Source organism: Juglans microcarpa x Juglans regia, chromosome 4D (genome assembly GCF_004785595.1).
Source record: "Juglans microcarpa x Juglans regia isolate MS1-56 chromosome 4D, Jm3101_v1.0, whole genome shotgun sequence".
Taxonomy (NCBI): Eukaryota; Viridiplantae; Streptophyta; class Magnoliopsida; order Fagales; family Juglandaceae; genus Juglans; species Juglans microcarpa x Juglans regia.
In genome coordinates, this window is record NC_054600.1 from 13,639,964 (window position 1) to 13,784,142 (window position 144,179).

The window sequence follows — 144,179 nt, forward strand, 5'->3', positions numbered from 1 at the left end:
CGTGAAACAAATCATAAATGATCAATAGATATGGTTAGTAATCAAGTCCTATAATATATATAAGCATCAAACCTAAAATCACATGAAAACATTTGCATCAAAACATAGATATACTCAAAAACCTTAAATACAAGACCTATCAAGACCTTTACATGCATAAAAAATTATATATTTAAAAACAAACACCATAAATACTAAAACTAACATCCTAACATGTAAATAAAAGTCCTATGAACATCATATGTGAATATTAAATCCATTGGAGCATGCTTTCTCAACAAAAGATTCAAACTTATTCAAAATATAATCTATTTTCATACTCCCTAGTTTTCAACTTTTTAGATCTTTGAAAATATCTCATAAAAAACTTATAACATGCAATGAATTTTCATCAAAATTGTATATTAGCATTTTAAATATAAACCATAAAAAAATAATACCAATATCTTACCAAAAACGCCATTAAAAAAAAAAAAAATCAAAAAATCACACATTGTCCAGTTTATCGCCCAGAATGACCTCTTCATGCTTAAAAAAATTTTAACCCATAAAATTTCCATGAAAAATTTACACAAAGCATACCAAAATAAACTAGACTCGAAGTGGAACAACTTATGTGAATGGTACCTTTTGAGAAAACACTTTCAACATCATCAAACAAGTCGAGCAATGTAAGCCAGAAAAACTGTCTAAGAATCTCTCTGGTTTCCTCTCCAAGATAAAGATTCAAAAGTGATCAAATGCAAGGAGAATGGACAATGATGACACTTAAGAATTTGGAGGGGTGATATCCGACGTGTGAAAGACACTTCGGGTGATTGGGTGCTACTTCCAAAGGTTTTCTACCTGCTGCTGCCGTGTGAGAGGAAGGGGTGAGGTGGCTTTTGGCCTTCCAATCAACCACTATTTGGGGTTGACTTGGTCAGTGAAAGGACTGGTCATGGTAGGGGGAAACGTCTTCCACATGCCTAGCCTTGGTGGTGCAATGTCGTGGGCCTTAATGGGCCTTAACCGAATGGGCTTCCATTTGGGGTTTTAATGGGGTTTGGTTGGAGTTTGGATTCCTATCAAGCCCAAATCTAATTTTTCTTGGCCCAATAAAATTATCAAGGTATAAAAGAATAAATAAGGATGTAATAAGATGAATTTGAGTTGTTAATAGCATGTGGAAGTGATTTAATCATGTGATTAAACACTAAGCTAAAACTAGGTTCGATTAGGGTTTGGGGAAACCATTTGAGATTTCAATTGGATTCCAAGTATTTGGGATTTCACTATGGTTGAAACCCTTTTTGATTCGACACAAATTGGATGGTTGGATAGAAAAGTGTTTGGCTTAGGTGGCATGATCACAAAGCTTGATTTCCTTCACATTTTCATCTTATGGTTCCTCTTGCTGCCAAGTGTCCAATACTATTCATCAAGTGTGGCTAAGATCTTACCAAGTGTTCATATAAAACTCCTCTAACCTAATTTGGACATTCCACATTATGATCTTGAAAACACTGAACTAAGTGCCACATGGCGCTTACACTAGTCACTATCCACTCCAAGAAATGGTGAAAATAACTTTGCACCATAAAATCCTAAATAATCATATGAAACTAGCTGTACTTTGTTTTTTAAAATTCAACTTCTAAGTGCCCCGAACAATTCAAAATGCATTTTCGAACCATTGTTGTCCAGAAAATGAAAATTGTTTTATTACGCCATAAAATTCTAAGTATTCATCTGAGACTAATGGCGCAAACTATTTTTCATTCTCACACTCCTAAATATCTCAAATAAATAAAATCACATTTCTGGTATCATAATGAGTAGTAAGACTAACTTTGCCAGCAGACTAAAACCGCGATTGATCAATTCGTGAAAACTTCTTAGAGTTCCCACGAGGTTCCTAAAGCCTAAATAAATTTATCCGTTGAATTTTTGGTGGTCTGTTACATTTTGCCCATACCATAAATAATACACATTTAAACTTAACATACATCAAGCTAACAAAATTACAATGCTTTACAAGCTTTACTTACAACTTTATAACAATCCCAACTAAAATATCACTTCATCATACTTTATCATAATCAACATATTCAATACAAACAATCTGTCCATGCCATTTATACACCAACACAAACAAAACCATAAGGCTTTGTAAGCTTTATTCTTGGCTCCATACAATGAAAATCAAGTACATCATAACTTTCCTCCGCCCAAGTATTTAAAATACAACACCATTTTAGCTAAATAAACATAATAACCCTTGTTATATGGGTATAAAGATTATACCAAAATTAATAGGTCGAATTGGTAGTTCATATGGCTAAGAAATGTAGTCTTTTGAACCAACCAAAGAGAAACTCAAGAGGATAATGGAAGTAGTGCTCCATAATGGTTTCATGCGATTAAATGGAAGTCAGAGGCTGAGCATGGAGGCTTATTGGTGGTGTTATGTCTTTCTTTGTAAGGGCAGCAATGGTGGTATGACTAGAGGAAAAGAGAGAGGAAGCGGGTAAACACCAGAAAGAAAAGGTATGTATAGCACAACTAGTTGTTGTTGTGCTCGAGCTAGACTATTGTTGTCACCGGTTGCTTATGCTATGCTGGTGCTTATGGCTACTCATGGATGGTGACCAAAATCATTGACTATATCTTTAGGGACCTTAAAAAAGCTCTTGGGCCTATGGACCCAATAAAAATTTCTAGTCAATCTTGATGAATTTAAGGCTCGTGGGCTTATCCAATATAGCCCATTAAACCTAATTTCAACCCAATAACATTATCCTTATTCAATCCCTAACATGTGAAAGGTTTAGACAGGAGTTTGATAACTAGTTTTTTCCCAAACCGGTTAAGTGGCTGAAGGCAAGAGAATCTTCATTATTAGTACATGGGAATCTGATAGTGGAGTAGCACACTGCTAAGTTTATGGCGCTTAGAACATTTGATTTGCACTCAATTTTGACTAAGAGGATGCATGCCTCCAAATTCCAAGATGGTTTGCAACCTAAAATCTGCACTTAAATGACTTGTCTATGGATCTTAAATTTTCAAGAATTGGTAGATGTTGCCTTAATTGCAAAGGCATAGTATAAGAGTTTGGTTACACGGGCCATTAATAAGAGGAAGCGAGCATTCCTTTCAGTTCAACTAAAGTAAGTTATGCAAGAAGATTTGCAATAAGTTATGGTGGCAAAGGGAAGGGCATAGCCACCAGCAAAATGACAACTATTTCAGTCCTAGTCTCAGACAATGTGGAGAGAATCACTTTGGAGAATAGAGAATGTGCACCTCAGATTGTTTGAAATGTGGCCAACAAAGCCACATGGCTAAGAATTACCTAAAGCTTGGGCAAAGAAATGGAGCGGTTGATAGTACAATAAGATCGTGCCAATGCAAAAGGGCATACCACCTTTCGAGGACAAAGGGAAGGCAAATAAGAAAGCCTTACCTTGGCAAGTGGAGGGCAAATGATTTCCCTCATTGTTTGATGAAAAATAAGGAGAAATGGTCTACAAAGTGCAACTAGTCACCCAAAAAAGAGAGCGACACCACATAGAAAGCCTGGAAAACCTCAACACAGGGGGTAATAAAGGAATTTTCATCCTATGTCAGGTGAGCAAACATGGAGGTGAGAAAGATGAGCTGAAGAGGCTGGTAGCTCGGACGGAGGGTGAGGTACGAGCCTAAGGTGCACAACGGTCAAGGACAAGACCCATGTGGAAGTACAAGCTTTCTAGGACAGCACAAAAACACTCAGAGGGTAGCATAGCCACACGCATAAGCCCACACTCCATTTGAAAGGTCACATCTGAAGTGGGTCTATAGGGAAAAGGCTACAGCTCTGTAGGCCATATCTTCAGAACCCAGAGATATGGTCTTACTCCACATGGAAGGTTCGTACTTGGGAAAGGACTACGAATTGGGTGTAAGGCAAGCCTAAAAACTGTGCTTGCCTTGTCCAATAGTTTGTTCCTATAATCATGTAAAGGGATGACTAAGGCTAAAAAGCTCCTATTCGGGCTCATCAGAAATCATAATGGCATCAGAAGGACACCTGAAAATACCAACATATAAATGACTTAATGTAAAAGCCAAGATCTCACTTTTGAGATACTAAGACTGCGTTTGGATGTTCAGTTGAGCTGAGTTCAGCTAAGTTCCTTATGAATAGTAGTGAGTTGAGATGGTTGAGTGAGTTTTGTGGGACCCACTTAAAATGAGTTTAAAGTGTGTTTGGATGTTAATGAGTTTAGACATATTTATGGGAAGTTGTAAAATAATTGGGTCCCACCATTAAGCAGTATTGTTCATCTGACACCTTTGTCTCACTTCCGGTGCCAAACCTGCAAGCGAATGAAAAAAAAAAGTCAAAGGTAAACAATGGAAGCTGCACTTCCATCCAAAGTAGGTTCACGTGGGTTTGTCAGGTGGGGTCCAACAATAATATGAAATCTGAACTTTTTCATGTGTGGGGCCCAGCCAATAATCTCACCTTTAAACTGCACTCAGAAAAGGATGAAATATGCGTTTGGATGTTCAAAGAAGTTTAAAAATGAAGTGTACTCAGCTGAGTTGTACATCCAAACAAGGCTTAAGTGTTCGAGTCTCTTTGGAGTCAGAGTCTTCAAAGGAAATAAGTAGGTTCAGAGAGAGCAGCGAAAGGAGCGACTCTAGTACCAGCATAGTGTTTCTATTACTATGGGGTAGTTTAACTTCTAAGAGAGTGTTGAGAAATGTTGGGTAAATGTTATGGGTATGTCATGGGATTTGCATTGCATATTTTGGAACCTTTGCCCTTTCTAATCATGAATGAATAAATATTTTCCTTCATTATGTTTACGAATGTTTTTACATTGCCTTTGAATGTCTTTACTTCGTGATTTTAAGATCTTGACGCTTGAATGACTCAAATTTGTGATGTGGTGATTTTGTGTGTGTGTGTGTGTGTGTGTGTCTTACCGTGTGTGAATCATCATGGATGGGTAGACGTTCCTCGGGCCATTCCTACTTCAGGTTGCCACTAATGTCATACGGGAAGAAGAATGTCTCATGATGATTGGCTGGAACGTTTTCGTTTGGCCTTACTTGATAGACGGGAAGGAGAATACCCTAAGCGTATCATGTGTGGTGTCTTTGAGTTGGTTGGCTAGGCTGATGTGTTTCTTGGTGCAACATGTATATCCTTTGGTGTGTGAATGAATGATTTGAAACAGACGAATCAACTTACACATTGGTCGGGTGGGAGTGATTCCCTGAGTCGAATGGTGAAGTGATTTCCTCAGATTGTCCTTTTAAGTGATAAGATTCTATATGATACAATATGATGAGTTTTATAGACTTGAGAAGAGGGTGATTCCTCACGACGACGATTTATATGTGTGTGTACCCTGAAGTTTTGCACAGAGAGTAATTCCTCAAAAGGTGATTCCTTGCCAAGTTTATATACCTGTGTTTGCTCAGAGGGTGATTCCGCGTCAGCATAGAGGGTGATTCTTTGCCATACACAATACACGTGTTCACTGTTCTTTTTACATGAAACTGTGCATTACATCATCATGTACATTGTCTCTCATTAGTAGTTTTGTCATAGTTGTTTAACCTACCCATGGTTTCATTTATCGGAACCGTAGGCTTTGATGTAGAACTAGACCTAAGGCAAGTACTCGAGGAAGAAGGACCAACCCCGCCCGAGCAAAAGATATGGAGCCATGTCTCCATTATTAGTAATTGTACTGTTTCTTTGGAGTTGTAATACTTAGCCCAGCAACCAATCATGTTTGATTCACCTTATTTGGATGTAGGGAATAAGTGGTTTTGTATATTATTTTGGGAAATGAAGTGACATATGGGTACTTGGGGGTTTATTGAATGAACCTATTTACATTTTAAACTCTATTATAATTAGCACTTAACCTTTACTTATTATGTTGCGGTTTAAGGGACCATTCACTTACACGTGCACTTCCTTGAGAATATTGCACGCCTAATCTCGATCTAAATCTTGGGTATTGCCAGCTAGCTGGCACCAACAGGATGCCATACCTTGGTATTGGAATTCGTGTTTATACAACTCTAGGTAAATCCATATTGTCACATAGGAACACTACCAAAGGTATAATACTTGATCTTTAGTATCACAAGCTTGAATCTCGAAGTGTTGTAGGCTTGATTTCCATATATTATGCAAGGGTTAAGATAGAAGTGATAGGTTGGGTTGTGTGGCAGGGTCTAAGCATGGTGTGACTGAAAGTTCCACGAGGCGAGCAACCATTAGGTATTCATGAAGGGAAGGCATCGGGTGAAGGGAGAGATATCAAAGTTAGCGAGGGTGCTTAATCACATTTCAGACGTGCTGCAGCAGCAACACAAGCTCTATTCACGTCACATGGAAATACAACAAGTTAATTCCCCCAGGGATAAGCAGCATGGGTGCATGTATGAATGATATATGGCCTACCGCTACCCAGGATTCTTTGGTAGTGGAGAGGTGGATTATGGATATTAAGAGGCCTTTAGAGGTGTGTGGCTGCACCGAAATTTTGTTAGTGTTATACAAGAGCTCCTTACTCCAAGGAGAGTTGACACTATGGTAGGGTGCTAAGAGACAACTTCTTACCATGAAGATGGGAGCCATCGTAAGAAGCTCGTGGGAAAGATTCAATAAGGAATTCAACAATCGATACTTCCCCGCCATCATAAGACAGCAAAAGTCGAAGACTTGGTCCTGGGCAACATGACAGTCAAGTAGTATGCTACTAAGTTCATGGAGTTAGGAAGGTTCGCTCCTCATCTCATCTCTACAAAGAGCATAAGAACAGAGTGGTTCCAGGAAGGACTACAAACACATATCTGTGTACAAGTAGCTTGTTTGGAGATTAAGGGTTTCCAGAAGTTGGTCCATGTGGCCTCTATTGCCAAACGTGAGAAGTGTAATTCGATAGTTGTTTCAATTGACCTTAAGAGGAGAATGTTCATGAGCGAGGGAAGTAGTTTGGGGTCCCCTCAGAAGTTTGCATTGAGGATGGGAGTACTCCCGCCAACTATTCTTGGAGTACGTATAGGAGGAAGGACACCAGTGTGTGGTCTTTGTCATAAGGCTCATAAGGGAGAGTGTCGCCAAACCTTAGTCTTATGCTATAGGTGTGGACATTTAGGAAATTATGCCAAGGATTGCGCCTAGGGAATGCTAATGCAATGAACCAGCCTTGGTATAGGACGAGGAGGCCAAAGGCAGGTAGTACAAGCGAGGGTGTACGCTCTTACTCCAAGAGAAGTCAACGAGGAAGCTCCAGAAACCCAAGAAGCAAGTGTCGTCACAAATATGAAACCCCCCACTTTTGTTAGTTAGTTAAGGATTTTAGGAGCATAGTGTAAGCCACGAGTTGTTTGGTCATTCCTGGACGAGTTAGAGTATTCCTAGACGAGTTAGAATAATTACCTCACACCAAGCCAAGAAGGAGTTGGCAAGCAGGGTTGTAACACCGGACTTGAAAAGCCCATTCAGACTTGACCTTAGCTCCCATAATCCTAGTTAGTGTAAGATGATGATTATTTTTAGGGAAAATTTTAGAGGCTAATTTTTTTTTCATGAGAATCACACTTTGGGTTTAGTTAGAATTAGTGGGAGAGTTGTAGTATTTTTTTTTTTTTAGAATAACTACTAAGAGGCCAATAGTGGTTTGACACTTGACATTATTAATGGGCCAAGCAAAAAGGGCTAAGTTTGGATGGATTTAAGGGTAAGCCCAAGAGTGTTTAACTAAGGGCCCTCAATCACTAAGATTGTGATGGGCTAGGAATATGTGCCATAAGCCTAGACTCAATTGGAATTTACAAGGTTTTAGGCCCTTCTTGAAGAACCTTAGAAATTAAGCTCAATATGTATTTGGCATGAAGCCTTTGGGCCTAACTTGGTGAGAGTGAAGACCTTCGGCCTAACCTAAGAAAGGCTTGATATTTGGACACGAAATTAGTAGGCCTTTGAGGCCATAGATGAGCCCCTCAAATCTGGACATAATGTCTACATAAATAACCCACTCCAAAGCCAACACCCAAGGCTTACACAAATGGCCCAACAAGCCCAACCTATAAGGCCCAAAAAGCCTTGTCTTTTCTTTTATCATTCTAATTGAAACCCACATACACCATACTGTTGGTTTCCCTCAAGCCCAAAATGTGCCACAAGCCCCTAGGGTTCCCACCTAATCATGGTTAATTTTCTAACTTGAGTTAAGAAGTATTAATCAACTCACAAATGATTAGTAACCTCTAAACTATGTTGTTAGCTTAATTTTTCTTTAATTTATTTTCCACATTAATAATCTGGATTTTTTGGCTTTTATTGTCAATTATTATTGTTCTTAGACTAACTTAGAAGTTTAGGCTTGACCCAATACATGTCATTAAGAGTCAAGCCATGTCAATGACCAAATCACCACCAATCGGCTCCTAGGTGCACCTTCATGTGTATTGCACCAAATCAGCCCCTAGCCCAGCCATTTCCACCATTTTCTCAAGGAAAAGTTCACTATTCAAGCATCACCTCATCCCTTAAGGTTCAATTTTAGAAATGGACGAAATGGCATCAAGAAACAAAGCTTAAAACACAACCATATCCTTAGGGAATTTAGTTGGAACCAAACCAAGACCTTCAACCACTCAAAGAATTTCTGCTCCTTGTTGAGCAACCTCCACACACCACTACCCCTTCCTTACAATCCCTAAGAGGTCCCTTAAGTACTCATGATATTTTTGACCAAGTGTTCCTCCAAACAAATTCCAAAAACCAATGGGCATCAACACTAGAGGTCACTCGGCAACCACTCCATTTCATCCCCTTCCATGAGCTGCACACACATCATCACTTGGTAGCCAATCCCACCACCTTTCACCACCTTCAAAGGCCATCAACAAATGTCATCATACCTGCACAACATAGCCATGGAGATAGGACAAGAAGATGATGAAAGCTAGATAGTTTTGAAGACCCCTACCCGACGACAATGTAGCATGACCTCACTTGCATACTTTGCATTTTTGTTTTTATTTACTAAACCTTGGTAGCACCTGCTCCCACATAACATAAGGCAGCACCTGAAATGTATAAATGATGAAGATTTTGAACATTATTCACATGCACAAGTGATGACACAAGCAGAAGCTTGCAACACCACACTCACCACCCACTTTAACCAATCCCAAGCTCCTTCTTCATCCAAGCCAACGTCCCCCACCCTCCATGAAGCCCTATAAATACCTACTTAACCCCCTCACTTCCTTACACCACTCCTCAAAGTCTTCTCTTGAGTTTTTGAAGAGCTTTTCTCCTCTTAGTATGCAAAAGAGTGAAACTGGGTGAGTTTTTTAGAAGTTCTTGAAGAGAGGTTGTGTTGGGAGCTCAAAAGGCCATGATTTTGTAAGTAACCTTGCCCTAAACTGTTTATCATGCTTAGTACAAACCGGGTTAATTGGGAAGTGTTGAATGCATGAATTGCTTTGGGTTAAATTTTTAGTCATGGCATGTCTTGATATAATTTTATATGATTCGCTAATGTCTTGTAATAATATTTTAAGGTTTAAATTTGAGGTTGAAAGCATGTCGTGATAGGTTATAAATTCATATCTTTTGTTGATCATCAAGCATGTTTTGGTTTTTGCTTGATTTAAGTTTAATTCATGAAGTTTTGATTAATTTGCTTAGGCTTGAATAATGAACATTTAGAAAAGCCTTGTGATTGGGATAATAATGAAAATGAATGATTTAATTAGGATCTAAATATTTCTTTGGTAAAGAAAAGCTAGAAACATCATGCATATGCTTAATGGATGCTTTAATGATAATTTGGCCTTAATCCATGCTTAAGTGTTGGAATGAACTTGTAGGACTTAAAAATAAGATTTTAAAGTTTTCCTAAGGTTGCATTTCAAGAAATTTGAAGCATACATACATCCATAGAGGTTTTTAACTTGAAACCACATTTAGGCCTTAAGAGATGCATTCCACGGGTTGGGTGTAATTGACATAGTTGTGATTTGAATCTTGCAATTCTAAGGGCATATATGATTTTAGAATATAGATAATATGGGTTTTGTGAAGTTTGGTGATTTTGGGTCCACATGTAAATAGTGAAAATTTCGGGCCGTAGTGGCAATTTTGCCTAGTATAAGGGCAGTTTTGTAAATACTGAATTTTTAAACCCTTTGATTATCAACATCTTCCTTAATAATTCAAAATCATAACTTAGAATAACTTTGATTACAGCTGCATCGATTCTCTAACTTCGGATAGTTTGTAAGTTACACTTTGATAACTTATTTATAATTTATTGATAAATGTCATATTCATGATATAAATGTCATTTGAACATGAAACATCATGTTATATGATACATTGAGTACATGACTACTTGCTTACATGACATGTGCAATTTTCATCATTTGAGCATGTTGTACAAAATTTTCATTTTCACATAAAACATACCTACAAATGCATGTCATGAAAAATATTTTTTTACATTGCATGAAAAAAAAATTATCACAACTCCAAAGGCTAAGATGGGAAGTATCCTAGTAAAACTCATTTTTCCACTTTGGAGTGAGTAAAAATGGAGTGGTAACCCCTGGGTTAATGAAGAACAGTCAACGGGTTTCGAATGGATTCTTTTTAAAAAATACTGAAGTGAAGTCAATTTTTATGGCACTTAACGCTAGTGGGTGCATAGATTATGATGGATGTTATGATGAAATATTATATTACCACTGCATTGAGAACAGTCTGCAGACAACGTTGAAACATGAGTTGTACTACAGTCACCAATAGGTACTCACAGTGCATATGGAGAACTATAATGATACCATACGTGATGTTAATGTTAATGATGCCTTAAGGATGATGAGATGTTATGTTTTTGAAAGTTGAATTGAAAAATGTTCTCTGTAAGAAAATGTGCATCAAAATTTTTCTAAAAATGTTGAGGAATTTGGATGGGAGACAACTACTGATTGTTTGCATAGCATGCATTTCACATTTATCATTTATCATGCATAATTTATTTTTGTGCCCATTTGTTGTTAATTTACTGAGATTTCAAGGAATGTCACATTTCTCCAAAAATGGTGGAAGTTGTATTAGAACCGGAGGAGACTGAACAGGATGGACCAATGGATACAATTGGTTGAGGACAAATCGGACCTGGAAAAGAGATTAGATCTAATTCTGATGTTCATAGCACTAACTCTACATACGATAGAGCGTATGAGGGATTTTATTTAATTGTTGAGACTTGGATTTAAGAATTCTATATTGAGGATATGCTACATTTAAGTTTGAACTTATAATGATTATTAATGTTATTGGGATGTTTTAGTTCATTCTGGCATGAGTTATGTTTAGTCACCCTTATTCCACTACGATTATTGCATACAGCTAATTGCATTCTATGATGCAGTGTATATTAACTGTCATGAACGGGGGGTATATAATATCATGTTGCATGTGCCGACGTTCAGAGTCTTCATTACATCCCAAGTGGCGATTTGGGGGCGTCACAGGGGTGAAGTCTATTTAATACATTTAGTACTAAAGGAGAGAGAGCCTAAAGAGGTACAAAGTATACCAGTAGTAAAGGAGTTCCCAGAAGTGTTTGGGGAATTGCCAGGACTACCACCTCCTAGGGAAATCGAGGTTTCAATTGAATTGGAACTTGAGACAGTTTTAGTGCATAAGGCACCCTATAGGATGGCTACAGTTGAGTTAAAAGAGTTAAAGAATCAACTGCATGAATTGTTGATAAAGGGATTTATTACACCATGTATATCACCTTGGGGAGCGCCAGTGCTATTTGTTGTGAAGAGGATGGGACCCTAAGGAGGTGTATCAATTCTCGAGAACTGAATAAGGTGACCATAAAGAATAGATACCCTCTACCAAGAATAGATGACTTGTTTGACCAGTTGCAAGGAGCTGCTATATTTTCTAAGATTGATCTTAGTTATGGCTATCACCAATTGAAGATTAGGGAAGGCGATGTACCAAACACGATATGGTCATTTTGAGATTACGGTGTTGCTATTGGGTTAACTAACGCCCCCAACAACATTCATGGATATTATGAACAATGTGTTCAGACAATTCTTAGATTTGTTTGTGGTGGTATTGATAGACGATATTCTAGTATATTCTAATAATGCCAAGGATCATAAGAATCACTTGAGATTAGTGTTAGGAAAGCTCAAGAAACATTAGTTATTCGCCAAACTCGATAAGTATGAGTCACGGTGGACACAAGCAAGGTCGAAGCAGTGGTGGATTGGTAGCGTCCTACCACAGTGCACAAAGTTAGAGTCTCTTGGGACTAGCTGGTCACTATAGGAGATTTGTGGAAGGATTATCCAAGTTATTAAGTTCTCTCACAGCGTTAACTAGGAAGGGAGTTTTAAAGCAAGAATACAACCAAGTTGATGGTTGTATAAGTTAGTGTAGAAATGTTCTGCTATGCACATCATGTTTTAGTTCAAATTAGTACAGCTTTATCTCTATCTACCATTTCATCTTTCACTCAAATAAATTTACAAAACCAGCCATGAAGTAAGTCTTAGTTCTTCACACTTCTTGGTTCCAACAAGTTTACCAAAAGCTGTCAACTATCCATTATGGTGAAATTTCCAGATTTTGATACTTTCTTGTTTCCTTCAATTCCTAGCAAATTCCTATCATCTATATAGTCTTAATCCATGGTTTTCACCTATCTTTCATGTAGAAAACGCAATAGCTCTTATTGGACAGCAAGCATGTTATTAAACATGTCTATGAATTTCTTTCTAATGCTTGTCATGAGGAGTTTGAAATGGCTTGTCTTGGTGCTAAGTTTGAAAGTATAACATGAAATTGTTATACCTTAAAGAAATGGATGGTGAGAAGGAGAGAATAAAGTTGGATTGACTTGATTTCTTATTGAGCTTGTTTGATATGGAAAGAAGTTGAAAGGACAGATATTGTGTCTTGTAGTTAACTTTCTCTAAGTGAAGAGGAAGTCAAGGAAAATGATTTACTTCCTTCTTAAATTTAAGTAGACAAATCGCCAAGAGTATGGTTAGGAAATCCTAGTATGAAGTGGGTATTGATATGTTCATTCCATTTCATTGAATAGGATTTATTGAAGTGCAAAAGGAAACAAAGGTTGAGCTTGGAGGTAAGCAGCTATGACCATGCTTCTTACACTATTTTGTTCTACTAAATGCTTTCTTTTTCTTCAAATGCTTCTTTGTAATGAATAGGTAAATGTATATAATGTATTAGCCTTCTTGGTAGCCCATGTTAAGCATCCTACTAATTATAAATGTGTGTATAAGTATGATGTAAAGCATTCACTTTCAAGGTTGAGATCATGAAATTTATCATGTACATGTTTTCTTAAAAACTAGTGATTTTCTTAATATAAAGTTATAGCATGAAATGCATTCTTTTATGAAATAAAATGCATACTGCATTGGACTAAGAAAGATAATGAAATGTTATGAAATAAAAAAGGAAAGAAAAGGAAATTAAGGTTTTATGTATGAAAATATGTAATGGCCAATGACAGAATGATGATGGTACCAATGAGTGGGGCATATTGCAATGCCGAATCAATTTCGCTAGTAGTGCACCTAGTGGCACCATCTGACTGAGGGATTCCTAACCCGTGGTCACGGGTCGAATCGTGACTAAAAGATCACTAACCCTAACACGCTGGGTGTAGAAGTATGAAACAAACAAAGGAAAGTGAAAATTGATTCAAAACGTTTAATCGAGATGTTTTAAACTTGTATGAATTTTCAAAAGAAATGAATAACTTATATATGATTTTTAACTATATGGTGTAACTGCTTACTGATTATTAAACTCACTTTTGTGTTCAATGTTTTAAATATCCAGGTAATGATGAAAATGAAGTTGCAGAGCAAGACATTACTCAGGACTGAAAGACGAATGCTTAGTAGCCTTGGATTGGGTCTTGTTAATGAAGTTTTAGTTTTTGGTTGGTTTTGCGAAATTGTTTGGACTATGTATTTTGAGAAAGCAAGCATTTTGTAAACAGGGTAGATGTTCATACGATGAAAATAGTTATGGTTTTTAATATGTAACTAATGGGACAGTCTTATATTTTGACAAAAATCTTATTTTGAGTTTTGAAGTTATAAAAGAAAAATGAGAAAGTCCATTTTATAAATTGTTAGTATATTACTATTTATGTATAAAAAGAAAGTATGATGAAATGTAGCAGCTCATTCCATCTCTAGAGAGGGGTTGTTACAATTATGTTATACAAAGTACCCAAGAAGATAGTGTTGGACCGAGATTCGAGATTACGTCTCATTTCTAAAAAAGTCTACAAGCGGCGATGGGCACTAAGTTGAAGTTTAGTAGTGCTTACCATCCCCAGACCGATAGATAGTCGAAAAGGACAATTCAGAAGTTGAAAGACATGTTGAGAGCATGCATGTTAAACTTTAAGGGTCAGTGGAAAAACCATGTCCCACTCATCGAATTTGCCTACAATAATAGTTATCAGGCAACCATTCAAATGGCCCCTTACAAGGCATTGTATGAAGAAAGTGTAAATCACCGATATGTTCGGACGAAATGGGAGAGGCAAGAGTATTTGGGCCAAAGATCATCTAAGAAATGATCGAGCAAGTCAAACTTATACAGGCAAAAATGGCTACGGATCAGACCAGACAGAAGAGCTATGTCGTTGTAAGGAGAAGAGAGTTAATGTGACACCCCCAACCTCCATTTGGGATGGAACAGAGACTTAGAGCACCGGGACATGCAACACAAGGTTATATACCCCCGTACATGATAGTTATTATGCAATGTATCCTAGTATGCAATAATCGCAGCAGAAATAAAGGTGAAACTATAACTTATGCCAGAATAACTGAAAACATCCCAATTCATTGGTGATCATCAAGTTCAAAGTACCAAATGTAGCATAATCTTAATACAACTAAAGGTCAAAGTCAAATCATCCACTTCATGTATTCTAAAGCATGAAAAACTTGGGCTATAAATATCAGGATTAAATCTAATCTCCTCTCAATGTCCAGCTCCTCAGTTAGTCGGATCCAGCGTTCCATCTAGCTTGTCCTTCTTGAGACCTAACACAACTTCTACCATTCTGAGTGGAATGATAGTGGTCCCAAAAGGGGTGAGATTTACTCGAAATCTCAGTAAGTTAAACAACCAACATGCACAAAGATAAATTAAGTATGACGAATGATAAATATGCAATGCATGAAATGTAGAAAAAATCAGTATGCATGTCTCTCATCGATTCCTTAACATTTTCAGAGAAATGGAGACACATGTTTTCATTCAATGAACATTTTTACTTCCATTTTTTAAAACATAACTTCATCATAAAAATTATTAACAACTCATATAACATCATAACGTATGGTAACGTCATAATTCCCCATATGTACTATGAGTACCTATCGGTGACTGTAGTACAACTCATGTTGAGACTAAGTTGTCTAGACTCATTCTCAATATATTGGTAAATATAACATAACATCATAACGTGTACATCCACCAGCATTAGGTGTCATAACATATTGATTTTGCTCCAGCGTTCTTTAAAAAGAACCTATTTGAAACCCATTGACTATTCTTTATCAACTTAGGGATTACCACTCCATTCTTAAACACTCCAGAGTGGACAGAGGAGTTCCACTAGGATAATTCTCCATCCTAGCCTTTGGGGTCGTGAAAAAAATTATTTTCATGCTATGCTTTAAAAAATATATTCCATGACATGTGCATATGTGGCAAACTTTAATGCAAAAATGATATTTATAGATGCAATATGCAAAAATGGTGAAAAATATCACATGTCATGTAAGTATGCACTCAATTCATATAACATGATATTTTATGCTCAAAATGATAATTGAAATATGAATGAAACATTTATCAATAATTCATAAATAATCTATCAAGATGTAAGTTAGAGGCCAACTTACAAACTTCCTGAGTAATTTGAAAAAATGACATAGCTACTGAAATCAAGTGCGTACTAAGTTAGAATTAATATTACTATGGATGAAGTTTATAAACAAAGGCTTCAAAAATGGATATTTACAAAAATACCCCTAGTCTTTCAAAAATTACCGCTAAGTCCCTAATTTTTCACTAATTGTAAACGAGCTCCAAATTTAACCAAACTTTATAGACTTCATATTTTTGGCATTCTAAAACCATCTATGCCATTGAATTTCTAAAAATCAAAATGGAACTTGCTCAAACAGTCCAAAACCGTGGCATGCACTCTAGTTGATGTCTAAGTGTGCTTTTCAACTATTGATCCCTATGAATGCGTGCATATGAGATTTACTTTAATCAATCATCATGGATGGGTAGACTTTTTCCGGGCCATTCCTATGATACCTTGCCACTAATTTCATATGGGGGTGAAACTTTTTTGTATTGACCTTACTTGATAGACGCGAATGAGAATACTCCCAAGCGTATCATATGTGGTGTCTTCGAGTTGGTTGGCTGGGCTGATGTGTTCCTTAGTGCAACATGTATATCCTTTGGTGTACGAATGAATGATTTAGAACAGGCGAATCAGCTTGCACATTGGTCGGGTGGGAGTGATTCCCTTAGTCGAACAGTGAAGCAATTTCCCCTGCTTGGCTTTTTATCTCTGTGTGAGATTTTATGTGATAAGATTCTACATGATACAATAAGATGAGTTTCACATGCTTGAGAAAAGGGTGATTCCTCGTCTCGACGATATATATATACATTAAGGTTTTGCATAGAGGGTGTTTTCTCGTCATGCTTATATACTTGTATTTTACTCAGAGGGTGATTCCTCAACATAACTATGAATGCTTGTGTTTTGCTTAAAGGGTGATTCCTCGCCACGCACAATGCACGTGTTCAATGTTCTTTCTACATCAAAATGTGCATTACATCATCACATGCATTGTCTCTCATTATCAATCTTGTCATAATTGTTTAACATACCCACAGTTTCATTTATTGGAACTGTAGAGTAATTCCTCAAAAGGTGATTCCTTGCCAAGTTTATATACTTGTGTTTGCTCAGAGGGTGATTCCGCGTCAGCATAGAGGGTGATTCTTTGCCATACACAATACACGTGTTCACTGTTCTTTTTACATGAAACTGTGCATTACATCATCATGTACATTGTCTCTCATTAGTAGTTTTGTCATAGTTGTTTAACCTACCCATGGTTTCATTTATCGGAACCGTAGGCTTTGATGTAGAACTAGACCTAAGGCAAGTACTCGAGGAAGAAGGACCAACACTACCTGAGCAATAGATACGGAGGCATGTCTCCATTATTAGTAGTTGTATTGTTTCTTTGGAGTTGTATTACTTAGTCCGGTGACCAATCATGTTTGGTTCACCTTATTTGGATGTAAGGAAAAAACAAATGGTTTTGTATATTATTTTTTAAATGAAGTGACATATGGATACTTGAGGGTTATTGAATGAACCTATTTACAGTTTAAACTCTTGTACAATTAGCAATTAACATTTACTTATTCCACTACGGTTTAAATGATCATTTACTTATACATGCACTTCCTTGTGAATATTGCACGCTTGATCTCGATCGAAATCCTGGGTGTTGCCAACCGGCTAGCACCCTAAGCCTCACAGATCCTCACCAGGTTCTATATCGAGGAATGAGGCGCCACAAATATGATTCTCTGAGGCTATTTTAAGCTTTTCAACTATACTACTTGTGCACTATTTGGATTGTGCTCGTCACAATTATTTGACTCTGCCATGTTTGTCTAGTTATGTAATTTGCAATTTGAACCATTACTGCAGAAAGTTGCTATAGTAATCACATTTGTAGTTAAATGAGTAGTATTAGATTGTCTAGTAGAGGTTTGCAAAAAGGTCTTGTACGTAGATTTGATTGTATTCTGTGATTGGTCTTGAATTAGTTTTGGAAACTGATTGGTAGAAAGTTGAGGCTTGTCACTGGGTTGCTATCCTTCATGCTTGGTTACATCAATTTGGTTGATAGATGCTATACTCTCTTCTATACTTTGCATCCTAGCATGGGTTTCGGGGCAAGCAAGGCTTCCCAATATCCTACATTCTCATGCCTTACTCGTAGTAAGCATCCTTCCAACTCTAGCTTGCTTACCCATTGCTCGCCCAAATACCTTCACTCACTTTCAAACCGACTCGCCTTGCCTATCACCCCGTCTAACCTTTACTCGCCCGAAGTCAATCTCACATGCCCTTTAGTCGCCTAGCCTTTGCTAGCCCAAGATGACACTTACTCCATTCGTTATCTACTCTTGTCCTGAACCTTTACCCGCCAAGGGTCGTGCTTGCCTACGTCTTGCTCACATAAGGCTTTTGTTTTCCTTGTCTGTTCGATAGGGCCCTCCCTTGCGCCTGAGATTATGAATCTTTCACCTAGTCTCACTTTGCTTGTACGTGGGAAGTTCCTATCTTTGAAGGCGATTCTTGTAAATTTTTTAAGTCTCTGCCTCGTCTCCCTTAGCTAAGTCCCATTCTAAAGCTCCATCCTCATAGTGGTCCTCACCTAGTGTGGTTAAAACATAAAAATACAAAAAAATGAGTCCAATGCTCAATAAGCAACTCATCATAAATAAACATAATATATAAACATAGAGTTTATTTGAAAACATGCACACACATAAATACATGATTAACCATGCATGCATGATGCCTTAAGTTGTATTTCACTTTCCTTATTGGGCAATTGGTATTGTTAACCCCCGTAAGTTCGGGTTAGCGAATCTTAAAGATTTTGATTCCGTCTATAGCCGCAGGTTAGGAATACGTACATGAGGATGAAAATACCGGATGTACTACCGTGTCTATCATAGCATGCTTAATTGTTATACATTCATACATATCATAACATAGGCCATTATGTCTTGGTTGCCATATATTCATCATGATCATACTTGCATGTGTTTTTGTCATATATTGACTTATCATATCTTGTCACAATACATGTAATTCACATAAGATCATGGCTTGTCATATTGTATTATGATGTATGAGAACCACATAAAATCATATCTCGTCATAAAATATTGTGATGCATATGCAATGAAAATTAACATGAAACTTGCATACAAAATCATGATATTTATAAATTTATCATGCAGTCAAAAATAGTATTCATCATTACTTGAATACGTAAAAAATGACGACTAATGAATGGTCATATATACGTAATGTTTTAAAAGTATTGTTTATCATATGAACTACGTAAATGTACGATCTTAATCTAATATTTTAGGCATGTAATCAACCACTTATAAAATAAACATATCACCACGAAAATTTCTAGTCGAAAATGCACTTAGTAATGAAAACCCGAATAACTTAAATAACCTCTATTTCTATAAACTTAACATCGCCTTAAAATATTATCACTCCCAAATAATTTAATATCCACGCAACTTCTCCAAATTATTATGCAACTAAACCCTAAAAATATTACCACACTCTAACATCAAACTTCTCTCAATTTAATTCTTAAATATTTCATCATAAAATAATAAGTTCAAAAAATAATTCAATCCGCAACATTGCGTTAACACCAAGTACCAATAAAACCAAACTTCGTTGGTTTACAGTTAACCACTACAGCCCACTCGTATATACAGTTTAAACAACATTATGGTCAATAGTAACTTGGAAGGACATTTTTGTAATTTGATCCTAAAAGACTTGAGCCTCGTGTTTGACTGTAACGCCCTGGTCCCGCAAGGATAGAAGAGTTACTCCCTGTAACTTAAAACTCACAATTCCTCAATACATTTACAGACTCCAAAAAATATAAAGTCATCAGAATACTATAAAAATCTCTTAATAAAATCCGCCGGTTCTCAGAAATCTTCTATGAGTAATCCACTATGCTTAAATAATCATCTCACCGATGCTCCATAATCCTGATTCTTAGCTGAACTATTCAAAATCATCTGAAAAATATATGGAGATAATGGGTGAGTTATCAACAACTTAGTAAGCAGAAGACATATACTAGTGTGTAAACATGAGCATTTTCACATAGTTCAGAATGCAGAAACAAAACATTTCAGTATCAATATGCAAATCTCAAAAATACATATTATCAAAAAATCAGAGCGACTTTTCAAACATTTTATATTCAGAAACCAACTTTTCATATTCAAAGACTCATTTGGCACAACATGACTGAACATCTTCATCTTATCATATCAGAGCATCATATCAGAACAGAGACCATGTTTAACCCCTGTGGTAGGGTTGTGCATCCTGCGGAAAGCCAAGCAGAACATAAATCACCATGTTAACAAAGCGATTGCACTCAAAACAGAAAACCACTATTATATCACGTGGCGGGCCAGAGGTCACTATTATCTCCCGTGACAGAGCCAAAGGTCACTATTGTATCATGTGACAAGGCCAGAGGTCACTATTGTATCCCGTTACAGGGCCATACATCAGAGCAAAACAGAATTAGAATCACCATATCAGAATCAGAGTCAGAACAGAATCAGAAGGTCATGCCAAAAGTTTTTCAGAAATCACATCATATCAGAGTACAGAACATCTTCAGAACAGAACAGAATCAGATCACAAAACATAATTTATGCACAAAATTTCATATTCGCTCTCTTTTTCAAAGTTCAGAAACAGAATGTCCAAAAATAAGCTCATGTCTACACCAGTCATGCCAGAAAAATACCTTATTCTTATACAAAATTTTCATGCATATGCAGAACAAATATCTGAGGTTGTTTTCAAATTTTTTTTCATAACACAACATGCACATTTTCCAAAAAGGACCTCAGTTTATTTTATTTTATGCAAAGTCTAGCATAGGAATCCCGCTTACCTGGACTTCTTAGCTTATCAAAATTTTGCTCAAATCAATATCGAGTCAACTATAAATCATCACCTATAAAATAATCACGTAATTCCGTAAATTTTCAATCAATCACAAATTTACACCATTTAAGCCTAAGCTTTTACTATATCTATTTTAATTCTTCAATACCTAAAAATTCCATAACCTTAAAATATCCTCATTCTCTAAATTTCCTTATATCAATCAACATTTAAGATAAGTACTAGCAAAAATTTCATTAAATAATAAATAAAAAAATTTGCTTTAATCATAATTTAAATGTTCAAAATAAAATTTCACACTTACTGTAAAAAATAATATGCTACCATTAGTACAATTTGAAAACCGTATTTATTTTCTGTAAAATTTCTTATACTTCCCGCATAAACCATGTAAAAATAGACTTAATATAAACAATTGAAACCATCTAATAATAAGGGCAAAATTGTAATTCCATATCTAAATAATATGTAGTAAAGGGTATTAATGGAATTTCCTTCAACACCAACAAAACCTACGTAAAACCAATAACTTGCATGGCAGGGGCTTACTAAGGAGGAATCACGCGGCAGCGTATGACGCAGCGAGGTCTAAAAGCATAGCGACGTAGCGGTGGTGATCTCGGCAGAGCACTGGAAGCGAGAAAGAGTGAGAAAGAGAAACACAGTGAAAGTATGAGTGAGAGACGGAGAGAGTATGGCGTTCAAGAGAACGGAAACTCACCGTGGGGCAGCGAGGCTTGCGGTCTGGGGGCTGGGCGTCGACCAAGGCAGTGTCCGAAGGTGGAGGCTTGTCCTCCGGCGTCCTTTGATGGCAGTGGCGTCGGAGTGGAGGCGGCTGACGCCGTGGCTCACGGTGGGGATGCTTCCCCTGTTTCAACGTTAAAACAGAGTCCTTCACGTCCAAAGCGTATCAGCAGCTTGCTACGGAGGTGCAGGGCAGAGCAGCAGCTATCAAGGTGGTTTTCATGTTTGCGTGGTTGTGGGCAGTTCCTACTGCAGCGTTGCTTCCGGTGGATATTTGCAGTGGCGCAGGTCATGCACGATGGTTTAAGGAGCTGCGCAGTGACTAAGCAAGGGGAAGCTACGGTTTCACGTGGGTGGTGCACTGGCAGTAGTGTATGGCGGAGCAAGGTCTGCTCATGGTGGGACTACTCCGACGAGGATGATGTTGCCGAGTAAAGGCTTCCCGTGAGGTTGGGGTGGTGTTTTTCTAAGTGGGTAAGGACCGGGCTGCGGTGATGCTGGGACGGTGTGCGTCATGGCTTGTGGAGGTTGGTTTTCTGCGACAGCTGGGTGAGCCGCGACTGGGTGGGTTGAGACTGAGCTAGAGGGAGATGCGATGTTTGTAAAGAAGAAATGCTGGGCAACGGTTTCGCGTGGGAGGGCAGTGGTGCGAGCTTTCATCATATATATATAAATATATATATATATATATATATATATATAGGTGATTGAACAAAAAAAGAAAACCCTAGGGAAAAGAGGGAGACGTGTGTGGGAGAAAACAGGTGCATGGCGTTCATGCTATGGAGACTAAAGGGATTTTCATGGCTTGCATTTTTTACTGGGCTTTTTCCCTAAAAGAATTTGGATCTCGATTAACCTCTAAAAAAAATATATAACTTGTCCCACTAATTTTTAATCCAATAAAAACTTCACCTAATCCAACATATTTAAAGATTTAAACCCACTCAACAAAACCCAAAAATTATTCGATATCCATAAAAAATAATATAAACAATTTGAGCTCATAGTCTATTCTAACAATAATTGCAAATTTCAAGTGGGCTTTCCATAAAAAAAATCGGACACAAATTCCGTGCTTGGCCCGGGTGTTACATTGACACTCCGAGATCAATATGTACGTTTAGCGTTGAAAAAACAGAGATGGCTTACACAAGGTCAGTGCAACGGTTTACGAGACAATTTTTTGGACAAGGAGCGATCGATGGAGAGTTGGCACTCAGAGGCCAGCCTCTCTCCCAGTGGGCGGGTGCCCCCATCCTAATGTCAGGTGTGACATCTAACGAAGACTTTGAGCATCAGGACATCTAATGCATGGCCAAATATTATGCAATGCAACCTATAATGTCTAGCAGTATGTAAAAGTCGCAGCAGAATTGTGAGTCAAAAAAAAAATTTTGTACCAAAATAACTGAAAATATAACATTGTATAAAAACAACCATCATTCACGCCTCCTTAATTTTCCATAGTATGGGGCATGTACATAACATATTAAACATTGGAGATTATTTCTCCTTGTTCAGATCTTGGTTAAAACCAAATGGAAAACAACAAAAGAAAAACTATTGGAAAGCAACCTCGAATACATTTTTTTTATTCAATATTTCAGCATAAAACTCAAATAGGATAACAAGAGCTTGATATAGTTACAAGGCAAAAACTGGGAAATACCAACTCAATACTATCAATGATTACCAAAGCCAAACAATATTGGAAGTCCCTCTCCAGTGATATGAAGCTCATCAAATCGGATAAATAAAGACATCATGACACCCAGGTCTGCAAAAACTGGGTATCAAGCCACAATGTGTGCATCTCTATCTCTATACTTAAATAGACAGGATCACCAAAGTCTCCGTTATAAATACAAACTGATAGGATGACAAACTTGACACTATCAATGATCATGAAAGCCAAAAAAGAAGTGCCCTCCTTTTGTACATCCGATGCTCATCAAAATCTAATTATTACGTAGTTGACATCATAACACCCAGGTCAGCAAAAATTGGGTAACAAGCGACTATGTGTGCATCTATGAGTCTGTATTTTAATTATGTGCCGTATGAAAATTTGGCAACCGACTTCCCAATCAGTCAACGTCTATATGCCTCCACTCTTGGAAATAAAATATAGACAGCTAAAGAAGAGTTGATTGTCAGCCACTTGCCCCATCATCCTCACTGTCTTCACTGTCATCACTGCATTTACAATCACAAGAATCAGCTAACGCTCCCAATAAGTTCAAACCACACATATAAAGGCAAAAAGAAAAATGATACAGAAGCATGCGCACAATTTTATGCATGCAGACATCTACTTGCACATCTATGTTTCATCGTGTTCCCTAAAAGTAGATACGCATTGGCAATAGATAACGATATATAAAAGGGCACTCTTGCATTTAACTAATATATTATAAGATTATACAAGTCATTGAATGGAAAGACTTAACATATATACTACATACACGTAATACTATACGAGCCACTAACCTTTTTTTATCAGCAAATAAGAACTTTATTCAAAATAGGCAAACCCAAGTATACGGGACATAGACATATACAAGACCTATGACTGATTGTCTAAAGATACAAGAAAATCATGTATGTTCACGCCATTAAAGTCTATTTCAATCGACCAATGGAATAAAGGATGAAGAAAAAAAGTTCTAATCTAATCCATCGTCCGTTCACGATCCTCAAAATCCTGACCATTCCTCTTTATCCATATGCACCACCATAAACAGATCGGTATCATCTTCCACATAGCTGCAATATGAGTGTTGCCTCAGATGTCTTGCCAGCTGGCTACCCTTCTTGGCATTACGCAAAGGAGTCCCACTCTAGCAAAGATATGATTCCATAAGCTCATGGCTACTTCACAACGCAATAATAGGGGATCCACAAACTCCCCACGTTTCTTACACATATAATACCAATCCAGTCGACATTTTCTTCAATTATCTAAGGTGACAATCTTCTCTAACGAAGCTGTCCATAAAAAATAGAAGCTTTTAGGGGTGCCTTAGACTTCCATATGCTCTTCCATGGGAATGCTCTTGTAGAGTGTCATAAGTGACTTGTAGTACGACGGTACAGTAAAACTCCCCTTCTTGGATGGTGACCGCATACTCTTATCTGCTCCTCCAATCACTCTACAATTATGTACAAGAATGAAGAAATCAGTAAATGTGTCAATTTCCCAATCTTGGACAGCTCTTAAGGAAAATGATATTCCATTGAGAAAAGCCACTAGAGAGATCCACGAGCTTTGCTACTAAAGCCCCGTCTTCATGCGATGCCATATAGTGCTGGAAGGCTTCTTTGGGGATTCGATCTCCACACCATAGGTCATTCCAGGATTCTGGAACCATCCCCAACTGCAAAACGTGTATCGACGAAGATTGATCCAGCCTCTTCGTAAGTGTTTCCAAAGCCCCATCCCATGTGAACCGCTCACCTCATTCGAGTACCATCCTCCCTACAATCCACCATATTTTAAGTCTATGATAACCCTTCATAAAACTCCCCTCTTCGTGGTATCTCCACAACCATTTACCCAATAAAGCCTTGTTGAAAACCAAGTAGTTCCAAATTCCCAGCCCGCCTTCGCGTTAGGGGTACAAACCATAGCTCAGTTCAACAAATTTGAATTCTTCGTCTATTCCCCCCCCCCCCCCCCCACGGGAAATCTCTTTGCAATTTCTCTAACCGGTTAGCCACATTGCATGGTATTGGAAATAAGGATAAAAAGTACGTAGGCAAGTTGGATAGAGTACTTTTTATCAACGTAACTCTACCAACTTTAGACAAATAAATCCTCTTCCAACATGCCAATTTATGCTCCATTTTTTCCAACACCCTATCCCAACTAGACTGCAACTTAAAGGAGGCACCCAAAGGAAGACCCAGGTATTTCATTGGCAAGGTGGAGACTTTGCACCCCAGAATATTGGCCAAGCTCAAAACACTTGGAACATGTCCAACTGGAACTAATTCTAATTTGGCAAGATTCACTTTTAAACCCGATGCCACTTCAAAGCGAAGAAAAAGAGCCTTCAAAGCTTGAATGTGATTATGACTAGCACCACAGAAAACGAGTATCATCTGCAAATAAGAGGTGAGTAATCTCAAGTGTACTAATTCTTGCATCCCCTAATACAAGGCCAGATTGAAATCCACCTTCCACAAGACCTGTGATCATTTTACTAAAAACTTCCATTATGAAAACAAAGAGTAATGGAGATAGAGAATCACCTTGCCTCAAACCCCTTGAACTTTCAAAGAAACCCATTGGGGTACCGTTCACCAAAATAGAGAAACGTACGGTGGATTTACAAAATTTGATCCAAGAGCACCATTGCGCTCCTAGTCTACACCTCTTGAGCACGTGTAAAAAAAAAAAAGTCTAGTTTACTCGATCATATGCCTTCTAACCCTAGTTCACCCAACTTGATGCGACTCTCCAACATTCATTGGCAATGAGAACCAAGTCAAGAATTTGCCGACCTCGTATGAATGCATTTTGGGGCTTGGATATGATCTTCTCCAATACTGCACTCAATCTATTAGCCAATACCATTGAAAGGATCTTGTACATTTCGCTCACCAAGCTAATAGACCAAAAGTCCTTAATCTCCACCACCCCCGACTTATCTGGTATAAGAGCAATGAAAGTATCATTCAGGCTTTTTTTCAAAGTTTCGTTCATGAAACTCATGGAAGAAGCTCATAATGTAATATTTAACTACCTCCCAACATGCCTTAAAGAATTCCATAATGACCCCATCCAGACCCAAAGCTTTGTTACCTGCCATACTTCTCACCACCTTGCGAATCTTCACCTCCTCGAATGGCCTTTCTAGCCAACTTGCTTCTTTCGGGTCGATCGACTGAAAAACAAGGCCATCCAGACATGGTCTCCAAGAAAATTGTTCCGAAAGTAGTCGTGCATGGTAGTTGGTAATATGATCCTTGATCTCAGATGGATTCAATGTAATCCTACCATCTACCAATAAGGGCTCAATGACATTGTGCCTTCTATGCGAATTAGCCATGCGATGGAAGAACTTGGTACATTTATCCTATTCTTTTAACCACAAAGCCCTCGATTTTTGTCTCTAGGAAATCTCTTCCATTAAATCCATCCTTTCAATATCCAAGGTGACATGCTTTTTGTGAGCCTTTTCTTCTTCTGAAAGCCCCCTCTCCTCCTCCACGTCCTCCAAACCCTGTAATTCATCAAAGGGGTTGTTTTTGGTGTTCCACATTCCCAAAAATCTGCCCATTCCACTTCTTCAAGTCATCCCACAAGCCTCTTTTCACAATATTAGAATCAGGACCATAAACACCAACAAAGGACCATTGATAACTATCTTCCACATTCTTGAAAGTAGCAGCCACCATATATTCCTCCACGAACACATCTGTCTCTTCCACAATCCTTTTATCCCACATTACCAAGATGCCTCCTGAAACACTCTTGGACAGTAAACATGACCACCCCACATGACAACAATTCCACAAACTCCATATGATGTTACAGGAGATGAATTCTAGTTTTATCTCATGCAAACATACAACATCCACTTTCCAGCCACGAAGCTGATTTTGTACTTTGGTGAGCTTCTCTAACTCATTCAACCGCCTTACATTCCACAAGACTATGGGTGCTGGGTGGTCACGAGCTCCTTTTGGCCCTCTTCCATTGCCCTCGAGCCCCTCATATGTCAGAAACAAACAGGATCAACTTCTAACTCCATTGGCGGTCTCAACTCTGGCAACCCATCGTCCATGGGTGTCTAAAGATACCAGGAAATCATATACGTTCATGTTGTTAAAGTCTATTACAATCGACCAATGGAATAAAGTTTGAAGAAATAAAGTTCTAAGCTCATCCATTGTCTGTTCATGATCCTCAAAGCTGCAACCATTCCTCTCCATCCATATGCACCACCATAGACAGATTGGAATCATCTTCCACAGCTGCAATTTGAGAATCACCCCGGAGGCCATGCCAGTTGGCCAAAAATTCAACAACCCTTCTTGGCATCACCCAAAGGAGCCCCGCTCTAGCAAAGATATCATTTTACAAACTCATTCCCCTCCATTTCTTCAATATGAAAACAAAATTCCATCTACCACCATTGCCATATCCCACTAACGCCATATATCAACCTTGAGCATTGGAACATCTCTGAGCAATGTAACCTCTATTGCCATCCCGTGAGGTTGCAAAGAACTCATTTTTATCGCCAATCAAGCATTCCTCAAGGATTCAAATGAACTAGTTCACCGTGAACATCTCCACAACCAATGCTCTCGTAACCTTCCAATTGCTCTCTGTTATGCGAATCCATCGACTACCTTCCTCAGAGAGTTAAAAAACTTAAGATTCTACAAGAATCCATTTCAAGAAACCCATGATAATCTTGTAATTAGGCACTAGAAATCATCATTAGTGAGAAAGTGTATGGAGAGAATTTTAAGAGAAAGTACGGGGCACTAACTTTAAGAAAGGACACATCATGATCAAATAACCTCATTCAAGTTCTGGTAATTCAAAAACTGCATAGCTTAGGAAATTGTTTTTCAATACTTCACTTCATTGGTCGGTTGTAATTGATTTCAATGGAATGAGTTTTCATGAATTTCTTGTATCACTGAACTAGCACACTCAGGCGATGCTCTTGGGTATGTCCCATATACTTGGGCTTATGCCTATTCTTATTTTTGTTTATCAATCAAAAAAAAAAAAAAAAATCACAAACTGAATAAATACTCGCAATGACAGAATTTGGCAGAAAGTTAAACTAGAATGGACAACTAGAATGATGGTTCAATGAACACAATAGCCAAGCTTTGCTTCAAATTGGAAATTACTATCAGGAACAAGTTATTTGAACAGTAGTACCAAAAAGATGTACATAGAAAAGGGTGAGACTCAAAACTAGCTACATGTTGTCTTGCAGGCACCCAAGACGTGTCTGTGTAGACTATCTATAGAAATGAAAGATGACAAAAATTCCTAGTAAGTAATATAACCACCATGTAGGGCAAAACATTAATATTCATTCACATCGTAGAGTTGGCATAGAGTATTTGACTGGATATACCTCTGTTCAGGATACTTTGATAGCCGTCTAGCATCCAAGCCTGTGATAAATTTCTGCGCAGCTTGGACATTTTCAGTACCTGGAAAACATAAACAAGAAAACAATAGAAATAGCACTTTCTTTGTTTAACCAATCAGCCACAATGAGAGAGAAAACAACAGTGAAGAACTCATTTAATTTATCTTCAGGTCATTCATTCAACGACAAGTAGAAAAGTGAGGTAAAACAAGAGCAGAAGAAAATACCCTTTGTTAATTGGAAGATGTGCAGTGCACATCTCTCTGCAGCAAGTCTCACTGGAGTGCTTCCATCTTTCAAACAATCAGCAAGAGAGGGTCCAACAATGGTAAGATGGGCCATAATTGCCAATGGATTTGTCTGCAACAAAGTTGACCACATATAAAGTGCCCAGAACTTTTTGGATGAGATCCACCCAATACAGTTCATAATATCAATGCAAGAGTAAGTTCAACCACATACTTTTGCAACTGCTTTTAGAGCAGATAATGCCCTTCTTCTTACTTCACTGGAGTCATCATGCAAAGCAGACACTAGGGATGAAAGAATATCTAGATGTGCACTTGTGTTAGCTGAGTCACTTTCAATTTGATGAAGTAGAAGCCTTCCTAATGCCTTTGTCGAAGCCTCTCGAAGTAGGAACTGCTTGAGAGAGACTGTTAACAACTGGCAAATGTAAAATCACAAAATGCATTACATTAAGAACCATGTACCTTCTCATCTTTCAAAGTTCCCTTAAGGTTGTCTACTATAAGCTGGAGCAATGGAGACAAACGGATAGTGTTGGGGTTGTGTCTGAGCAAGGATGAAGTGGTGAGTATCGAACCATGCCTTGCAGACCAACTTGGTGATGAAACCAAACTTGAAATTTCCTGAAGCAGGTCAGTCAGCTCAGCATCTTCCATGTACTGTGATATCATTAAAGGAAAGTCAGGTTACAAGAACATAGAACACAACCTAATATAAAGACTGTAATATGGAAATACAGTATTTAAAAAGGAACCATCGTGTGGGGTACAAGAACCAAACACTGTACATGGTGGTGGTGGTAGCAGAATTGGATTTAAAAAAAAAAAAAAACTAACTCTTAAAAATACAACCAATTAAAGAACCTGATCTTCATATTTATTGCGCATTTTAAGAGTGAAGCATTAACTAAAACTTAGATACAACAGGAGAGATTCTTGTATCATCCACTTGGTACCTGTGATATGATACCCAGTATGCTTGCAACAGATACTCGAACTTGTTCATCATCATGATGAATCCAATCCTTCAGGAAAATGAATACACGACTTCTAACAGAAGCGTTCACATTCTTTCCAGCATGCTTCAGGACACCTTTTAAAGCAGTCAGAATGGCCCCTCGAACACCACCATCCGAAGGCTAAAAGTCAAAATACAGCAGCGTTACACAATCCAGCTTTGGATTTAATATCCAGCACGATTAAAGAATGACAATCCTCACCTGCAAACTAGACAGGAGATCCCCGACTAAAGGATCAACCCTGGTACTGAGCGCACTGAGCTTTCCAAGTGCAAGGGCAGCACTTGAACGAACAGTCCTGCACTCGTATACAACGTAAGAAGCAAGCAAAACATAAACCATGAAAGTTAGGAAATAATGCTTGCAAGTGCTCTCCCATGATTTCCCATCAAATGATAATTGTGAAAATTTCTCAACAAAAACGTCAATGAATTTGTTGACCAACAAAAACTAGAAGATACTATGCTCACACCAACAGAAAACACATAAGGAATACTAGTTCAGGAAATTCAAAGCTAACCTTGTACTGTCTTGTAAACACTTAACAAATGTAGTTTGAAGCTGAGGGAGAAAAGGTTTCAAGGCTATCCCACCCTTTCTTATCATTATGCTTAAAGTAGACAAAATGGCACTCTTCACCTGCCAGGGGAACCGATCACCTATGATCCGGATAAGAGGCCTGTAGTTATAAGCATGCAATAACCACAGTTAGTATCCCATAACGTCTCAGCCAAACCATGGGAACCTTTTTTCCCTACAGAAGAGCTAGTATTGGGAATTTATATATAGTCAAACGCAGGAGTACCTAACTTGAATATGTAACAAGCACATTCAACCACTGGGGCTAATGCTCGAATATAATTGATTAATTCCAAAGACACGCCAAAAGTATCAGGATTTCCATGGTACATACCCTGTTATTGAGATGACAAACTCCTTCAGTGCTTGTTCACTAGTCACTTCAATCAGTTCCCCAAGACCCAATGCCGCCTGCTCTCTTAATTCAGCAGACCCACTTATTAGACCCTAAAGGTGCAATGTAATATCAGAGGCTGAATTTCCTTGCTCAAATTCAAAGGTAATGCCAGAAATAATATAAGAGGCTACAACAGTGTTTAATCCTTCCTGAATATTGTGGGACTGCCTACGGTGTAGATTATTGACAAAACTATCACCCTTAAAACTCTCCATCAAATTACTTTAGCGAAAAAAGAAGAACTGAAGGCAATGTCCAATATAAGACAAACAAAAACAAACATTGGGATTTGGAAGCAAGCTAAACATTCAGAAGAGGTGGAAACATTAAGGAAGAACTGAAGGAAAGAAAAATACGGAGTAGTAAGTACCAGGTTCTAATCAACATAAATAATAATAAATGAAAACCCAACCCTTCACATATGATTAGAAATTTTCCTTTTTACTGTTTGCGTATAAGGAAAATTCTTTAATACTTTTTATGCCAACCGCTCCCGAATATAAGTAAACTGAATATGACACCAGTTTCTGTGTTACACAGTCACGTATGTTACCTACTCCCACAAGATTGAGGCTCCGTTTGGATGCTAAGAGTATCTCAAACCATCTGTGAATAGTAGTGAAATAGTTTGTAGTGAATAATTTGTGAATAGTAGTGAAGTAGTCTGAGAAGAGTTGTGTTCCCAAGACAATCAAGATTGGTTTTAACTCTCCGTCTTTCAGTACAACCAGTTAGATGATGGAACAGAAGTACAAATTTGGCAGGAGAAACTGAATAATAGGCATTGTAAACCAATCAAGCACGATAGGAAGCGCTGCCCACTGTTATTCCAGCTTGAATATACTGGAGTACAAAGACTCGAAACTTTTTGTTACAGACATCGATTCATTAGTCTTGTTAATTTGTTTCCGACATGGACAGGAGGAAACAACTTATATCTAATCTTTCAATGGAGCATGAAGCAAAAGAAACTTGACTTAGAAAACTGAATTGAAGAAAATTTATAGCTGAAAAACCCTTCATATGTTAACAGGATGATTAGGCAAAGAAATGCAAAGCAACAGACAGAAGCAAGAAATTTATATTTCAAGTATCCGCAGTGATAAATTCAGGCACACTAATCTCATTTGCATTTGTTTCTTTGTTATTGAGGCACAAGGAAATGGTTTATAAATCCTGAATAAAGGCATATAATATTATAGGAAAGCTATAATGACTGAAAAGTCGTATGAAATCAGTGCTTTTAAAATAGAAGAGCGAGAATACTTGGAGAAAGATTGGAAGTAATGGCTGAAGGGCTTTCGGGAGACACAGTCCAGGTATGAGAATTTGTCCTCCCTGCAGTTCATGAAACATTATATTACACATTCAGATTAATTGACTGTCCACAAAAGCATATCTAAACTACGCAAGGATTGACTCTTACTGAACAAAAGCACCAACTGTATGCAATCATCTAAAGTACTTCTCACCTTCTTTTTCCTACGCTCCTTATCTCGTGATGTAGATACAGCATCACGCACTAGTTTTACATATGAAGGAAGCACCTCCTTTGGAACTGAATTGACAACCTTTGACAAAGCCTCCCAAGAAACCTGTTGAATAGGATATAAGGTACAATCTACAATATGGAGATCAACAACGAAATGCTAATAACACGTAAAAAATACCACAACAGTAGCTGAATCTGAGTCACTAAGCATTATAATCAGGGTAGATATCATGTTAGGAGCTTCATCAACCAAATATAATTCGCTGTTTTTGAAGAAATATCCTATCAGATAACAAGAACTTCTTCTGATTGAAGCCTGAAACCATCAAAGGTAATGAAAATAAAGTGAGAGCGATCAAGAAATCAACAAAAGAACAGAGAGCTTGAATATAAACTACCTGACTATCAGCAACACCTTTAAGGAGCTCGCATATCAGAGACTCAACACCTTCCTCATCGATTACCAAGACTACTGTTTCTGCAGCCTCCTTTGCCAAAGTTTGAACATCCTACAATTTAAACATATTATAAATCATATCAACAGCAAGGAAGATGACATGAAAGAGAAAAAAAGGAAAGCAGAATTGTTAATTCTCTTTAAAGGTTAGGAGAAGAAACTACCACAGAAATGTGATCTATTAATTTAACCACTATACCTTCTCATCACCACCCATTGCAGACAGTAGAGCAGGAAGAACAGTACCAAGGTGAAAGTTGAGACCAGGTCCAGCAACCTCAGCCAAAGCTCCAAGAGCATGTGCATTAAAGGCACTGAAGATGTATGAAAAAGTTTTAGGGAAAGAAGTGACAAAAAAAGGCACAAGTACATTTACCAAATTGGAGGAGACACTTACGAAAGGGGAAGATGAACCAGCCTGGGCAAAATATGAGGCAAAACAGCAGTAGTCCTAACACTAATAACCCAATGCTATCGTTTAGTATTTGAAATAGAAAATTAAGAAATTGAGATAAAAACAGCAACTGATCATATGTAGGCGGGATGGATAATTCACCTCAAGATTTGCTTAAGTCCATCAAGGGCAGTATCAGAAGTTTGTTCATCTTCCAGGGCATGCAGAAGAGTTGGAACTATTTCATCAATTGCTTGCATTCCAGCACTCTACATCAAGAATTTGATTATTAACTTGCAAATTACTACTGTGAGAATGTATTTTGAAATGATAGCAGAAAATAGATGCACCTTGTAAAGAGTGCTGAACGCTAAGCCGGCTGACTCACGAACCTCGGGCATGCTTTCAAAAGATATAAATGACTATAATTTTACATACATCTATATATTTAACTCAATCATTTAGCAAATCACAAAAAGATGAGACATACTTGTCACAAAGAGCAGTCTGAATAGTAAGGATCAGATCATCCATGAAACTTAATAGCTGACTCTTACCGGCACTTGCCATCACTTCACTTAGACCAATGCATACACCCTGCCACCATATATATAAGAATTTAAAGGATCAAGAAAACATTTACAGAAGTTTTTTTTTTTTTTTCGTTTTTAATATGAAGTATTAACTTATTTCAAAGTTATGAGATATAATGAGGACAGAAAGTGCCAAAAAATAAAAAGTCACATTTCCTTGTCACGAAAAGAAAGATACTTAAAAAAGAAAATAATAATCTGTCGAAAAATGTTACCATAAAGCAGAGAGAGAAAAGCAAGGCGACAAGTACTTTTGATAAAACACAAAGATTGACAAAATATTGCTATTTTTAATCTTTTACAATGTGTCCAATTCCAATGTATGAGGGAATAGCCTTCAAGAGTTTACTACCAAAGCAACAAAAAACTTTCCTGGTCAGCATGCAAACAAATAGAAAACAGTCCTTGACGTCATTCTTTTAACTCCAAAGAGAGAAAACACGTGATCTACTGACTTGTCACTAGCCTTAAACATACAATACAAGCCCATTATAATTATGCCCTTGTTACGAAGTGCGTCCACAGTCGAGATTTTCCCCCACATTTGCGCCACTACCACTCAAGGGGAGACATGCTTGATGGAGGGGATGGATCCACACCACGTGTCCAGAAGCCATTGTCTAAGTCATTCCCGTGCAGGAGGACAGGGTAATTCAGTTTGGGGGAGGGAGAGGTGAAAGTAGTGGATGCCGGCCACTTCTCAAGTGGCCCCCTGCCCAATGAGGTGCCGGGGGCAGACAAATCCTTTTGTGTGGAAGCATAAAAGCTTCTATTGGGTATGAAACTGGGGTTTGCTCGAAAAATGGCAATACATTGGGAGGAAAAAAATATTTTCAGTTATGCAACTAAATGACTTTTAATTGTTTTGGTTTTCGGAAGCAAAAATCTAATAAGCACGCTAACAAGGTACTAAAAAATGTTCTTGAAACCAAAAGCAAACTAGGGGTGGGCAGCGGGGCCCCGCTGCCCCGCCCCCGTCCGCCCACCTCCGCATGGCGGGGCGGGCAACCCTGCTCTGCCCATGCGGGGGCGGGGCCCTCTGCCCCGCATCTAGGGCCCTTAGAGGGGCGGGTGGCGGGGAGGGCCCAACCCCGCCCCGCCCCCCACTTACATTTATATATATATATATATATATATATATATATTATATATAAACATAAATATATATTTATATTTTACAAATTGTATATATATAAATATATATTACATATTACAATTTGTTAAGACTTGTTCACAAAATATGCATTGGCAAATTTAAAAACTACATAGTTTAAAAGCTAATACACTACAATTTACACAAAATACGCACTAGCAAATTTAAAAATTATATAATTTTTAAATTATAGTCATATTTACAAAATTTAAATTTATAATTTGGGTCTAAAAATTTATTTTTAATTACTTTTGCACTTAGAAATAATTTTTAAACCAAGTAAAATGTAGTGTTTTTTTTTAAGTAGATGGAGGCGGGGCGGATTCCCAATCCGCCCCGCCTCCCCCGCCCTCGCATCCCGGGGCGAGGGCGGGGGACGGGGGTGAAAACCCCACCCACTACCCCACCCCGTAGGGGCGGGTAGCACCCCTAAAGCAAATGTTCCATCAGCCGTGGGAGTTCATAATAATAAGCGAAATATATTTGAGAAATACAGCTACAATGCCAAAAAGAACAATGATTAGAAGGAAAACCCAACAAGAGATATGGAAACATTCTCACTTGTCTTCTGCTAGTACTAGAGTCCTTCAGCCCCCGGGATAAAATTGGGATTATCAAAGGAAGTACTCTCTCACCAAGCTTCCTAACAAGCTCACCCAGTGATCGTCCAGCAACCTACAAGAGCACAATAGTTTATAAATAGGAAACTTGCAGGCTGTAGCTCAAGAAAAATGGATCGCCAATATTCAACTGCAGACCTGACGCCTTTCAGAGGACGATGATGCAAGAGAAGTGATTAGAGTATTCATTAAAACTGTAAGAATTTCTTTGAGAGTCTTTGGAGTATTTGCCACTATGGTTTTCCACACATGTAAGGCAGCCTGAAAGCAAAGCCATATTTGAATACATATTATATGTGAAAAATTTTTGATAAGTTATACATTACAGAAATGAAAACAACTTATATAAGTCCCATAAAGGTAGTAATTATGCCAGTTTCTTACCTGACGCACAGATATGCTGACATCACTCCTAACCATATATAACGCAGCAAGAACTTCATTGCGCTTATCCCTTCCTAGAACCTCAATGATAGCACGCCCTTGTGCTTCAGTGCTAGCACCTTCATCATCACTGCCCCCTCAAGCAATGCTTTTCCAGAAGTTCCAGCAACCTGGAAGAAATATAATTGTCAGACGTAGCAATTCAGGAAACAGAAAGAAATTCTTTTATTGACGGAGAGAGCTCTTCTATCAAATAGGGGAAGTTTTCTCAACACACCACATATGTGGCTTGGAGGACAGGTGATTTTGACGTGACATTTGGTGAATATGGCTCTCAAGGACACATTTTCGATTGTTTATAGGATGAGGCGTAGACAGGACGCTTCAATGGCAGAGCTTACAGAGATCTATCCCGTCAATGGAATGTGAGCTTTAGTAGGGCTGCCCAAGATTGGGAAGCCAACATATTTTCAAAATCCTTTAACCTCTTGTACTCCAGAGAAATAAAAATTCAAGAGGTAGATAAGATGTTGTGGACTCCCTCTAGAAAATAAAATTCTATGGCAGGAATAGGGCCTAGAAAAGAACAATTCCTTCCCTAGAAGAGCATTCGAGGAATAGGGCCCCTTTACAGGCACCCTTCTTTGTATGGACAACCTCATTGAGGAAGATCCTGACCACGAATAACCTACAGAAACAGCGGACTATTTCAATTGACTGGTGTTGTATGTGCATGACAAGTGGCAAATGGTGCATCCCTTGCATCTTCATTGTGAGGTTGCAAGAGCCTATATGGTCTCCTTAATGACTAAAGGAGTCTATATGCTCTCACACAAATGACAGGAGTTTTGAAGCTAAGGAACGTTCATTAGAGGATCTTAGAATCCTTTTCTTCAATACATCGTTTCTTTGGAAAATGGCTATAGATTTCAATGGGCTTGATGTTCATGATTTTCTTGCATCTATTTCTTCTTAACTAGGTTTTTTCTCTCATATGCACCCTCTGTAGATTTCCATTAATAAATTTTTACTTTAAACAAGAGATCCCCCAACATATACTTTAAACAATTAAGGAGCTAAATTTCTATAGATTTCAATGGGCTCAATGAAGTGTTGGGCACAATACAGGTTTTTCCATAAAATAGCAATGAATGTAGCTGAGCATATACTTTAAACAAGAGATCCCCAACAGTTCCACAGAGCTCTGTCGAATACGCCAATTATCATTGAAAATACCATCTTCAACAGCTGGCAGGAGTAGAGGTAAGGACCTGGGAATAAAAAAAATTACAAGAATATGAAGAGAAATTTGTAAAATGAAAATAAATCATCATTGTAACATTCAGAAGTAATAGCAGATATCCCAAGTTACAGCAGACTTGCATACAGAACATCCCAACTTGATCCACGGTGACTAAAAAGTTCACAAATAGCTTAGACATACAAATTAGAAAACATCCCCGAGTCTTTCAAGGTTTCAATACCATTCCATATAATTTTTAAAATGCAATATCCTAAACGTTCATTGTTAAGTCCCTTCCTGCTCATTTAGTAAATTTTCTCTCGCGATTAAAACAACAATGTGCAAAATGCCTAGAATATATTCTTAATTATGAAAACCAAAGCGAGAAAGGGAGGGAGGAAATCAGGTGTTGCATAAAAATCCTTACGTGGTCGCATAATGCTCAACCAGGACATGCCCAGCACCTAGTGCTGCATCACGTACAGATTCATTCTCATCGGCAAGACCTTTAAAAGTAAAGACAGATATGGTGTTCAGGAATAGAACCAATAAACCTCACAAGATAGTACAACAAGAAATTCCAAAATGACATCATACTTACCATCTAATATAGCAGGCAGAACCTGTTGCAAATAGTTCTGGAATTGGATGCCCAATGACCTTGGCAAATACTGTAATAAATTTCCATCAGGCAACAATTACGGAGAGCCAAGGAAACAAACACTGATAGTAATGATTAGGAATCATACAAATGATGCTTTTACCTTGAAAAGTGTTAAATATCCATCACGTACAGATGCTCTCTGATGAGAACAATTTCGAATAATATCAGGGAGGACATGCTCGAAGTACGTTGTCCCCAGTGCAGCTAAGACCTAGAGAAAGTGAAACGTAAAAATTTTATTACTAAATAATTATAGCACGAGAAAAGAGCGAATTGTGTGGCACTTCCAAAAGGGAGCACCATCTCTATTCAATAAATATCAGATACCAGTACTTCTTAAGAGATACTTCACATTTCTCATGCGCATTTTATACATATTCAGTACTTTCTTGATACAATTGACTAGCATAAAATATACCGTGAACATAAGGATACGACCATTTTCAATATAGATAAGAAACATAATAACATAATGAATGAAATGGATGAATTCTAATAAAGTCATAGGTTTTTTAACGTCCCTTCTCTTTTAATTCACAACTAAGGCTTTTAAGTCTCCGTGTTTCATCTCATCAATTTTTGACCGGGCCTCGTTAAGTTTAGCAAAATTATATATGTAAATGGTTTTTTTCTGATCTCCTCTTTTTTCTCTCCGTACACGTGCGAAAAATAGTTTCTTTTGTTATGTCAATGATGGTGCAACATTAACGATCGTAGTAGCACTGATGGGGTTCACAAGAGAGCTTGTGATTGAATCAAAGCTGTTTGTGCTCGTTAACGAAGGAGGTATGCTACGTATCATGGAGAGAGGGTGGAAGAGTGAGCATGAACTACTACTGGAAGTTTCCATGGTGCAATGGCTCGGGAGAGCACTAGAGGACTGTATGGTGGGGATTAAGAAGGAGTTCTACACGACGATGAGGGGGGGACACCGCAGCTTTATAGCACAGCGATGCTCAAACAGCCGTGGTCGATATATGGCTGTAGTCAAATACAGTGAGGGAGGGAGGTGATGCTTCATTTTTATTCCTAAAGGAGAGGGTGGGAGGGGTTGGAGAAGACTGAGGGAGGGACTGCGGGAGTATATTCAGGAAAGAAATGCTGAAGGGACTCGTGGTGAACCACAGTTAAGGCCAATGGTGGAAGAGCTTCAACCATACTCAAGGTCCTATAGGGAGGTGCTTATGTCAACAGGGAGCAACGCTGCCCATTATTGTTCATTATTCTTTCCTTATACAACTCTTTCCTTATTTCTCTAGTTAATATTTGACATATTATAACTTCCATGTATAGGGCTAGAATTAGGCGTATACTGATTTATTTCCATGTATAGAATCGCTTTGTAAAGATTATATAATATTCAGAATCCTCAAGGCCAATTGATTCGGCCAATTCATACACTTTGACAGCTTAAGCCGTAGGCGGTCCAATGTGAAACGCGAGTAGGGCACGGTGGGGGGAAGCCTGCAACTGGGTACTTTGCTGGAAATATGAATCAAGCCACTCACCTTGCCAGAAGGAAGGAGGGCGTTAGCAGGGATGGTGTCGGGCAGGAAAAGGGTCACATACAAAATATGTTGGTGGAGATGCAGGCTCAGTTGTGGAAGTTGCAAGAGGAGGTATAAAAATTCTGAATTGTGTTGAGGGGGAAAAAGGGAAGTAATAGGGACCAGGAGAGAAAAGGGGCTGAAGGAGCTGAGATGGGCTTGGGGATCGAAGGCCTGGGGCTGGACCAAGTCAGAGGAATGAGACTCGATGGGCTAGGCCAGAGGATGGGGGGGGCCTTGGGGAGAAATCAAGTGGGCCGATGGGTGGGGCCCAAGCCATGGTGCGGTATGTTGAGAGAGCCCAACCCATGTGGAGAGCGTAAGGTGGCTCCAGCTAAAGGTGGAAACCGACCCCCTCCACCGGAAAATGTGTCGCGATGCAGGCAAATTGGGAATCTGTCGAAGGGGACATAGAAGACACTGGCAACGGTGTTGGAGCTGCCGGTAGATGGCCAGCACATGCCATGTGTTCAGAACACAACAGTAGAGACTCCAGTGAACATTCCTCCACCTCGGTGTGCCGAGTCACCCTCGAGAGGTGGCCAGAATTCCGATGGGATGTGGGGGCGATGGGCTTACTATGGCGACCACTATTTCTGAGCTTCTCGAGGATTCTAAGAGGGACGTAAGGGAAGGGTCGTGTATGGATGAGTCTGGCAGTGAAGATTTAACTCCTTATGGAGAAGAAAACAACCAGAGACTCATCCAGATGCTAAGCGGGTATGTTGGGGAGGGTGGAAATCATTTCGGGGATGAGACTCGGGTTTTGCCGAGGGAGTTCAGAGTGGATATAAGGCACCGCCCAAAGCAGCCTTCTTCGTGTGGACAGCTTCATTGGGCAAGATCCTCACAACCGACAATTTGAGGAAACGGAGAGTGATCATCGCAAATTGGTGTTGTATGTGTAGGAAAGGGAGCGAGTCAGTGGACCATCTCCTTTTACATTGTGAGACAGCTAGGGTGTTATGGAATGAAGTGTTTAGTAGACTAGACTTGGCTTGGGTTATGCCCGAGACAATGGTGGCAGTTCTGGCCAGCTGGACAAATCTAAGAGGCATTCAACAAATTAAAGCTGTGTGGAAGATGGTCCCCATATGCGTCATGTGGTGTTTGTGGTAGGAGCACAACGAACGGACTTTGAAGACAGTGAGCGCAATGGCATGGATCTACATGATTTTCTTGTCTCTATTGCGCCTACTTAGATAGGCATACTTTCTGTATTTGTGTTGGGCTATGCCTATTTGTTGATTAATAATATTTATTTACTTATAAAAAAAAAAAGTTAAGCAAAATTCCTTTTCAACTTTGCACTTCTCACACCTACTCCTAGACATCAAATAATGTCCTCTTTTTATTCCACGAAACAAAAAATGACAACCAGACAAACTTGGCATTCAAACGCATCAATGCAAAAGCTAAGTACTAGATGATCTAGAGTTGATAATATGTTGTTCACTGGGATTTTTTTTTTTTTATAAGCAAAAAAAAAAAAAAAAAAAAAAAAAAATCCCAGAGCTATTCATTAGAATTCCAGAGCTACAGTATGACTATTGAATACTTTCACAATATAACCAAAAATATGACAACACGACAGAAGGTGCGAGTGTCTTTCCAAATATGTGTGCGTGTGGAGCTCCACTCACCCTGCCATATCATTTCTATAGTTTAAAAAAAAAAAAAAAATAAAGATCAGAAAAGTGTCATACCAACAGAGCTGTATGGTACCATGCAGTTCTGTATCGAATGGCAATGGGCAGAACCAAATTCCAACAGACCACTGAGATATACAAAAACTATTTGTACATCTAAACAAGAATGTGATATGTAAATGATATCTTAATTTATCTCCAAACATGCAATTCTGATCTTGCTCATATTTCACATAGACCATGTTTCCCAACTTAACCCTAATAGAAGGAATAATCATTCAGATTCCTTAACTGTTGGTAGCAAGATTTCTTCTGATCAAGCAGACATTCAACAACATATTGTAGAGTTTTACAAGTTATATAGCCAGCAGTTGCGTTGGAGGCTGAAGTTGGATGATCTCTTTTTTTAATTCATTGAAGGAATGGAAGCGTCGAAGCATTCTTTGGAGGAATCAGAGGTACTTGAAGTCTTGAAAGCTATTAATGGAGATAATGCCCCGGGCCTGGAAGGGTTTTGCTTAGCATTTTTCAGGATTGCTGGAAGGTATTAAAGGAATGTATTATGAATGATTTTCATGTATTCATGCTAAAGGCATGTTCAAAAGAAGTTTGAATGTAATCTTCATAACAACTAGTACTCAAAAAACAGGGATAGTTGATATCAAGGGGTTTCGTTCAATTAGCCTTGTCAATGGGTCATACAAGATAATTGCTAAGTTCTTTCAAATCAGTTAAGTATAGTTTTTGAGAAGATTATTTCAAAGCCACAAAATGCGTTTGTTAGAACTATTAAGATTTTAGGCTCAATGCCTATTGCCTAAGAATGTTTGGATAATAGGCTCAATTAAGGTGAGCCTCACCAAGAGTACTTTGCAAATTAGATAATGAGAACGCCAACAATTATTTTAATTAGGAATTTCTTCAATATCTTGCTAGGGCAATGTGGCTTTGGAGAAAAATGGTGAAAATCGGTAGGGTGATCCATTTTCCAAGCAAATTAGAAAAATGTTTGGATACTAGTCATCGTTGTCATGGATTCTCCAAGCAAAATGTTATCAGCAACCATTGATTGAGGGTTTTTTTCTGTGACATTTTTGTCAAGGCTAGTGATCTTGGTCTACTAAACATTTCTCACCTACTGTTTACAAACTATACCTTAATATTTTGCTGGACTAACTCAAGCCACCTTTGCTGCTTGAGGCCCTTTTTTACGCTTTGAAGTTGTTTTTGGATTGAAAATGAATTTGGCCAAGTCAGAGATTGTTCATATAGGTAATGTTTCTAATGTGGATGGTCTGGCTAGTACATTGGGGGTGAAAGGTATGAAATATCTTGCCCCTCCCCTTGAGTACCACTTTCAAGGACAAGTTTATCGAGAAGATTGAGAACCATTATGCTGCATGGAAGAGAATGTACTTGTCTGCAAGAACAATGATCACCTCCATCAAGAGCACTATTTCCTATTTGCTTACATATTTCTTGTATTTGTTTCCCCTTCCCACTAATGTCGCCAATCGAATAAAGAAGTTACAATAAGACATTTTATGAAGCAGACTAGTTGAAAAGTTCAAGTTTAATCAAGTAAAATGGGCAAAGGTGGCTCTCCAGTTTCTTAGGGAGCTTTAGGAGTTCAATACTTTCTTTTTATAGGGAAACTTTATTGATAATGGCAGGAGTTCAAAACTTGCTTTTTTTTCAATTAGGCCCTTTTAGGGCAGTGGCTTTGGCATTACCAACATTAAAGGGTGGTCTTGTGGAAAGTTGTAGTGGGCTCAAAATTTGGTAATGCCTGAGGTGCGTGCTGTTCTAAGGAGTTATATGGGCTGCATGTGAGAGAGATTGTGGAAAAATATCAGAAGGAAGAAGGGTTTCTTATAGTCATACTAGATTTGACGTGAGGGATGGCTTTAGGATCAGGTTCTGGCATAATTTATGGCATGTAGATAGGGCCATAATGAAGATTTCCGGGAGGCAGTCAATATTGCACGAGTGAAGGAAGCTTCAAAGGCTAAACTATTGGACTTCTTCAAGGGACCCCCAACAGAATTTTTGCATTTTTAGAGCAGCACATAACTGGAAGGTTGTCTTGACAGAAATTCTCAATTTCAGATACTCTGCTGGATTTTGATGGGGAGCTGCAGAAAAGATTTTTTGGAACCCTTCTAAGAAAAAGAAGCTCAGTGTGTAATCTTTCATTGAAGTTCTTATACCTGTCCATATATAATGCCAAATATACACATGCTAAAATTTTGTTCCTTGGAAAAGTAGTTGGTGAACTGTGGCTCCACAAGAGGGTGGCTTCTTTTGTGTGGATAACTGTTTTAAATATGATTCTCACTTTAGATAATTTAAGGAAAGAATAAATATATTTGCACTCATGTTTATTGACAAACCAAACACACTGTTGATGTGGAAGTACGGTGTCTGTCTTATCAGCTTAGATAAAAAATAAAAAAAAATAGAAAAAAAAAAGGTATTGGTATTTTGATCTTTACTATGCAAAAAAAGTAATAGGTCCCACGGTAAATAGTGTGTTCACACCATACTTGTAAATAGCATAACTATTAAGGAAAAGGTGTGTATAGGTCGTTAATCAGTGTTGTATGTGCTGAAGAACAGGAGAAGTAGTGGACAATCTTTCGCTCCATCGTGAAATCACAACTACTTTGTGGAACACACTTTCAATCCACTTGGAGTGGATTAGGTAATGCTTCTAAGTGTGGCAAATCTCAGCATCACTGTGAAGTTTTGTAGGAATTGTTTCCTTCTTGCCTAACATGGTGTCTATGGAGGGCACAAAACGATCAGCTTCGGAGACTATAAAAATCAATGGACAAACTCAAAGTCATGTTCATTAAAACTTTGGGCAGTCACTCATAATTGTGATACTGTCCTCAATATCAATATTTTCATCTTTTTCTTTCAATGTTTAGGTGTATATTTGAATATTCACTGTGTATAGAGATGTCACCACTTTTGACATTGAATAAATTACATTTACTTCAAAAAAAACTGCAATTCTTTCGCCCTTTTTTTTTTTTTTTTTTTTTTTTTTTGTAGAGAGGGGGGAGAGTGGAGATAGGCCTATTTCAAACATTTATCTGCATGTGTAAAGTATTCTTATACATCCCCAATTATAAGGCTGTGCAAAAGTATGTGGAAAACCCAATTAGATGGAAAGGAAATAAGCTACAATAATCAAATTAAAATAAATCAAAGTGAAGTAAATTTGGATAACAATTCTTACCTCACTCAACCCTTGAGCAGCTCCGGAGCGCTCAACATTACTATTATCAGATTTAAGTGTATCAAACAACCATGGAACAAGATCTAGGAAATTTTCTTCTCCCATCCCTCTTATAAGGGATCCAAGGGCCCTCGCTGCAACTGACCTAACTTCCGGAATAGGATCCACCAAAACCTGTTGCATTGAACCCACAAATGAGGATAGGCTTCCCTAAAAAGATCAAAATGTACAAAGTCTAGAAAAGAAGGTACCTTTTTCACTTCAGGAAGAAGCAACCCTATGTAAGGAATCATATCCTTTGGATCAGTAACCAAGGAGCACATATTTCCAACAATTTGCGCAGCTTTCTTTTTAGTATCAGCACTTCTCTCCCTTAGCCCTCTATGCACTATAGGTACCAAAAGGGCAAGGGAAGGGGCATCAATTGAATTAACAAAGGTCGTCTGCGAAGAGTCGATCATACCTTAGAGCAAGAACAAGATAGATGAACCTTAGGTGATTCATCACAAATTTTAAGTTGAAAAGCTTACTTGGAGTAGGATATCTAGCGAGTATTTTGTATGGTCATTGGGGTCAGTAAGACCCATTAAAAGAGTAGGAACAAGGGAAGATATTTCCGGATTCTTTATTACACTCCCAACCTAAGATTTGCACGAGAAAAATTTTGTAAAAGCATATAAAAAGTAACAGCATTAATAATTCACAATACAAATTACATACAAAACGTAACAGCATTAATAACCCACAACAAACAATAACCTGTTGAAGGGCCATTTGCCCTGCTGACTGGACTTTGGGATGGGTATCTGTCAAAACCTACAGTTAGAAGCAACAATAATGGTCAAGACCGCGTATGTTTATTTCAGAGAAAATAACTTAATAGTCAAAACTACAATTGTAGACAGACCTCCGTCAGTTTGGGCACAATCTTAGGGAGGCACTGAGATAGTTGCTGAGGAGCACAGTAAGCCATAGCACCAAGTAGTTGTACACTGCTTTGCTTTGTTCTCCAAGCTTTATCCTCAAGACCCTGAGAAGATATTTACATAATAAAATTACAACTTAAAAGCAAAAAATTACTAAATAAACCTAATATAACTTTAGCAGCAAGGGGTACATTTAAAAAATAATGACATTTTAAGGCCAGGATGAAACGAAAATGGGGTGGGCAGAAGAGATTACATTTGTCAAAGGGCATTAGAATTACTTTGTCCAGAATTCACCCTATACGAGGTGGAAAATGATTCAATGGTAAAGTTATGGCACAATATGTGGTGTGGAGATCTTCTTAGGAGGGATTTTTTCTGGCTTTTGGATCAAAGATCCTTCGATGGCAGACAATTTGCAGATTTCAAATGGCTTTAATCAATAAGTAGAATGTATTACAGCAGGCGGTATTGAGAGGTTAAGCTCTTTGCTTCATTCTATGATCGGTTTTACTCTATTCAGTTGCGACAGGGAAGTGAAGACGGGATGTGCTGGGCTCTCCCAAAATAGGGGTGAGACCAATAATTATAGTAAGACTGTCTGTGTCCCCTATGAAGATATAAATACGCCCCTAAGCAAGCTAATGTGATTAATTATCATGGTCAACACCTGGTATTTAGTAAAATAAATGATCATAAATTTCATTTAGATTAACTTTTCATGATCATAAAGTAAATAACTAAAATGTAGAAAAATTAAATGACAGTAAATTTCATTTAGATTAACTTTTTATGCATATCTATGGATGGGCCACAATTATAGTTTTAGTAAATTTGGATGCTCTAATTGTAAATTACTAATCCAAGAGTGTAATTTCAAATCAAAGGTGTTAAGATTTATAATTAGTTGGATTTTATAAGTTCAAGTTTTTTAATGATCAAAAGAGGTGACGGCCAGGTATAAATGAGAAACACCCATTCAGAAAACCAAAAAAGGGTAATAAAATCCTAAAAACTAGAAGGAAAAAAAAAACCACTAAAATAAGCAACTATCCATTTATAGTGTGTTTACAGAAAACAGTCTTGAAGATTCACCAAGGTCTTTTCCTTAATCCCAAAACTCCCCTCGAATATTCTCTCATGATGCACAACAATAAACAACCCGAAATCATCCTCAACACTTCACTCTAAGGACAAGTAAGCCTCCCTTTCCAACAAACCAACAAATCCACCACATTGCAGGGCATGACACTTTACTTCTAATGAGTGATGGAAAAATTTATTTATAACGCGAAAGGCATCTTGGATGTACACAAGAAGACCAAATTAATAAAAATCAAAACGATACCAGGTAATCATGAAGACTCAGCCCAACAAAATATATGGCCTTCCCAGGCGAGTGGAGTATTTTCTTTTCTTTTCTTTTTTTGTGATAAATAGTATTGAAGAAGAAAATTTTAAGCTCTTCTACTATAGTGTGGAAGAGCTTGGAGGCTCATTGCTTCATTTCTGATGTGGTGCTAATGGATGAAACGAAATATGCAAAACTTCATAGATTGCAAGAAGATAATGAATGAACTTCATTCCATAGTACTAAAAAAGGTGTCAATTGTGTCAGGTTGTAGTGGATGGTGAGATACATTTGAACCATAGGTACAAATTTTTAATTTGACAACGAAATACATTTGAACGTGTACCTAATAACAGTTATAGAAAGTATTGGATAGTGAAATAAGAACCTTTAAAAGAGACGGAAGGACAAGCTTCACCCCCTGAGCACTAAGTTGAGACATCATTGCACGGGCGGCACACTCAGCAGCCTCACGAACTGCTATAACTTGATCAGAGAAAGAGACCAAAAGTAACGGCAACATTTGAATCACATACCTAGACAGATATCAGTCGAGACCATAAGAGGGGAAATGATATAAGTCAACAATTGGAATGGTGAAGAACTCACACTTCTGACCATGAAGAACTGCCTACTTACGGTTCATATAATCTTCCAAGCGTTTCACAGAGGCACTCGAATCCCAATAGAGCTCCTTCACGACATTTAGCAGAATTCCTGCAGTTAAAATGCCAGATCAATAACAAGTAAATTACTAACCTTCAAGAACCAAAGACTTGAGAAAATAAACTAAAATGCAGTCTCCTAGGATGTGGCCAAAAGATCATGATCAATATTAAAGGCTCATATTTGGAATTACAAAAAGCGGGCCCACCTATACAATCGAATCTCAAGAGAAAGCCAATCCGCTATACATCAACAGACATAATTTCATAATCAATGAAAGTGCAACTCAGAACTCCTTTTAACTGATGAAACAAATTAGTTGGTCATAATATAGGATGGTCTTCTAGGAAGCAACATAGACCAGCTTGGTCTGACTTATTGATCTTTTTTATCTATAAACAAAATTTTATTGAAAATAAGAGTAGGCACGAACCCAAGTAACGGGACATATACAAGAGCGCGTGACCTACGCATGAAAATCTAGTGATACAAGAAATTTGTGAAAGTTCATTCCCCTAAAATGGATTACAATCGACCAATGGAGAAAAAAATTCAAAAAGAAAGTTTTAAGCTCATCCATTGACCGCTCAAGATCTTCAAAACTTCATTCTGTTACTCTCCCTCCAAAGACACTACCATAGGCATAACGAGACCAACTTTCAAATTGCTACAATATGTAAATTACCCCCAAAGGCCTCTACAAGATGCTAGGAGATCAATCACCTTTCTCGGCATCCTACAAGCTAGTCCCACTCTAGCAAAGAAGTCATTCCATAGGGTCATAGCAATCTCACAATAAAGTAGTGAATAGCCAACAGACTCCCAACTTCTTTTGCCCATGCAACACCAATCCATGACAATGATTCGGTTTTCCCTTATGTTGTCCAATGTCAGGATGCTCCCCAAGGAAGCAGTCCATACAAAAAAGATTGCATTTGCAAGAGCCTGTCTTCCAAATGCTCTTCAGTTCATGTTATTCATGCTTAGGGACTTGTAGAATGAACAGATGGTGAACTTCCCTATCTTGGAGGAGCACCAAGAAATTTTATCTTCACCCCCCCCCCCCCCCCCCCCCCCTCCTTCATTCTAGTAGAGTACACACATTGTAACTCCGAAAAGGCATCCGCTTCCCAATCTTGAGCATCTCTAAAAAAGTCTAGAAGATCCACATCTAGGCTTCCAGCACCCATGCTATACCAAATATTTCTGGATAAGCTTCCTTGAGTGCCCTGTCGCCACACCATATCTCATGCCAGAATTTAATTATGCACCCATAACCCAACCCAAAGCGGGTATGTTTAAAAACTTTATCCCATTCTCTTCTTACATGCTTCCAAAGTATTTGAACTACAACCTCCCCATGCCTCATCGTACTTTGATTTTATGACGGTCCTCCACAACGCCCCCCTTTCTTGTTAGTATCTCAATAACCATTTACCCAAGAAAGCTCTGTTAAAAATCTGCAAATTCCAGATTCCAAATCGAACTTATGAAATCAGGTAGCACACCACAATTCATTTTACTAAATGCAATTTAAATTCATCGGCTAATGGCTATGCCCCCAACCCCCCCCCCCCCCCCCCCCCCCCCAAAAAAAAAAAAATAATAATAATAATAATAAGCTAACTTTGGATAAGTACATCCACTTCCAACTAGTCAATTTCTGCCCCATTTTCTTCAACACATCATCCCAAATAGATTTCAATTTGAAAGGAGCACCCAATGGGAGGCCAAGATATTTCATTGGTAAGGAAGATATCTTGCACCTCAGGATGGAAGCCATACTCTCCATGTTAAGAGCATTCCCCACCTGAACTACTTCTGACCTAGCTAGGTTCACCTTCAATCCAGAAACCGCTTCAAAGCGAAGAAGCAGAGCCCTCAAGGTTCAGACATGATCATGGCTGGCCCAAAAAAGATAACAGTATTTCCAGCAAATAAAAGATGGAATAGGTTGATCTCCCTCACTGAGAATCCAGATGGAATCCACCCTCCAGGACACCTGAAATCATCTTGCTAAAAACTTCCATTAAAAAGAACAATAGTAATGGGAGATAAAGGATCACCTTGCCTCAAACCCCAGGAGCATTTAAAAAAGTCCATTGGTGTGCCATTCACCAAGATAGAGAAACATGCAGCAGAGATACAATGCTTAATCCTTGAACACCATTTCACACCGAAACCACATCTCTTGAGAATATGAAGCAAGAATCTCCATTGACTCAATCGTAGGCCTTCTCCATGTCTAGCTTGCATAGAAGCCCCGACTCACCCGACTTATTGACTTATTCAAAGCAACCTAAACTGGGCTGCACCTCAGTAGTATAAAACTGCTTAAAAATTACTTTTTTTTTATCGGTAAACAAATTTTTATTGATCAAAAGAGAGACAGAAAATGCCAAGTATACGGGACATATACATGAGCAAATTTATGTCTAGTTTAGAGATACAAAGAAATCATGAAAAGACCTGCCATGAAAATCAATTACAATTGACCAATGGAGTAAAGTATTGAAAAACAAAATTCTAAGCTCTTCCATTGATCTCTCTTGATCTTCAAAGCATCTTGCGTTCCGCTCCCTCCAAATGCACCATCATGCACCACCATAGACATATAGGTAACATCTGTGAATTTTCAGATATTTGATTCTGAAAATTCATAGATGCGCACTAAATGAGATTGCACAGTTTTGTGTGGAAAACAAACATCCAAGAAATTTGTTTTTTTAAATTTGGCACAATACGAGTTGCACACTCATTTGGTAGCACTCTTTTTAAATTTAGCCTAACATACTCAGGCAGCACTCTTTTTAAAATTAGCCTAACATACCCATGAAATATCAGTATCCCGGCACCAAGAACCTTCGAGTAGTTTGTGGAGGATGATCCTAGGCTATTTGTTGGTGGTGTATTTGGAGTGAAAGGAACAATCGGAGCTCCAAAGGTAAAGAAAGGATAGTGGCAGATCTTCAGGATTGCTTTTTTCAAACATCTTATCATTGGATAAGTAATATGTAACTTACCAAAATTACCTCCATAATTTACTTTCCAGAACCCATCACCAATGTGAAGAGAGAGACGGAGAGGCCATTCCCAATTCTTCAACTAGGTCTTTCAAAGCCCTACCATTTTTCTCCTCAGGACTATTATAAAACCATGTCAACCTACTTATCAAAAAAAATAAAACCAGGTCAACCTACAACCCCATGCTCCACAAGCCAAGACCAAGCATAATTGTTCGAGCATCCCGAGGCGAATGTGCTCTGTTTCTGGCATCATAAGATTTAATAAACTCCAGCTGCCTCTCTGCTAGGAGCAATGCTTTCACAGTGAATAATAACCAGCTGAGACTGATTCAAGCCAGAGAGACACAGATGATACCGCTACTTCTCAAAATAATTTAGAGTACTAACAATTTCCTTTCAGCCCTTCACACAAATGAATTTGATTCTACCATAAATTCACTTGAATAGCCCGTAAGGAATGAGAGAAAACTGGTTCACTGGGAAAAAGAATGAAAACTAGGAAAAAACCCAAGGATTTCCAATGGCGACTCTGAATGCTGTCAAACAACTTTCCAATCAGCAAACAAAAGAAGCCAGTTGAATATTAAAGCTTTCATATCTGTGAAGCACTATTCGTCAATTCTTGCTGATATGACAAATACAAAAAAGAGACCTGAACTCGTATACCATAAAAAATAAAAGTAAAAAACTTATGAAAGCATGATCAGAGAAGCCCTTTCTCACTTGATTGGATTACTCGCATATCTGATCAGGATTTTGTAAAATACTTTCAAGTAGAAAAATAATCGGTAGGCCTTTAGGTTAGTTTCTCTCTTATTTTGTGGGTAGGGCAGGACTCACGAGTAACACCTTCCTGTTTCCAGCGATCATCTCCAACATATAGATGCTCAAAAACATACAGGTTTTGGGTGACCAAACATCTGAAAACAAAGTGAGGACTCATGACTAAAAGAATGAGAATTTGATTTGGGTTTCAAATGATGGAATATTGACACGTTTTAGATTGCTGGAAGCTAGAAAAATGTCATACACTTTTCAGCAGCAGCAGGTCCACTGTAGGGTTTTGGGAGATAAAGTTGATAGAAATCAAAGAGCAGGCAAAAAATCAGATAATAATCTATTCATCATACCTAGTTTGCTTAAGCATCATACCTTAGAGAAGGATCATGTGTTCCACAGACCTCGAGAGCATAATTCCAGAAAAATTTCCAGATCACTATTCTCTCTCTACTTAAAGAACCCCTATCTGATCCGTAACAAACCACTCAAAATACACACTAAAAAGCAATTTAGGATGTAATGGTCCTAACATAAGACCAATGCCCAGAAACATATAAATTGCAAGAACCTTAACTCCAAAATTAAAATATATCTAAACTAATTAACATTGGCAGGAGTGCAATGCTAGAACCTTTGAAGATGGCTAGAGGACAATGTTAAAGAGTTAATAGGCATTATCATCTCAATAGTTTTTTTTTTTTTATAAGTATTATCATCTCAATAGTTGGACCACTGCTGACAACAATTCTCAACTTAGTTTCTAGATTTAGGAGTCTTTTTCTTTTCCATCTACTAATTAGTACGGTATGATGTCTTGTATACTTCTTGTGTACAATATTTGCCCTCTACACTATTAATGAGATTTACTTATCAAAACAAAATAGCAACAACATTTGCCACCATCTCAAATAGTGAAGAAAAAATAATATTTGCAGTAACAACAGCTGAAGAGATAACAATATCAACTCCTTGTATCCTGCAGTCATATTTGCAAGCGGAAACAACGCTATCCAAATTATATGAAATGGTACAATCAGCCGCCTACAAAACAAATGAATCCCTAACCTGTCTGCAAGACCTTCCCTTAGTATAGCCACGATACCATACTTCTTCAAGCAAGAAATTCCAAACCCCTTAACCACACCTGCCAGTCCAAAAGCTGCTCCGCGGCGTTCACCATACTTGTCACTCTTCATCAATTTATCCAACAGCCTGGATATTAGAGCAGGTGCATCATCCTAATGCATGAAAAAAAAAGTTAGGAAATGAAAAAAAATGGCTCTGGTCCAAGTTGAAGGTTTAAAACCTCATATTAGACAATTTTAACCTTCTGAAAATCAATCATAAAAACAATAATTGTAGCAGCATTTGAGGTTAAACAAAGTGCTGAAAAGTGATAATGCGACCTTATTTGGAATTTTTCCGTCTTATGCGAATACCATCACATATTACAAATGCAAACTGGTAATAAAAGCCATGGCAGATTTTTCTTCCTACTTCTTTTCTCTTCTTTTCCAGAGCCCTTCTTGTTGGGCATTAATAACCATGTTACAGATTATTGCATTGCCTAAAGACCAGCTAAACCTATCAATTACATACAGACAGCAACAGCTAGTCATGCAATGTTTTTCTACTTTTGCAGGTCTAGTCATGTCACGTCATTACTCATACATGTAACGTGAAAACAAATTTTCCTATTTAGGAGAATCAACAATCAGTGGGATACCATCTCTGTAGGGACATCTAGCTTATAAGGCTTAACCTCGTAAGTATTAAAAAGGAAAGTAAAAAATTTTAATTAATATCTATAATCACCCCTTTGACATACATGCTTTGACTGCATTAGTGGAGATAGGCACGTCGAGACTGCCCGTTGAACAGCTTCTGATGGTGTGTTTAGCACATCCAACAACTTCTCAACAACAGTATGAACTTTTGGATCATCCTGTTCAAAAACATTTTTTCTACTATGTTATTGATAGGTATTTCAAAGGCAGTTTATTAAAATTAACTTTGTAACTAAAAAACAACGGTCAATTCCCCAAAATGGTAAGCTTCACACCTTTGCCAAATGTTTTGCCAGAGCTCCAGTGAAGATAACCACACCCTCACGAACTAAATCATATGTTTCTTCATCTGTTGCCTATGAGAAAGCAAATTAATCATACTAGATGTCACAAAAGGTTCTGACTTATATTAATATGTGACAGCTGTAATTCATGCCATGCAAAATATAAGTGATTAATAATTTGATAACAAATGCGGAGTTCCGATCACAGTGTGGATAAAAGTATTTATGATCACATCGCACCAGACAACAAAAAGTATAAACAAAAAATAATGAAAATTAATTCAAACAAGCATTGCTAATCCAAAAGAACGCTAACCGTTTTGTTTAAGTAGTTCTCAAAAATTGGAAACAACAACGACACATTCTCTCTCCCATGCTTGTCAATAATCAAGATACCAGCATTAATCATTCTTCCCCTAACATCTGCATTAGGATCAGCCTGCAGAACCAAAAGGATCTTTCTAGTAAATTCCAAGCTTTAAAGATGACACAAAATACTTATCAACAGAAAAATTAACTAAAAAAAAAAGAAAAAAATAATAATAATCATAATTTTTTTACAAGTCTAATAAAAATAATAAGAAGAAGAAGAAGAAGAACTCTAAAATCTAAAATCCCTTTTTCCTTTTGGCAACAACTCCAAAAACATATAAATTAAGATTAGATGCGTTGAGAAGAATAAGGAAAGTTTCGTGCTCAAAGAACAGTGAAGATCTTACTAGTGCTCTTGATATGAGAAATGTCATAACAACAGGAAGGTCTTTGGTCCTAAGAACGTCAGCAGAAGAATGTAATGCCAATGCTATTCCTTGTCGACACAACCAACCAGCATCAATATGTTCATCTCCAAAACCAGCATCACGGATATACAAAGAAAATAAAGATGATAGCGATTCCTGAAAATATTATCAAAACATAAGAAAACTACATTGCTAAGGCAGGATGCAAGTTTCATATCCAACTAACCTGTATACAATCTGGGTGTTCATCCAAAGCAGCAGATAATGCCTCTGCAGAAGCCAAGCGGACATTATAATTGCAATGCGAAAGCGCCTTGAAAATTCCTGAATAGTCTGTCCCAAAATCATGCCCATAGCGATCCCACAAATCTTCTGCCGCTTCTGCAATTAACTGAAACAAGAAGAAGATCAAGATAACAACGTGAAGAACAAGAAGAAGATCAAAGATAACATAAGATTGAAACGAAGAAAAACAGAACCACTGATACAGGAAAGATATTGTTTTTTTTTTATAAGTAATAATCTTTATTGATGTGAATGAAATTAGGCAGTGCCCAAGTACACAGGAAATATACTAAGAGAGGCACCTAATTACATTCTAATAGACTAGAAAGAAGATAAGAACTCATGAACATTCCCTCCCCTCAATACAATCGCAGAAAACCACTGGAAAATAGAGAATACAAAAAAGTTCCAGATTTCCCCCATTGCACGCTCCTTGTTATTAAAACATCTGTCATTCCTTTCCAACCATAAACACCACATTAAGCACAAAGGAATCATCCGCCACACGGCTGCTAATTGGGCACTACTATGAGACCTATTCCAGCATGCTAATAGGTCCACCACACTCTTGGGCATAGCCCAACTTAGCCCAGCTCTAGTAAGAATACCAGCCCAAAGCTCCCCAGCCACCTCACAATGTAAGAGCAAGTGATCTACCGATTCTCCACTTTTTTTACACATGTAGCACCACTCCATGATCACCATACCTCGTTTTCTTAAATTGTCAACCGTCAATATCTTCCCATGAGCAGCTGTCCAAGTGAAAAAAGCAACTTTAGAAGGCACTAACACCTTCCATATACTCTTCCATGGAAAGAAAGTGGGCTGTAGGACTGTCAAAGCCTTATAGAAAGATTTAACAGTAAACTTCTCTTTCCTCGTGTGAGTCCACAACATACGGTCTCCCCCATTGACCCCTAACTTTGCTGAATATAAGTAATTGTAAAACTCTGCCAGCTCTTCTAATTCCCAGTCCAGAGCATTTCTTGTAAAAGTGACATTCCAAGTGACCATCCCATTGGCACGACATAGAACTTCTGAAACTGGGGCTTGCTGATTTCCAGCCAATTAAAAGCACCTAGGAAAGCCAGGCAAAGAGGACTCTCCCCACTCCATACATCGAACCAAAAGCGGGTACGTGTTCCATCACCCACCTCAAACTTAAGATGTTTTTCAAAGGTATTCCACCCCTTCCTTATGAATTTCCACAGGCTTACTCCGTAAGTCCCCCTACCCTCCTTAGAGCACCATTCCCCCCACTCACAACCATACTTATGATCAATAACCTCTCTCCACAGCGAATTCCCTTCCTTATGATACCTCCACAGCCACTTCCCTAAGAGTGCCTTGTTGAAAACACACAAGTTTCGTACCCCTAACCCCCCATTCGCCAATGGACAGCTCACCCTTTGCCAACTCACAAGGTGAAATTTGGATTCCTCCCCCATACCACCCCACAAAAAAGCTCTAAACAACTTTTCTAACCGGTTTGCCACACCCACCGGTAATGGAAATAGAGAAAGATAGTAAGTGGGAAGGTTGGAAAGAGTGCTTTTAATAAGGGTTAATCTCCCCCCTCTCGATAGATATAGCCGTTTCCATCCTGAAAGTCGTTGCTCAACCTTCTCTACCACCCCATCCCAAAGATATTGTTACTAAGTGTAGATATTTCTACACCATTTGTGACGTCCAAAGATCAACTTGCAAGGATGCTCTCTCACTCTTTTTGGTCATAATTGGTTGGAACATGATATATATGTTCCAGCTTGAGGGTAGTGCTAGATGTGCTCTTGTAATATAGCATACCATGTAAGAAAATCCTCATCCATTGTATTGTTTTTGCAACATGTAGGTTTGATGAGTGCATAGTAGAGTGAGTTATTGACACATCGCCTTTTTCTTTCAGTGAACTCTAGTTCTTGACTTGTGCATTCACCTCATATTTTAGGTAGCTGTGGAAATAGAAAATTAAACCATTTCCTGCTCAGCTGAGTAAATCAGCAAGCCAAGAACCCTTTTCCAAACTGGTTAACTCGACAAGCAAAAGAAACTCGATAATGTCCTCCTGTGCTTAGTCCGCGACAAAAGAAAGTGCATACTATATAAGTGACAAAAGAAAGTACATTCATAGAGTCCAAACAAACTAGTACATGTAACTACTATATACATATATAGGCATATTTTGAAATTAACTTTACTAACATCAAGGATAGCATGAAAATGGTGTCAGCTTTACAAATTTTGGCATAGTAGTAGATTGGCATTGCATGTATAAGAAAACTCAAGTGCATTTCTCATAACAGCCCTTCTATTGAATTCTTTTTTCTTTCTAGAATGGCTTTATCATCAGCCTCAAGAACAAATGTGAGACACTAAATTCCACTAAGGCCTCATCTGTTTTCACAGATGAGATGAGATGAGATAAGTTGAGATAAAAGTTGAAAGTTGAATAAAATATTGTTAGAATATATTTTTTTAATATTATTTTTGTTTTGAAATTTGAAAAAGTTGAATTGTTTATTTTATTTTGTATGGGAATTTGGAAAAGTTGTAATGATTAGATGAGATGAGATGAGATGAGTTGAGAAGTTTCCTAAAAACAAACGAAGCCTTATGCCACCCGTAGTTACATGTACTTACTTTGTTTGGACTCCATACCCAGCCACCCCTAGCATTTTCCCTAGGGTTTTGACCAAATATCCTACAGTAAAGACCTTGTTACATTCCTTTATGGTTATTCAAGTGAAAACTGTTAAGATTTAGTAGAATAGTGAACAGATGAGCAATGATGTTTCAAGATGCCGCTTTGCATGCTAATAGAATGCTTTAAGAACCCACAGGGGTTGGTTCAAGTGGTAAAGGCCTTGGGCTTGGGGGTATGCTCCCCCCAGGTCTAAGGTTCAAATCCCTATGGGTGAAAACAATCTCTATGGGTCATCGGACTAGTGGATTTTCCCCTTGAATTACCTGAAGGGTACTTGCAGGAAACTCCTTGCCGAGAGCCTATGCACCCCACAATTAGTCGGGAGTTTGTTCCCAGACACCCAGTGCCAATAAGAAAAAACTAATAGAATGCTTTAACTGTTGTATACAATGTTAGTGATTTGTAACAAAACAAGATTTTGGAAAGAACAAGACTAACATAATCTGCCCGCAACCCAAAAAAAGTAAACCTTTTTGATCGAGTTGGATTGGCTTGGGTTATGCCTTGAAGACACAAATAAGGCCTTTTGCCAATTAGATATGATGATATGGCAACCCAAAAATTGTAGCAGATGGAAGATGGTCTCAATCTACCTAGTGTAATGCATTTGGACATAAAGCAATAATAGAAATTTTGAGGATCATGAGGGGACAACAGAGGAGCTTAGAACTTCCTTTTCAATATTCGGTTCCTTTGGAAAGCTTCTATAGATTTTAATGTGCTGAGTTTTGCATGAAATTCTTCTCTTTTTCCAATTTTTTACTAGGTGTTTCTCCCATATAATTCCTGTGTACTCAAGCTATGCTGTTTGAGTTTATTAATAAGATATATAATTATTTATCAATCATATATATATATATAGTTTATCAATCATATATTTATATATATATATATATCTTCCTATATATTAAAATGCTTTAGGAATAGCATAAATCATGCATAAGCATCCATTTATACTCGATGAAATTTTCTACAACACTGCAACCACTATGGAAGGTAGTTGTTAGAATTTTACTAGAGGAATATTTTGAAGCCAAGTGACCATGATGAGTTTTCATTCAAAGCCGCAATCTTAGGACACTTGTCAAGAAAACAGCAAGGTAGCCATCACTAACACCTTCCTGGTTTTTCAATAGATACACCTACACAATAAAAATACGTTTAAGGCCTCAAATGCCATATTTTTAGCCAATGACCAGATCTGTTAAATGGACTTTGAAGTGCCCTAAACACCTAAGAAAAGCCACTTTCTTATTGCTGCCAGAAAGGCACAAGAAGTACGCCAAACAGAATGGAGGATGGATTCTCTATTTAGCCCCACCTGATGAAACTCAGTTTAAGGTCTGACAAAGTTTTAGCATGCTTCAAAGCAGAACTAGAGACATCAAAACTATGCTTCAGAGACCTAATGACTTTGGGAAAGCTAAATTTGAATGAGGTAAGATTCGCTCACAAAGCATAACATAATACATATTTACATTACACCACACAGGTATGATAGGCTAGAATCCATGCATAGAATCCAATCCTAAACTACTTTTAAAAAGCATAAAACAATCATCCTTGAGGGTCTTAAGGAGGAGAAAATATATCTGTCCTAATGCTGGAAGTAATGTTTAGGAAAGCCAAATGGTGCAAATTGTAAGAGACATATTGCTTACAAATGTGATGACTAGGTCATTGAATGAAGTTGTTGAGTTCTTAAAGCTAAGGAGTTAGGCAAGTAGCTATGATCATATCCTTATTGTTTCAGACTTTATATGATATGACTTCTCAAAATCTTTTTAGGTATATGTGCTATATATTGTTCTAGCCTTTTCTTCAGAAACCCTTTTCACTTACCCAATACAATATGTTAATGTTTTTACGATATGAATATGCCTACATGGAAGGAAACAAGGATATAGTAATCTTTTTTAAAAAATTTTTGGTCGTCTATAGAGATTTGAACCAGTTCAAAAGCAAAACAGCAGGGAAAGCCATCTTATATTGTCCGCAAGAATTAGCTCACTTGATTGCAACACCATTTACCAGTTGATGTTCATATCTTGGACATGACTACACTTGTTAGCCACGGAAACGGGACAGGGATCCCTATGATCTCCAGCCCCCACACAAAGGTCATAACAATGTGTATGCCACCCAAGAAATTAATTGAAGACTAATGTTGTTATGATATGTGTGCTAGGTTTTATCGTGGCGTTCTCAATGTTTCAAAGATAAAGATGTTTTTAACCCTATTAATTATATAATTTTTTTTTTATAAGTAAACAATTGTATTAATAGAATAGGCATAGCCCAAGCACACAAGATGGTATACAAGAGGAAATACCTATCTAGGATGAAAAAAAGGAAACAAGAAAATCATGAAGACCTAGGCCATTAAAATCTACAGCTATAGCCCCATAGGAATAATGTTCTGACAAAAAGAGATCTAAGATCCTCAAATGAGTGCTCCTTGTCTTCGAACATCCTGTCATTTCGCTCCTGCCATAAGCACCATATAATACAAATAGGAACCATCTTCCAAACGGCTGTGATTATATAATATACCTATATTATTAATTTTTTTTATCGGCACTTTATCTATTTACTAATTATTCAACTCATTTTTTGTTTTTATGCTTTAAAAACCCAAATAATAACCAGGGAGTTACGAGCTGAAAAGAAGAAAGTGACATACGTGAAAACAAATATATATTAAGCCCAAATTTCAAGTCAGTTTTTCTTTTCCAATTTAAATAGCCAAATAGTTGACACATGGCATATCACAAATCAAAAAGTGAAAAAGAAAAAGGAAAAAAAGAAAGACAAAAATAAAAAAAAATAAAAAAACACAACATAAGTTGCTAGGTCAGTGCGTTGCCCACTCTGACCCGCCAACGTGTCACACGTGGAGTGAAAACTAGATCGAATGAGAATTTTAGTAAAATGAGACAAAAACCTAAAAATCAAATAGTTCTTTTGATCCAGTGAAAAGTTTTCAAACAGGCAAACTAGGCACTATTTTTTAATTCTCCTTATCTCTTATGCATTGTATGTTCAGGAAAAAACAATTAGACACCCAAACCTTCTCTGGATCATGTAAAGCAATCCAAATGCTGGTCGCAACATCAACATTCTCAGGAAGAGAACGACTAGCAACAGCAGGAATGCATTTAACGGCATTTAAGCAGGCCATTCTTACGTGAACATCCTTTGCATAAACTCCATATAGGGCCTGCAAAAACACATTGAGAGATAGCATAAGCACAGTATAACCAAATGCATTACAGGAAAAATGTAAGAAAGTGTTTTAAAGGTACATACAGGTGCCACTTCATCGGGTTTAAGGCCAAGACTCAACTCATTTAAGGCAGGACCAATAGATGCCTGATAAGCTGGAATGACACCTAGAACATGATAGAGAACCTGCAAATCAGAAATCAACAAAGGCAGCAAGAAATAAGTAACACAAGAAACAAATAACCAAAGAAAATGAAAGGTATATTATGTGTGTTCATGTTTTGGTGCACATAGAAAAATGAAAAAATTTGGAATGTAACCGATATCATTTGAAGTCTTGGAAGGGGTAACAGGGGATCCATGTGTAAATAAAGAATCCGCAGCACGTCTTCATGGAGTCCTGTCTTCTTGGAGACTAACAAAATTCGCTCAATTATCTAAAAGATATTTAAGCATTAGTAAAATAGAAGCATTAGTGAACTCCTTCGATCATACATGACAAGAAGAAAAGCTTACCGGGAAAACCAAAGTAAAGGAATCTACAGGAAGAGGTCCGGATTTACAAGATGCTGATAAACCATTTACTATTCGTTCAAAGAGCCCCAATGACGGCCTTTCATTAGCTACTTCATCACCAACTGATGGAATCAGATCCAACAAAACATTATCTTCTTCAGTCACAATTAAGCGTAATGCAGTAGCAATGTCGAGGGCCCAATTACAGAGAGGTGGAGCAGAACATGTAGTGAGTTTAACCATGGTTTCATAGGCCACTTCACTAACCACCGGTGACCGTAGTAAAGGATTGACAAAACCGACCTGATGTAACATGGAAAATAAAGCTTAGAACTGAAAGATGATATATAACAAAAGATCTAAATCTTCTGTGTGCGAGATTTCAGAGGACATGGCACAAAAAATAAGGAAATAGTAAAAAACACTAATCAATTAGCTGGTGTATATCTAGGTTTGAAACACAGAATAGCATATGCACAAGTGAACTATTGGGATAATCAATTTTAACCCAAAATAATAATGTGGTATAACCAGAGCAAATCATAATGGGATGTAACCAGCGCATTTACATACAGTTCATCGACTTGATATACAGAGAGGTGAGATCATCAGAACCAATCATCCACCCTTGTCAAACCTCAGGCAGATTGTAAGCTAACACCAATACGCAAAGAAAAGTCACCGTAGGAATCCAATTTCCCATTTTCCACTCAGATCTCAACACAAAGTATCAGCAGGTGAAAGGAGAAATTATGTTCCATATGCACTCGGCTCATAGTTTCTTCTCGGTTTTGCATGAAGATTTCACAGATATAAAAGCAGCCTAGGCTGACCTGTAGCCATAGTTAAATTTTTCTATTCTTTTCAACTTTGGGCAGTATCCTTTCATCATATAGCAGATAACATAATATCTACACAAATCTCAATGTGATCTAATGCATGTTGAATAAAAAAGTTTAAGGTTCCCCCACAAGCATTCTAGAATAATTTTTGGCAGTTAAAATAGAAAACTCTCTTCCTTTTGATTGGTGAGACATGAAGCCAAAGACATATCCATCCCCTCTACGACGGGAGCTGAGAGCAGGGGCTTCAATTTAATTTGCATAGTTCACAGCGCCATTTATTATCCATAAACCATGATTCTCATGGTGCATTTATAAAGCGACAGAAATTGAAATTAGGTTATTAATTTGTCAACAAAATATAGATGACAAAAGGCAGGCCTTCGGATACAAACCAGGGAAGGTAATTGACTGTGAGCAAATATAGGATTAGAAATGGCCATCTCCCCAAGAGCTCTCAGCATCAAAGATAATGTTTTCTGTATTTCTCGAATCTTCTCACGAATAGAGGCTTCCTCCCTAAGCAGCAACTCACGTGCCTCCTCTTTTCCTGTCTTTACCTTATCTAGATGGATCAGAATAAAAAAAAAAAAGTTAAAAGCCTATAATGAAAATTAACTAAGGCTGAGGAAGACAAATTAAGGAAAAATAGAAAACAGGATTCCACAGTAACATGCCAACTTTCTTTGCTGACTTTCCAACATCCTTTTTCCCCACAGCAGCTTCTCTGATGTGATCCTGGGAAAACATACATATAACTAATACTGAAGAGGAGAAAAAGGAAAAAGGAAAAAGCACCAAACATGACCATCTAGATGCACCATGTCATTTTGGTCTTCATATGTCCGGAAACGACCCTTTGCTTGTTTAGTGTTCTTGGCAGCAATGGACTCTGCAACATAAACACCTTGCTCACTGGAAAGCATGCCTTCAGGAGTACGAAAAACCTGAAACAAATTGGAAAAGTTGAAGCAGACGTACTACGGAACCCATATACAAATAACAAATGAAAAAAATCAAATATAAATAAATAAAAATAAGAGAGAGAGAGAGAGAGAGAGAGAGAGAAGAAAAGTACACAACAAGCTCACAAGAAAAAGACCCAAAGACAGAAAGTTTAAAATGATACTAAGAGGAATTGCAGAATTCATTAATTGGGAAACTAATGGAGCACAGCATACGAAAGATTTTGAGAATTTGAGCAAAAACATTTTAGGTGTGGCTTGTGCTTGTGTTAGTGAAAGTGGTACGGTGCATTTGAAAAAATGTGTGGAAAGTTAAAAAAATCTCATATGTGTTTTTCTGATATTTGTGAAAGGAGGAATTCTATGCATCAGCCACTATTCACTTTCACACCCCATACCTATAGCTTTTTTTTTTCATAGGGTGTGGGGTGTGGAGTAGTGAATAGTGGCTGATGAGAAGAATTTTTCTTGTGAAAGTGGAGTCAACTAAAGTAGACAACTGTAGTGAAATTTTTTTCGTATTTAAAGGCGGTTTTGTAACATTGGCACAAATCCAGTACTAAAATTCTATTTTAAGCCGAAGAATTTTACCAAAATGTCATTCTCCGAAAGCATATCATGTGAATAACGCTCTGGAAGATTTTGCAGATGCTGGCATAAAAAATAAGTTCTAATCAGATGTCAGCAGACTACCGAAACAATATTGCATCATTGGATCCACTTGCCTATAAATCTTAAATTATAGTTGATTTAAGTAGCAAAACCTTTTCAAACTCTATATAGGTATCTCTAGGTGTTATAGACATCAATGTGGATAGCGAAGATATCGCCGCTTGGTATTCAAGTGGATTAGCACTCATCAACCCCATTGGTCCCAGTAGTCCCTGAAAAACACAACAGCAAGGGCTCAGTCTTAACAAGAACATCACCATAAAGAAAGATTCAATTCATGAAAGAAACTATGGCGATCATACAAAATAAAATTTATGTACTCTTGAACAAGAAGAAACCGTAAACTCAGACAAATGAAAAAGGACCCAGAGCATCAGATAGTTTTTTTTTTTTATAGGTAAACTCATTTTTTAAGGTAAAGATGAATGTAGTTCTCCAACGTCCAGAGCATCTGATAGTAAAACGGCTCCTAAATTCCCTTTCACAGATTACATGTAAGAAGTTCAGGTCAATCACAAAGTCGATATACCAACAATATTCTGGACATGCCTATTGACAAATCAATAATTCTACCCCACAAGCCCCGTATTACCTCCACCCCACACACTCAGTGACCTGGCTTCCTTCATGTCATTTTTTTTTTTAATTCTTTAAAAAAACCACAAAAGATGCTGATGTCCCATTTCAAACCCCATTTCAGATCCCATGCCCTAACTCAATCCACTCAATCCCCAAAACCCACACCCAACGTCAAGTTCCAATACCCCATTTCAGCCTCCGTCCACCACCACCACCACAACGGGAAGCAAACTCTCTCTCTCTCTCTCTCTCTTTGTGTGTGTGTGTGTGTGTGTGTGTGTTTATGGATGGATGTTCAAGGAGGTAGTATGATTTGTTGGAGTCGGAGCTGCTATGATTGTTCTTGTGATAAATCATGCAAAATAAACAGAAATCTTGCCATGGCTTTGCATGAACTTGCTTCTATTAGGACTAGTAGCCTTGCGGAACTTTGCTCTGTCTTGTCATGGAGAAGATTTTCTGTGTTCAATCTCATGAGAGAGGAGGACAAACAATAATTGAGCAATGAAATGAGATTGACCGACTCCGATTGCCTTATCAGATGCCGATAGTGAGATTGTGTGATTCTGTTTGGGGAAGTTGAGATTTGACCAGAATTAGGTCTGAATTCAAATCAGCCGTTCGGGTTTTGGTTTTGGGGAATTGGGATTTAGGGTAGGAAAAGAATGGGTCTATAATTGGATTTGGCATGTTTTGTGATTCTTTTTAAAAAATTGGATTCAGCATGTTTTGTTCTTTTCTAAAAAAATGTGGATGGTGTCTCATCAGTTGGAGTGTGGTGTGTGGTAAACAGGAACAAACATACATTATCTGTCAAATTCTTAAAGAACAAATATACTGTAAAACTATTCTTTAATAAGTGCTGACCTTTTTATTAGTATCCCAAATCCAAAAAATATGAAATATTGTCTAGGGGTTGTAAGCTCAATTTAGAAATTAAGAAGGCTTACGATAACTTTTTTTTAATCAGTAAATAAGAATTTTTTTAAAAAAATGTGAAGCCAAGTACACGGGACATACACAAAAACAACACCTCCTATGCATGTGTCTAAAGATACAAGGAAATCAGATACATTCATGCCATTAAAGAAGGCTTACGATAACTTTAATTGGGGTCTCTGTGGTACTTGCTGAGAAGATGTGATTTAAGGGATAAGTAGTGTGAGTGTATGGTATATTGTATTTCCACTTTGAGATTCTCGATCTTGATTAAAATTAAAACCCCAAGTTTTTTCAATATCTCGCCGAATCTGTGTCAAAGTGATCCTTTACCCTCGTTGCTATTTGTGGTGGTCATGGAAGCCCTTAAGCAAAATATTATATGCAACAGTGGACAAGGGATTCTTATCATGTTTCTCAATGGGCCAAAGCCACATAGATGAATTGCTCATCTCCTTTCCACGGATGACACAAAGCATTTACAATATTTGTGGTGCTTGTTTCTATGAGTTGAAGCTAACCTCCGGTTGGTGATATGGAAGACATTGGGCATTGGTAACCATCCTTGGATGTAGAATGGCATCTTCTAAAGAATTTAGGTCTTCCCTGGGGGCTTCTTACAACTCAGACAAAGTGGGATCGTGTTATAGCGAAAACAAGGTGATCGGCTGAATGGAAATGTATATATTCATCAAAAGAGGGTATGGTTCAGCTCAATCAAGGGAACTCTCTAGCATACCCACATATGTTTTGTCCCTCTTTCCAATCCCAGTTGCTGTGGAGAAGTGCATTGGGAAGATTTAGAGGGACTTCCTATTGGGTAGTGTGGAGGGTGATCCTAATTATCATCACCCAGCCAAATGGTCAATGATATATGTGCTTTGATATCTTCTGGTGGTTTGGGGCTCAAAAACTTTATTGTGTTTATTTGGGCATTAATGGATAAATGGTTATGGCAATATGCAACAAAAAGCAGATCTCTATGGCAATTAGTGATAGAATTAAGTATGGGAGCATGTGAGGTGGATGGTACTCTAATATGGTCAACGGGACTTTCAAAGTAGGGGTGTTGAAAAACATTCGTCAAGGATGGGGAGAATTTTCTAGGTCCATCAAATATAAGATGGGGGACAAATCCGAAATTATCTTCTAGCATGATGTGCGGGATGAATCAGGCCCTAAAGGAAATCTATCCAAAACTCTTTGAAAACTCCTTGCAGGAAGACATCAGGATTAATCCCCCATGTGTCAGGACCTAACCATGGTTTTTTCCTTTCAGGTATAAAAAATTACCATGTCATGCTTTTTATTATTCAACAAAACAAGGATTTTTTTTATTGGCATCGAGTGTCCGGGAACAGCGTCCCGACTAATTATTCAACGAAACGAGGATTAATCCCCAATGTGTTAGGACCTTAACCATGGTTTTATTATGTTGGGTCTCTTACCTAGCACATGGTTTATGATTTAGTAGCATTCCAAACCCTACACCAAGGGGGTGTTACAGTTATATTCAAGTTTAATATTTGAGCACCAGAACTTTTTTCAACAACTTCATCCCCGGACCAATTCCTAGATATACCAAAACATTGTGCACTTTTGCAGTGCCCCTTTACAGAATGCACCAAGTAAGAATCACAAGTGACATATTCTAGGCTACAGTACCATTGTCAAATTTTTCTGTTTTTAACTATTAGAAACTGCCTGCGGGAGTACGGCGTATTTCTGCTCCATTCTTCACATGGTGGTGAAAATGAAATAAGCCATCTATCCTAGAAAACCAATCAGAAAACGCTCAAGTTGAATTATCTAATCATGCTAAATACTTCATTTCCAGGTAAGAAGTCACAAGTAGAAATTCATATCAAGGATTCCAGAGGAATGTTGTTATACCCCATATGATATGGATAAGAATAGGTGGTGTATGGGATCCCACATTGCTTGGGAAGGAGAAATTCTTGCTCTTTATAAGGTTCCAATGGGGCTTCAATTGCATCATTGACTAGTCCTTTTGGAGTATAGGTCATGTGATTTGGGCCTTCCATTGGGGCGTTACAAATGGTATCAGAGCCTATCCCAACCAGAAATGTGGGACTTGAGCCGTGTTACCTACAATGGACAGGCCCAACGAGGACGTCGGGAATTTAAGGGGAGTAGATTGTGATACCCCATATGATATGGATAAGGGTAGGTGGTGTATGGAATCTCACATTGTTTGGAAAGGAGAAGTTCTTGCTCTTTATAAGATTCTAATGGAGCTTCAATTGCATCATTGACTAGTCCTTTTGGAGTATAGGCCATGTGGTTTGGGCCTTTTATTAGGGCATTACAAATGTCTATTATGTAGTCCAATGGAAAACGACAAAAATGTCAAAATACAAAAATATTTTCATCAAGCATCTAAAATATACCTTACACAAATTTCCCACATCAGCGGAGAGAATGCCAATGATGTCGAAACCAAGCGCTTGAAAACATTTAACAAGTCTCTGAAACAAAATGAAATGGGTCAATTAACATTGAGTAGCATATCATACTGGTTGACATTGAGTATGTTCAGACATGCAACTATCTACAATCAAACATGAAAGCATGCCATATGTATATTTTATATCTGCAAAAGGGAAAAATATATGAAAATAGCAATTGCTACCATAATACAGGCAATAACAGACATGCAAGAAGTAGATATGAACATATCAACAAAGCTTTTTAGAGGTTTGCCATGAGTTTGGAGGTTTTCCTTGAGCTATGTGGCAGTGATCTTTAAAGAACCTCAAAATTCACAAGACTTTACCACTCAACAAATAAAAGGCACTTTTGTGCCTCTTACACCAGATGAGACATATCACATATCAAACCTGTCATCTCCCGAAATTTTCACAGTGGCCAGCCATGTCTTTTTTGTTAATTCAAAGTCATATGCATTTTAGCATTGTTTCCTGAACTCATTATTTCATTTTCCAAATATGGTTGTATGTAAAATAATCTTTTGACTTTATTGCTATCAAATAAAAAAAATATGCTCAAGCAAAGAAATAAGACCACTAAACAGAAATTACACAGAATACAAGGTCCATGTTAATTAATAAAGAAAACATTTACCCTCCAAACTGTATCTCGCTTTGCAGTGCCAACCACACATGGATGATGTGAGCAGAATATAATTCGCATGGATGAACTTGGGGCAGCAGCTAGAGCTGTTGATGATATTAGAACTAAAGCCTTCACCAAGACCTCCACTGATGGAAGGAAGGGAACTTGAGGGTCCAACGAATTCTCCGTGTCACTACACACATAAAAAGTTAGATGCCTTCACAACACACAGACCAGTATTAACAAATAATTAATTACATGCACAACCTAGTATTGTTTTAAACCATCAGAATACATCAGGATTTGATTGCAAGCTATGCTTGAGCACATTGCTTTTCCACAACTTCGACATAAATATGTATATTGATGTGGGCATATGTATAAATATATGCATGTCCTTACCAAAAATATATATACGTACATACATGTCATGTATACATCGTAATAGCAAAGGTGTTAAAAGAATCATCGAAACAAAAATTATACCTGAAATAAAATTGTGCATATGCATTTAGATGTGTGCATTTTAACTTAATGGAGAAAAGGAAAATAAAAGTTTAGAATGACAAAACTAAGCAATCTTAAAAGAGTCATTGAATATAAATGTACCTTGTCTTTGAACTACAAAGTCTCTCCCCAACTAGAGAGAGAAAATTTGAAAATTCAAGTAAAAGATCATCAGATAATTGTGGTGCAGCAGTAATTATCTTTCTCGTAGCATTGCAAGCGATTCTCCGTATGTCCCAATTTGGATGACATATCAAAAAGATTATCAACTGCACCATTCAACAATCAATAAGTAATCTTCCTAGTCAAGAAAAATATCCATGTAGTACTTACCACACACCAATTTACCTGTAATAGTGATCGGACTGAAAAGGCGGCCACCACTCTGCAGTATGAACAACATATATCCATTGAGAAAACCCACTAGAAAGTTTTCTAAGACACTACACAGACAATAATAACGGAGAGGCTTTGCAACATAAATGAATTCAAACCTGTCAAAATGGCCCACCAGCAAAACTTCAAGAAGATCAATACATGCCACGCAATCCTCAGTGGAGAACTTTGAGGCCTGTGTAGCACATCTAAGCATTAAAATAACCAAGAAAAACCTAGATTAGATATCAATAAATCAAAGAGTCTGCAAATAGCTACCAAAGAAACTGGTACAAGTGAGGGTTCATTTTGAGATATCAAAGACCAGATCTTTTCCTTTGCGACGGTCTCCTCTGAGAAAAAGAGTAGAAGTTAATCAAATTAATGATTTACAAATGAAAATCAGTAATAGAAATGCAGAGGCGGTTGCATGTTTAAGTTCATGGCTCAACTTGTAGCAACAAGGATAATAGTAGTAAACACTATAAACCTGCTCTGATATCAACAGCTGCAATTTTCCCCACTAAGAGCAAAGCATATATACCATCCAAACGCTGTACAGCCTTACTAAAACCAGTTTTAACAAGTTGGACCAGAGGACCCAATAAAGATGATACCTGAAATGTTTAATTTAAAAGCATCAAAATGATGAATGCAATGGCCTCGCCTAGAATCAATCAACAAAAACATGTTAGGATAATATTAGTGAGACAACTTACTTGTAAAACATTCACATCATTTCTGCATATGACTCGGAGACAACGAAGATATCCCCTCCTCAAAGCTTCCTTCTCCTTGAGCCCAGAAGCAATAAAGGAAACTACATCTGGCTGAACGGCAGATCGTGCTGCCCAAGAAGCTACAGCCAACAAAATTGCAAGCTTCACCTCTTCATTTCCTAAACATTAGAACATTGTATAAAGAATCAGCCACGTGAAAAAAATAAAATAAAATCAAATCAAACTTTGAAAAGGGAGAAGCAAAGTGACAATTGAAAGCAAGAAAGCATATATGAAAAGTTTATGATGCCCACCGGTATATAAAAGAAAAAAAGATAAACATCAGTACATTTGAAAAGGAAAAGAAAAAAAAAAGACAAAAAAAATTACCATCATCCTTGTAATAGGACAGAAGGAAGACGCAAATGGAACTTGATAGGCTGTACAAGTATTTCCCCTCAGGAGCATTAGACAATTCCTGAAGTACATTGATCATGCCAATTCTCTGGTAAGGATACGCAAGTCTGCCTTCTGATCCTGTTTAAATTTGAAGCGTGAACATTTGAAGTAAAATGCACATTCAGTTATTGACCTTCCTAAATACATCCTCTTACAGCAACCATTATAATTACTTAAAATCACAAAAGAAATGATTTGACAGCAAATATAAATAAAAACAATCAGACCTCCAATTACAGCTTTGACAGCATTGAACATTGCTTTAAAAATGTCTGGATTACTAGACTTTCGGCTCAAGCACCTCACTATCGCTAATGCCGCAACCCTTCTCCCTTCATCTGCATGCCGAGCTTGTGGTAAAACCACAGAAAGAATTTCGGTGGCATACCTACTCAAATCAAGGTTGACTGACTCCAAAAGAATCGAAACAGACTCCAACACAATCTCGGGATTGCGTTTCAGCATTTTTACAGAAGATGGAACCACGATACTTTGAAAATCTTCATGGGGCATACGTTTAAAAAGTAAACAAAAAGCCTCACTGAGAAACTTTGTCGGTTTTTCTCTAGCATTTAGCACTGCCTTAACATATATATCAAGAAATATTGGCTACAGAAAACAAGAAGAAATCATGTCAACATTCGGGCAGAAGAAACAGTATACCAGCATATCCATCAAATACATGATACATAACGAAAAATAAACTTAACTGACCTTGCACTCCTCAAACAAAGAAGGTGACATGCTTGAGAACTCTAGTAATAACCATATTAATTCAGGACTATCTTTGCACAGAATCCGCCCATCCTTAAATTCTTCAACATATGCTTTAAAAATGTCAGGAGACTGAAAAAAAAGGCCACATGAAAAATGCTTAAAAATCAAATGTTAAAGGTAACAGCAGGACAACCTTCTCAATAATCAGTAAAAGTTAAATGGCCTAAACCTGAGAAAATAGATTCAAAAATGTTTGCTTGCAAGCCCTTCGCACACGGAAAGATCTTTGTACAACAATATGAAGTAAAGATGCTTGCGCTGCAGCTACCCTACATAATGCATTCTTTGAAACTGTCGCAAACTGACTCTTGCTTAAGAGGAGGCATGACCACCTGAGAAGTCTATAGCAACCCACATGGGATTGGAACTTTTGCTGCCTGTCCATTACCTGGACAAGTGCTGCTGCAAAATTCTTCATGAACAATAAGTCACAAAGAGCTTTTTCAATCACATCATCAACAGCTTTCCTTGATCCGTGATCATCATAGATTGACAATGTTCTAAACAATATATCAACCAGAAGTGATGCAAGCTCTGCACACATCTCTGCAAAAGAACGATGAAAGATATATTTTAAATGCGTACATACATAAGTCTATATATGTGTGTGACTGTGTAAATATATTTACATGTATCAAAATAACATCAATCTAGTCACACCACTGCTTTTACTTGCAGGCTGCCTAGTACTGTTTAGGGGCATGAATATTCACAAAATGGTCCAAGTTAACAAAAGGTGAACTGAACTTTCTTTAATTCTAGCTACGACAAAATCACCATTAAGGTCATTCTACAAATGCTATGGGAAAAATCACCACATTAATTGGGACTCCTAGCTACATATGACACGGAGATGTGGTTTAGGGCAGAAGTAGTGCAGGTGGTTAGCTCTATGTATTGCCATGGTGCGCTACTCAATCTTGGTGAATGGCTACCCCTCGGGTTTCTTTGCAACTCACAGGTTGTGACAAGGGCCCCTTTTGTCTACCCTATTGTTGTTGTCAATATTTGCCCTTAGCAAGATTATTTCAACACTGGAAAACAATGACAATCTCTCAAGATTGTTAGTGGAAACATGTAACGCCCCAATAGAAGGCCGAAATCACACGGCCTATACTTCAAAAGGACTAGTCAATGATACAATTGGAGCCCTATTAGAACCTTATATAGAGCAAGAACTCCTACTTCCCAAACAATGTGGGATCTCATTCACTCACCACCTACCCTTATACTTATCATATGGGATATCACAATCTCCCCCCCCCTTAAATTCCCGACATCCTCGCCGGGCATGTCCATTGTAGATGACACAGCTCAAGTCCCACATTTCTGGTTGGGATAAGCTCTGATACCATTTATAATGCTCCAATAAAAGATCTAAACCACATGGTCTATACTCCAAAAGGACTAATCAATGATACAATTAGAGCCTCATTGGAACATTATAAAAAGCAAGAACTCCTCCTTCCCAAACAATGTGAGATCTCATTCACCACCTACCCTTATTCTTATCCTATGGGGTATCACACAACATGGAATGTGCAACTTCTTGCATTACATCCACTTTTTGCAGGCAACACATTGAATTTTGTGTGGCAAATCCATAATACGTAAGCAATGTATGTTGCATTTTTTTTTTGTTTAGAAGTTCTTTCAGATTTGAAGATTAACTTGGCCAAGTCACAGTTGCTACTAGTTGGCAGTGTAGATGATGTTAATAGTTCGGCTCATATCCTGGATTGTCTGGTGTCAGCTTTGTCGATCAAGTACTTAGGCATACCATTGGGAGCTAAGGCAAAGGCGATTTGGGATGGTATTTTGGAGATTTGGAAAATCAATTGGGAGGTTGGATGATAGGGGAATATAGTAACCTTGACCAAGAGCACTATCTCTAAAAACTCTTTATATTTTTTTTTTCTCTCCGTACGTGAAACTCCCCAATAGTAATCCCCCGTCCAAAATGGTGGTGGTGGCCACTTGACGGTGTCCTTTGGCTTTTTGGAGTTTCATTGGAAGGAAAATGCCTCCCATGAAACGTGTAGGAATTGAAGGTGTTTGAAGTGAGAAAAGATGGACGTGAAGTGCTCATCACAGAGAAGGGTTGGAAGGTAGTGAAAAGTTTTGAGTTTGGGTTTAGACACTATCCAATGGTTTTCAAGAGCTTTGGAGGATTGTTTGAAGATTGGACATAAGGAGTTTTACACTGCTCAGTGGAAAGGAGGTAGAGGCTTCATCGCACAGCGGTGCTCAAATTCCCATGGCTTCTACATGGCTCTGGTGGAGTATGGTGGGGGAGGTCGTCGGAATTTCATTTTCATACATGGGGATAGAGATGGAGTGGGGTGGACAAAGCTTGCGACGGAGCTACAAGTTACTGATAGAGAAGGCAGGCAGAACTTCCTCACATCGCTGCCTTAGTCGTACAGGGAGGCCTTGGAATCACTTCGAGGCGATCGAAGATCAGATATGGCAAATCTACTAAGGTCAAATGGTGTTCCTCTTTCGGCAAGTGCTCAATATAGTGAGGGAGCTAGCAGAGTATGGGCTGGGCAAAAAGAGGAAATGGTGCTAAAGGAGCTGCACGAAATGCAAGGTAATTTGAAGGAAATGTATGATAAAGTACAAAGGTTGATACGGTGCGTTGAAGGAAAAGTGGAAGGGGGTTTGGGTGTGGGTTCGGGCTGTGGCCCGTGCGTTGAACAAATACAGAGTATGGGTAAGGGCCGTTTGGGTGGGCCTGAAGGCAAAGCCCAGTGCACGGTCCAGTCCAAAGGAAAGGAAATACTAACGGGCTTGGGAAATGGGCTTCAGCCCACGAGGAGGCTTGCATCCCAGACGAGTCTTTCATGGAGGAAAAAGCCGCAACCTAAAGGTGGCCCATCGGAGAGTGGACTCGGGCCATCATCGCCGGCGAAGACCTAGACGACCTCGCCGAAGGTCACAGTAGTGCCGGCGGAAGCTTTCCAGTCGGCAATAGCATCATTAGAGCTTGGAGGCGCAGAGTTGAGCAGCTCTGTCACCGTTGCAGTCCCCAATGCTTTGGGACTTGCACAGAAAGGTCGATGGTGGCTGCAGGTGTTTCTCTGACAACATTCGTGCCGTTTAGCTTGCCGGAGAATGTAGAAGCAATCGACGGAGAATTTTGTTTTCCTTGGTTGGGCAGTCGCAAACAAGACAGTCGGCATCTGGAGAAGTTTTTGCTCCAAACAATGGTGTCCTAGCACCATTATCTTTAATGGAATCTGGAGAAGCAGGTCTTGACAAGAAAAAAGATGAGCTTTTGTGAAGGGGACAGATGGGGTGGATATGCAACTAGTTATCTGTGAAGGGGAGCGCATTGATGGGGGAGATGCCGAATCTATACGTATGCTCCCTCCTAGTCCCAAACTCAGAGAGGTTTATTTCGGATTGGTGTTCAAGAAACTGGAGGAGATGCAAGCCTGAGCCAGGGTGTCTTGTATAGGCTTTGAAGAGCAGTTCAGGGATCTTCTTATGGCCATTGAAGATGGTCGATCGAAGTCCGCCATTAAGAGAGAGAGAGAACTTAAAAGGCTTAAATGCTCTATAAATTAAGAAATGAAGGAGGGGAGTGGCGGAAGGGATAGAATGAAAGGGAGGGGAGTTACTATTTTCCATGAAACCTAAGATCCTCTCTTGGAACGTGCGGGGGCTTGATGATCGCAATAAACACCTTCGCATTAAATCTTTATTCCAAATGTGGAAGGTTGATATGGTGTGTTTTCAAGAAACAAAATTGAGGGTCGTCAATAGAAAACTGATGGTGTCCTCTTAATATGGGATAAAAGAGTGATGGAGGCAGGCAGTAAAGGAGTGTGTTGGGACTTTTTCGATAGCTAGTCTTTTTAAAAATGTAGTAGATGGGAGGGAGTGGGCTTAGAGCACTCTCATTGGATTAGCCAAAGTTAAAGGACATTTTTTTTTAATGTAAGAGAATTTTGAATTTTAACTATTCCATTCATATAAATCTCCACATTGGAATAGCCATTTTTTCATTATATAACAATAAAATAATATAAGATGAATTTGGTTTTGGTTATTCACATCAAATCTCCACATTAGATTATACATTTATTCATCATATAGTAATGAATAACTAATAATTTCAAAAATATTTAATTTTTTTAATTATTAATTTATTTTATTTTATCATATTTTACTATTCTACCTATTATATATTAATTAATAATCATATTCTTATTAAATTAATATATCACTAACTCAAATTAATATACCAATTGTGATAAAATATGTGATAGAAAGAAAGGAAGAGAGAAATAATTAATAAAATATGTATTTGATGTATGTACATTAACCTTCAAATTTGAAAAAAAAAAATTGAAAGTCACTGTAGCTAAATTTCAAATATTTGGAATTTAGCTAATCCATTGTGAGCATATTTTGCTCTCTAATAGCTAAATACTCAATAGATTTAGCTTTTAACTAATCCAATGAGAGTGCTCTTATGTAGACATTTAAGGGCCTAATTTGGATAGAGAGAGGAGAAGGCTTTGAGAGGAGTTGGCGGACTTATATTGTTTATAGGACGTGTTGTGGTGTATGGGTGGGGATTTCAACATCACTCGCTTTCCTAGCGAGCGATCAGGGAATTCTCACAACTCTATAGCCATGGAGGAGTTTTCTAAGTTTATGTTTGATTTGGACCTTATAGATCTTCCCCATGTTGGGGGCGAGTTCACATGGTCCAATAGCAGAGGTTGGTCAAGATTGGATAGGTTTCTTGTTTCTCCTTCTTGGGAAGCCCACTTTCTGGTGTTGTGTCAGAAGAGGCTAGCTTGGGTTTGCTCGAATCATTTTCCTCTTTTGTTAGATTGTGCTGGCATTCATAGGGGTTGCCAGTATTTCAAGTTTGAAAATATGTGGTTAGCAGTGGATGGTTTTGCTGAAAAAGTTCGTTCTTGGTGTTCTTCTTATCAGCTCACGGGTACCCCTAGCTTCATTCTTGCAGGTAAGCTTAAGGCTTTAAAGCATGATTAAAGAGGTGGAACTTGAAAGTTTTTGGTAGCATTGGCAACCAAAAGACTACTCTAATGGAGGAGTTACGGGAGTTAGAGGGGCAGGTATTGATGGGAGACACTTCCGAAGAGGTATTGTTGAGGAAGATTGCGGTGGTGACTGAACTGGATAAGGTATTGTTGATGGAGGAGACCTTGTGGCAACAAAAATCCAATGCTCTTTGGTTAAAAGAATGGGATAAATGTACGAAGTTCTTTCATAGAGTGGCTAATTCACGTAGGCGCAATAACACTATTGAGTCAATCAAGATAGGTAATCAAATTCTCTCTCCCCCCCCCCCCCCCCGAATTAGAGAACCACATTGTGAATTATTATAAGAACCTGCTCATGGAGCCGACTTGTTGGAGGCTGAAGCTCAATAATTTGCCTTTTGAGTCTATTGCTATGCATAGTGCGAGCTGGTTGGAAAGACCTTTTGAAGAAGATGAGGTGCATAAGATCATAAACAATATGACTAAAGACAAAGCGCCTGAGCCGGATGGGTTTTCAATGGGTTTCTTCCAACATTGTTGGGAGATTGTGAAATGTGATGTTATGCAGGTCTTTCTTACTTCCATGGCTTCAAAAAGTTTGAGAAATGCCTCAATGCAACGTTCATAACCTTCACACCAAAGAAACATGGGGCGATGGAAGTCGAGGATTTCCGCCCTATAAGCCTGGTGAGTGAGGTTTACAAAATTATTTTGAAAATTCTTGCTAATCGGTTAAGCTTGGTAATGGAGCAAATTATTTCAAAACCCCAAAATGCCTTTGTTCAAGGGAGGCAGATACTTGATTCAATTCTTATTGTCAATTAGTGTTTGGATCATAGGTTGAAGGAGGGCTCACTAGGCATTCTATGCAAGCTTGATATGGAGAAAGCATATGATCATGTAAATTGGGATTTCCTCTTATACATACTTGGGAGATGTGGCTTTGGTGATAGGTGGATTTCATGGATTCGAGGCAAGGGAACCCATTGTCTCCTTTTCTTTTCATTATTGTTATGGAGACACTTGGCCGAATGGGGAAGGCAGTTGAGGGTGGTTTTTTAATTGGTTTTTCAGTGGGCAATGATACTAATGGCTCTATCATGATCTCACATATTTTATTTGCAGATGATACACCTCTCTTTTGTGAAGTGGAGTTGGGCCAAATTCAAGCTTTATGTGCACTCTTGTTGTACTTCAAAGCAGTGTTGGGTCTTAAGGTACACCTTGGTAAATCTAAGATGGTGGCGGTGGGTGTGGTGCCTCGAATCAGTAGCCTAGCAGATCTCTTGCGGTGTAAAGTGTCTTCTTTGCCTATGAAATATTTGGGCCTCTCCTTGGGGACAACTTTTAAAGCTAGAGCTATTTGGTACAGGGCCTTTAAGAAAGTGGAGAAAAGGTGGTGGAAACGGCTGTATCTATCGAAAGGGAAGCGGCTCACACTGATAATCACTTTATCTAATCTACCGACCTATTTCCTATCTCTATTTCCGTTGCCTACTAGGGCAGCGAATAGGATCGAGAAGTTATTTCGGACTTTCCTATGGTGTGGTCTGGGGGAGGAAAACAAATTCCATCTTGTTGATTGGAATAAAGTTTCCTCCCCAATCTCGAGTGGAGGATTGGGTGTGTGCAATTTACGGACCTTCAATAAAGCATTATTGGGGAAATGGTTATGGAGGCATCACTTGGAGGGGGAGTCATTGTGGAAGGAAGTTGTTGACTCTAGACACGGAGGTGCTTGGGGTGGTTGGTGTACCAATGTAGTGAGGGGAGTATGGTGTGGGTTTGTGGAGATATATTAGGGGAGGCTGGCAGTGTTTCAAAAACAATATCCATTTTGTGGTTGGACAGGGCACTAGAATCAGGTTTTGGCAAGATGTTTGGTGTGGAGAGCACTCTCTGGAGATGGCCTTCCCAGCTCTCTATAGTATTGCAGCTAATAGGGAGGCTTCGGTTGCGGATTTGCTTGTGTTTGCCCATGGTTCTCATCAGTGGAATATCCTATTCACTCGGGGAAACCATGACTAGGAATTGTCTACCGTTTCAGAATTTTTCAGATTGATATACTCCTCAGGAAGTATAACGGCACAGGGTGATAGGATACAATGGAGGTCCAGTGGCAGCAAGAAGTTCACAGTAAAGGCATATTGTAAAATATTGGCTTCACAAGGTAATGTATCTTTCCCGTGGAAAAGCATATGGAGGTCTCGCGTACCGTCCAAAGTGGCTTTCTTTGTGTGGACTGCGGCTCTTGGGAATATTCTAACCACGGACAACTTAAGGCAAATGGGTCTCATTGTGATGGATTGGTATTATCTATGCAAAAAAATGGAGAATCAGTGGACCATCTGTTATTGCATTGTGAGGTGACAGGAGAGCTGTGGAATGAGATATTTAGTACAGTGGATGTCGCTTGGGTTATGCCATCAAAGGTGGCTGACCTGCTTGCTTGCTAGAAGGGTATCCAAGGCTTTCCCAGGTGGCAGCAACATGGAAGATGATTCCGTTATGCATTATGTGGTGTACTTGGATGGAAAGGAATGCGCAGTGCTTCGAAGATAGGGAAAGAACAATGGCAGAGTTTTAGAATTTTTTTCTACACACTTTACTCCTATGGTTTTCAGCCAATTGTCCTTAAATGGAAACAATGTGCATGATTTCTTATCTTTAATTTAGCGCTTTTAGAATATATTTAGGTGTTTTCTTTTGTATACTCCCTATGTACATAGGCTATGCCTATTTTCATTCATATCAATGAAACTTACTTCTTACTTATCAAAAAAAAATGTCCTTATTTCCTCTCCCTATAGTAGTTGTGAAGCGCATTGAGATGTTAAAAAAGGATATATTATTGGGGAGGAGAAAAAATCAACTTTATGAATTCGCCCAAAGTGAGCTTGGTTTCCAATTTCCATAGGCAGCCTAAGTATTAGAAGAATGGTTGCAATCAACAAAGCATGACTAAGGGAAGGGCTTTGGCATTATGCTAAAGATAAAGGAAGCCTTTGGAGGGAGGCGATAAAGATGAAGTATTGCAGCAAGTGGGGATGATTGAGTACTAGTTAGGTGAACAAAAGCTACAGGATGGGGTTGGAAGAACATACAAAGAGAATGGGAGAATTTTCCCAACACATTAGATCTCAAGTGAGGAATGAAGCCAGGGTCAAGTTATGGGACGATGTATGATGTGGAGATTAGCCTCTTAAAAGCACATTCCCAAGTGTACTCACCATTTCTCCTTTTTTCTTTTTACAAGTTAGGTTCATCTCCTTTATACTTCCTGTCATCCTGTGTACTTGGGCCTTGCCTAATTACGTGATTTAATAAATTCTTTTTACTTATAAAAAAAAAGTAATAATCATTTTTTTTTATCAAAAAATAAACTTTTATTGATCGAAATTCTTTTTATAAGTAATAATCATTTCATTTAAAATAGCTATAGGTGTGGATCTCCTCGCATGTCTAATAAATCCCATACATTCTCTCCATACAATTTCTCTCATCTTCTCTACTACTTGTTTCCCACGTTTAGCATTTTTCTGGACATTATTAGGAGGAGTAATTTTTTAAGGATGGAATGCTTGAAATGATTATTATTTATAAAAAGAATTTCGATCAATAAAAGTTTGTTTACCGATCAAAAAAACAATTTTTTTTTTTATCAGTAAAATGTAAGTTTCATTAATATGAATAAGAATAGGCATAGTCCATGTACACCGGGAGTATACAATAGAAGACACCTAAATATATTCTCAAAACGCTAAATTAGAGACAAGAACTCATGTACACTATTTCCATTAAGAACAATTAAAAAACTCATGTACCGATCAAAAAAACAATTATTACTTATAAAAAGAAAAAAATAAATGGTGAATACATCTGGGAATGTGCCTTTAAGAGGCTAATCTACACAACATACATTTAAAATGGCTATAGGTGTGGATCTCCTCGCATTTCTAATAAATCCCATACATTTTCTCTCCGTACATTTTCTCTCATCTTCTCTACTACTTGTTTCCGATGTTTAGCATTTTTCGGAACATTATTAATAGTAGTAATTTTTTAAGGATGTTTGATTAATACCAATCGATTTTTGGCATTTCGGCCGGTATGTTGATTTCGGTCCGGTACAATAAATCAGGGGCTAGAGTCTGGACGATTTTGTAATTACAGTGAAAGGGCAAGGAAGTCTCATATGTCTATAAATAGCTCACTTGAGATCTTTAAAAACAAGTACACTACACATCAACTACAAGCTTTACAACATTCATTCATCAAAAGTTATCTATCTTCTCTAAGCATTGAGTTGTATTGTTTTCATTTCATTCATTGAGGAGTGTTCTCTGGTAACCTACCCACTATCAGCTTTTGTATCAGTGAAAGAGTGTGTATAACACTTATGCGTGTAATAGGAGTTCTATACAGAGAATAGTTGAATCAACACTTGCAAGGTGATTATAACTGTATAAGGTGTGCTAAACGGATTCTTTGAAACAGTATTGCTCAAAAGTGTAATAGATTTCTATCTCCACCTGAAAGACGTAGAATAGTGAATTTAAGAATCCCCAAGGGATAGCTTAAGGCGAGGACATAGGCAGTGGGACTTAAGCTCATTAAAATACTGAGTTTACATCTCTTTTACCCTTTTTCTTTATAGGTAAGAGTAAGTTTTATTGATATAAGAATAGAAACAAAGTACCCAGGAGTATACAAACAGAACATGAAACCTAATTACATCTAGATACTAGTGAGAGATACAAGCAGGTCATGGAAAGTATCCGTATTACAAATAATGGCCAAAGCCCAAGAAAAACATCTCTTTTACCCTTACTCTTTTTATTTACTGTTGCTTAGTATCTTATTCACATTTTACATTGTGTAGTTGAATTATAATTGTTAATTTTTTAAAACAACCCAATTCACCCTCCCCCCCCCCCCCCCTTCTTCTTGGGTTAGTCATCTAGGCAACAATGAGCTTGATTATGGGTCGGCATGTAGGCTTAGCTTTTGCAAACCAAGACTTAGACCTACTATTTATCCTAGAGGAAGGGGTGTTACAGGTTGACTCCTTGCTTTCCTCCTATACTAGGTTGTATCATCTTTTACTACATTGTGATATAGTTTTTCTTTTACATATAAAAAAAAAAAAAAAAAAATTGTGACATATCTAGCATTCTATGGCAACCTATCTATAATTTGTTTAAGTTGAGTGATGCCTAAAAATGTGGTAGATCTTTCAGCATGCCACAAGGAATAGTTTAGAAGCCAGAATGGAGACACATTGTGGAAGATGATCCCAATATACTTGATGTGGTGTTTATGGAGGGAAAGGAATGACCAAAGTTTCAAGGATGCCACAGACTTCAAACTTTTCTTCTCCAATACAATATTCCACTAAAGGACAACCAACCTATGTCACTACAACTTCACTTTTTTGGATTTTCTTGCTGTTTTTTCCTTCCCAATCTAGGTGTACTTGTCGTATACCCCCATGTACTTCGATTCTCTCTCTATCTTTCTCTCTCTCTCTCTCTCTATTAATCATTAATAAACTCATCCTTTTTTTTTGCTAGGCAACGTTTTAGGGACATTAGATCCCCCCACCCCACCCCCACCCCAATGTACAACGGATTTTTTTTATTAGTAAACAATAATTTTTATGGATGATAAAGATAGGCATGGCCAAGTATACAAGACATAAAACCCCAGTACGTAGGGTTTGAGCCCTCCATCTTAGAGTATCGTGGTCCCTAAGGACCAGAGTGGATGCCAATTGGCCCTCAGGCCATTAATCAGGGGGGGAGGAGGAAGTGGATGGGGATGGAGGAAGATGAAGGACATGCTGTTTCAGAGTATAATCAGGGGGGGAGGAGGAATGTCATATGTATTCATGAGGGAGAAAGTGGATGGGGATGGAGGAAGATGAAGGACATGTTGTTAGAGCAAGGGAAGGATGGCTCGAAAGTGGGTGGTTTGACTGGTGGAGGTTATCGGAGCCACGGCACAGGGGCAATGAGACACCATGCTCGATCGTATAAGGAGGCCTTGGTAGTGAATGTAAACATGTGTGATGGTGGTGAGAGAGCTGCTGGTAGAGGGCAAGGGCCAGGCTGTAGGGAAGGAGTGTCAAATCCAAAAGGTGTGTTGAGCCACTCCCATGGCAGAGTCACTGTAGCGTGTCAGGAGTCGTGGGAAGTCAGAAGAAGGTTGTTGGAAATGCAGGGGCAGTTGCGTTCTCTGCAGAGGGATGTGGCTGGAATAGTGGCATTTGTTGGTTCATTAAAGGCAAAGGAAGACACGGGGGTTTTAAAAGGGAAATCTAAAGATATGGGTTACGGGCCTGGCAATACCCAGAATGAGGCCCAGCAGAAATTATTAAAGGGGAAGGGATGGGCTGTGTGAAGAAAGAAGGGTGGGCCGTCGCGGCCATTTAGTTATAATTCATTTCGCAGCCCACCTCGGGCTGATGGGGCAGGGCCTTCTAGGCCCAAGTCGCAGAACCCAAATGGGGCTGGGCCGTCTCAGCCCAAGCCCCAAACCCAAAGCAGCAGAATTAAGGCCCAACCAGTTACGTCTGGCATGAGCCCAAGCCAGATGTTCACACCCGAGCTGCACAGTCTCGGGTTTGTGCCGGACAGCCAACCGACGGCGATTGGTCAACCGCCAATAGCACAGACGGCGCCAACGGTGGTAGAGGAGGCCGCCGATGACCTGGCCGGCGATGGGTCTAGCCAGATGTTCCCACCCGAGCTGCACAGCCTCGGGTTTGTGCCGGATAGCCAACCGACGGCGATGGGTCAGCCGTCGGTACCACAGACGACGCCGACAGTGGTAGAGGAGGCCGCCGATGATCTGGCTGGCGATGGGTCAGCTTGTTTCTCCGCCTAAGGAGGGACAGAAATCGCCGAAGAAGGGAGGTGGGGTGTTCTTGGCTCCGACGGACTTGTCTGTGAAACACTTTGAGGAAGTTGAGGTGGCTGAGGAGGAGAAGGATTCGGATGACTTGATGCACTCAGTGGAGGATGAACTTTTCATCCCTGAGGCTTGCGGATTGGAAGAGCTTTTGGTGGGGGGTGGTTTTCAGGAAATGGGGAATCCTATCCCATTGAATTACTATTTTCCAGATCAAGCCTCAGATTGGGTTATACATAAAGCAAAGGAAATTCAACATGTGGTGGGGATTGTTTGTGATGGGTATAAGGAGCAGTTCATAGCTTTGTTAACTGCTATGGAAGCTGGACATCGCCAAAATAAGAAAGGGAAATCGAAGAAAAGCCGGGAATTGAAAAGATTGATATGGTCGATGAACTCGGAGGGTAGCTCTAATAGGAATAGGGCAAAAGGGAAGGGGCTGACTGTTTCCCAATGAAGCCCAAGATTGTATCTTGGAATGTCTGGGGTCTCAACGAGGTAGAGAAACGTCTTCGGATTCGGCATTTAATTCGTGAGTGGAAAGCGGACATTGTGTACCTACAGGAGACGAAGCTGAAAATGATCAGTAGGAAGACTGTGCAAAGTTTATGGAGTAGCATGTATGTAGATTGGATATACTTGGCCTCTTCAGGGGCATCGAGAGGAATTGTGGTGATGTGGGATAAGCGTGTGGTGGAGAAAGTGGAGGAATACATAGGGAGATATTTGATAGCATGCTCATTTAAATGTGTATCAGATGGTTTTGTGTGGGCATTTGCAGGTGTGTATGGGCCTAATCAAGATGTTGACAGAAGATTGTTGTGGGACGAGCTGGTAGGGGTGCATAGCTGGTGGGAGCTCCCTTGGTGTATTGGGGGGGACTTCAATGTGGTTCATTTCCAAAGTGAAGTTTCTGGAAGTAGAAGATTGAGGCCAGCAAGTTTGGAGTTCTCTGAGTGTATTTTTTACTTGAATTTGATCGACCTTCCACTTGCAGGGGGTGTAGCCACATGGTCGAATAATCAGTCCTAGTCCCGTTTGGATCGTTTCTTAGTTTCACCTGAGCTGGAAAGCCATTTTCCTGATGTCTGGCAAACACGTTTGGTACGCCTAGCATCGGATCATTGGCCTATTTTGAGTGTGGAGGTATTCGCAGCGGTAAAAGGTATTTTAAGTTTGAGAACATGCGGTTGAAGTCTGAAGATTTTGTGGAAAGAGTCAAACAATGGTGGAGCTCGTATCATTTCGAAGGGACTCCCAGTTTCATTTTTGCAAATAAACTGAAAGCTTTAAAAAGAGACTTAAAGTTGTGGAACCAACAGTCTTTTGGCAATATAAAGGATAACAAAAATACTAAGTGGGAGGAAATACAGGAGTTAGAAAGACTACAAGAAGGGAGACCACTTACTGAGGAGGTGCAAGCACAGAAAACTTTGCTGGTTGCAGATCTTGAGAGAATAATTCTACAAGAAGAGATGTCATGGCGCCAAAAATCAAGAACTCTTTGGCTAAAGGAAGGGGACCAGAGCACAAAGTTTTTCCATAAAATTGCAAACTCTCATAGAAAAAATAATACCATTGAGATGCTGAAAATTGAGGGGGTTGAGTGTAGAGAAGAGGAGGTAATAAAAGATCACGTGGTTGGTTTCTTTGGAGAGCTCCTCACTGAACAGGTGGGGTGGAGGCCTACTCTGAATGGTTTGGTTTTTGACACTATTGAGTCGGGGGAAGTTGCTAGGATGGAGAGGGCTTTCGTAGAGGAAGAGGTTTATGATGTAGTCAGGAAAATGGCAAAAGATAAGGCCCCCGGCCATGATGGTTTCTCTATGGGTTTTTACCAAGAATGTTGGGAGGTGATAAAGGAGGATCTTATGAAGGTGTTTCAGGAGTTTTTCTCAGGAGGTAAATTTGAGAAAAGCCTCAATACCACTTTCCTTGCTTTAATCCCTAAAAAGGTAGGGGCTTTTGAGATTTCTGATTTTCGGCCTATTAGCCTAGTGAATGGTACTTACAAGATCATTGCTAAAGTGCTTGCTAATCGTTTCAGTGGGGTCTTGGAGAAGATTGTTACTAAGCCTCAAAATGCCTTTGTGAAGGGTAGACAGATACTTGATGCGGCTCTAATTGCTAATGAATGTTTGGACAGTAGATTGAAGGCTGGCAGCTCAGGGCTTATGTGTAAGTTAGATATGAAAAAGGCGTATGATCATGTTAATTGGGATTTTCTTCTATGTTTACTGGGTAGGTGTGGATTTGGAGAAAGATGGAGGTCTTGGATCAGATGGTGTATATCCACGGCAAGATTCTCTGTGTTAATCAACGGCAGCCCAGAGGGTTTCTTCCCGAGCTCTCGTGGTTTGAGACCAGGGGATCCATTATCTCTATTACTTTTTGTTATTGTTATGGAGGCATTAAGCAGGATGATCTCGGCTTTAGTGACTAATGGTTTTATTTGGAGTTTTCAGATTGGATCGCCGAGTAGGGGTATCACTACCATTTCACATTTGCTGTTTGCAGATGATATGCTTATTATGTGCGAAACTGATCCAGATCAGTTGAGGGCTGTGAAGGCATTACTACTTTGTTTTGAAGCAGTATCTGGTCTAAAAGTGAATTATGACAAATCTGAGTTTGTGCCTATTGGAGAAGTTCAGAATTTGACGGAGTTGGCTGGCCTTTTGGGTTGTAAGATAGCGTCTCTCCCTATGAGCTATTTGGGATTACCACTGGGTATAGCCCCGAGGGCACGCTCTATTTGGGATATTGTGATTGAAAAAGTAGAGAGGAGACTGGCAGGTTGGAAGAGAATGTATTTGTCAAAAGGGGGCCGGACTACGCTAATTAAAAGTACACTTTCTAATCTACCCACTTACTTCTTATCCTTATTCCCTATACCGGCAAGTGTGGCAGATCGTCTTGAGAAGCTACAAAGAGATTTTCTGTGGGGGGGGGCTTAGGTGAAGAGTTTAAATTCCATCTAGTTAAGCGGGAGATGGTGTGCCGTCCTATCTCCAATGGTGGTTTGGGTATCAGAAATTTGAGGGTGTTCAATCGGGCATTACTTGGCAAATGGTTGTGGCGATATATCAAGGAACCAGAAGCCTTATGGAAGACTGTGATTGAGAACAAATATGGTGATTTAGAGGGGGGTTGGTAAACTAGAGAAGTTAGAGGGGCCTCTGGAATGGGGCTATGGAAACATATTAGAAGAGGATGGGTGGTTTTCCACCAACACACAAGACTGCAATTGGGTACAGGTTCCAAGATCAGATTTTGGAAGGATGTTTGGTGTACCACTAGTACTCTACAAGACTTGTTTCCTACACTGTTCTTGATTGCAAATGCTAAAGATGCCATGGTGGCAGAGGTAATGGAAGTCGTAGGAAGGAACATCCACTGGAATATCAACTTCAATCGGGCAGCACAGGATTGGGAGTTGGGGAGTTTTGTAGATTTTTATAGTCTTTTGTATTATTGTAGCACAAATACCCAGCATGCAGATGATCTGTGGTGGAGACCAACAAGGAAAGGGGTGTTCACTGTTCGCTCTTTTTACAAGGTACTCACCCAAGTTCCTGAGATACAATTTCCCTGGAGAAAGCTTTGGCGTAATAAGGCTCCTCCCAAAGCTTCCTTCTTTGTGTGGACAGCGTCTTTGGGAAAGATTCTTACTACGGATAATCTGAGGAAAAGAAGCATAATCATAGTAGACTGGTGTTGTATGTGTAAAAGAAGGGGTGAATCGGTGAATCATTTACTTTTACATTGTGAGATAGCCAGGACTATTTGGGATAAGGTGCTCAGCAGAATGGATTTAGCGTGGGTTATGCCGAAAACTGTGTTGGATGTTTTGGCTTGCTGGACCTCGATTCGAGGTGTGCGACAGATCAAAGCGGTTTGGAAGATGATTCCTATCTGTATTATGTGGTGCTTGTGGCAGGAGCGCAATGAGAGGATTTTTTAAGACAGAGAGATCTATGGCGGAGCTAAAAATGTTATTTTTTAGGACCCTTTGTACTTGGGCCATTGCTATGGACTTTAATGGCATGGACTTTCATGAGTTTGTAGTTTCTAATGCTCCTACTTAAGTAGGGCATATTCTGATTTTGTAATTGACAGTTGTTTGGATGAATATATACTTATTTTACTTATCAAAATAAAATAAAATCATCTTACTTATCAAAATAATACCCTCCTCATAAACACTCTAATTCCATTTCAAATTTGAAATGGACAGTATTTTATCCATAAACACATCGTGTCATAGACCACCTACATTTCACCAAGTTTGTATAACCATGTCATAGGCACATGACATAGCTACACATGTCTGCTTACTTTGTAATGTTAGCATATTCATTTACCAAAGTTTGATCATCTGATTGCATGCATAAGAGCCATGGACCGTATAACATTTTTTAAAATAGATACATGAAATGAATACGGATATGAAAACTTTTAAATGGACATATGCAAAACCATCACATGATCGGGGGATTCTGAAGCCTATAAGTTGTGAATCCTTCCCTAAACAAGGGCAAATCCCAAGTTGCATGATGTTGCCTGCTCAAAGTAGCCAACAAACCTATTGTAAACAGTCAGCAATGAGACATTGTAACCTTGCAGAGAACAACACACAATGGACAAGGATGGTATAGATCAATGGCGCATGGACGCACAAAAATGTATATATACATGCATTATGCATGTGTTTGTGGGTCGCAGTGCTTGGATTGAGATTGAAAAGGTATAGAAGTTAGAACCGAATTGGGACACTATAACACTTTCCTAGAAACTCGTTCTACCATTTTCTACAATAACAAAGAAAGTCACTTCAAAATGAAAATGTGACAACCAGCCAAGCAATACAGAAGTGAAAATGAAACAAAAACCAAAATTGCATTTGAAAACTAGAAATATAATCCAAAGAATAATTAGGTGACTGACCTGAATTGCCAAGAATTCTGGGGATTTCGTCACGGAAGATCAGGACCCGGGTCTTGGTGGACGGGGTGGAGACTGACCCAACAATGGAAACAAGCGAATCAAATGAATTCGCAGCCATCGTGAAGCAGGTAGACCCAGATTAAGGATCCGAGTGAGGTTATGGAGCTTAAGGGGGCTGGCTGGTTGGGATTTTAGGAGCAGCCAAGTCTCGTCAGTGTGAGAAAGAGTCAATCTCCTTGATCTTGATCTTCTCCCTCACCATTCCTCCAAAATAAAAAAATAAATTAACCCAACTTACCCAAGCCAGTTTCAACATGCTTAGATTTTCGCCAAATATCAAAAATCCATTACGAGCCACCTTGAAGCCCAGCCGTGGCGGTGGGCTGTGACAAACAGGGATTTGAGAGAAAGAAAACAGAGAGACAGAGGAGAGAGAGACCGAGGGAGGAACTTACTAGCCTGGTGGCTCACAGCGGCAGCAGGGCTTGTGGTGTAGGGGCCGTGGAGTGCGATAGAGGCGTGACGCCGGCGGAATAGAAAACAGAGAAATACGGCAGTGGCGTTCGACGGCGGAGGAGTTTGACGAACGGTGTCGGAAAGAGCGGCCTAATCACGGGAAAAGGGAGGGAAACCGAGTTAGAAGTATATAGATAGAGCATAATAGAGAGAGAGAGAGAGAGGAAGGCTAACCGGTGCGGTGGAGCACGGTGGCGGCGTGCAACCTGTGCGTGGAGCGGCAGCAGAGGAGAGATGTGAGAGATGAGAGAGAATCAGAGACAAAAACGGACACATAGAGAAGGACGGACGAGACAGAGACAGTCGAACGAGAGACTTACCGGCCGGTGGCGTGCGTCGGCGTAGTGCAGACAAGAGTGAGAATCGAAGAGAGGGAGAGTAAACAGACTGTCGCAGACGGGGAGGGTGTATCGGGGGGCTGGGAAGGAGAAAGTGATGAAATAAACCATTAAACCCTATGGATCAAAACGGTGCGTTTAGATCTTGGGTCTTGGCCAAAACAATTCAACAGCTATTTTAAAGGTACAAAAAGCTAGGCAATATGATCTATTTTTTATGGTATATTTAGGGAATGCTTGAGTAATGAGATAAGATAAAATAATTTATAAATAGTAATAAAATAATTTATAAATAATAATAAAATAGTTTAAGTATGAGTGTTACCCGCACCCTGTTGGGATATATGTGGAGATTGGTTTTGGAACTAAAAAAGTATTTACTGAAAGTTGGCTCGAGCCAAAGTTCGCTCAACATCGTTTGACATACCGCTCAAGCGAAGCTCAAGTCCGAGAGCTCGTTTGGGTCCCGCTCAACACTCAGCTAAAGCGATACGCAAGCCCTAGTGTTCGCTCGACTATCGATCGATCTTCCGTTCGAGCCAATGTTCATTTGGTTATTCGCTCGAAGCGTGCTCGAGCAAAGTACGCAGTTTTTGTCAAATTAGGTTTCCAGCACCACTTACTATAAATATATCATATTAGACTTGTGTTGGACAGCCTTAAGCATATTTTGAGAGAGAACAATTATTTAGTGAGTGCATATTATGTGAGAAAACAAAAAAACCCTAAAGAGTGTGAGTTGAGATTGAGTGATTGTAATTTCCTCTAGTTAATAAGATTTCTGCAACTATGTGGACGTAGGCAATTTTTGAACCACGTATATTGTGTGTCGTGTTCTTAATTGTGTTGCTTTTATTTTATTTGTCATCGTTAATATGTGTGTTTTGCATAGTATTTCACAACAACTGGTATCAAGAGCCAATGTTGGATCTAAAGGAGAATGATGGCTGAAGATAAAGTGAACACACACGGGATCGAGAAGTTTGATGGCACTGATTTTGGGTACTGGAAAAATCAGATCGATGATTATATCTATGGGAAGAGACTCCACCTTCCATTGTTGGGAAAGAAGCCGGAGAGTATAGCTAATGCTGAGTGGACTCTGTTAGATCGACAGGTTCTAGGGCTTGTTCGGCTGGCCTTGTCCAGAATAGTGGCACATAATGTCAGTAAAGAGAGAACCACGGTGGATCTCATGGCAACTTTGTCAGGTATGTATGAAAAGTCATCTACAAACAATAAGGTGCACTTGATGAAAAAATTGTTCAATCTGAAGATGTCAAAAGGCATGTCTGTAGCCCAACACTTGAACAAATTCAATACGATCACAAATTAGCTGTCTTCAGTAGAGATTGAGTTTGATGATGAGATCAGAGCATTGATTCTGTTGGTATTGCTACCAAATAGTTGGGAGATGAGGATGGCTATGAGTAGTTCAGCCGGCAAGGCAAAACTGAACTACGATGACATACATGACATAGTGCTTGCTGAAGAGGTACATAGGAGAGACTCGGATGAGCCCTCGGATTCTAGATTGGCCCTGATTGTTGAAAATAGGGGCATGAGACATGATAAGTCAAACTCCAAGAGTAGGGGAAGAGCAAGATGAGATTTGGGTAGCAGATCACATGCTGGAGTTGTGGCAAGCCGGGCCACATCAAGAGAAATTATAGGAATCAAGAAAGTTCTGATGATGATGATGTGAATGTAGTGACAGATGAAATAAATGATGCCTTACTCCTTGAAGTGTACAGTCCAATTGATGATTGGGTATTGGATTCAAGGTCTTTGTTCCATAACACTTCACATCGAGAAATCATGCAGAATTATGTTGCTGGTGATTTTAGGAAGATGTATATGGCTAATAGAGAGACACTGAATGTAATGGGTGTAGGTGATGTGCATATCACACTTCTAAACAGGAGCGTGTGGACTTTATAGCAAGTCAGACATGTTTCAAATCTAAAGAAAAACCTAATCCCAGTAGGACAACTTGATAACAGCAGTTTTGCAGTAACGTTCTCTAGAAGAGCTTGGAAGATCACTAAAGGTACGCTAGTCCTAACGCATGGTAAAAGATCTAACTCTTTGTATTTAATATCAGGTTCTAGTGATGTGCAGAAAAATACAATAATGCAAAAAGGCAAGCTTGATCAAGCGAAACATGTGAGGAAGCTAAAAAGAGTCAGCTTTGTTGTTCCTCATGAAAGCCTGGGAAAGTTGGCTAAAGTTGCCAAGATCGATTCGAGATCGGATACTCCTAATGTAATGGGAGTTGTGAGTCGCCCTGTGGATGTGCTGACTAAGGGAGATGTATGTGGAATACTGAAGTCGGACTTGACTTCAGTGGGTCTTCTAGCTTGAAGACGAGAGCTGTGAACTACAGAGATGATAGGGTTTGGCTGGAAACAATGGCTGGCATGTGGAGACTCAGTCTCCAAGTGGGAGATTGTTGGGGTATATGTGGAGACTGGTTTTGGAGCTAAAAAAGCGTTTGCTAAAAGCTGGCTCGAGCCAAAGTTCGCTCGACATCACTTGACATACCGCTTGAGCGAAGCTCAAGTCCGAGAGTGGACTCGATTCCTGCTCGACACTCCGCAAGAGCAATACGCAAACCCTAATGTTCGCTTGACCCTCACTCGACACTCCGCTCAAGTCAATGTTCATTTGACTGTTTGCTCGAGGCGTGCTCAACACTCCGCTCGAGCGAAGTACTCACCCAACGGGGTGAGGTAGGGACACCATTAAGTAGGAACACCATTGGTGTCAATTCTCACCCCTAGAAGATGAGAGAGTCAGCAGATGAATGGTGCTTGCCATGTGAATGAGACCTGCTACGGAGAGAGAGTCAAACAAAAATGTTTTTCAGCCAAGCAAAATCATAGAGGAAAATGAAAACACACGCACCTGAGATGACTGGAACTAGCAAGGACACAAAAGCACAAGTTTTTCGACATAGGAACAAAGAGAAAATGGTGAAGAGGAAAGAGTAGCGTGACGGTGAGAAGACGGAGAAGCTCGGGCCAAGAAAAAGAAAATTCTGAAGGAAAAGAGATAGGGTAGTTTGGACTGGACTTTTTTACAATAGAATATTAATTTGATCTATCTACAATAACAAGCCAAATATGATCGTTGAGTGCTTGTTATTGTAGCTTAAACCATAAAATTCTTCCTTTGGCTAATTCAATGTATTTTTGGGACAAATGAGATAAATATTTGGTTTCACTATCATTTAGCTAATCTAATGCCAGTACTCTAAGAACCGAAATCAATTTGGTATCAGTTCTCATATTTTGAAAATCATTTTACACCGAACTGGACTAGTGTATATATAGTATGAAATTTTACTCTTAAACATAAATATTAATATTATGTTATTAATATAAACTTGCTTTTGAGGAGAATAAGCATTAGAAGAACTGGCTCTCGAGTCTCAACTTATATAGTGTTACACTCGCAAACAATAAATTGAAAAAATCGGACTAAACTGGACCGAAATCGAAAAATCGAAAGTTTAGGTTTGAGTAAAGAATTAGCTTGTATCGATCATTAACTTTTCAAAATCCGTGTATATCAGTTTGGTTCTAAATTTTTTAAAAAACAAGACCGAATCAAACCGTCTAGACCCATGCTCTTTAAGAATAGGGTTGAATGAAAAGATTTTAAAAGGATTTTTTAATTATTTATGGAATATAACAAATAAATATAAAAATAAACAAAAAATTGAAAATGTCAACCAAAAAAAAGCTTCATAGCACAATGATTCAGGAAAGGCCTTTGGCCGTTAACGCAAATGGGAATGGCTCTTGCTTGAGGGCGAGAACGGGCTGCAACACATAATGTTTTGGTGACGAGGTAGTTCATGGTCACAATGTGGTGGCAAAACTTAATGTCGACGAGAGTGATCAATGTCCTAGTTTTGGTTGTAACGATTTAAGAGCATTTTCGTTGATTTGGTTAAATGAGAAGGTTGGTTAAAATTTGCATAATTGATGTAAAAAACATCCCATATTGAATTGGATAAATCTAAAATAATTTAAATTTTTGCTACAGTAGTTGGTCAAATATGGAGAATCACAATTGATTCACTAAACATTAAAATACTAATTTCTTACTTCAAACAAATATTAAAATATTAGTTTCTCACTCAAAGCAAAAATATTATTTGGTTTGTAATTAACAAATTTAGATAGAATTTTAAATGAGTTAATCAAATATTTTTTGTTATTAGTATTAAATGAATTTTGAAAATATGATTTTTTAATATTAATTTAATTACAATATAATTATTATTAACATTTAATTGGTAGAGATACAAAATGTGATAAAAATAAATTAAATAAAAAAATTATTAAATTAATAATATTTCATTATTATATAGAAAGTGAATAGATAATCCAATGTGGGGTTGAATTTAAATGAAATAGGCAAATGTAAAAAATGTGATATTAGCTAAATTTTGAAAATGAATTTGCCAAACCAATAAATATGCTCTAAGAAGGTCGAAGCAATATCTGGTCTATACTCTAAAAGTATTAGTTAAGATTACAAACAGAGTTCATTAGAATTATTACAAAGGGCTTCAACTTCTTTCTTAAAAGCATACTCAATCAAATTTGGGGCATTACAATCTTCCATTAAATCCTTAATGCCCCCATTTGGCCATTCTATCATGGGTGGTATTGCTCAAGTGTAACAATTAATGACTTACATAATTTATTATTTTTATCACTTATTAACTTTAAATTTTAGTCTAATTTTATTTATTTATGTTAATTTTAAGTTTTATTGTTGTCATTTAAATTTTATTTCAGCTTTGAAGAAAATAAAGACCTAAATTTTAGAAGCCTATCGTTTAAAGTCTCTCTTATTTAAATGAAGATTTTATTCAAATATAAGAGCTGGTCAGTAGTGCTATTTGGGAATAAAGGTCAAGTTAAATTTTTGAAGACAAAAATTCAAAAAGGCTAAAAAATCAAAAGACGCAAAAGATAAGAAAAAAAAAATTGAATAGGATAACATCAATAATTCGAATAGAGAGAGAGGTCGATATTGAAGTTAATTTTCAAGATACTTAGGGTGCGTTTGGTTACCAAACTCACTTCAACTCATCTTAATTCATTATTACAATTTTTTCAAATCCTAACACAAAATATAATAAACAATTCAACTTTTTCAAATTTTAAAATAATAATAATATTAAAAAATAATATTATAACAATATTTTATCATCACAACTCAATTCAATTCAACTCAACTCACTTCAACATCCAAACACACCCTTAGGCTTCGTTTGAAACTTTAACTTATAATTTTTTTAAATTTTAATATAAAATATAATAAAAAATTTAACTTTTTCAAATTTTAAAGTAATAATAATATTAAAAAATAATATTATAATAATATTTTATCATCTCAATTCAATTCAATTCAATATCCAAACATTACCTAAAATAACAACAAATTCTGGAATAACTCAATATTACAAAAGATGGAAGTTGAAGAAATAAAAAAGAAAAGCTAAAGATGCTGAAAAGGTGGAGTCCGGACAAGAAAAAAAATTGAAAACATGAAGAAAAAAAAATCCAGCGTACCTACCACCAGGCAATTTCAAAAGTATAAAAAAAAAAAAAAAAAAAAAAATACTATCTCCTTCCAACTACCCAATATACTCATCGTAATACGTGCATATGAATGATTGAAGGATTTAAAAAAGAAAAATATTATTTTACCCTCCTATTTTTACCGTTTTATTTGACTATTTAATAAAAATTTTTTTATTTAGTAATTAAAAAATGATTTTAAATATATTGATATATTTTTTTTATTTTTTAAAAATATTTAAATATATTAAAAAATATGAAAAAAAAAAAACGAGAGGTGATACGCTCAACGGTAAGAGTGGAGCGACATAGTAGCTCCACCCTTTAAAAAAACGAAAAGTGAACCTGGAAGAGGCGACGCCAAACAGAGCCGAAAAACCGAAGAAAATGTGGATGACGCGACGGATTGCGAGAAGTATTTTTTTGGACGTGCATTTTCTTCCATTTCTTTCGAAAAAATTATAATGAATTTGTTGATGTTAAATTTAATTTTTAGCATGAACTAATTTTTTTTTATTCTAAGAAAATGATATAATCTAGTTTCAAACTATACTTGATTTTTTATGTTAATTTGAAATAATTCTCTTCTATGTTTATCTGATTTATTATGAACTTATTGTTTCTAATTGATTGGTCATTAATTAGATAATTTTGATCTTATGATTTGCTTTTGAAAGAGGAAATTATAGGATAGATTTTTGATATTTCAGTATAGGTAAATATAGAAATCGAAAGACATACATGAACCTATGTAATATTTAAATTGTTGGTCTTAATGCTTTCTTGTTTCATTAATTTACATATTCTTGTGTAAAATGATGATTAAGAATAAATCCAACTGACTATCGAAAAAGACTTTTGGATGACTTTGGAGAATTTGCCAACAAACATAAAGAATTAATTTCAATTAGTTAGATGAGAAAAACATAGTGAGGGATTAGATAAATCGATTTTTTAGAATTTTTTTTTCTCATTGATTCAATCATTAAATAACAGCTTTCCCCTCTTTTGAATATTTTCTTTGAATTAATTTTATTTTTACAATTACAAAAATCTTAGTAAATTTTTTAATTAAAGTCGAGCTTCGTATTATTTCGGTACTTGTCAAAGTGAGATATCAATCCCTGAAGATGATACTTTTTTCATCACTTTAATATAAAATTATGATATTGTGCACTTACAATTTGCACCGATCAAGAATCCCGACCTAATTTTGTTAGGGATGGAGCTAGACTAATTGAGTTGTATGCAAAGTCTTTTTGGATGTTTATTGGATAATCGGGCCCTGATTTATTAAAGATTTGGTGACAATATGTTATTTTAATCCATTGGCCTAATAATTTATTTAAAAGTCCGTTGATGTTTATCCGATTAATTGGGTTTCTTCTAGATTTAAATACTAGACCCATCTAAGAATTGACCCAAATACCCACTTAGATATCCACCCATTCTACCAATTGTTCACATTGAATCACCTTAACCCTTTAGGGTTCCACCATTGCAACCATTTTCCCTCCAACGCCTGCACCCATGGAAAATCCCTTCTTCTCTTAAAAAAATCTATGTGCCCAACCTTTCTCTCATCTCTCTATTCCCTGTTCGTTCCATCAACCAACTATTGCAACTCACGTCACCTTCCTCTTCTATTGTTTTCTCTCTCAACTCCCCACAAATATCCCCACTCTCTATTCTCTCACATCTTTGTCTTTCGTAATCCATCTCACGACCTTCTTTCAAGCCTAATCTAACGTTGCCCTTAACTCAAATCTTCTCTTCTTTGGTTTTGTTTCATAGTCATCACTGCATCCTCCCATTGCACCTACCTAGGCGGGAGTCTCTTTCTCCTACCTGTCCCTTAACCCTATTCGACTGTTGGGCGTGGGTTTCTAAGTGTACATATGGCCATGCCATGGGCCATGAAGAATATAAAAAATTGAAGAGGCGGAAGAGATGAAGAAGAAAATGAGGAGGAGGGAATTAAGAAGAAAAGAAAGAGAGGAGGATGGAGGGTAGCAGACAATATTTGTTGGATTGGAGAGAAAGGGAAGAGAGAGAAGCAATTGAGAAAATGAGAGGGTAGAGAGAGAGAAATATATGTATTTTTTAAATGCTATACCGACAGGAGGATGAGTGTGTACCCTAGCTGCCCTCATCCACTTTTTTGTTTACTATAAATGTATGCCCACCCACCCAATAATACCGGGTGGATTACCCGATCTGTACCAAGCGTATGCAAACGAATGGGCCAGGTGGACTTGATACAGGGGCCCACCCAATAGGCCTAAATGCCAGAGACGAACCCAATATTATAAGTTTGAATGAGCCAAGTATTTTAGGCTGAAAAGTTCAATTGAATTTTTTTAGAAACATCATTATCAAAGTGATCAAAAAAATGAGTAAAAAACTAAGAAAGAAAAGAGGAGTTTTACAAAAAAGTGCAAGAACAAAATGTTCATATAGTGTTTTAATTAAATAGTTTACATGTAAGGTTTAAGCAAATATACAAATTAAAAACATTCTTTAAATATATAAAAAATCTTTAGAGAATATTTGTGATGACTACAAATAAAAATATTAAGGCCACGTTTGGATATAAGAAGTATTTCATCTTATTATTACAATTTTTTAAAATTTTCATACAAAATATAAAAAACAATTCAACTTTTTCAAATTTTAAAACAATAATAATATTATAACAATATTTTATTCAACTTTCAACTTTCATCTCAACTCATCTCATTTCAATTCACTATCTAAATGGCACCCAAGTAGATATTCTTTTATATTTTAAATGAGCTTAGATGTATGTATAATTTTTCTAATAAACTCACTTAAAAACTATTATGCTTTCTATCAAAAACTTATGTATGAAAAGTATCAACGGGAAATATTAATTTTTAGTTTGCTTGAAAAAATAGAATAGAAAAAAAATCTAGTTAGACTACAGCCTACAGGCCCAACTGTAATTAAAGATAATTAAAAAAGGGTCCATTTGAAAAATTGTGTGCAATACACATGTGAGCTTTACCCCTTGATCCTTAACCAACTGCCAAATAATCGATTAAGATTGCCAAGTGTTAAAAGAAGGGGATAGAGAATTGGCAAAAGCAAACTACTTGAGAAATAATTTTTTCGAAGCCTTGGCTTCATCCTTGTTGCTGCAACTCATTGAAGAAGCAGCCAATGGAAAACCTAGCTCAAATCACACGGAGATCACACTGTTGTTCCTAAGGCCGAGCACTGACCCAATCGGAGTCGGAATGCCCTAATTATGTATCTGACTCTGACTTTGTCGGGCTTTGAATCTGAAGTTTGACTCTGACTTTGACTCCAACCATTGAAAACTCTGCTTCGACTTCGACTTCAACTTGTCAGAGCAGAGTTGGTTCCACAAGCACCTAATCACAAATTCACAACCAGCAAAACAATTACCACCCAATCATAACCACCAAATCACAGAATCACAACCAAATAACCCAGCAAAATACCCAAATCACAAGCAAAATCAGATCGAGAGAGACAGACCGCGACAGGAGAGTGAGAGACTTTGGAGAGACAGAGACCAAGAGGTAGAGGGTGAGCGACTTAGGAGAAGGAGTTGGCGGCGAGGGGCAATGGTGGTGACATCGAGGGGCACGCATAAAATTGAGAGTGAGAAATTTGGAATGAGATGATTGAAGGTTGGGGAAGGGGTTAAAAATCATAAGTCCCAAATCAAGTACAACGGTGCCGTTTTCAATGTGTAAAATGATGCTATTTTCAATGTGTAAAACAACACCATTTTACTTGTTTTTTGGTTATGTTGGGCCATTTTGGGTTGGATCCATTGGGATGCCTCACTTTTGGGTTTCTAAAGCATCTTTCTTTCCCTTAAACCATATTTGGGGCTTTTGGTTTTCCTATATCCCAAATTAAATCAAACCATAAATTAAATTTAATCTTTGTGTAAAGGGATTTTCTCCTCAAGGCCCTAAGAAGCCTGACCCAGGATACAAAGTCACAAACCCAGCCCACTAAGAGAATCCTTTGTACATGACCTGTAGAAGGGATAGTGCTGCAAAGGATGAGACTGGTCGATTTGAGACCCCCTCGGGTAGTGTCCAGTTCTCGAGTGCGCACCTGCACGACAGGCGTGATATACGAAGAACCGTTGATTTTCTGACAAAGAAGGCGTGAACGAACCAGGAGAAGAGCATACTAAAAGGAGATGGTTAGAGAATCATGCTGCATTAATGGATCCACCATCCAGACAACACCCCACATTAATGACACCATCGCAGAGCCGTGCTAGGGGTGGGCAGCGGGGCGGGCCTCGCCCCTATCCGCCTACCCCCGTGTGGGAGGGACGGATCCCCGTCTGCCAGATGCGGCGGGCAGGTGGCCCCGCCTGCATCTGGGCCCCCAAGCGGAAGTGGGGGCGGGGTGGCCCCCACCCTAGGCTTACCCTGCCCCGCCCCTTCTTATAGAAGGGGAAAACCCCCACCCCCTTCACTTTTATGTTCTTGAATCTTTAGCCCCTTCTGAGTCTTCTTCTCTGTCGATCTCTCTCCCAGAGTAATTGCGCCTAATCCAACTCCAAGACCTCATGGCCTTCATCCCTCTCCTTTCTCGATCTCTCTCCCACAATTTTATGATTTCCTTATAATTTGTTAGGGTTCCACAAAAGGGATGAAGAAGAAAGACAAGGACTTGGGAATTGATAAGAGGCTTCTGGACTCTGGAGGATCTATTGAAGTGTGTGTGTGTTGCAAAGTGATGAAGTTTGAAGAAGAAGAAGGGGTCCACAGGATACGACGTCGTCGAGCAATCTACCTGGGTCAAAGTTGTCGTTTATGTCAGGGTGCTGCGCACCTTTTCGTGTTGAGCTGCTGCGCACCATTTCATCACTTTCCCTTGATACAAACAACAACCAACAACCAGGTTTGATTACAGTCTCTCTTTCAATTGGAAAGGCTAGCCTTTTACTATGATCAACTTTGTATTCTTGAAACCTTTGTTTTGCTTGTGGAGTTGTTTCTTCCATAAGACACCGAGTACACGTCTACGAGCTCCACAGAGGGCAGGGTAGTTGGGGAGGGGAGGGGGGCGGACGGATGGAGGTCCACCCCTGCTCCCTGTGCAGCAGATCGGGTACCCACCCCTGCATGAGTGGGGGCGGATTACGGAGAAAAATTCACTACCCCCGCCCATGCAGGGGCAGGGGACAGGGAAGGGGTGGCCCCGCCCCGTAGGGGGCGGGTAGCACCCTTAACCCATGCCACATTAATGAGGTTGCCGTAGCGCTATGCCGCATTTAAAGATCCTGAAAAAAGGAACAGTAAGGAGAACTCGAACTTCATGAAAACAGGCATGATCTGCTCTTCAGACCAGTAATATAAATAGATGATCTCAGGTACGAGGATACTCTTTCTGATTCCTAGACTCTCTTACTTATTTAGTACACTCCAAGAATATTTACTAACTTTGGCATTGGAGGCTCTCTGGCCCCAAGGCCGTCCTCTCAAAGCCGCAGTATTTTCTACCTTTTGCATGGCTCGTTTTCGAAAACTTAAATTGTTGGAGCTTGGCCCAAAGGTGTGTGAAACACGACGTTAATAGTGGCGTCGTCTGTGGGATTGTGATAGATCTTGCGTGTCCTTCTCATGCCTGTGACAACCAGTTCCAAACAATTCAGGAGAAATATGAGAGATGCCATGGAAGTAAGGTTGAAAACCATGGAGGAGTGAGTGATGAAGCTAATTGGCGAAGTGGAAACACTTCGCAAAGAGAACGCAGAACTCACAAAACTCCAACACGAGCAAGATGGCGGGGAGGCTAGTGACACTGAGCACGTGGGGTCTCGAAATACGCAAGCGGGACCCAAGAAGGAAAAGGAACAGAAACACATGCAGGATGAACTCCGCAACCTCGAGGGGAAGTATGAGGAAATATCGCGGAAAGTGGGTACGTCGTCAACAGTGGACTAGTTGCTCACAAGCACGGGTCTACCCTATACTGAAGAAGTGATGGTGTTTCCTTTGCCACCAAAGTTCAAATTCCCCGTTATTGAGATGTACGACGGAGGAAGGGACCCTCTCATGCACCTGGAAACTTTCAGGACTCACATGACGCTGCATGGCCTCCACGGAGAAATTGCTTGTAGGGCATTTCCATTGACAAAGGGGTCAGCGCATGTACGGTTTGGGTCATTGGCATCGAAATGAGAGGATAGCTTCGGTGAGTTAGCCCAGCCGTTCCTAACCCAATTCATGTCCAGTCGAAGAAGGCGATGTCCGGCCGCGTACCTCCTCACTATCAAACAAACGAAGGACGAGAGTATGAAGTCCTACTTGGCCAGGCTCAATAAAGAGCGCATGACCACTAACGACCAAGATGAGAAGATAACCTTGGCGGCGCTCTTGAGAGGCATCTGGCCACTCTCCCAGTCTATGGTAGAGCTAGCCAGACTCCCGTAATATTAGAGGAATTCATGGACCAGGCCGACAACTTTATCAACACGGAAGACACTCTCCGAGCGTTGACAGAGCCACGAAGAAAAGAAGTGGAGCGCTCAGAAAGGAAGAGAAATGCCCCAACTAAGGCCAACCCCATGAGAAATGGGAAAGGGGCTCCCAGGAGAAATGGCGAGAGGAAGTCCCGACAAAGGGACCCAGACCATGGTATGATCGACCCACATTCGCCATTCAAAAAGAGGATGACCGGGGAGCAATACGCCACTACTGCACGTACCATCGGTCTACCTCACACAACACCGAAGACTGTTTTGCCCTGGGAGGAAGGAAGAAATATGCAGAACAGCAGCAATACCACCACACCCCGACCAGAAGACAAGAGTAAGAGCAGATGGGAAGATCGAGAAAAATGAGCCGGGACCAAGATGACTGGCACAGACGGGAGAACAACCCTCAGACTGGCGATAAGGGGACCACTACTAGTAGCCCCCATTCGCCACAAAGGCAATAACCCTCCTTGGAGAGATTCAAACCATAGCTGCAGGGTTCGTGGGCAGGGGCATCACCTCATCGGGAAGGAAAGCACAAGTCATGCTGAGTATCATCCCACCAAACAATGAAGGGATGACTCCACTTTAGTAATGTCGTTCACGGAAGCTGATGAAGAAAGGGTTATGTACCCCATGACGACGCCCTAGTGGTCTCAATGCTCGTTGCCAACTTCACCACCCTCAGAATCCTCATCGACAACGAGAGCTCTGCAGACGTCCTGTTATGGGAAGCCTTTGTCAAGATGAGTATTGAGGCCTCTCAACTGCTACCCACCCCTATGCCTTTAAAAGGTTTCTACGGAGGTATTGTCTAGCCTGTGGGAACCATCAAGCAATCCGTCTTGGTGGGAAGTAGCCCCTGCACTACCCCTGTTGTGGTCAACTTTCTGCTGGTGAAAATTTTGTCGGCATACAACGCCATCATCGAGAGGCCCACTCTTAACAGCTTAAGGGTCGTCACGTTGACCTACCACCTCAAAATGAAGTTTCTAACTCCCCAAGGAGTGGAGGAAGTATGAGAGGAGCAGGTATCAGCGAGGGAATGCTACTTACAAGAGCTGTAGTAGAAAAATAAAGGGCCCGCCATGGAAGGAACCAAAGGGACAAAATAAGCTAGGCACCGCGGCAGGTCTTGGTCTAGAATTCGCCTAGTCAGTTTCTGTGGGAAGGGATGGTGCGCAGCTTTGGAGAAAAGGATGGGCGACGACTTCCTTGGACCGAGATCCCGAGTCCCTTAAGTTTTGTAACGTCTCTTCTCCGAACTTGTACATTCCTTTTTGTTTAATAAAACGCAACTTTTCAGGACATTGTAAAAACATCTATTACATGCTTTGACATTATCAGCAAAGCACCAACAATAAAAAGCGTGGCCTAAAGATAAAATTTAGCTTCCTTGCGTACGTCAATAGGCGGGTGCGGGTCCAATTACAAACTGCACAAAAGCTTACCACTCTGCGGGACAATATAGGAAAAGGTCGGCCTAAGTGTGGCCTTATCCCTCCGGTAGAGGAGAGCGGGACCGGCCCACAGCCCTTCCGAATAAATTACCCCACCTCCATCACAACGAAAAGTGTGATCACTACCAGTCTGATCCAACACTTACCTTTCTTGTGATATTAACGAGCGGGAGCGGGTCCAGTAACAGACTGCCTGAACAACTTACCTTTCTGCGGGACTCAACGGGGAAAGGTCGGCCTTAAGGCGATCTTATTCCTCCCGCAGAGGAGAGCGGGTCCTGCCTTCAAGGCGGCCCGAAAAACTTACCTCGACTGCTATAACAGCGAAGAGTGGTCAGCCAAATTGTTATCCGAACTTACCTCTCCACTGGATACACAAAGAAAAGTATGCCTTAAGGTTGCCTTGCCCCTTCCGCGATGGAGTGCAGGTTAGTTCTCAACTACCCGACTTCAGAAAAATGTACCTTCCTGATGAGTGTCAATAGGCAAGAGTGGGTATGATTACGCCCAAAGAATAATGTGGTAGTTGTAGCACAGCTTTGGAGTGTCGATTCCATAAAGAGACAAATTAAAAGAATTGTAGAAGGAACAAAGAAACTAAAAATATATATTAAATGATTCATGGAGAACAAAGATTAATTTTAAATGTAAATTAAAGTGAAGTAAAGTGACTAACGAAAAAAGTACTCAAGTTTGACAAACAGTAAAGCGTCGGGAATCCCTTACACAAATATGATATTTTAATTATTCTCAATTCATTAAATAACTCAATTGGGAACTCAATTTATAATATTCACAATCAGAAGGTATATATTTATAAACCAAGATTAAACCAAATGTAACCCTTTGAAAAATCATTCACCACTTTTAAAATACATAACTTATTATCACTATTGAGAAAATTCAACGACGACAATATATTCAAGAAGCGATATTGCAGCAAAAAATTAAAATCAATATAGAAAAATAATTGATCCAAACATAATCAAAGAGTCAATCCATTCAATAGAAAAAGCATGACTGAATCCATAAACAGAATAAATTCTATGATTATTTGGAGAAGAAAACATCAACAATGAATTGAAAATGATAAAACAAAATAATTTAGTAATTGAAAATCAAATACATAAATCAAGAATAAATTAAAAATACCATTTAATGTGCAAGTTTATTTCTAACTCTACTTCAAAATTTAGTTACCCATAAATATAATGGACAAAAAAAAATCTCTAGAGAAAAATAGAGTAAACGGCGGCCATGAAAATTAATTTAAGAGTTTCCTCCTTCAAACTGAGTTGTCTCCCCTCTTCTCCACACACCAATTTCATACCAATGATATGCTTAAATAGAGTAGGAAAGAAACTCTAATGTCTTCATATTCCAGCACACAAAATCTCCTAAATTTTAAGACTCAACTTGGCAGCCATGTACGCACTTCAGAATTTTGAATTTGGAAATTATTATTAGAGACAACTTTGTAGCCCTTTAAGATATATTTCCAACGTATTAAGAATCGCATCAATCTGATACTTGTGCAGAAATTTATGATTAAAATACTAAAGTATGTCCATTTTATCTCATAGCAAATTTTTGACTCTGATCCGAATTACTCTAACCCCATCATTATCCTTATTTGAAGAGTCTTACACTAGTTGAAAGTTCTTAATTTTTCTAACGTCTTGGATACTTGAAAGTCCTTTGAATTTGAATGGGTTTAGACTTCTCTTTTATAGACTCTGAAATTAAACATAAAAATCTACTTAAATGTATCACAAAGTAAATATAAACTCTATTCAAGAATACACATTAATTTCAATGATTTTTATTAGCATTTTAGCATTATTTGGAGTGCACTTTCGTACACTCATCACACCCTCCCAACTTGCTTATTACTAGTCCCTAGCAATTTCTATGTTAAAGAGATAAAAGAGATGATAATCACTAAAATAGACCACCAATTCACATTTTTCAGATTCACATATAAAAAACAAACAAAGGAATCCAATAACCCATCAAGATCAATCCACTTATAGCAATTCACAGAGTGTGTATTTTTTCCAAGCTATAACCATCTTACCACTAACCTTGACACATGCAACATCAAGAACGTCTCAAGAAAAAGGTTCAACTCCATAACTCATGGTATAATAGTGTTTCGTGTAAGGGCTCTCTCTATGGAGTTGACAAATGGTGTACACACAATCACATAGAGATTTAGGTAATTATGAACAAGCAACAAGTAAGCATTGATCTTATGATAGGAACACTAACAAATGAGAATCCAACCATTCTTTTCAAAAGCTTACTTAGGATCAGAACGGTCAACACAAAAGGTTGTAACGTGGCTTATGTTTAGTGCTATATAAAAAAAATGAAAAATGATTCAAAAACTTCCAAGTACATACAAAGGAAATCTTATTAAATATCTCAGTAGATCACACTTCTCACTTGATGTACTCTCCAACTTTTCAGATCATCGAATAATGCTTCTTTTCCTTTTCTTTTCTTTTTTCATTTTTTTTATAATTTGGTGAATAATTAAGTCATCCTGGTATTTTGCTATTTCTACCCAGCCTTGGTATTTTTGCCTTTGGAGCTCACTCACTTGAACAACTTGTAACTCATGTTCTTCCCTTTTCTCTCTCTCTCTCCCTTTTTTTCTATTCCGTGCAAAAAAAAAGAAAAAAGAATTTCACATCTAATACACACTTGGAAGTAAAAAGGGTAGGAAAAATAAGTGTGTAGGTTATACTCCAATGTAGAGAGGTAAGGATAATATGGGCATATGAAAAGAAAAAATTACATATGTTTATTGGCTCAAAGTTGGCTACTAGAGGTCTATGATAGAAAGTGTTAGCTTGAAAGGCTCAAACGTTGATCCTAAGTTAACGTTCGTCATATCCCAAGTATATCCACCATCTTACCACAAATCATGTAATAATATTATCACAAGATATGCCCAATTCAACAGATCAATAAACGCTTATCACAATTTACTGCATTTGTAGGCTCTCAATCCTCTCCAAAACTCACATGAATACTTAAGCAAAAGAGTTCTCTAGCTACATGTGTCAAACCACCATCTTACCACAAACCTGGATGAATGCATTAGAGGTTCTGTGAATGCCTCAGCAAAAATGATTATAGTGGGTTTAGTGAATTCACGAAGATGGCTATGAATGAGAATGCGTACACATGTGAAAAGGATGCACATGTGATGCAAAATTAAAAAAAAAAATGACACATGAAAATATGCCATAGAGTTCCAACAAGCATTTTCAATACTGAATTTGCACCACCACCCCCAACTTAAATAAACCATTGTCCTCAATGTTTAAGAATCGAATTTGCATGGAGAATAACTAAAAATGGTATAATACACCTGATAAGTGACGTGGGTAGCTCGCTAAGCACCAAAGTTGGTAACCTGAAATGAAAAAATGAAACTAACTTCCAAACAAAAATAAAGAAAACAACAGCAAACAAAAAGGAAAAGAAAGAAAATAAGAGAAAACAAAAATAAAACAAAACAAGCAAAACAAATAAGGAAAAACATACTTGCGTGTGTGGTCAAGGTTGATAGACCAGATCCACAAGTGGAATGTCTTCCACTTCCAGAACTTGTCTATCAATTAATACTTTAAGACGTTAACCATTTACTTTAAAGATCCGATCATCCTTAGGATCATTTATTTTCACTGCCCCATTTGCGAAAACATTCTTACTACAAAAGGGCCAGTCCACCTAGACCTAAGTTTTCCTGGGTGCTTATGGAGTCTAGAATCATATAAAAACATTAGGTCATTAGGCTTAAACGTCTTCCTACAAATATTTTTATCATGAAACGCTTTCGTTTTAGCCTTATAGATTTTAGAGTTCTCATAAGCATCAGTTCTCAACTCCTCTAACTCGATTGACTGAAATTATCTAAGTTTACCATCATTCAATTTAAAAGAAATACTAATAGGGGAAGTGTCACCTTGATCGAGAAATACATGCTTAGGACCTGGGGGCAGTGGCTTCAATTCCAACTTGGGACTATCCATGCTTGAAGAAATTTGCTTTTCACTTTTCTTAGACAGCTTCTCAAATTTCAATTGCCAAATATGGGGGTCATAATCCTGACGTTATAAAAAATAGCACAAATATTAACAACACCAGATGAATCATTCATAGTATTAAACTCAGATTTAACATGGAAATATTCAAGGGGATCAGAATCATGAGTTGTGTGAACTCTCTTGTCTATAAGTGTGTCAATCATGTATGTTTGTTGGCACTCATCATCCTCGGGCTGATTACTTATGTGAAATATATTGACCTCCATGGTCATGTTTCCAAAAGATAGTTTCATCAGCCCATTCTTACAATTTATAAGTGCATTAACAGTAGTAAAGAAATGTCTACCTAATATAAGAGGAATTTTAGAGTCAGACTCAACAACCAACTGAGTGTCCAAAATTAAAAAATCAACAGGGTAGTAAAACTTGTCAATTTGGATCAAAACATCCTCAACTATCCCTCTTGGTTTCTTAATTGAACGGTCAGCCAATTAAAGCACAACAGAAGTATGCTAAATTTCACTCAAACCAAGCTGCAAATAAATGGAATAAGACATCAAATTTACACTAGCTCCTAAATCTAGCAAGGCTTGCCCAAACTCAAGATTCTCAATATTACATGCAATGGTGGGACAACCAGGATCCTTGTATTTAGGAGGAATTTGCTGCTCAATTAGAGCACTAACTTGCTCTGTTAGAAATGCTGTCTTTTTAACATGTTGCTTTCTCTTAACTTTACACAAATCTTTGAGAACTTTTGCATAAGTAGGAACTTGTTTAATAACATGCAAAAGAGGAAGATTGATCTTTACCTGCCTGAGGTTCTCCAAGATTTCATTGCTAGAATCTAAAGTTCGCATATCAGATTTTAAAGCTTGAGGAAATGGTACCTTAACTAGGCTCTTGATTACCTCAGCTTCTTTGGGCAACTCAGCACTATCCTTGCTTTGTTCCTCATCAACATCCTCTGGCTTATTAGTTGTTGGGATGTGTGAGGACTTACCACTTCGTATCACAATGACATTGACCTCTTTCAAATTTTATTGAGCCATATGTTGACCTTGGGGTATGGATTGAGTTTGAGAAGGGAACTTGTCACGCTCATTCACACTCAAGGAGCTCATCAACTTGGATACTTGACTCTTTATCTCCTTGTTTTCTTCAACAACCTGCATAATCAAAGATTCAAACTTTTGATTAGTTTTACCATGTGCCTTAATAAAAGCATGCAAAGTGTCTTCTAAAAGATTCCTAGAAGATGAAGGTGCATGATATGTTGCAGGATATGATCTAGGGGGTTGTGCAGGCTGCTGGTTTTCAGACTTCCAGCTAAAATTGGGGTGATTGCGCCACCCCGAATTATAGGTATAAGAGAAATGTGTAAAAGGCTTATTGTACATACCTAAGGCATTACATTATTCCTCATACATCCCTCTCATCTCAGCAAATGTGAGACACTCTTAGGCGAGGTGATCTACCCTGCCACACACAAAACATGGTCCAAAAGACTCTGCATGATTAGCCATGTGTGTTGGCTTTAAGTTCTTAGTCTTTAACACCTCTAGCTCCCTAGTGAGCATCTCAACCTTAGCCTTTAGGCTATCCTCTTCCCTGAGATAGTAAATTCCACTACCATTTGGATTTCCTGCAGGTCGTGACTTATTTGTGCTTTCAGTAGCATTAGGTCCAGTCCAAGTGTGAGCTTTTTCAACAAACTCATTGAGGTATTCTATGGCTTCATCAAGATCTTTATGTAAGAACTCACTATTACACATTATCTCCACAAATTGGTGCTCTCTAGGTGTAAGTCCCTTATAAAAATAGCTCACTAAACGTCAATTCTCATACCCATGGTGAGGACACATACTCAACAACTCTTAAATCTCTCCTAAGACTGATGCAAAGTCTCACTGTCTTTTTGTTCAAAGGTAGAGATTTGTCTTTTTAATGGGTTGGTCTTACGTTGGGGAAATTATTTATTAGAGAAGACTTGAGTCGTCTCACTCCATGACCCAATAGATCGGGGTGTCAGTGAGTATAGCTAACTCTTAGCTCTATCATTCAAGGAGAAAGGAAAGAACTTAAATCTCATAACGTCATCAGTTGCATTTTGACTATGAAAAGTCGCAACTACTTCCTCAAACTCCCTAATGTGCATATATGAATTTTCATTTTCCAAGCCATGAAAAGTAGGGAGTAACTGTATCATCTCTGTTTTAAAATCCAATTGGCGAGTATTAGCTGAAAACATGATGCATAACGGTGTGGTTGTGCGTGTAGGGTGGAGGTAATTATGAAGAGTTCTAATGGGTTGATCTTCGTGTTCACTCATTTTCTCGGGACTAGATGGATTGTCAAAAAAAAGGATTTAAAAAATTTGATTCTGACTCTTCCACAGGCCTACAAAATACTATGTCTATGCATGCAAGATAACAAAATACTAAAAAGTAAAAATACTACGAAAAGAAAGGAAAAAAAATAATGCAGTAAACTAAAAGAGGGAACGAAGTTATCGCCTTTACAAACTGTTGAAAAGAAAAACAATCTAGCAATTCTTCTTCCGTCTCCTCGGCAACGGCGCCAAAATTTGATTACGCCCAAAGAATAATGCGGTAATTGTAGCATAGTTTTAAGGTGTCGATTCCACAGAGAGACAAATTAAAAGAATTGTAGAATGAACAAATAAACTAAAGAAAGATATTAAATGATTAATGGAGAACAATGATTAATTTTAAATGTAAATTAAAGTGAAGCAAAATGATTAACGAAAAAAGTTCTCAAGTTTGACAAACAGTAAAGCGTTGGGAATCCCTTGCGCAAATATGATATTTTAATTATTCTCAATTCATTGAATAACTCAATTGGGAACTCAATTCTTAATATTCCCAATCAAAATGTATATATTTATAAACAAAGATTAAATCAAATGTAACCCTTTGAAAAATCATTCACCACTTTTAAAATACGTAAATTATTATCATTATTGAGAAAATCCAATGACGACAATATACTCAGGAAGTAATATTGCAGCAAAAAATTAAATCAATATAGAAAAATAATTGATCCAAACATAATCAAAGAGTCAATCCATTCAATAGAAAAAGCATGACTGAATCCATAAACAGAATAAATTTTATGATTATTTGGAGAAGAAAACATCAACAATGAATTGAGAATGATAAAACAAAAGAATTTTAGTAATTGAAAATCAAATACGTAAATCAAGAATAAATTAAAAATATCATCTAATGTGCAAGTTTATTCCTAACCCTACTTGAGAATTTAGTTACCCATAAATATAATGGACAACAAAAATTTCCAGAGAAAAATAGAGCAAACGGCAGCCATGAAAATTAATTTCAGAGCTTCCTCCTTCAAACTGAGCCGTCTCCCCTTTTCTCCACACTAATTTCGTGCTAATGATATGCTTAAGTAGGGTAGCAAAGAAACCCTTATGTCTTCATATTTCCACACACAAAATCGCCTAAATTTTAGGACTCAACTTGGCAGCCATGTACACACTTCAGAAGTTCAAATTTGGAAATCATTATTAGAGACAACTTTGTAGAAATTTAAGATTTCCAACGCATCAAGAATCGCATCAATATGATATTTGAGAAAAAAGTTATGGTTAAAATACTAAAGTGTATCTATTCTGTCTCCTAGCGCATTTTGGACTCTGATCCGAATTATTCTCAAACCCTATCATAATCATTATTTGAAGACTCTTACGCTCGTTAAAAGTTCTTACGTTGTTCTAACGACTTGCACACTTGAAATTCCTTTGAATTTAAATGGGTTTGGACTTGCTCTTTTATAGACTCTGAAATTAAACATAAAAATCTGCGTAGATGTATCTCAAAGTAAATAGAACTCAATTCAAGAATACACATTAATTTCAATAATTTATATTAACATTTTAGCATTTTAGTCCAATAATAGGGTATTTAGAGTGCACTTTCGTACACTCATCGGGGTACAGTAACTAACTACATGAAAAACTTACCTTCCCACAGGATATAAGGGGAAAGGTAGGCCTGGAGAGTTGAGTTGTTTTCCCTGTGGAGGAGAGTGGGTTTGGCCTTTGCGGCAACTAGAAAACTTACCCCAGCTTCCACTACGAGTGAAGAGTGGGTCTAGTACCAGCCTGACTTAAAATGTTACATTTCCCTATAACGTCAATGAGTGGGACCGGGTCCAGTAATAGACTGCCCGAATGACTCATCTCCACGCGGGACTCAAAAGGGAAAAGGTCGGCCAAAAGGCGGCCTTATCCCTTCTGCAGAGGAGAGAGGGCTTCACCTTCGAGGTGACTCGAAAAACTTACCGTGACTCCTATTGTTGTGAAAGAGCGAACTGCCCCAATGGCAACCCGAAAAAGTTGCCTCCTTGGGAAACCAAAAAGGGACAGGCTAACTTGAGGTAGCCTGACTCCTCCCCAATGGAGTGTGGGTTTAAGTCCTATGACTACCCGAAGAAAGAAGAATCTACAGAAAGGAAGTACAAGAAGAAATCAATAAGAAAAATGCGGGGACAATGCAGCCGAATACACAAAATCATCTTATTAATTGTGTAGGACTATAACGAAAAATTATATCATGAAGTCGCAGTGCTACAAAGGAAAAATTACATCATGAACTTGGCAGGAAAAATTACATTATGAAGTCACTAAGAACAAATGACATCATGAAGTCGCAAAGCCACAAAAATGAGAAAACAGTATAGACGGATACAAAAAACTACATCATGAAGTCGCAAAGCTACAAGGAAAAAATTACATCATGAAGTTGCAAAGTTAAAAGAAAAAAATTACATCATGAAGTCGCAAAACAACAAGGAAAAAATTTCAACGTGAAGTCGCAAATCTACAAGAAAAAAATTACATCATGAAGTCGCAAAGCTGCAAGAATCAGGTTATATCATAAGGCCGCATAAGACCACACGAGCTACAAGGAAGAGAAGTGTTCTAGTGCCCGGTCTAAACTGTAGATAATCTAAAAGATCCATAAGACCTCACTATTCTCGGACCCATCTGAAACAGGACAAGCAATTCTTGAAGCAACGACAAAGATAGCGCTAAGAATTAGAACATCTCGAAGCTAGTTTCTACACTTAGAACTGCTTATCAGACGAAGGATGGTCACCACGGTAACCAAGCCATTCACCACAGCAACAAAAGCACTTTTCTACTGTGACCAGGCAGGTAGCGAGTTCGATGCAGGCAACGACCATGGAGAAGAGCTTTGAAGTCGAGCCATGTAAGCAAAAGGGCGAGAATGAGGAAGCACAATAAGCAAAAGGGCAAGAACGAGAAAGGAGGGTCGGGAACCCCAACAACGAAGGATGGGCAGTTCCACCCTCAGACGCACAGGCCGCTGCAGCCAGCAACGGTCTGAGCGCCACCAAAGGACCTGTCGCCCACTAGGGTATGGAGGATCCATCAGAACCATGAAAGATAAAAAGACAGAACAAAGGAACTTCGGAAGAAAAGCAAAGGAAAGTAACAGAACTAGAAACTCAAGTGGCAAAGCAAGAGTCACATAATAGAAGAGAAAGATAGAAGTGACTATAAGGGAATTCTAACTGGAAGGAGGGTCCTTATATAGGCGAGATGGACGCTTGGCTTGCCAAGGTGCCATAACTCTACGAATCACCACGAGACACCATGTGTTTCCCCCAGGAAACCAGATTCCCTTGATTATCGCAACCATTTCAGAACGTATCTATTGGTACAACATGCAAAGTTAATGCTAGTAAAGAACGAAGCCATAACACGAAAATTGAAGGGACACCATTTTATGCAAAAATATAACTGGCACTGAACTGTGTCGCCACGTATACAAAATGAGAACGGTCACTTAGCATGCGACCGAGAAGGCCGAAAATTTAACAGGGCGTAAATGAAGGAAGAGATGGGAAGAATTCTTCTCGGACTCATCCAGAAAGAATCAGCGGGGTAACTATAAGGGATCTATTTCCATTACTCAGAACCCGTTGAGTTTCTAACCACTACCCAGCCTGAGAGTGCCGAATAGTAAACAAAGAAAGTTGGCCTAATGATCCGTGGCCGCTTTCACAAACTAGAAATTTGTAAAAAAAATATGATAAATGGAAGTGGAAATAGGAATGAAGAGTAAGGAAGAAAGGGAAAAGCCAAACAATAGTGAACAAAAAATCAGTTAAAGCAGCTAAACACCATGGTTTGTCTCCTTAAAAATTGTGTGAATTTTGTTTTAACTAACACAATTATTTTATGTAGTATGAAAATCGGCTAGTTTCAATCGGCAAAGTCAACTTCACTAAATAGGAACTCCATCAATAACTTACCTCTCTGCGGAGCAAAAAGGCAAAGGTTACCTTAGGCCTAAAAGGTTGCCGTATCCCTCTCGTAAAGGAGTGTGGGTCGGCCCTTGGCCACTCGAAAATAAAATCTCTATCAACAAAATTTTCATCAATGGGATCTCCACCAATGAAGCGAAGGACGCCGACGAGGTAGGTTGAGAAACTTCAAAGGTAAGGCCGGATATGGCGGCCCAAATGACAATTAAAATTATAGTCGCATTCCAAGAACGAATATCCATAAAAGATAAACAAGCACAACGTGAGTGGCTAGGAGGGTAGGTAGGGGCTCTACGGATCCTTTTACCCTAGTTCCCTGGGCTGACCACACAACAACAAAACAAGAAAGAAAAAAAAAAGGCAAAGGCGAAGGCATGGCGTGCAATATATGTGCATTAATTAATATATGTATATGTTCAAACCACAAGCAACAAAGTGCGGATACATGTGTAAAAAAAGAGAGAGAGAAAGAGTACAACGAGGAGCAAGGGTGGTCGGCTCAACGGCAGCAAGAACGAGGTTGACAGGCTCAGCTGCAGCAGGACCATGGCTGGCCAGCTACACTAGGCTGGCGTAGCCACGACTAGATTGGGAAAAGCATTCGGCATCTCTTTCCTTCCCAGATCGCAATTGGATTCAAATGATGCATCCTTGGTAGGGATATCGCCAAGCACAAGCAGCTAAAAGTACTTGGTGAAAGAACTCGAACGCAGCTCCAGACTCCCCAACAGAATGACCGCATTGATTTGTGGCCTTCAAAGACCCCGTGTCCCCACGCCTCACGAAGCGTTAGGAACCACCTTAGCTGCCTTTGTAAAGAGAGGTTGGCATCCTGAAGATTTTGTTTCAATTGCTCCAACCGATCTCTCTCCTCCCGCACCCAGGATGAGTTGCCTTGAAGACTGTGGTTCAGCAGCTCCAACCGCTTCTTCTCTTCCTGAAGACTTTGGTTGAGCTGCTCCAGCTGGGTCTTCTCCTTTTCCCACTGCTGCTTGTGCTTCCGCTGACGACGCTCCAACTTCTTCGATCTCTTGCGCTCATCCAACAGGTCAAGCTTCGTCTTCTCGAGTTCGAGCTTCACCTGTTCCCTCTCTTCCCTGTCACCGTGAGTGCGGTCCAAGCTCTCCTAAGCGGTTGCCTACTAATCATCCACGATAAAAACCTCAAGTTGAGAAGTGCCCTGGCGATGTAAAGGCAAGACTAAGAAAAAGGGAGGAGGTAGGAAAGGGACAATCAAATCTTGTGGAAGAAAGCTGACAGGCATTCAACAACCCGGCCAATAGCTTTCTTCCGGCTCCCCTCCATGGTTAGTTGAGACAAAGAAGGAAGGGTCTCCATAAGACCTGGCAATTCAGGAAGTTCCCCAGAAACCTCGGGAGGAGCAAACGGGTCCTCACTTAAACACCTCGGGAGGGGCGTGATCACAGCATCTGGAGGAAAAGTCGTCTGCAATGGATATTCAGCCCGGGTGAGCGGTTCGTCATGTGGACCATCGCCGGTTGTATCACCTACAGAATCACCACATACGAGAGACTTTACCTGGATGAGTGGATCGATGAACGGACACCTCAAACCATCATCAGTCTAAACAAGAGAATCTGTAGCAGGATTCATTGGGCTCCCGATGACTTCAATGTTTGGAGGATATTTACCTCCTGTGTAATCTTCTCCCTCCACGCAGTTGCTAGAAGAAGCTTCCGCCCCCTCATTGGCCGTCTCGAAAGAGTGACTCCCGACGACTGAAAGGGATGAGGAAGTAGGAGAGATCCATGAAGAAGAATGTTATCCCTTATCAAGAGTGGAAGATGCAAAAATACTTTGGAAGAGGGTGCCCATCTCAACCTCACCCCGGGCGCCTCACCAATCCCCGCCGAAAGGGGCACCGTGGGAAAACCACTCACCAGTTTGCCCATCGCAACCAGAGTTGGGACCGCCACAGTAGTTGGATGGCTAGCCTCCAAAGTAGTCAGTTCCTGCAATACAGGGTCCTGAACCCCAGGAAGTGGTCTGTCCTCAGCCTGAATGCTCTCCTGACAGGATTTCTTCCCTTTATCTGGTAGAGGCAGGTCCAGGAACGCTTCCGAAGAGGAACAACTTGTGGTCGCGTAGCAATCGGCCTGTCATTAGAAGGAAGGTATCATTGAGAGGCAGAGAACTCCTCAAAATCTCTTCATAAATGAGGATCTCGGAATGAACACCATAGGATGTTTTTGCACCGATTCTCAGACGCACGACCTTATCTTCCAAAATTTTTCCCAGTCTGTCCATATGGGAAATTTCTAGCAATTCACCTGGCCCACCGAGAACTCCCAACCGCGGCCAAAAAATAAAGAAGAACTTGGGGGACAGGTCTTTTACCTTGCGGTATCGCTGCTTCAAGGTGACTAGGGCATGGGACGCGTTGAAGCTACATATGTTCACCTTTAGGAGTAGCACCCTGTGGGCAAGAAGAAACTCGCGGCCAGTAAGGTCTGCGTCATCCGGATATGATTCCAATGAAGCCCATCGTTAGATAATGTTGCAGCAAATCAATAACCGCCAGGTGTTCGGGTGCAGTTGGGAAGGGGCTAGGCCGAGACGGTCACTAATAGGGCGAGAAAATAGCAATCTCAAGCCACACGAAAACATGGAAGGATATATGGCTACCTTACTGGAGTGGCCCTCTGCATTAATGGCACCCTCGTTGGGGCCAGGAACTTCAATGGAAACAGACTCTAGTACTCGATAGGTGAAGGCTAAAGAAGCCAGTGTTGGTTTGTCAGTAGTCGAGCTTCATCTGCTACCCAAAAACATTGGCCCAGCATCGACAGAAACCCCACCGGGGGCATTGGGTTGAATAGATTTTTCGAAAGCCATCACCGCCAGAATATGAAGTAACGGTAGAAACCCCACCGGGAGCATTGGGTTGAATAGATTTTTTGGAAACCATCATCACCAGAATACAAAGTAACAGAGAAGACTAGTCGATGAGAACAAAAATGGCGAGATAATCACAACGTAGTGGGCAAAGGTTAGGTCCCACTCCCACATTTTATAAAAGAAGGTGACAGTTAGACTCTCATACACCGTGGCAACCAAGATACTCGTCATTTAGGTTTCATAGACTCTCATACACGAAAAGCCACCTGACACTCCCTCATTAATGAGTTTGAAAAGATGTAATGAAAAATGTGAGTCCATCATGCAAGATAGGAACGTCGTCAGAAATGCTAATCCGCAGAAGCTTCCTGGACCTCAATTTGAGGTCCCCTCGGGTAGTGTCCAGTTCTCGATTGCCCGCCCACACAGTAGACGTGATATATGGAGAACCGTTGATTTTCTGACAGAGAATGCTTGAACGGACCAGGAAAATGGCAGACTAAGAGGAGAAGGTTGGACAATCACGTCGTATTAATGGCTCTGCCACCTAGATAACACGCCACATTAATGACACAATCGCAGAGCCATGCCACATTGATGAGGCCATCGCAGAACCACACTGCATTTAAAGATCTTGACAAAAGGAATAATATGGGGAACCCGAATGAAAGCAAGCATGATCTGCTTTTCAGGCAAGTGGTACAAATAGCAGGTCTCAAATACGAGAATACTAACTTTGATCCCTAGACTCTTTTACTTATTTACTATAGTCCTAGAATATTTATTAACTTTGGCATCGGAGGCTCCCCGGACCTAAGGTCGCTCTATGAAAGCTGCATTATTTTCTACCTTGTGTAGAGTTCGTTTTTGAAAACCTGAGTTGTTGGAGTTTGGCCCAAAGGTGTGCAAAACACGACGTTAACACTTTGTTTTAGCCACAAGTCTTTTTTATTTATGATTTTTATAAATCTTTTTCTTTACTAAATTAATTGTTAGTATTGATTATTAACAATTACTATTTAACTAGTGTCTAATTATATATTATTATACTATAGTATTACATGTTATTAACTCATTATACTATTCTATACTAGTGTCTAACTTTTTCCTATTATAGACTTGTACTGTAGTGTTTAATTACATATTATTATACAAAAGTATTACATGTTATTATATTCATTTCTAACTTATTTATAGCTTAATTTTATAATAGACTTAGTTTTATATGTTGTTATACTAATGTTATTATACATTAATTATTATACACTATTATTACATGTTATTATAAATTTATACATTAGTATTTATACATTAGTTGTAACGACCCTACCTAATAATTCTAAAGTGGGAATATTGATAATTTTATTGGGCGCAAATTATATTTAGACCTCGTTTGTTTTTAGAAATGAGATGAGATGAGTTGAGATTAAAGTTAAAAAGTTGAATAAAATATTGTTAGAATATATTTTTTAATATTATTTTTGTTTTAGAATTTGAAAAAATTGAATTGTTTATTTTATTTTGTGTAGAGATTTGAGAAAATTGTAATGATGAGATGAGAGGTTTTCAAAATTTTGGATTTTAGTCTTGAAAGCAAACTAGGCCTTAATGGGCCATATTGGACAAGCCAACGAGCGATAAATTGTTAAAATTAATTAGAAGTTTTAATTAGATTTAATAACTAGGTTAAATTCTATTTATTATTTATTGAATGAGTTAGACTCCTTTTAGAATTTAAAAATCGACCATTAGAAACTTATTTCAATTTAAAATCATCATTTATTAAAATCCCTACGTAGGCTTAGTCACTGCTAATCTTATATTGAATGAACTACTATTTCATGTTTTTAAAGTCAAGCTCTGTTTTTGAATGATCGTGACCGAGTCTACCTCAAACTCAAACTCGTCGGCATCCTATTCCGATAGAGATACAACTCTACAAGTCATATTCATGTTAAAACTCTTTAACTGAGTCTAACCCAAACTGATCGTCATCCTCTCCAAAATCTCTCTATAAATATTACCCTTCCGCTTGTTATTTGAAAAAAAACCATAAACCTCCCTGTCCAGCACCGTGAACAATTTTGTGTCGAAAAGTTTAGGAAGCGACATAATGAACGACATGCTTGCAAATATCATGACATGCATGGTACATAAACATTGACTTTAATAATAATATATATAGGGGTGTAAAATCTTCGATCTGGATTGGAAAAACCATCCAGACTGAAAGGCACCGAAAATTGGCTTGCTTGGTTTCGATCCTCCATTTGGGGGATCAAATGGGTTTCGGTCTAGTCTCAGGGTCTGTGATTTTTGGACCGGACCGGACCGAACTTATATATATATTTTTTAAATGTTATATATATAATATATTATTGTATATAATCATTGTATAAGTTAATTATGTATTTTTCATCTAATCTATTTTTCATCTTTACTTTGAAGTTCTAATCTATTAACACTTTTCATATAAAATGTTAAATAATATATGCTATCAATTAATAACATATCATAATGCCATTATATGTAGATACATTCATACATACTCTACCATTTACACTTAATTAAAGTATTTATGTAATTTTTTTTAAATATCTAAGGTGCAAGCAAGTATGAATAACATATTTACAATGAAATTATTTGATATTCATTAACTATATATAAAAAGTAGGACATTATTAATAATTTGCATACTAAAAAGTAAAGTCTAAGTTAATAAGTAGTAACTATAAGTTTATCAACATCATAAATATAATTATAGTTGAATATTTTTTAAATGAGTTAGTTTCATAATTCACATTAATAATTCACTTATTTTTTAATTTTATTAATTTTAATAATTTTTTTATTAATTTATTTGCAAAAACAAAGATGAAACAAAATAAAAACAAAATAACTAATTGACCGGACCGATGTACACCCCTAAATATATATAACTAGCTAATGTGTACTAATCTTAATTTTTTATTAAACTACTTACTTTGTTGCACTAATCCGATATTTTTGTGCACGGTTGATTTTCTTTTGTGGGCTCGCATTCTCATTTGTCGACATTCTTCATTAAATCTATAAAAGATAAGTCAAAAATATGATTTATGATTTAAGGACAAGAAGGATATTTAAACACAAAAAGTAAGGGTATTATCGTGACACAAGTCTATGATCCTTTTTGAAACATTTGGTTGAAGGCCCGAGAGCATTGATGTTGGACTCCTTAAATGCTAACCAAGTCTAAATGTTGATTAAGTTAACTCAAAATTAGTTGCATTAGATTAACCAAACCACTTCAACTCAAACTGTCAGTTATGGTAAATGGAAAAAGAAAAGTTAAGTTTGGTGAGTTATTATTCACCAATCAAAATATTTTTTTTTCCTATTTTCTCTACCTTCTTCTATGTCTCATTCTTTCTTTCAACTCCCGCATTTCATTCCTATTTTTTTCTCTTTGTTTTCACATCCTCTCTTCTTTCTTTGGTCGATTCTTTATGTTTTGTATGGTCTATTTGCAATCACGTCGTTTTGGTCAAATTTGCAACCAACTTACATCCAGCCAACGTCGTTATAAAAAAACTCCCAACAGATTATGAACAAATTGGCTAAGGTAGTAGAGGGACATATTATGGCTCAGGTAGTTGGAAAACAATAATTTTAAGTAAAAAATAAATTATTAATTAATATATAAAGTATATTTACAAAATATTCTAATTTTTTAGTAACATATTATTAAAATATATAATATTATATTATTATTTTAACTTTAAGATGGCTAATCTAATATAGATTTACTTATCCAAAAGTTAATGCTGTAGTCAAAATTTGAATTTTTAGCCAAAATTTGTACTTGACAATTTAACCAATGCGTTGACATGCTCTTTAGCTACGGTAGTTTCATTTTGAAAAAAGAAATTCTATTTGCAGTCCCCACTTAGAGATTGTATGTGCAGATCCTTTATTAAATAAGAAAAGTATCATTTAGGAGATATATTTTTGTAATTTTAAAATATTTTAAAAATAAAATTACTTAGGCTTGCATTGTAATCTCCAAAATGAAGACTATACGTAGCATTACTCAAAAGAAAAATATGTGGTTCAACTGGAAACTGCGGTGGCCAAGGAAGTTTGTGAAAACATAGGAAAAGACATGTTATGATCCGCCCAATAATTTTAATTTTAGAATATTGGAAATTTATATTAGGCCCTAAATTATATTTAATAAGTTATATTGGATAAGTTCACGAAATATAAATCATTGAAATTAATTAAGAGTTTTAATTAGACTCAATAACTAAATTAAATCTCATTTATTATTTATTGAACGAGTTAGACTTTTTTTAAAATTTAAAAATCGATCATTAAAAATTTATTTCAATTTAGAATTATCATTAATTGAAACTCGCTGCACAGTATCCAAAGTTAAATAAACTATTTAATTTTTAAAGTATATCTTTATTCCAAACTCCTTTATTAGTTCATTATTAACTGATTTTCCTTAAATTTTATCTAAAACTCTTCAGTTTTTTAAATGAAAAATTTTATTTATAGTTTTCATTTAGGAATTGCATGTGCAAACCTTTCATTAAATGAAAAAAAAATATCATTTTGATAAAGATATTATTATAATTTTTAAAAAAATTTAAAGATAGAATTAACTAAACTTGCAATACAATCTCTATTTGAAAACTATAAGTAGCATTGTTATTTTCTTTTAGTCCAAATACAGTACTTGACTTTTCCTCCTTCGACTCTAAGAAAGTACAAATTTACTTCTTGATAAATTCTAGTTGGATTACATGCATAATGTTACGGGTTGGAGTATAACTGATGTTTTATATCGGAGGAAGGTTTAAATAAAGAAGCTTTTTTAGAATATGTTTTGTATTAAAATTAATACAATTGTATATGTAGAGTTTAAAATTATTTGAATATATATTTTTTAAAGGATATAATTATTCTTTAAATATGTATCCTTTAAATGTGTGACAAATAAATATTTTTTTAACAAAAGGACATGTCTATATGTAAAATTATACTTTTAAAAAAATATGTGCTTTTAAAAAATTATTTGTTTCCTTGAAACATAACCAAGGCGAAGAGCTTCCCGAGCGACATGTTCACACAAAAAGTGATGGTTTATTTTTACGTGCTTAATCCTTAGCATGAAAGATAGAATTGAAAGCCAAATAAATAACATTAGAGAATAACTTCTCACCGGAGTATCCTATAACTGTAGAACAACAGACACCAATAGATGAAAGTCACGTAAGGGTTATATCTTCAAATTTGGTGTGCCGCACTGCAAGGTAATCCACACTGTCGAGAACACCACCCCCCTCTCTCTCTCTCTCTCTCCCCGAAAAGCCCCCCTCCCCACGTCGAGTTCATCAAGGACTCAAAGTCGACCAGGCCACCCTTTTCAATCTTATCCTAGTCCGTATTAATTTCTAAAAAGAAAATTGGAAATGAAAGAACTTCAACCAGCTAGTTTCAAATAGATACTCACAAAATTATGGAGATTTTATCTTTGTTTGGTTGCTGAGAATCTACAACTACAAGAAAGGACAAAGCGAACGAAAAGTGGAATTACAACAGTAAACAATGCATTAGATTATTTAAAACTGTAAAAAATTCAAGCTCCCAGCAATGAATGAAATAAAAAAAGCAGTGTAAGCAAGCCGACGATGCTGCTGTGATTTTTTACTCAGTAACCAAAGAAATACCACAATAATGATCGAGTTCAGAAAAATGCAGTGAAAGTATTAACAGTTACAACAATAAATCCAATCAAACTGATTTAAAAAGTAAAAGTTAAAATTATTTTTATTTTAAAATAAAAAATAAAGTAAAATAAATGCTACCATTGTCGAGTGGTAAAGGAAAATCGTTCTAGAGCTCGAGGCAAGCCGAAATCTCGCACACAAAATCAACAATTTCATTGGTGACCACAGGCACACCATCATCAATACCGTCATCGTAGTCCTCTCCTAAAGCTTGGAATTGCCCCATACTTGTTATTGTGCAACAATGTGCAGAGCTTGGTTTGATAATTTGGAGCGTAAAGGAACGGTGAAGTTTTGCTAAATGCCACCTCTTCTTTACTTTTAGAGTTTCTGCGAGATCAAATAAACCATTCCCGATTTTTACTCTTCAAATTTATTCTTTAGGATGTTGTTTTAACAGGTAAATTATACACTTGGCTAATTATCTACGAGTTGTACTCTTGCCATTGGATATATGTCTAAGGTCAATTGTTGATGGCTCATAGAATTTGTATGGCAAACGTGCTTGCAAAAGGGAAGCATAGGTTTGGATTGATCGTGAAGGAGAGGGAAGGAGAGAGAGGGGGATTTGTAAAGGGGAGCTGGGCTAGGGTTCAATTCGAGAGGGGGGGTTCGTGAAGAAGGGAATGAGAGAGTGGTTAGGGTTCGCCAATTTGGTGAGAGAGAGAGAGGTGGGGGTGGGGAGGGAGGGGGTTGGGTCTCGAACTCACACCCCTTAATCTTTGAAGTTCCTCTGCAGCGCACCCCACTACCCATAACATGTATCCCATACGTAGCACTACTCCATTGGTCTCCGTTATTTTACACTTATAGGAGGCACCGGTTAGAAGCGTTTCTCCATCATTGTCGCAAAACAATATAGGTGGCTTAATATACGCTTGTTCTATTTATACATGGGCACTCAAGTTTAATTCTGTCGATAATTGATGCCGAGTTTTTTTGTGTTTTTTTATTTTTTAAATTCGATGAAAAGTTAAATTTTTGAAAACTAAAAAATAAAATAATAATCCAAACCAAAGTTTTTAAATATGAAGATTTTGGGACAAGTTTGAGGAGTGAAATGATATGAAAATTTCATGAATAATAATAAGATAGTTAGTGAATAGTAGTGCGATAATTTGAGTTTTTTTAAAATTTTGAGAAAAAATTGAGAAAAAGCTAAAAAAATATTATAAAGTTAAGATATTATCAGAATATATCTTTTAATATTATTTTTGTTTTGAGATTTGAAAAAATTAAATTATTTTTTATTTTTTTATATAAAAATTTAAAAAATTTATAATAAGTAGTTTAAAAAAATTATAATGATTAGTTAAAAAATATTTTTATTTGAATAATATTTGAAAATGAGATGTGAATTTTGAAAAAGAAATTTATTTCCAAAAAGCCCTAAAACTTTGAACGCTCCAAGTCCATGTTATTGTTCGCTCCCCAGTACAAGCAACTAAATCCACTTCATTCCCAAGGAAAAGGGCGAACTGAATTCCCCTTCTCGAGTGAGGGTTCGGTTCGCAAGCTTCATGCTTCCTTCATGGCCTACCTTCTCCCTCTCTCCCTCCCACTCTCCCTCTGTTCTAAACTGAAAGCGAACTGATGGACCCTTCTTCCGCGTGTTCCGTTTCTTTTCCTCAAAACCCTAGCCGAGACTTGTGTCACTCTCAGCCTCAGAATCCTCCATCAAAGCCTGCTGACCTCCACACCACACTCTCCTCCCTCAAAAGCCTCATCTGCCTCTCCCACCAAACTCTCCATTCCCTCTCCATTCTCGTCCCTCCGAAACCACACCGAAGCCCCAATCACGTCCCATGCCCCTTCAATCACCACCATCTCATGCCCCCTCACTCCCTCTTTCTCCACTCTCTCCGCTGCCATTATCCCAATCTCCCCCGCCAAAATCGTCTCCACCAGTACTCATCCGATTCCCCTTTCGACTCCAATTTTCATTCAATATTTTTGTACCGAGACTGCCCGGGTGTTGTTTGCTTGTCGAGTCTAGATTCTGCGAAGAGGACGTTCACGATTCCGACCTTTTTATCCGTCGAGTTCGCGGATGTTGTTCATTGTGGCGGAAAAGAGGTTGAAGGGCTTCGGAAAGAGTGCTTTTTGGAGATTACTCCGTCGGAGTTAGTGGCAATTAGAGGTGAAACCGAGGCTTGGAGTGATTATCCTAGTGCCTACTCCTATGGCGTTCTTCGTGCGCTTTCTCGGGGTACGAGGGTGCTTAGAGAGTATGGATTGATGAATTGGGTAATTGCCAGTTCGCCGCTTCATGGTGGTGTTGTGCTTGATGTCGCTCTGAGGGACCATATCTTTTCGCTGTTCAGGCTGTGCCTTAAGGCAATTGTGAAGGAAGCTCGAAGCTTGGATCGGGATCGGGATCGGGATCAGATGTATAAGGGGAGGAATATGAGTTTAAAGTGTCCCGTTTTGGTTCAAGCATTGATGTGGTTCGCATCTCAGCTTTCTATTCTGTATGGGGAAATGAATGCGAAGCTATTTGCTATTAACATGCTTAAGCAGTGTATATTAGATGCTGCTGCACTTGGCTTGTTGGCGTTCCCCTTTGAGCAAAAGGTGAGCGAGTCTGCCACTCTAGAAGAAGATGTTTCTCCTTCTCAGAATTTGATTGGTAATGGCTGCGGTATTAGCGATGCCCAATTACTTGAAACAACCACGAACAATAAACTGAACTGCACCGTTACTGGAAAGGTCATTTCCGAGTCACAGGTCGCGGCTGCAATAGCTGCACTGCATGAACGGGCTTTGCTTGAAGAGAAGATCAAGGGTTTACGGCCTTCTCGACCACTTTCGTAAGTATCGACAGTATGCTACTATTCTTTTTTATACCTGTATTGTTCTTTATTTCGATTTAAGAACAAAAAATACCACTAGGCACTAGCCCTTTTTGGCATCCGAGAACTTTATTGAAAGCTAATAAAAAGTAGGGGGATAATTCAAAATAAGAGAGATAATTGAAGGTAGGGGTGTCATAAAAAAAAGAGAGAGATAATTTAGGCCTCATTTGGTTACATAGATGAGATGAGATAAAAGTAAAAGTTGAATAAAATATTGTTAGAATATAATTTTTTACTATAATTTTTGTTTTAGAATTCGAAAAAGTTGAATTGTTTATTCTATTTTGTGTGAGAGTTTGGAAAAGTTATAATAATTATATGAGATAAGATAGTTTCATTTGTGTAACCAAACCAGGCTAATGTAGTGGGATAATTCAAGTGAAGTGTAATAATTTAAAATTTTTTATGTTCTAACAATTTTTTATTGGCACAATTTACGGTAGGATGGGTGTAGGACATAATTTTTTTTTTCTTATTGGCACCGAGTGTCCAAGAACTAAGTCCTGACTAATCCCTGGGTGTATAGGCTCTCGGTAAGGAGTTTCCCGCAAGTGCATCTCGAATAATTCAAGGGAAGCTTTCCAGCCAATGACCCCTAGAAATTTTTTGCACCCAATGACCAATCCCTTTACCACTTGAGCCAACCCCTAGGGGTTAACTATTCGGTGTAGGACATAAATTCAAAAATGTATGCATCAATAAAGGATGCTTGCATGATTAAATTAAGAGAGGTACTGAAGGCTATTTAACAATTTTACAACATTTTGACATTAACATATCTTTATTGTCTCGTCATTGCTTCCTACAAGAAGGTAGGGTGGTGGACATACATTTTGAAAATGTATACATCAACAAAGGATGCTTGCATGATTAAATTAACAGAAGTATTGTGGTTCATTTAACAATTTTACCAACATTTTTATATCATTTTTTTTGTATTTACTACCTTCTTGCTGCTTCATTGAGTTCTACTTTTTTGTAGAATTGTCATGTTTTGGTATTAGGTGGTAAAATATTGTGTAGGATTAGGGTTGTATTGAGCTGAGCTGTGCCAAGTATCGGCTGTTCGAGCTGGACTTGACAGAAATATATCTAGGCTCTAGCTCATTGAGTGCGAGTTGAGCTCCAAAAGGTTGTTCAAGCTTAGTTCAAGTAGTATTAGCCAAGTTCAAACTCTAGCTCAAGTGAGATTTAGTTTACAAACACAAAGAAGAAAAAAAAGCTCAGATTAAGCATTACTCAAAAATTGCAGTTAACATGAACAACAATAAACGAAAACATAGACCGATTGTCATAAACAAAAACCAGCGGACCTACTTCGAACCTTGAATCAATTACCTGCTTGAAGACTCATTATGGAGTTCATACCGACCATTTCTTACCAAAATGTTGAGGACATAGGTGACAAAACTAAATTCATTTTTTCATGGTCAAAACACAATTTGATCGTAATTTTTTTCCCAATATTTTGTTTTTTTTTTTTTTTTTTGGTGAACTTATACCATTTTCATCTTTTGTAAAGTTTTTGTTGTGAGCAATCTTTTCTTTATTAACATACAATATTCTCATAATATTATAGCTTTTATTATGTTTTATAAATGGAAGTGTGAATGTGAGAAATATAAAAAAAGAGAGGGAAAAAGAAAGAAATAATAATTTTTTTTAGATTTATGAATATTGCAACCCAAATGTAGGGAAGTATTGTAGCTCAAATGGCTTGCATTAACTTCACATAACCCATTGAAGAGCGTATTTTGACATGTTAACCATTTTGCATTTATATGCAAAATGGCTAAACCATTGTGAACCCTCTTACGAGCTTTAAACAAGTTGAGTCAAGCAGATTTGTTTTTTGTTTACGAGTTTAATTGAGTTGAACCGAGCTTATGCAAGTTTGACTCATTTAATGTTTGAGCCAAAATTCTTGTTCAAGTTCAACTAATTTGTCACATGAACCATGCTCAAGCCGAGTTCAAGCTATTCCTGACGAGCTTGGTTCATTTACAGCCCCTATTTAGATTGATTGGAATATGAGAATGATTTGGGCCGTATGGTATTTATTAATTTGAATGTCTACTAAATGTTACATTCTTGCATCAACTTGAATCAATATTTTAAGATGGTGCCTAAAATGTGATCAAACCAATATCTAACAGTCTCTTTGATGGATGGCATTGATCGGGTCATATACTTTATGTGGTTTTGGTTGTGTAAATTGGCTTCCAAATGTCACGTTTTAGTTCATTTTATATCTAATTACATGGAGATAGCAGATATATATTGTATCCAGGTTTATCCATCTGATATACCTGTTCATTTTTTACCTATTTATTATGGTCCTGCCATGATTTTTGATCATCGATGTAATGTTGGACAATGTGTCATTATATTGATATGTTCCTGTTTGACTTATGGTTTTAAGATCCTCTTCTATAGTACAGTAACAATCTTGATAGATATACCAGTTTTCAGTTTTCATAATAATGAATGCTGAAGTGAATGTCTTTCTACTTGTAGATTTGCTGAGCATGATTATTTATCACAAAGAGCTGATGAGGAGCGGATAAGACGTCCTAATTACAGGTCCATAGTTGAGCATGATGGACTTCATCAGCAACGGTTTTCTAATCAGGTTAACAATATCATAGCCTTTTTATATGGTAGCAGGAACTTATGTGCTAACTGTATATTGTTTGGTTTGCAAAAAGTGGTTTGGCACTGGAAATCTTTTGTTTTCGAAAAACTACTTATGTTGATTATGACAATTAAGTCTTCAGAAATCAATTCAAGTGTGATTGGTTTCTCCTGATCTTTGGGCTTTTGAGAACTTTTGTGGCGTTTCTTATATGTGGGAACTCTACCTAGTGCTGGCTGAGAGGAAAGGGATGGGAAAGATTGGAAGGAAAGTAGTGGATGGAAGAGGATGTTTCCTTAAGACAGAGGGAACATCTTTCCATGGGGCTCATTATTTTTTCACTTATCAAAAAAATAATAAGTGGATAAAAATATTTTTTGGTGGCTGCTTTTCTAATCTCTTCCCCATGTTGAACCAAACAAGTGAAATACATATCCCTTCTTTTCTTTGTTTATATCTTGCCTTCCTCCATACACATCAAAGGAATAAAGGAATAATAGCACCCATTCCCCATCTTCTCTATATTTCCATGCCTTTATCCTATCCCTTCTCCTGCCAAACAGTGTTAAATCATTCCACATTTTTTAAGAATGGTTTTTTGTTTGCTTGTTTTTCCCCTTCTTCGGGTTCAGTATGAACATGGATGGTACTTGTAAAAAACAAGTATGAATTTGTACAGTAGGTTATACTCCAAAGGAATTGCTGTTAGAAATGTGAACAGCCCTATTTTAACTGAAGCAGCCGCAACACAGTTGTAGACTTGAAATCATGTTAAAGCACATAAACCTTGGCCACTTGCAGCTATTTTGATAGAAAATGACCAACTTTCCTGAATTGACCCATCATAACATCCATTTTAGGATGTCATCTAACTTGGATTACCTTGCTGTTAAAAATCCATCAAGGAGTTGACTAGGGGTGGGCTCCGACTCGGACAGAGTCAGAATACCCACCTTCAACCTCCGACTCCTACTGAGGTCGGAGGTAAAAATCATCTCCGACTCCTCCGATCAGAGTCTGACTACGATCGGAGTGCATGTGGGCTTGCTTTGCTCAGATTGGGTTTGGGCTCACTGCCCAATATCCAAGGCCCAGGCCCATCCCTGTTTAAAAATATTAAAAAAGAAGACAAAATAATGTAAAAAAAAAAAAATAAATCTAAAATATTGTAAAAAATAAGTTAAAAAGCTAAAATTTAAATACAATGACTAAATCATGTACAATACAAAAATATGTGATTTAATGTGTGCAAACGATAAATTTAAACTTAAAACTACAAATTCGCAATAAATTTAAATTTACAACACGAAAATATAAATAATGTCATAGATTTGATTCAAATAGCCACAGTCCCCCACATCAGTCTTGACAATCCATGCATTTGAGATGAGGACTCATCGATTCGATACTCGACAGTGATTTCCTGCATGCAGTTTTACTGATCATATGCACTATCTTTTCTTTAGTCATTTAACTATAGACTTCTAAAATAATCAGCCAAGTGATACATGACATAAAATATAACACATTATGAACTCACCTCCACCTCAAACTCTAACGAGTTTTGCATGATGGTAATCATGGTAGTGAGTTTCTGACCAATAAAGGGGTTAGGGGGTTCTCCATTTCACGGTGCATTCTTCTCAATCATCCACAATTGGTCTGTGATTCACAGCTAGGTCTGCAAAATCATATAAATTATAAATTAAATAATGAAAACATTAAAATGATGTAAATAATAATTTAAAATAATAAAGTTACCCGATTTAAGCCTATAGCTCTCGGCATCAATGGTATCTACTTCAATGGGCATTGAACTTAACCAGTTCTGTGTGCAAAGGAGGGTCTTGACGGTGGTTGGAGACAATGAACTCTGATAAGCATCCAAGACATGACTTATGGTGCTAAACGCCGAGTCAGAGGCTACCATAGTGATAGGAATGGCTAGTACATTCTTGGCTATTTGGGAAATGATTGTGAATTTGCTAGAATTCACCTTCCACTAAGTTAATATCTAGAATGTTTTATTAGGTGCCTCACATCTTCCATAAAGTAACGCTCAAGCTCAGACTTACATTGCATGATATTCCTCGATGCACGGTTTTGATGATACCGTCGTAGCCGCAATTTGAACTCTTTGCATGTGTCTCTAAGGAAGATGTTGAGCCGGTTAGGCGTGAGGAGCTATCACATTCGGTTGAAGACTGACCATTACTGTTGTAATGGCTATATAAATCATTAATATCACATATATTATTCATGCTTGCTTATAATCTAGGTATTTAAAAAAAAATTACCTAATTACTTTAATTAAGTGTAAATAGTAGAGTATGTATGATAGTATTATGTATCTACATATATTATTATATGATTTATGATACATTATTAATTGATAGTATATATTATTTAATATTTTATATAGTCAATGATAATATATTAGATAAAAATTACATAATTAATTTATACAACTATTATATAAAATAATATTTTATATATATAAAAAAATATTTTAAAAATATATACTAATTTGGTTGGTTTCGATCTGGTCTGGTCCAAAAATCGCAGACCCCGAGACCGGACCAAAACCCGTTCCCACAAATGGTGGACCGAAACCGACCACACACATTTTCTGTCCGGTCCGGTCTAGTTGATTTTTCCAGTCCAGATCGAAAATTCTTCAGCCCTAGATTTAAAGAAGTGGAGCATGGAAGTTTTTGAAAATGTTGACAATCAAAAGACTTCATTTATGGAGGAGTTGCAGGTTTTAGAGGGTAGGGAGGTGATGGGAGATACTTCAGAGGAGGTATTGCTGAGGAAGAGCTCGGTTGTGACTGAACTAGAGAGGGTGTTGTTGATGGAGGAGACTTCGTGGTGACAAAAATCTAGGGCCCTTTGGTTAAAAGAAGACGATAAATGCACGAATTTTTTCCACAAAGTGGCTAATTCACATCAGCACAGTAATGCTATTGAGTCACTTCACTTAGGTAATCAAGTGCTCTGTTCCCCCTCTGAGATCAAGAACTATATTGTGCATTATTATGAGAACCTCTTCACGGAACTGGCTAATTGGAATCTTGATGGTTTGATGTTTGAGTTTATTGATCTGCAGTATATGTCTTGAAGAAGTATTTCCTTCCCTCCGATAAAACACATTCTTCCACTGTACTGGCCAACCAACAAGCACTGGCATGACTGAACACCATCTCCTTGGTTACCTTCCCGCCCCTTTCTGTGATACGACAATAATTTCCACCCTCCATAGACAATATAAACACCTTTGATTCTATTAAAAGGTGTTTAAGAGTCCCCATCGTATAAACACCCTCCCAAAGCTGTATAAACACCTTTCACTAGATCAAACTTCCCATCGTTGGAGTGAGACCTAGAAAAAACAGATCAGTGCGGCGAAAAAAAAAACTAGACTACTCAAGAACTCAAGTCGCTGGAGATGTAACCGGCATCGGAAGTCCCTTGCAGGAGTCGCCGGACTTGTCTGTGTAGGTGGATGTGCCGGAAACACCGATCAACCGCTTGAGGGAATGACGGAAATACAATGCCGGAACACAGATCTAGCAAAAAAAGGTGTCGCCGGTGGCCTGCCAACGCCAGACGACCCTCGGCGAAGTCACTGGGGGCCGGCGATCTTGTCTGTGCCGGCTGTGCAAAGACACTCGTCGGGCTAGAGGAAATGGGTGTGTATCGGTGTTACTGTCTGTGCGAGAGAGAGGTGGAGGCAAAGTCACGGGGATGGGGGCTAGGGTTAGAAGGGCTGACGGCGTTACTGTTAGTGGGACGGCGACAGAATGTTGAAGGGGACGGCGACGGAAGGTTGAAGGCGACGGGGATGGAGGCTAGGGTTTTTTGGGAGGGAAAAGTTGTACGGAGAGAATTTGAGTTTTCAAAAATACAAGATAGGATTTGAGAATTTGGAAGTAATTGACTATGGTGCTGGTAGGGGGGTAGTGGTCTCTTAGCGTTCCCGGAAGGAGGGGAAGGTAAGGGTTGGAAGAGCTTTTCTATGGAGTTAAAACAGAGTTTGGCTAAGAAGGCTCCAATCCATGCACCACATATAAACAGAGAGGTAGAGAAGGGGAAGGAGAGTCAGTCCAAGTCGTATGCAGAGGTGGCGGTGGCAGTGGGTGGTGCAGGGAAGAGGGCAATAGGGCACGCAGTTCCGAGTCAGCCGGTTTATCAAAAACACAAAAAGGGAGGCATGGCAGGGGTACTTTCAGCTATCCAATTACTTGAAATGGATAGTTGTCCAGGAGAAAACGAGTTGCAGGGATATCTGCATAGCTTGAAAAAGGAGGTAACAGGCGTGAAGGAGGATTTGAAATTGTTTAGAAAGGAGATAAAGTCTTGGATTTTTAAGATAATCAAAGGTTTGGGCCTGGGGTTGGGCCAACGTATAAGGCCTCTAAAAATAGGAAAAAGGAAGGCTGCTGAGTGTAATAGTTTGAGGCCAGACAAAGGGAAGGCCAAACTTGGGTTGGGCCGCTTAAGCCCGAAATGGAGGCCAAAGCTCCTTGGGCCAGTGTTTAAGAAGGGCTCCACTTCTGGGCCTGTTTCACGGTCCAACGGAAGTCCTGTGCCAGATAAGACCCTTATCTCGGGGCCAGTAACCTTCGTCGTCGATCACAACCCCTACACAGGTATTCCTTCGTCGGTGACAACACTTCCTACGCAGAAATGCACGCAAGCTTCTATAGAACACTTGGAGGAGGTTTCTGACTTGTCCGCGGTCATAATGGTGGAGAAGGCGACATGTAGGGTATCTGAGAAGTCCACAACAGGAGTAGAGTCTGTGGAAGGCTTTGAGCACAGTGGGAAGACACAGATAACAACAATGTGTCCCTTGGCTCTGGTTCCGTCCCTTGATCATGGTGTAACGCCGACGTGGTCTGTCGAAGTTGCACACACAAGGTCGCCAGAGGTGTAGGGACTTGCTGCCAACCCAGAATCTCCAATGGAGAGTACCATTGGTGTTATTGAGGAGGCACAAGATTTGAACAAGGGTTTATCGTTGGTACCGTTTGGATCTACGTTGGGCGCTACATCGGGGGAAGACGTTTTCCCCTTGGTATCTCTTCCTCCATTAAACAATATAGATGAATCATCTTCGGATTGGGTTTTGCAAAAGGTTAATGAGATTTAGCATATTGTGGGAATCTCACATGGAGGATGTGAAGACCAGTTTAAAGCTCTAATCACTGTGGTTGAGGCAAGCCACTAGCGTGATATCAAATCAAGCTTTAAGAAAAGCAGGGAGTTGAAGCGTCTTTTTAGTGCAATCAACTATGACGCTAAGGGTGGTAGCTCAAGTCGAGGGCATAGAGGTTGATGTCTGTTGGGAAGTCTTTCGCATAGAGGGTATTTTGGGAGCTGTGATTTATGTTGGGCTATGGGAAACAGGGGGTTGGGTTTGGAGAAGGGTGTGTTATTTTTGGTCGGGCTTGATGTATGTTGGGTAGTTTTTCGCGGGCTTTTGGGGCAATAGGAGCTCTCTAGCATGGGTTAGGGATTTTCTTGTATACATCTAGTGTACCTGGTTCCTCCTATTGATATATATATATATATATATATATATATATAATATTTTTACTTACTAAAAAAAAAAAAGAGTGCGAGCTGGTTGGAAAGACTCTTTGAAGAAGATGAGATTCATAAGGTGATTGGTGGTATGGCTAAAGACACAGCACCAGGTCCCGATGGTTTTTTGATGAGATTTTTCCAAGCTTTTGGGACATTGTGAAATGTGATGTCATGCGGGTTTTTCTTGAATTCCACTCCTTTAAAAAGTTTGAAAAATGCCTCAATGCGACGTTCATTGCTCTCATACCGAAGAAACATAGGGCTATGGAAGTTAAGGAGTTCCGTCTTTAAGTCTTGTGAGTGGGGTATACAAGATTATTTTGAAGGTTTTCGCTACTCGGTTAAGCCTCGTCATGGAACAAATTATTTCTAAGTCTCAAAATGTGTTTGTTCAGTGGAGGCAAATTCTTGATTCGGTTCTCATTGCTAATGAGTGCTTAGATAGTAGGTTGAGGGAGGGAGTTCCAGGTATTCAGTACAAGCTTGACATGGAAAAGGCATATGATCATATGAACTGAGAATTTCTTTTTTATTTGCTTAGGAGGTGTGGTTTTGGCGATAGGTGGATTTCATGGATTCGGCATTGTGTTACTACCGCCTGCTTCTCGGTGCTAGTTAATGGCACCCCCGCTGGAATTTTTAACAGTTCCCGTGGATTGAGGCAAGGGGATACGTTGTCTCCTTTCCTCTTCGTTATTGTTATGGAGGCACTTGGTCGTTTGGTGAAGGCTGCTGTTGGGGGAGATTTTTTATTAGGATTTTTGGTGGGAAATGACATCAATGGTTCCCTCATAATTTCACATCTCTTTTTTGCAGATGATACTCTTCTTTTTTTGTGAGGTAGATTGTGTCCATATTCAAGCATTAAGGGCACTTTTGTTATGCTTTGAAGCAGTGTTAGATCGATTGTAAGCTACATAATTTAGGTAGTCATGAATTAAAGGGCATACAGACAATTGAAGTTATAACTTCATTCTCTTTGTATTCACTCACATGCTCAAAAATACTCCAGCCCAAACCACATCTGAGCATATATCTGCAAAAAACTAGTCAATGTCACAATTGGAGCCCTTTAGAATAATTATAAACTTACCTATAAAAAAAGTTTTATTTTAGTTTCCCTCCCAAGCAATGTGTGATTACAATCACAACCATCCTATACTCAGTCCGGAGTATCAGAGATGTGTCCTTGTAGCATTAATTGTCATTTAATAGTAGTATATTTGGATAGTTGATGATGTGAGTTTATAGGAGTAAAGCTCCATGCTTTGCAAATTAAATAGTATATAGATTTTTGTTTTCTATATTGTATTCTGATTTGCATTATCCTTTATCCAGGTCTTAAATGTCTTAGTTTGCATTTATTATGTTCTATAATTCGGCCAATTTTTTGCCATTGTGGGTAAGATGCTTGCATCAATGGTTATGATGCAAGTCATCATGTGACATAGTCACGTGTCTATTTAAAGCTCAGAACAGCCTAAAAGTTCTGCTTTGGCAAGAGAATGTTTTCTCTCTCTCACTCTCTCTCTCGGAAGTAACTTAACTCTTATTGTCATAACTCCAAAATTTTCTGTTTATGCCAGGAAGCAAACAAGACTAAAACTAGAGAGGAGTTATTGGCTGAAGAAAGGGACTACAAACGCCGAAGAATGTCATATCGTGGAAAAAAGGGGAAGAGAACAACACTACAGGTAAGAACAACTTTATGCTTGGTTGTTGTTTTACACAACTGCAAACTTTCAAAGGCATCATCAGTCAGGTGAAAAAGTTTTTGGAAGGAAACCAAGTTAAATTATTAATTGTGCATTTGTTGTCAATAACTTTCTACCATGTGCTAATTTCAGTGATATATGAGATCTACATAGTAATGATATCAACAAGATGTTATTATGATGCATTTTGAATTGGTATCATTAAAGCTTAGATTGTGTAGCTTAAATGTTAGTATTATTTTCTGTATCATAAGTTGTGGATTAAGTGAATAGAGGTGCGGGTAACATGGGTAGAAATGGGCAGAAATACTAGAAAAGGATATGTTGAAAAGGAGACAACGAAGAGTAGATGTTAGATAAGATCTATGGCATAAAAGAGTAATGTGGTGGTTCTCCATTAGTTAAAATGGATCCGTTCTGTATAAGAATTTGCTCAGCTGAGTTAAATAGAATATATGATATGGTTTTGTTAAGTTGCAGTCTTTCAATTACATTCTTACTTATAAAAAAGAGTCAGCATTTCAATTACATTTTCCAATTTTGTGTTGTGTGTGAGCTCCTTTGATATAGATAACTGGGTGTTGTTAGACCATAAGAAGACAGTGACAAGAAAGGGTTTTAACTGTCAGTCTTCTCATGGTCTTTGAATGTGTGGGCATTGCATTCCTGTTGAATACACTACATTAAGCACAACTCAAACAAATCCTCCAAACTTCTATATTTTTATGACTCTGCAGTGACCTCTGCCAAAAAGCCAACAACTCCACCAGTTGGGGCATTACCCACACAATCGAAAAGGTACTGGAAATCATAACTCCCTAACCACCTCACAACGAAGCAAGAAATGAAAAACTCTTTCCCTTGCTTTGCTTAATCATATAACACCACTCCAAGACTACGATTTGCTTCTTTCATAAATTATTTAGCGTTAATTTATGCAAGAGCATTGGTCTTTGGGTATGCTCCTCCAAGTCTAAGGTTCAAACTTGTGGGTGCAAACAATTCCTAGGGGCCATGTTCCTTGTTTAAAAACTGATGATTTACCCAATTTGTGTGATGGGGTGTGTTACTGGGCCGGTAGCCCATCTCTCTTTAGCTTTAATACTTCCAGGATTTCCTGTCTCTTTTCTATTGTACTACAATTATACCTCTTTCTCCTTTCTTGATCGTTTGTAAATTTCATACTTCTATAAAAACTAATCTTCCCTAATTTCATCTTACTAATTTCTCCAAATAGTCCTCGAATGCAATGGCACACCAACTTTGGGGGATGAGTGTGTTGTAGAAGGATGACCTCGATAATAACAATGGAATTCCTAATGCCTAAAAGTAATAATTAATTGAATATATTGTTAAATTAGCCACATATATTTTAAGAATTTTAGGAATCTATTATGTGATGGGAACTTCGATCTCTGCAGGTCATTCATTGCGTAGGCCATGTGTAAGCATTACTTTGGTGATCGCTGTCTATTTTTTTTTAACTTAATTGAAAAGTTTTTTAGAAAAACAAAAAAGATGTAGCCCAAGTACACAGGATTTCTACAGGAGGAATAATTAAATAGAAATACAGAAAGATACAAGAAAATCATTGAAACTCAACCTGCTAAAATACACAGGGGCTGCCTAGAAGTAGAGTGTATTGAAAACGAAAGTTTTAACCTTCCATTGTCTGTTGGCCATCCTCAAAGCTTCTATCATTCCTTTCCCTCTAAATGCACCACACTAGGCAAATAGGGATCACTTTCCAAACTGCTGCAGTTTGTGGGTAGCCATATAGTTGCCTCCAATTGGCAAAGAGATAAACTATTCTTCCTGCATAACCTAAACCAACCCAGCCTCTACTGAAATAAGTCGTTACACAAAGCTCATAATTCTTTTTAGACTTTTTCATAATGCTTTGGGCTCAATGACTTCTCCTACACACTTGACACCGGTGTGACCTGAGTTGTGCTTGGACTCAGTCTTGTTGGCCACAAGAAAAGTCCCATGAGGTGTGATCACTACTGGGATTGATCTACCCAATTAACTCTGGGTGCACTTGGTGTAGAGATCATCCCTTGTGATGATGAATACTAATGTGGTTGCACTCCATTGATGCATTCCATGGCTGTGGATCCAAGATTCTGAGTGATCATTCCTTCATTCATTTCTTGCATTCACACGATGGCCAAGCATTTCTTTCATTCTTTGGAAAGATGTACATTATGATCTTTACCTTTACCTTATGTTGAACATTCATGATGGGGTACAATTCCCATAACCTTTGAGAACTTTAAAATTTTCATCTTTCATGGAAAAGCTTGTAACTTGCACTCTTTGAAGACTTGGGAAAATAACTACTCAACTTTCAAGAGAAAGTTCATTGATATCATTCTTTGAGAACATTGCTTTTTTAGAAAACCTTTTGGTTTCCTTTTTATATTTCTTGCTTCCACAGAAAAAAAAAAAATCTTGCTTCTTTCGAATCTTAATCCCTTGGTACCTTTTATCTTTTTTTGGAAACTTGATTCATGATTCATGATGAAAACGCCTTAGCATTCATCCTTTAATTTTCTTTATTAATTGGTAATCAAAGTATTTTATTCATAAGAGTAGGCAAAGCCCAAGTATACAGGGAGTATACATGAGAAATACCTAACTAGAGTTTACAACTGATAGTAATAAGTCATGGACATTTAGTCCATTACAAAAAATGGCCCCCACCCATGAGAACAATGTTTTAAAGAATAAAACTTTCAGCTCCTCCATTGTCTTATCACGGTTTTCAAAGCTTCTATCATTTCGTTCCCGCCATATACACCAACACATGCAGATAGGGATCATTTTCCAAATTGCTGCGACTTGTGAATTACCATGGAGGCCCCTCCAGCTAGCTAGAAAATCCACCAAACTAAAAGGCATGACCCATGATAAACTGAGTCCTATGAAGAAGTAATCCCACATGTTTCTCGGCACCTTGCAATGTAGAAACAAATGATCTATCGTCCCCATCTTTCTTACACATGCAACACCAATTCAACACCATTATCCGACGTTTTCTTAAGTTATATGCGGTGAGAATTTTGCCTAATGCTGCTGTCCAAACAAAAAAAAAAAAAAAAGGCTTTTGAAGGAGCTTTTGTTTGCCAAATGCTCTTCCATGAAAATGTGTGTATGCTTGGGCTTGTTAAAACCTTGTGAAATGATCTGACAGTGAATTTACCTTTCTTGGATGGACTCCAAATCATCCTATGCATGGTACCCTCGGTCCTACTAAAGAATACAGTGTCGCATAGAACTCTATGATTATCTCCAACTCCCAGTCCTGGGCTGCCCTAATGAAATCAACATTCCATTGAGGGGAGCCACTAGAAAAAACCAAGAGTCCACTATCGTTGCATCCTTCACTTGTGCAAGCTCAAATATGGCAGGAAAAGTATCTTTGAGGCTGCGTTCACCACACCAGTTGTCATACCAAAATCTGACATGAGAGCCATCACCTGCTACAATATGTGTATGTTTCCGGAAGATCTCCCAACCCTTCCGAATGTATTTCCACAGACCCACCCTATATGACCATGTACTTCATTTGAACACCAACCACCCATGCCTCCCTAACCTTCACATCTATAACAGATTTCTATAGGGCCCCCCTTTTCATGTTGATAGCCCCACAACCATTTACCCAATAGAGCTTGGTTGAACTTCATCAAGTTACGAATTCCCAATCCACCCTTGAAAATTGGAGTACAAATCATTGACCAATTAACTAGATGAAATTTGAACTCGTCTCCCAAACCACTCTACAAAAAATCGCGTTTTAGCTTCTCTAGACAGTTTGCAACCTTTGCATGTAACGGGAGCAAGGACAAATAATAAGTGGGTAAGTTGGATTGAGTACTTTTAATCAAGGTGAGCCTACCACTTTTAGACAAATACAACCTCTTCCAAGATGCTAGTCTGCTCTCCACCTTCTCAATCACTACATTCCAAATCTGCTTTGATTTAAAGGAAGCGCCCAAGGGTAAGCCAAGATACTTCAGGGGTAGAGAAGATATCTTACATCCCAAGAGAGAGACTAGAGTTGCCACATCGGGAACAATCCCCACCGGTACCATTTTAGACTTTGAGAGGTTAACTCTCAAACCTGAAACAGCTTCGAAACAGAGAAGTAGAGCCCTCAAAGATTGGATATGCCTGGTATTAGGTCCACAAAATAAGAGTATCATCCGCAAACAACAAGTGAGAAATAACGATAGAGCCATAATTTCCATTCCCCACTGATAAGCCGTAGAGAAAACCATCCTCCACAAGGCCTACAATCATTTTACTGAGAGCTTCCATTCATCCTTCAGTAACTACACTATAATACATAAACCATAATCTTCTGTCATAAAATGTTCTTGTGCAAAACCCTAAAGGATCACTTACCCATAAATGGTTCGAGATTTTTAAATATGTTCGTTAGCTTTCAATTGCCGCTGGTCTCATCTCATTTGGTGCCATGTAGAGGTCCCAACCCACCAAGACACTCACTGGATTTGAAACTGGAAATTGCAGTGACATCTGTGACTCTGGTTTTTTAACGTCTTGGCATGGAATTTCAAACTGTTTTAATCAATGGATAGCCAACTTGAAAAAATTATGGATACCCAACTTGAGGTATATCTGGTGCATTATGGGCCCTACCCCAGGCCCGGAATTCAGGGTATCCTAATCTGTCAGAATTTTGTCTCATAGGTTCCGACTTTTAACTTCTACTCAACGCTTTTTAGGGTTGAAAAAACCCAACTATTGACTAATATCAATCCATGCCTCAAAATTAGCCATACATATAAAAATCACCCTTCTGCCCATCCTGCCCGTTGCCCAAGTTGGGGGGCGGGGGGGGCAGTCAGATTAGTATAACTGGGCAGGTGGATACCCACCCGCCATCCTGGCTTGTCTGCCCCACCTGCCCAGCTGGTAGGATAACAGGTGGGTTGCCCGCCCATTGCCCCAAGCTTTTTGTATTTTCTTTTTTACTTATAATAACAAAAGAAGGTCTTGTAGTTTTGATCATGAATGACATGTAATTAATTTGGTGATTTTATCCTTAAGGCTCAATATCATTGCATTTCCCATAATGGTTCCCCCTAATGACGAGCTTACATATCTTCTGTTTTTAAAAGTACTATAGCTTTATGTCTATTTCAAAGTTAATAAAATATACTTGTAAAAAAAATATTAACAAAATATCTTCTTATAAAAAACAAATAGTACTGTAGCTTTATGTTATACATAAAAGCTATAAACATTTACTCCTGCTTATCATCTTTCTTATGCACTGCTCTGTAGTGACTTGAGTTTTGACCCATTGTGCATATTTTTCCCAAAATGATTATGGAGTTCCCCTGTTGTTTGCGTAGAAGAATATATTGTGAAAGGTTGTGCTTAAAAAAATACTTACAATAATAAAAAAAAAAAGGTTGTGCTTGAAAAAACTTTCTTTTTTCTTTTTGTAGATCAGATTTTATAGGAAGAGCTTTTGTGGAAGCTGGTCAGTTTTTAGTTACACTAACCTCCATAATATTAGAGTCTAGTGAATATGTGAATGTTTGAGATAGTGGACCATCTGTAGATAGTTGCAGTTGCTAGAATTCACTTCATTTATGGTTCATTGCCTAAAAGGGTCGTGTACTTCTGTTGGACGTTTTCTTATGTATGTTCTGTACAATCAGCTTAGTTTTGGCATCTTGGCGTCTTTGTTTTTTCTAGAGCCCCCCTGCCATCCATTTCATTAATGCCTTGTTTTTACTACACATTTTAAAAGGTCACAAGGGATATAATAGAGGAATACATGGTGGAAATCAAGAAAGCTGGAGGGATTGGGAGCTTTGCAAAGGGAGCTGAAGATGGAGAAATGTTTCCATCTGAATCACCTTCTGCTCATGACATCATCTCTAGTGTTGATAACCCAGCAAAAAGTGATTATGCATCGACCCGAGGTAGCCAATACAACAACAGGACACTGCCACAGTCTGATTATAGTAGTAAGAAATATAAAAGTTTCAATGATGCCAAAGGTTATGAGATACCGAGAGGAAGCCTTGATGAATGCCCCAAAATGCAGATCAGAGAAGTTTGGTTTGGGACAAACGTGATAGAGAAAATCCTTCAAGAAGTCCAGAAAGATACAAAAGTCGTGGCCAGTCACATGTTCAAAGTAGTCATCGACGAGAGCGATATGATCTGAAGGTGACCAGCACCTGGAATGACAAGAATAAGCAGCGGTATTCTGGCATGTCAAAATATCATAATAGTAGATCTCCTGTTTCAAAATCTGTAAATGATTTGAGTGTAAGGAAGGATGCACAGAAATCAGAAGTTGAGCATAGACGGCGATGGAACACATTAGGAAACGAAAGTTCTGATTTTCTGGTGCAAATTCCTTTTGAGGATCGATACAATCCTTCAGAATCTCCTGACATGTATGAAGATCTTTGTGGGGGAACTCCATGACCAACGCAGCGGATACTCTGCAGGAACCCTCTGTCCTGAGTTCCATGATAATTCTGAGTAGCTTTACCTTGTGAGGTGAGTAGCTCTATCTGTTCTTCTTTCTATTCAAGCATGGTTTTTTATTTTGGTTTCAGTGTGGTATTAGTTTTTGACGTGGCTTATTCTCGTAAATTTGCAGTAGAAGGTCATCAGGCTGCAGCAATTCTGTCTAGACTTGTATCCTCCTTTGTATCCTTTACCGTTTCGTTTGTTTGCTGTTAAGCTCGTTTACATCTTGTTAGTGCTCCTTTATCTCCCCTTTTTCTATCAAATTAGAAGCATGGTAGGATATAAATGTGATTTCTCATAAACATCTTTAGTTGGCATCAATTGCATCATCATATTATTACTCTTAGAGAAATTATAACTAACTCTATTGCCATTGAAATTCGCTCTCGTCTTACTATGCTGTGACATAGTCTCTGTTACTTTCTTTTTCTTTTTTGTAGTGGTGGTGGGGGTGTTTAAGGTCATTGTTTGATGGCTAAGGAAAACCCAAGCCACTGCCACATATTTGTTTGTACTTTGAAAAGACTAGTCGAAGTTATAGTTCCTTGTAATCATCATAAACAGCAAGAACTTCTCCCTTAGAGAAAATTCAGGATCTCATTCACTACCCTTTCCCTCCAACTCAATTAGGGGTATTACTGATTACACTTGCCCCTTCATTCCCATACGTCAGCAAAGGAAAAAAAAATATAGGAACGCATTTTACCTTTTTATCCTCTTATGTTTTTACTTTTTACACATCACTATGGGAATACATCATTCAAATGATGATAGTTCTGTTTGTTATCTGGTGTAGGGCTGCAGTTGAAATGAAGGTCTGCTCTTACAAAAATTTCTTTGTTAGGCCCTATCATTGACGTAGCCAGGCATCAGTATGAATAAATATTCATTAATTGCAGAATTTGATTGTCGGCGATATAATATAGGATGGGCCAATGGCTTATGGATATTCTTATCCTCAAATGTACGATGAAAATTATATTGGTAGGGAAATACACGCTTGATCATTCTTGAATATGCGAATTTGATATCTTCCAAGAATTGGTAGTAGCAAATAGTCCCAAATCATGGTTAAGCTAAAATTGTAACACCCCAAATCCAAAACTTGAAACGGACAAAGTTTCACCTATATTTTTAAATCTCCTGTTTACAAATATATATCATATACGCAATCTCCAAATTATTTACAATTATAATACAATAATTCTCAAAAATTCATTCACAAGTTCGGCCAGAATCATAAATTTGAAATAATTACAATATATATAATTTGACAAAAGTTGTAAAAGTAATTAAGATATGGCAATAAGAAACCATCAAGCCCCAAAACGTCCAACGACTAAAATCAAGTCAACTTTAGAGTTGTTAACTCCAAGGTTATCACCTCAAAAGAAGGAATTTTTCACTATTATGAAAAATATGTGAAATGAAGGGGTGAGGTGCCATGTGTTCAATAAGTAGCAAGTTAATGAGGGTGTGGGAGTTGGCAATATTCTTGACTATTAAGAGAATAAGTTTTCAATAAAAATATGTGAAGGATACAATTTTAACTCAAACAACATGTTTAGCCAAACATCATATTCAATGTCACATAAAAATAAGGAAATCACAAATATACTACAAAGATATCCTGCTGCAGTATCAATATACGACGAAAATGTCATGCCATAAAGACATCATGTTACAAATATATTCATATTATGGGCTCAAGAATAAATAAAATACTCACGTTTAACTTCTAAAATTTAATAGGTCACATAACATTTCACAAACATTCAAAATATTATAAAATTTGTATAATTTTCATGAGCAGTGCCAAAATAGCATAAAAATGTGCATAAATCTAAAGTTTACACAAGCTTGAAATATAATACCAAATCGCACAATTCCAAACAAAACCAATAAGTTCTTTTAGCAAAATCTCATTAAAAAGCCACTTACTTTGATTGCTAGTCACAAGTAATCACTTGATATTTCTTTGCTAATGGTCACTTAGAACCCATTTCAAGCCCATTACAACACGTCAAATTCTACACTAAAAATGATCTCATTTAACTTTAAAATTTCACACAATCTTTAATAACATGAATATAGACTTGCCCAAAAAGAGAGTCGAGATGGAGATAGACAAATAAGACATAAATAGAGAGAGAGAGAGAGAGAGAGAGAGAGAGAGAGAGAGAGAGAAACAAAAATAGAGAGATGAGAGACTAAGAGAAACAAACCAAAGAGAAAAACTAGAAAAAATAGAGAGAGATTGTGAAAGAGGAGAGAGATGTGTGTGTGAGAGAGGGAGGGGGGGGGTGTTTGGTTACTGGTTTGGGGGTGGGGAAGGGAAAGTGGGGAAAGAAAGGGGGGAAAGGGTTTTTACAATGGGATAGACTGAGCTTCGTCTTTGGGCTTGCGTTATGGTATCTCATTTTCAATTTTTTGAATGGCTAATTTTTTTTTTTTTTTTGGGGCGGGGGGGGGGGGGGAGAGCCTCCCTCCCTATGAGCTTAAACCCCTGTTTCGTGTAAAGATTCACAAGAAGAAAGATTGCATAGATAAGATGTTTTTATTCAAGATGATTTTAAGTGTACACAGTGTATAAGATTTATATACAAACTATCCATAACCTCCTCCTATACATAAGTTATTCAAAAATCAAAAGTAATATCACAAAGTTAACAAATCAGTTGGCTCGAAATATCAGTAACAAACATCCTCAGGTTATACTCGGCACACTTGTTGCCTTGGCTTGTGGTGTGCAGTTAGGATCATTTTGAATTTTAATTCCAATACGTCCCCCCTCAACCGAATGGGCAGGTCTTGAATATGAAGGTTGTCCCGCAGAAGCTGAAAAAGAACATATGACAGTGGCTTTATTAACAAATTTGCGAGTTGATCCTTAATGGATAGAAAGGAGACCTAAAGCTTTTTAGCTAAAACTTGATCCCGAACATAGTGAAAATCAATTCCAATATGTTTAGTTCTGGCATGGAAAACTGGATTAGAGGACAAATAAGTAGCTCCAATATTATCGCACCACAATTTTGGACTTGTCACTAAGGGAAGCTGCAGATCATGCAAAATTGATTGGATCCAATGTAACTCAGCCACTGTGTTGGAGAGAGATTTATATTCTGATTTAGTGTTGCTATGAGCTACAGTTTGTTGTCTTTTGCAGCTCCAACTGATCATATTGGATCCATAAAAAATGCAATATGTCCCAACACTACGTCTGTCATATCTGTTGCCAGCCCAATCAACATCACTAAACTCTTGAAGAGAGTGATCTGATGTACTGTGTAGCCGAAGTCCATAGCTCACTATGAACTTGAGATACTGAAGGACTCGTTTGACAGCCTACCAATGAGTGTCCTTGGGTTGATGCATGAATTTGCTAACATGGTGGATTGCGAAAGCAATATCTGGACGGGTGAAGCCTAAGTAATGTAATGCACCAACTGTGCTTCTATAAAGTTGAGGGTCAGAAAAATCATGACCATCAAATTTAGATAAAATGCAAGTGGTACTCATAGGGGTCAAACAGGGCTTCGCTTCGTGCATGTTAACTCGTTGTAACAGGTCGGCTACATATTTTCTCTACGTCATAAAAGATTATGGCCATCGAACAAAGCTTTCACACCTAGAAAATAGGATAGATTTCCTAAATCTTTCACGGGAAAAACAGCTACAAGTTTCCAAATAAACTTATCAATTTCATCTGAAGAGGTCCCGGTGATAATTATATCATCAACATATATAAGGATAAAAATAGAGAAGCCATTGTTATGAAGCGTGAATAAAGAGGTATCTTCCTTTGA

General features: G+C 38.2%; 2 protein-coding genes across 2 annotated transcripts; one reads left to right on the forward strand and one right to left on the reverse strand.

Moving 5' to 3' along the window:
- Nucleotides 1-23,612: 23,612 nt before the first annotated feature.
- LOC121259066 (protein ILITYHIA) lies at nucleotides 23,613-88,534 on the reverse strand. Its single transcript, XM_041160553.1, is given in 65 exon segments — nucleotides 23,613-23,861; nucleotides 28,778-28,856; nucleotides 29,023-29,155; nucleotides 29,258-29,437; nucleotides 29,509-29,703; nucleotides 30,000-30,182; nucleotides 30,264-30,360; nucleotides 30,583-30,741; nucleotides 30,976-31,088; nucleotides 32,305-32,376; nucleotides 32,511-32,633; nucleotides 32,709-32,846; nucleotides 32,929-33,039; nucleotides 33,187-33,301; nucleotides 33,385-33,444; nucleotides 33,544-33,650; nucleotides 33,732-33,783; nucleotides 33,872-33,978; nucleotides 35,689-35,802; nucleotides 35,886-36,008; nucleotides 36,132-36,271; nucleotides 36,274-36,301; nucleotides 37,163-37,185; nucleotides 37,323-37,402; nucleotides 37,802-37,880; nucleotides 37,976-38,045; nucleotides 38,139-38,249; nucleotides 44,482-44,655; nucleotides 44,733-44,924; nucleotides 45,012-45,122; nucleotides 45,241-45,297; nucleotides 45,389-45,511; nucleotides 47,147-47,294; nucleotides 47,398-47,475; nucleotides 52,296-52,468; nucleotides 53,059-53,175; nucleotides 53,293-53,373; nucleotides 53,618-53,740; nucleotides 54,021-54,197; nucleotides 54,268-54,432; nucleotides 60,101-60,250; nucleotides 60,340-60,441; nucleotides 60,576-60,692; nucleotides 60,772-61,074; nucleotides 62,009-62,178; nucleotides 62,291-62,351; nucleotides 62,435-62,560; nucleotides 63,170-63,229; nucleotides 63,343-63,462; nucleotides 67,180-67,257; nucleotides 67,874-68,057; nucleotides 68,474-68,640; nucleotides 68,720-68,756; nucleotides 68,866-68,942; nucleotides 69,026-69,099; nucleotides 69,237-69,363; nucleotides 69,466-69,644; nucleotides 69,856-70,002; nucleotides 70,152-70,533; nucleotides 70,639-70,770; nucleotides 70,871-71,247; nucleotides 87,588-87,851; nucleotides 88,043-88,193; nucleotides 88,278-88,309; nucleotides 88,424-88,534. Coding segments are annotated over 62 exon segments (7,842 nt in total). The 5' UTR covers nucleotides 87,706-87,851; nucleotides 88,043-88,193; nucleotides 88,278-88,309; nucleotides 88,424-88,534; the 3' UTR covers nucleotides 23,613-23,818.
- Nucleotides 88,535-122,476: 33,942 nt separating this feature from the next.
- On the forward strand, nucleotides 122,477-141,385 carry LOC121259067 (U11/U12 small nuclear ribonucleoprotein 48 kDa protein). Its single transcript, XM_041160554.1, is given in 6 exon segments — nucleotides 122,477-123,852; nucleotides 126,415-126,529; nucleotides 133,711-133,818; nucleotides 139,634-140,049; nucleotides 140,052-140,397; nucleotides 140,501-141,385. Coding segments are annotated over 5 exon segments (2,127 nt in total). The 5' UTR covers nucleotides 122,477-122,635; the 3' UTR covers nucleotides 140,323-140,397; nucleotides 140,501-141,385.
- The last annotated feature ends 2,794 nt before the right edge of the window (nucleotides 141,386-144,179 follow it).